We start from the raw sequence: 134,964 nt of genomic DNA, 5'->3' as shown, positions 1-134,964 counted from the left end.
CCAGGAACCACTTTCTGTGTAGCCCCCTACATGTCGATTTTATAGCAAGAGAGGTACAGTTGGTCTATCCTGAATCTTCCTGAGGGCATGGGGCCCCAGAGCTGGTCTGTAAATCAGAGTGAGCCCCTTCCAAATGCCAGTTATTACCATGGTGATGGTGGGGTCAATATAAACTCTAAGGGTATCCCTCATGATTCAAAACAGGCAGTCTGAAGGATGGAGATGGAAAGACAGTGGAGCAATAGTATTATTTTGCCATATTGGTGGTGGATAGTGAAGTATGACACTGGGACTCTCAGTGTCCTTGCAAATGTGGTTTTTGAACTTTCAGTAGTGAAATCACATTTCAGTGTCTGCTTAAAAGATTCCCAAACTCTACTAAGATAATGAGCTCAGAAACATCAGTTGGGCCTGGCACCAGTGGCTCACACCTGTAATCTAGCTACTGAGAAGGCAGAGATCAGGAGGATCACATTTTGAAGCCAGCTCAGTCAAATAGTTCATGAGACCCTATCTCAAAAAAAAAAGAAAACCCAACACAAAAAAGGGCTGGCGGAGTGACTCAAGTGGTAGAACTCCTGCCTAGCAAGCGTGAAATCCTGAGTTCAAACCCCAGTACCACCAAAAAAAGAAAGAAAGAAGCACCAGATGGGACCAGAAAATCTGCATTTTAACTGTCTTCCCCAAGTGCTTTTCAGTGACCATTAAAGTTTAAGAAGCAATACCTAATCATCTTTTTATTCTCCCGGGAAGTTGTTGAGTTGATGTTTGCAAATGAGCCTGGGGACTGGTTAAGCTTCAGTTGTCCATTTATCCTAGTCATGTAGAATAGATCCCAGGTAGAGAATGATTCATCCCAACTACGGGAGAGTCCTGATCCTCAACACATCATACTTGTTCCTGCAGCTAGAGACCAACATGTCAAAACAAATCTACGTGGGACCAAAGTAGGATTCCCTAGAAGCCACAGCTGGGATTGTGTTTGGTGGGGAGGGGGGATGAACTAACAGGCTGCTTCGTCAAAACTACATCCTTTAAAGCAGAATTAGGACATAGAGAAAAGAGAAGTGAACCACTGCAAGGAGACATGCTGGTAGCTGGTAGCTGGTAGCAACCACATAGTTATAAATATAATGCAGCTGAATCCTCTTAAAACATGATTTCATTGCAGACACACAGGCATGCATGTACATGAATCCTGCTTAATGTGGGTCTTTTTAAAGCCTGTAGATAAAATCATATTTCTGCTTCTCTCTGATCTTGTGTTCCAAGAAAGGAATATGTGAGGTGTGACCTTAAAAGATGTCATACCCTTAAAAGATATCTTATCTAAGTTAGGTTCATCTTTCCTTCTCTTATGCTACCTATTATGTTTGTTATCTTTTCCATCCCCCCCAAAACACCCTCAGTAAATTATAAAATAAAAAAAGATCTAAACCAAGAACTTTAGAAATGAGACTGTATACTGAAAACTGGGCATTTTCAATCTGGAAGCTGTTTTGCATCGAGTAATCCATTGTTTCATTTTAAAAAAAGTTTTAAAGACCAGAAATGCAAATATAAATTACATGATGCCCCTACCCAGTGTAGACTGCCAAGAACAGTGGTATCTATCAAGCAAGACTGGAGAGAATATGCTGGAAAGTCCATGTACTTGCAACATTTAATCTATGGGCTTGCTGTCTCAGTCTTCAAATATGATCTTGTACTGGGGGGCTGAATTAGGTGATGTCCTCTGTGACCCATTCTGAGGTCAGACCCCCTCAGTCTCTGCCTGAGTTAGCTCTCTTACATTGCTTTTCCCAAAAGGGTCCATCTAGGTATAATGTGCAGAAAAAAGAGTCGAACATAAAAAGTATATTTATCACATGTTCTCAGATACAGAAAGGGACAAAGGAAAGAACAAAAAGTAACAACAGTTTATCTCTGAATACAATGTCATTCATTTAAACTTTCTTCACAATTCTCTATACACTCTAATATTTCTACAATGTGAGAAAAGTTGCTGAACCAAAAATACGTGCCTGCCAAAATTTACTCAGTTTCTGAGACATCCCTAGAGGAAGAAAGGGTGACAGGTGTTTTGTCAGACCTGTATTTTTAGCCAGATACAAAGCTCCCAAATGTACACCTGCTCTCATTATGTCTCAATTGTGATTAGTTAATCAAGTTAATTATGATTAGTTGAAGCCCTGGGAATCCTTACTGACTGATAAGATAGCTCAACCTATAATTTTTTTGTAACTTACAGAGCCAATGATAAAATAAGGCTGCTTCTGTTTTATAAGTTCTGACTCTGGTTTTTGCTTTTGTTTCAATGTCAGGAGACCTAGACAGCATTGACAATCTCAAAATGAGAGGCAAAGCTATTCTGATTCCAGCGGTCAAGCAGTGTCCTACAACCCAAAGGAGAAAGAAGAAAGGAACCTGACTGTGTAGCTGTGATGAAGCAGTGTGTTGGTTTACCCTCTCTCTTCACAAAATTGAGATGCCTTGAACACTAAGTCTTGGTGATTAAGACAGAGGTTATTTCTCAGAGCCCTAAACATTCTCCTAGATGCTTTCCCTGGCACAAGTCAAAGACAGAATCTAGGAAATGGATGTGAGCCAAAGAATACATCATCTAATGACCTCACCCCCAGAAAATGGGCAAGAAAGGGAGCTGCAAGAAGAAGGCCAAAACACTGAACATCATGAAAGGAAGCCTCTCAAACAAGCAAAGGGTCAGGTGAGCTCTCAAATGCCAGCATTAGATGATTGCAGCCTCGACTCTCCTGTTAAGAGTTGTGGGATGAGGATGTCTCACAAGTGTTAATGCTGTATACCCATTCCCCAATTCTAGATGCCTACACATAGAGAGAATGAGTATGAATTTATCTAATTAGTTACAAACTCTTCCAGAGTGTTCATCTTTCCTTTTCCTCTTCTCTTTTATGAATTCATTCGTTTAATACACGCACATTTATTGAGTGTCTACTACAATTAGAAATTCAAGTTAAACAGAAATTCAAAGATGAATTTGTCACAGACCCTTCCATCAAAGAATTTACAGCTGAATAGAAATTATGTGTGGGGAGGAAGGCAAACGTGATTTTTAAATATGATAGTGTGACAGGGCCTATGTTAGGACATGTACCTAACATAGGTACATACCTGTACCAGGTATGATGTGGGAACAAAGGGAGAGGAAAGGGTCAATTATACATCAATAGTGCTGGTCAGAGATGTCTTCATGAAAAGGTGAGTCTTAAACATCATCTAGTCAGAATCTCTGAGGGCAGAAAGGGAGCAGGAAGTAGTACAAAGGCATAAACAGGAGACAGAGGTGAGAATGGGACCTGCTATTCCAAAGCATGGGTACACAAAGGGAAGAGTAGCAGTAAGGCTGGAAGGTAGGGTGAGGTCAGACAAGAGAAACCATGTTACCAGGTCTGGACTTAATTCTGTAAGCAAAGGACTACCCCTGAGAAGTTCTAAACAAACCAACAGCATCAGACTTGTGTTTCAGCAAAGTTATTCTGGCCACAGAGTGTAGGATGAATTAAAGGAGACAGAGAACAGTAAGAGGCCTTTTCTGTGGGAGAGCTTATTGAGCCTAAGAATGGACAAGCACCCAAAATAGGCTTTAGGGCAACATGAATCAGAATCAAGGAGGGTATTACAGGGATGCACAGGAGGCAGGCTGCATGTATATAGATTGAGCAAGAGGGAGGAATTGGAGTTGGGGTTGAGTTACCAAAAAAATGTGGTAGCACATTCAGGCAATGTCTAGAAGGTACTTGGAAATTCCTCCTTTTGCTTTGGCAAAGCATCAGGTAATGAAAATCTTAGAGCATCTATGATGAACAAACTGGAATAAAAGAAACAAAGATCTTACAGAGCTCAGAGACATGGCCAGAGGAAATCACCTCCCCATCCTAGTCCTCAATTTCCCGTTTTGGAGATGGGGATAATCATGAAAACGATTTCATCAGTTTGTTGTGAGGGGGAAGTGAAATAACCCTCATGGAGTTTTTAGCAGAGTCCAACACTGTACCTTTCAAAGAATGTTAGCTGTCATTATTATTATCATCACAGGATGGAGGATATAAACTGAATAATGTCAGGAAAGACTCAGTCACATTTTCTAAGAATACATTGTGGTGTCCTTCAGTGATTTTCATTACACCTTAAAAAAAAAAAAGGCATAGAAACCATCCAAATCTCCAATGGCTGTCCCATATTTAAATTAAAACCCAAAGTCCTTATGGTAGCCTTTTAGCCTTTTACATCCTATATAACTTAGGCTCGCTCCCTCCCTAATATTCTTTCTACTTTTCCGTCACTCATTTTACTCCTGCAACAGGACTTGCTTTGTGGTTCCTCAAACATATCTGACACACTCCTACCTCAGAGTCTTAGCACTAGTCATTTCTTCTGCCTCTAATGCTCTTTACCCAGTATCTTCATGGTTTGCCTCCTCACTTCCTTCCAGTCTTTGCTCAAATTTCATTTCCTTATATAGGGTCTTTTCTGACCACACTAAATTTCAGCCACCATCACTTCTTATTTATTCTGTTATCCTGTATTATTTTTCCTCATTGGACTTGTCCAATAAGACGTTATTAGCTACATCTTATTAGATAGACAGTTGTTTATTTCTTCATTGCCTGTTTTCCTCATTGTAAGTCCAACCTTTTATTGTACCTAAGATACTTAGTAGGCTTCTATTAAATATTTATTGAATAAATGAACTGCTTCCTGCTGGAATCACTGTCTTCCCTTGGTTTTCCTGCTTCCTACTTTGTCTTATGTACCTTCTTAGTTACCTTTACTGGGTCTTTCTTCCCTGACTTCTGAATGCTAGAGTTCCTCAGGACTCTATCCTGTATTCTTTTTCTCTTTCTTCATTCTCTCCTTAGGTGATCTCATTCATTTCCATGAATTTAAATACCATCTTTATGTGGCTTACTTCCAAATTCTATCTCAAGCCCAGAACTCCAGACTTATATGGCCAATTGCCTACTTGACATCTCCACATGAATATATAATAGGCATCTAGAAATTTTTAACATGTCCATAATGGAACTCTAAATCCTCAGCCTCCCACACACATATCCCAACCAGAACCTGTTACCCTTTAGAATTTCTGAATAGGAAAATTGATCTGGTTGGAAAATGAGGAAAGCTATTCTATTTATGTAGAATTTTACTTGAGATTTTAAAAAAAGTCAATTGTATCAGAGAAGGTAAAGAACAGATACTAGAAGTCATGGAGGAGCTTCAGGCCTTCCTTGGCCTTAGCACTGTCTCCCTCTGCTCCCAAGTCCTTTCTATCTAATAAAAGCACCACTCACTGCTGGGTTACTCAAGCACAAACCTTAGGGTTTCTCCTTTTGTCTCTTTTTCACATCCAGTCTATTAGTCAGTTCTGTTTTACCCTGAGATATACTTGAGCCTTTTCTTGCCCTTCCATGTCTGCTGCTGCTTCTATATTCTAGGTCACTATCTAGGTTCACTGTCACAGGGTATCCCCCAACCACCCATGGCATTGGGAATTAATCCCCAAGACCTCACACACGCTAGGCAAGTGCTTTACTATTAAGCTACATTCCCAGCCCTTTTGGGGATTTTTTAGGATAGAGCTTCTAAATAGCCCAGTCTGGCTTGTGACCTTCTTGCCTCAGCCTCCTCAGTAACTGGGATTACAGCTCCTCAGTAGCACTACCATACTTGGTTATCACCTGAACTCTCAAAGGAGACTCCTAACAGATCTCGTCCTGTTCATTCTTACTGCTTTGAGCCATTCTCCAAATAGCAACAACACTAATCTTAAAGTATAAGCCATATCATGACATGTTTTTTAAAAGAAGAGTAGATTTTAGGTGTTTTCACCACAAAAGTGATAAGTATATGAAGTAATGCACATATTAATAGCTAATTACTTGATATATATATATATATATATATATATATATATATATATATATATCCCTTAAGTGACCATCCATTTTATTTAAAACAGTACTTGAATCTCTTATATTGGCCATGCCCAAATCCCTGTTGATACCCCAACCTCAGGATGTACCACTCTCCACCTGACTGGAATCATGACATTAATACCAACCCACCCTTCCATCTGTTCTGAGGATACTCCCAGCTCTTTATCATCTGAGCCTTTACATACACTGTTCCCTCTGTCTGGAATGCACTTCTTTTTGATCCTTTCCATCCTTTCTCATTTTAAAAGTTACCTGCTTCTCAAGGAAGTATGCACTAATCACCTAACTAAAATTTTGATTTTAAAATGTTAAAATAAGGAAAAACCATCTTGATCAAGATGAGTAACAGGAAACGGATTTATCCAGGAGCCTGAAACAATAACAACAACAAAAAACTTCAGTAAATATATACGAAATGATGTTTTCACATACTGGGCATGAAGGAGTAGAGGTGCATAATTCCTGAAAAACAGAAACAAACAAGGTATGCTCTGTGATTGCCCCCAGGTTGCTGCCAGGAGAGAGGCTCCAGAATGCAGTATCAAGAAGGGCATCTGATGTAGAAGAGCAGTAGAACAGAATAGAGGACCTGAATATGGATCCATCAGCTACGTCCACCTACCACCTAATTTTTGACAAAGCTGCCAAAAACATATGATGGAGAAAAGACAGCCTCTTTAACAAATGTTGCTGGGAAAACTGGGTATCTGCCTGCAGAAAACTGAAATTAGATCCATGTTTGTCACCCTGTACAAGTATCAATTCAAAATGGATTATGGACCTTATTATCAGACCTGAAACCTTGAAGCTAATACAGGAAAGAACAGGGAATGCACTGAAAGGACTTACTCAGTAAAACTCAAGCAGCTCATCAACTAAGAGAAAGGATTGACAAATGGGACTACATGAAATTAAAAAGCTTCTGCACAGCAAAAGAAATGGTCTCTAAATTGAAGAGGCCACCCACAGAATGAGAGAAATCTTTGCTAGCTATATATCAGACAAGGGACTGATAACCAGAATATATAGGGAACTCAAAAAGCTAAATACCCAAAAAATCAATGACCCAATAAAGAAATGGACAACTGAACAGAATTTTTTCAAGGGAAGATGTCCAAATGGCTAAAAAACACATGAAAAAATGCTCACCAGTCCTGGCCATGAAGGAAATGGAAATCAAAACCACACTAAGGTTCCACCTCACTCCTGTTAGAATAACTACCATCAACAACAACAACAGCAAATGTTGGTGAGGATGCGGGGAAAATGAATCCTCATACACTGTTGGTAGGAATATAAGCTAGTACAACCACTATGGAAAACAATATGGAGGCTCCTTAAAAAAGTAAAAATTGCAGCACTATTCATAATAGCTATGCTGTGGAAACAGCCAAGATGCCCCACTTCTGACAAATGGATTAAGAAAATGTGGTATTTATACACAATGGAATTTTACTCAGCCACAAAGAAGAATGAAATTTTGTCATTCACAGGTGAATGAATGGAACTGGAGAACATCATCTCAAGTGAAGTTAGTCAGGCTCAGAAGGCCAAAAGCCGCATGTTCTCCCTCATATGCGGATTATAGATCTACAACAAATGCAGCACTGTTATGGGACACAGGTCACACTAAGGGGAGGCCGCATGTGGGAAGGATAAGACAAGGGAAGGAAACCAAAAACTTAGCCACCATGGGAAGAGGACTAAGGAGGAGTGAAGAGGACTGGTGGAGATGAACCAGTTGGGGTTGTAATACATATATGCATGGAAACATCACAAGGAATCTCCCTTTATAGCTATCTTTATCTCAAACTAGCAAAAATGCCATGTTTCTCTTTTAAAAAAAAACACAAAAGAAAATCTCAGAAGTAGTTTGTTACTAATACATACATATATTGTATAAAAAGGTATATTATGGTTTTCTTTAAATCCTTGTTGACTTTTCTACAGTGGACATTTTTACCTGATTTAATAAAATACTATTTTTGCCATTAAAAAAAAAAGAAGGGCATCTGAGCCTCCTTGGGTTAAGGAGACAGAGTCCAGTGTTCAGGTTGACTGGAATGGCAAGAATTTGCAGGGAAGAGTACCAGAAAATAGGGAGTGACACAAAGGAAAAGAAAACAAAACAGAGCTCTGGAGTTCTGGTGAGGATCTCCCTTGAAGCTTAGCTGAATACTGATCAGTGCATGTGTGGGAGGAAACTATACAGAGCCAGGGAAAGAACAACTTGAAAGGATTAGAAGGAACAATCCTTGGAATTCACACAGAGCTGGAAATAGTTTGTGTTTCCATCAGCCAAAGTGGAAAAACTTCCAAATTCGTGGGATATCAGTGTGTGTGCTTAGAAGGGTGTTACATTAGTAGAGGAGAAAATTAGTCCTAATGGTTGCTCTGATTCTCAAATAACAAAGCATAAAACCAAGCTCCAAAAGGAGCAAAAAACAGTCTTAAGTTGTTTGCAAGTAACAAATGTGTCCCAAAACAAAGCACAAGAATATTTATAAGAATACAGAAAAATACAACATTCAACAGGGTAAAATTTACAATGAGTAGCATCTAAGCAAATATTACCAAGCATGCAGAGAAGCAGGACAATACAACCCATAAGAAGGAAAAAAAACTAATTCAGGAGAAAAAAATAGACCCAAAAGAAGAAAAAAAAATCATTCCAGAGAAAGAAACAGACCCAGAAATGATTCAGCTGATAGAATGAATAGACAAGAACCATTAATAGGTACTATAACTATATTCTATTTTAAAGAAGATAGAGGAAAGATGTGTTAAGTAGAGAAATGGAAAATATATTAAAATATTCAATTAACTTCTAGTGATGAAAACTAAATAATACGATACAAAAAATACACCAGATGGGTTTAATGGCAGATAAGACATTATTAGAAGAAAATATGAGCAAACATGAAGGTGTATCAATAGAAAGTATGCAAAATGAAACAGAAAACAAAGACAAGAAAAAATGAAAAATGAATAGGGCACCAATGAACTGTGGACAACTTTAGGCAATATTAAGGATATGTGAAGAAACTTTGGGGATTGTATGTGTTCAATATCTTTATGACAGTGATAGTTTTATAGGTGTACTCATGTCAAAACTCATCAAATTGTATGCTTTAGACATATTGTTTGTTATACTTCAGTTATGTCTTAACCTTGGTTTAAAAAATCTGAAACTGTCACAAGCAATTTGATGGGGGTTCTTTTGCTCTATCCAAATAAAAGTCATGGATAGGTAAAAAGTATTGATGGCCTTGAGTCCCAGAGGCTGACAAGTTGGGCTTCCAAACTCAAAGCTGATAGCTCTAAGCTCCAAGAACTAGAAGCTTCTGGCTTCAAGCTGTCAATACCAGAGGTTTATTGCTTTAGGTGCTCACGGCAGAAGCTCATTGCTCTGGGCTTAGAGAGCCAACACCCAGAGCTAGAGTTGCAGCTCTTGAGCCTCTGCTCTCTCATACGTTTCTAGTAACAGGGACTTGTAGTCTTTGTAGTCTTAGTGCCCACCTTTGACCCTTCACAACCTCTTGCCTTCTAGTCTCAGCTTCTCTCTCATCTCTCACCACCTCAATATGTCTATCATCCTTCTTAGTCTTAACTTCTTGCAGTTTCTGTTCTTTGATGCTCTCTGGAACTCTTAGCTGCAGTCTAGTGTTATAGCTCAGAGCCTGTATCAGAGCTCTCAGTGGCTCTCTAGAGCCCTTAGGCACCCCCTCACTGCTAATGCTACTACTACTACTAGGGCTAGAGGCCTTGGGGTTTTGTCTGTTCTTCATGCAACCAGCTCAGCCCACTCTACCTGTGATAAAGCATAAGTACATAAAAGACCATTTAGGAGAAGCCTTTATTGGACCTAATGCTCCCACACTGAAGCTTGGGTGCTAGTACAGGGAGAGAAACCTCCCAGACTAAACCCCAAAGTGTGAAAATATCCTGCTTAAATAACCAGATGTATGTTGTGCTTGTGTACTAATTAAAATTCCTCCAATAACAGCCTCACATGTGCATAGCTTCTAGTTCCACTAATTGCAAGCCTTGTATAAGCACCAATCACAAGCTTTTTGCTGATCACGGAGGAGGTGCTCTCCCTCCCATTCTGAGAATAGCTGCAGGATGAGCAGGGTCATCTGGATGTCACCAAGGCTTGTCATGACTGAAGTTTTCCCACTGGTGCAAGCTGGAGCAGTTGTGACTGGAAAAAGACCTCCTAAACCAGAAATTGTGACTTCAACATCATCCATGGTGGCAGTGTTCGTTACACTGTAGAGTAGTTTCTTCAAGCACCAAGGAGTGTCACAGTAGTGTAATGGTAATCTAGATGGTCACCAAAAGTGGGACTGCTCAGTTAATAGCCAGCCACTAAAGGCAGCTGGGCACAAGAGAAGGGTCCGTCAGCTGTCATTCAAGAAGCTGAACAACCTGCTCCTGACAGTTTTGTTCACTCACAGGGAAAATAATTAAAAGACCTTACAATAAATACCTAGGAAATTAACATTTCTAACTGTATTTAACAGTGCTTAATCCCTAGCCAAATACTCATAGAAGAGTTGGATCCCTCTAACCTGTCTCAAAACTAAAATCTCAGATGACATCAACATGTCAGATGGACGTGGGATAATTAAATGGGTAAAGTAGGACATTGAGTGGAGAGAAGAATTAGTTTTCTAAGCTTCTTGTCTTTTTAGGAAGGGGGGGTTGGGTACCTATTAAATGTAGAAATTGTTATACAAATAAAAGTCTTAAAACAATTGCCTTAAGATTTATGGGTAACTATGAAGAAATATGGAAAGTGTAACTTTGAAACCAGTGGAAGAGAAAGTAGAGCAAAAATATTTGTTAATTCAAGTAAAGCAGAAAAGGGAGAAATACTGCTATAAGCATAGTTAATAGACATTGATGAGAACTGAATAAAACTTTTATTCAAAAACCTAGAAAAAGAAACATAGAACAGTCTGAAGTAAGTAGAAAGAAGGAACAGGATAGAGTAGCTCATACCTGTAATCCTAGTTACTTAGGTGGGTTGTAGTTCAAGGCCAGCCTAGGCAAAAAGTTGTGGAGACCCTATCTCAAAGAACAAGCTGGGTGTGGTGGCTCACATCTCTAATCCCAGCTATGCAGGAGGCAGTGATAGGATGATTTTGGTCAGAGGCAAGCCCCGACAAAAAGCACAAGACTGTCTGAAAACTAAAAGCAAAAGGGGCTGGAAGTGTGGCTTAGGTGGTGGAGTGAGACCCTGAACTCAAATCCCAGTTTCACAAAGAAGAATTAGTAAACTTAAAGCAAAAAATGAGTGAAAAGGGAAAGGAAAACTGTAAAGTTGATCAATAAAGCCAAAACTTAGATTATGTAAATGAACAATAAAATAAACCACAGCTTGACAAATATCAACAAAACTTGGAGAGTATAAATAACATTAGGGTAAAAAGGAAGGAGACAATATTCATATGTACATTTTTTAAATTACAAGGAAATATTGTATTTTTTTTAGTTTAAAGGTTTTTTTTCTATTTTTGTTGTTTTATTATTCATATGTGCATACAAGGCTTGTGTATTTTATTTTACACCAATAAAATAAATAATTTATTTTATTGAGCCATAATTTACACACAATAAAATGTACACATTTTGGTATATAGTTTGATGAATTTTAACGTATACTGCTTGTAAATACCAGTACTACAAAATACAATTTTTTCCCTAAAGTTTATTATTTACTTATTTGGCAGTGCTTGGGATCAAACCCTGGGTTTTGTATATGCTGGGCAAGTGCTCCATCACTGAGCTATACCCCCAGCCCAATTTATAAAATATTCTTGCCAACATAGGATGTTTCCTGTGTTAGTTCTCAGTCCATCCCTTCCTGCCTTCAGGCCCCAGGTTATTGTTGATCTGATGTCTGTAACTATGATTTAATCTTTTCTGGAGGTTTGTATGCATTGAATCATATAGCACATGCACTTTTATGTATGCGTTCTTCCATACAACATTTCAAAATTCATAATGTTGAGTGTCAACACTAATTCAGTCCTTAGTAGACTACTATATGGATATACCACAGTTTCTCAGTTCAGGTTGATATTTCAAGTTGTCCATTTTTGATGCTCTTATGAATACAGCTGCTCTGAAAATTCATCTACAAGGCTTTGTGGGGATAGTTTCATTCCTCCTAAGAGTGGAATTGCTGGGTCCTACGATAAGCATAAGAAACTCTTAAGTAGTTGTCTCAACAATAAGGTCTGAAAGTTTCAGATGCTTCACCTCCTCACCAAATCTTGTATCAACTCCAAATGTAATAGACAATTTTCTAGGAAAATTACAAAATTGTCTGGAGAAAATTAGGAAGACTGAAAAGACTATAACCCATTCAAGATACTGAAAGAGTAGTCAAAGGTCAGCCCCACCCCACTCTCCAAAGATAAACCAGGATCAGAAAGTGTTTGACAAAATTCTGCCAAATTGTCAAGGAATATAGACAATTCCCATCTACTATTCAAATCTAGAGAAAAATGGCAGTTTATCTTATGAAGCTATCACCACCTGGTATCAATATTTGATAAGCGAAGACCATAAAATCTGTAATTATCACAACAATCAAGGAAGCAAAATTCTATATTAAATATGTTTTACAAACATCAGCAATGACCCATGATCAAGAAGCATTTATACTAGGAATGGCAGAATGGTTCCATATTGGAAAATATCTATCAATAGTACTCATATTAACAATAGATAAGACCATGTGGCTATCTGGAAAGATGCACAAAAGACATTTAATTTTAAACTTATATGATTTAAAATCATATAAATACCCTGCCTAGATACAACATTAGAGAAAGAAATTTCCTCTGAGAAACATATCCAGGAATTTCGAAACAAATCAACGGACACTAAACCAGAATGAGAGCTCAGTATTACTAAATACACAGCAACCAACACGGAAATCAATACCTTCTCTACATCACCACTAATTAGACAAGAAAAAAAGAAATCTTTCATAATAGCTCCCAAAATATTGTCACCTAGTAATGACCTTTATGAGGAAATCTATAAAACTTTATTCAAGCACATTAGATCTCAGCCTTTTGCAATGTGTTTTTTAAAGGCTTGTTTTAAATAGTATTTTAAAATTTGGAGGAAAGTCTGGGGATATAGCTCAGTCATAGAGCACTTGCCTACCCATGCTCAAGGGAACTGATTTAATCCCTAACCCGCACCCCCCCTCAAAATTAGTAATAATAAAACAATTACTGGTTCACTTGTTTTGTCATCCTTTCACCTGCTCAATTATAAAATTCTTGGGTAAGGACTTTATTTGTGCTATTCTTCACTGTCTCCCTCTAATACTTCTCAGAGATTAGCATAAAAATGCTTATTTCTCTTAGCAAAACTTGGACGAATTTAAAACACCGGCTAATCTTTTTTTTCTACGCACTCAGACACATTACGCAACAATGTGGAGAAAACGAGCCCAGACTTCCACGTGACAATGCCCCGCCTATGACTCATTTCAGCCAATCAGGATGCGTCTCACCCGTGCCTCCCCTTCGCCTCGCTCGCGGTCCCCAACAGCTGCACGAGGTGGAATCTTCCGGTTTCGGGCTGTTTTTCCTCCAACGGGGGTCAATGGTGCTGGGTACTGAGCGCTGATTGGCTGAGAGCTGGTGTCCTGCGCATGCGCAGGCCCCTTCCTGGTTACTAAGGGCGGGAGCCCGGCGAGGGCGCCGGCGGCTTGATGTGCTTCAGGCCAATTTCGAAGCCTGACGGTGCTCACCATGCCGAACCGCAGGGCTAGCCGCAATGCCTACTATTTCTTCGTGCAGGAGAAGATACCAGAACTACGCCGGCGAGGGCTGCCAGTGGCTCGTGTGGCTGATGCCATCCCCTACTGCTCAGCAGACTGGGCGGTAAGGCAGCCTTGGAGGGAAGCGAGGCGAGCCAGGCCCAGCGGGGCAGTTGGGCAAGCATGAGGGTGAGGTGGTGAGCAAGAGACCTCCACGAGGCCACTGACCCCTGGGCCTCGAGCATGACCCTTCCGGACGGAGCGGGTGGTCCTTGACCCGGGGGCAAACTGACGCGGGAGTCCGCATCCCTGTTAATGCCCAGGCGGCTGCCGCGGGGCCGGGACCCCGGATCTTCACTGCAGCTTTTGTTTTTTTCTCTCCCATTTCCCAAAGCTCCTGAGGGAGGAAGAAAAGGAGAAATACACAGAAATGGCTCGAGAATGGAGAGCCGCCCAGGGAAAGGACTCTGGGCCTTCAGAGAAGGAGGTAAATTTCGCGAGAGGAGTGTCATCGCCTGTTCGGAGTGTTGGTCACTCGATGCGACGCGGGGGACGGGTCAGGGTCAAGGGCGACGGCTGGACGGTGAGGCTGAGCACAGAGAAGAGTGTGTTGTGTTCTTCCTGGTGTCAGAGTGTCTGTTAATAAAAAAACAGCAGGCTCCGTAACTGGTGTAACCCACACTGGAATAATTGGTGGTGAAAGGCCTTAAGGAATTCCTCTTTGGAAACTTCCAGACCATAAACCTCATTAGCAATGGGAGTATTTGGTGTTCAGGAGTTGTACTAAATGACTCCAAATGTCCCTTTCAACTCTTTCATGATTAAAGAGCTTTTCCGTGTTTGGGTGCTTACAAGTAATTTAGACTATTGTTTTAAAATGACATTCCGAAATCAGGCCAGGTGCTGTGTTTTAAATATTGGCATAAGACTGGGCGATGTTGGTGAATGTTTATATACCTTACAGGTGGTAAAAGAGTTGGATAAGTTTATTTGGGTAAATTTCTGTGTTATAGAATGTGTCAGGTTCTATTTTTTTTTTTTTTTGGCTGTTCGTACTAGGAAAGTACAAGGTGATTATGAAGTTGTTCCCCTCTTCCTCACTTTGTGTTTTTTTTCCATTTGTGTATACTGAAATTTCATCTTAAACGATAACATTCAGTTGAAATTCAAGAGAGTTGCTTGGTTTAGGTTTGACACATTTTTATGTTGTGGGTTTATGTTTGAGTAGAAGCTCTAATCAGTTGAATAGGTACTTAGTTCTACTTGTGAGCCTTGATTTTTCTTTTTATTGAGTTTCTCATAAGAATTTCTCCTCAAAATTTAATGCATGTGTGTATCTCATGTGAGAGTTGGTTTTTCCAAACAGGATATTAGTGGTCTTTGGGAAATTGTATTCCTTTGGCTTGGCATATAGTGATAGGTGACTCGGGAGCATTAACTTAAATAATCACTGGACAAATGGCTTCCATTAATAGTTGAGTTGGTATTTACTGCTCACCTTCTAATTCAGAGTAATTGTAGATTTTGCTGTTATCTGCCTTTGAATGTTGGTGCTACTGACAAATGTGTTTATTTATTCATTGGGTTCATTGGCGTTCAGAGATTATTGAAGTAGACTATGGGCTATTTTGAAGTTAATTTGTAAATTTTAAATATATGCTCTAAAGTATCCAGCAAGAGCTTAAGAATCATTGATTCTTTTCCTCTTTAGAAATCCTTTCCCACACCACTGAGGAGGCCAGGCATGCTCATACCAAAGCAGAGTGTTTCACCCCCAGATATGTCAAGTTTGTCTCTAAAAAATGATCAAGGTAGAGTATTCTGAAAATATTTTGTTTCATTTGTACACTCAAAACACTGTGACATATTGATCAGTAGAAATGTTTTATGTTCACTTTGATCTTCCATTTCAAAGCAACTGAGAAGTGTTTAAATATAGCATTAAAGTTTAAAAGATAAGACAGTTTTGTACTTGCTGCAATAATACTGGGAGTTTTTTGGTAACAAAAATCTGGTCTGTTGGTTTTGGCCACTTCACATTATTCAGCATAAATATTTCTTGGACTTGTTTATAACTACTCAGATGCTCTTAAAGTTATAAAGATAGACAGAAGGAGTAAGTTTTTGAGATCTGTTGTCCAGAATGGTTACTGTATGTAGCTAATGTATGTTTCAAAAACGCTGAACATTGTTTGCACTACGAAAAAATATGTGAGGTGATAAATTTGTTAATTAGCTTGATTTGATCATCCCACAGTATATAAATACATGAAAACCACATCATACCCTATAAAATTTTTATTTTTTTATTTAGTGGCAAATAATAATTACCTGTCTTATTATTTGCCACTTAATAATAAAAAAATTTAAATATCCTGTGTGGTAGGCATGAAGGTAAAGATGATGCTGCCCTAGAAGCTAGCTGTTGTTCCTTCTGGCTGGTTGTAGTTGTGTTTGCCTTTAATTATTACTAGTAAACTTTTAACATTGGTCGTCACTGTGGTCAGTCCTGGTAAATAACACTTCACACATTCTTGCATTTCTTTTGTCCCCATTTGTAGGTGTATATGTTGTATATATTGGTAAAAAGTACAAAACAAATGAACTAAATTTTCCATGGTTTATAGTCTTTCAGCACTGTCTGCTTGACTTTATTTCCTAAACCTTTTTATTTGTTGAATATATGCCACAACTTTTCTTAATGTCATTTCTGAGATTCAGGGCTGATCTGTAGTTGAATTATGCAAAGCAAGTTTGAATAATTTTGTTGCTTTATATACAGAATGGTTACTGCTTTAATCCTTGATAAATGTAATTGTAAAAATTTTGACTTGTTTATTTGATGCAAATGAGTTTTCTCTTTTTCAGCTCACTTAGAAATCTAGGAACACAAAGAAAATGGTTCTAAAGAGGCTTTAGACCTAAAGAGGCTTTTTGGAAGTGGTAAAGTTGAGACACTCATGGGTTTTATTTTGTTTTGTAGCTCTCCTTGGAGGCATTTTTTATTTTTTGAACATTTTTAGCCATGGTGAGCTACCTCCTCATTGTGAACAGCGATTCCTCCCTTGTGAAATTGGCTGTGTTAAATATTCTCTCCAAGAAGGTGTTATGGCAGATTTCCACAGTTTTATAAATCCTGGTAAGTAGCCAGCTAGAAAGTAGATGCTAGATCTTTAAAGTACATGTATTTATCTTTATTTTAGTATTTCTTTTCTTAAAAGCTGAAGTACAACAGTTCTTAAACTCTGTAACAAGATTTCATAATACTTAATTGAAAACCATTATGAATTAAGTATTGTCATGGGTTGTTGGTTTTGACTTATCAACCTTGAGTAAAAGCATTAGAATAGGGTGGCTAGAACACCTGAGAAATGCATATCCTGCCACTTGTTTACCTGTAGCCTTATATATTGGGATGTTTTTAAAAGTTTTTTTATACTTTGCTTTTTTCCTTTCTTTACCCCATTCACCTCAGTGGTTACTAGTTTTTAAGCTGCTGTTGCTTTGTAACTTTGAGAAAAGGAAACTTCTTAAACCTCTTTGAACCAATTAGCTCATTTGCAAAGTGGGGATTAATACCTACTGGAGGGCTGTTACAAAGAATAGAAGAGCTGGGTGTGATAGTACATGCCTATAATCCCACTACTCAGGAGGTTGAAGCAGAAGGATCCTGAGTTTGAGGGCAACCTGGGCTATATAGTGAGAGACTGTCTTAAAAAATACAGTTGAGAAAGTATGGAAATAGCCTAGCACTTTTAGCATCTCTTTCCACTAATTCACCCCCATTAAAAGTGAAATAGTTGTGCACACCTGCAATCCCAGCACTCAGGAGGCTGAGGCAGGAGAATCTTTTGAGGCCAGCCTGAGCTACATAGTGAGACCCTGTGTCAAAAAACCAAAACCATCCAAACAACAACAAAGGAAGTTAGTTGTGAAGACATAGCATTTAGCTCAATTTCCAAGAGGATAGACTGTTGTTAAGGGAATATTATATTCTTGAAAGTAAAGGAAATACATGCAGAGAAGGAGTGGTTGGGAAAAGAACTTTGTCTTTACTTGTCAATTTCTTTAAAACTAATTAGGACATCCTCATTTTTAGGTGACAGAAAAACTAGTTCAATTCACACTTGCAAACCTTGCTGCTTAGGACAAGTCAAATAGCTATTTTTTTTTTTTCATATGGGTTTAAAGTACTAAAAAGAATTTGGGGATTTTCTTTCCTTTGAGACACTTGATATAATGGCAGGGCCTCACAACTCCTTGAAGCCCATTTATACATCCCTAGCTAAGACTCCTTTGGCATAAGCTCTCATAGTAGAAAGCTAGTATTTCTTTCTCTATAAGGAGTAACTTGTTTTTAAAAGACGCTTAGACAATATACCAAAAATGTTTGATAGTCATCATACCTTTTGGTTTGAAAAAAACCAAAGTTTAAGTATTTTGTGTTCTCATATAATAAAGATTACCTGCGCATATTATGACCTGGTTACCCTATGGAGTATTACAATAGAACAACTAGAGAACACCCAGATTTCTTCCTCTCTCAACAAAACTTTTATATTGTAGGTGAAATTCCACGAGGATTTCGATTTCATTGTCAGGCTGCAAGTAAGTATAAAGGAATAGGATAGAATATAGCAACTTAATGCACGAATACCTGGTTAACACTCCTTTAACACATAAAACGTAAGCTAAGGGATGATGAACTTTAAGTTATTGTTAAAGAACTTTCATAGAAATGATAGATGGGTTGTATAATCTTCAAAAACTTTGTAGACCTGTAGTATAATCTCCTCTTTCCAGGGGAGTGTGTTTTATTTTCTATATAATATGTATCCTTGGGTTTCAGGGCCAGCTGCTTTTAGTAGCCAGGTACTTAGAAAAGTCTTCTTGAGAGATTTCAGATTGTGTAGATTTAGGGCCGTTTATAAGCACTGTCCATTCAAAAAAATTTTTCAAGTTTATGCTTCAAAAATAATAGAGTTGGAAACAGACAAAACTGAGTGTTTAGATGAGGAAAGCAGACTTTTAAGTATTTTGCAACCAGAAGGCATGACTGTATTTGCCCAAGCCTTTGAACTCTTTCCTAGAAGCTAGGCTGTAAGCAGTGTCCTGTTGGATTAGAATGAAAATCATAGTAGGTTTATTTTTTAATTTTAATTAATTCAACAGTATCATTGTTAAGGGATCATTTAGTGATCCTATATTTAAAGGTTTTTTTTTAAGGGTGAACAATTAGAGTATAAAGTGTATATATTTATATAGTTATTAATGGAAAAAAGATTTGTGATATAGAAGAAAAATCCATAATTGCTTTGAAATATAAATACAACTAAATCTCCCAAAGTGTTTGAGCTACTAAATAGTTGGTAGTTTAAAAAAAAACAAACACATAAGTAGAAACTTAGCTTATGAATTAATTTTCATATTTTTACAGAAACTGTGTTTCTAGTTTGTATATCCAATGCATTGGAATCCCTACTGTGTGCCAGACATTCATTTGTCAGGGTATCACTGGCTTATTTTAATTATGATAAATCATTTTTTAAAGTTTTATTTTTAAGGCTTATTTTTACAATATTTTCAGGTTAGCCATATTAACTACAGTATGGGATTTTTTTTAAAAGCCTACTAAAGACTAGAAATGTTTTCTTAATTTATTATTCCTCCTAATTGAAACTGAGTACAGTATTTCTCATTCAGGGAAACTTAAAATGTTTGGAACTCACCAGTTTAAGCGCATATCTTAAGTTGGCAATTGGATAACCCTGGGAAATATGCCAATTAAATAGGATAAATGACCATTATAGTGACAGCTATGTCAACATAATAACTAGAAGTGCCTGCGCTAATATAATTGAGCTGACTTGGAGCAGACGATGTTTATACAGTAACACTAAAACAAGCTTACATAAGAATGTGATCCATTTAAGTAGTAGGGACACCTATATAGATCTCTCAAATGACCATGCTGCTTGACCTTTCAGGAAGTATACTAAGTGAAATCAAGTCACTGCTGCTTCTTGAGCATATTAGAATCATAAAGAATTTCAGGATTGGAAGGGGTTTTGATAGGGAGCCCAGTGAGCTTTTCTCCCCCAGTTGTGCTTCTCCTGGTAGGAGGTGCTTAAGTTCTGTTTGAGTGCATAGGTAGGAGTCTTGACTCTTCTCCCCAACTTCAGCCAAAGAGAAGCTCTGCTTTCTTTCCACTTTACTGGTTAATGATTTTCTTTAACAAAGTTCTACTGTAAAAGAAGCAAAGCTTAGAGTACTGATTTCAGCTTCCTATACTAAAGGTTCATCAGCTTTGCAAATGAAGCTTCATATGCAGAAAATGAATGTAATATTCACTTCAGGTATAAAGAATATTAATGAATTGTAATGCATCCTCCAGTCAGCTGAAAGAATAGCACATTGCCAATACCAGTGACAGTCTCTGTATATCTCTCCCTGATTACATACCTTTCCCTGTTTATAAGAGAACAACTTTGAGTCTTGTCCCATACTGAAATCCATAATTTGATCTCCTCAAACATAGCATCAGTATTTGAAATTTGAACTTAATAACATCAGTACTTAAAGAGAGTACCTATGGGTGTCTCTCTTCCTGTATCCCTACTTTCATACCTACTCCACAATATTTGTCTTACTCAAAGTTTGAACTTCTACCTCATTTTTATTTCCTTCAGGTGATTCTAGTCACAAGATTCCTATTTCAAATTTTGAATTTGGGCATGACCAAGCAACTGTGTTACACAACCTTTATAGATTTATTCATCCAAGCTCAGGGAACTGGCCACCTATCTACTGCAAGGTAATTTCTAGTTAAGTTCTTTGACAGTGTCCATTTAGATACCAGAAGATCTGCAGAAGGTACCAGAAGAAAAAAGTTTTTCCCTATGTATTAGCTGAATTACTTTCGGTGTAATTAGTATAATGCCTTTTAAATTACTCTGATTTTGGAGGAATTTTGAAGACTACAAAAGTTGAACATATTTCTAGTAGGGTGATACCATATTTTTTGAGTTCTTCCCTCTGAAATACTTGCAGTATCCTTTTACTCTGAAGACCAGATTCTCCACTCTGTACACTATCACTCCACACGAGTTTACCTGTTATTTGAAGGGCGATCCCTTGCCCCCCCTTTTTTTTAGTATTTAAAAAAGATTATGTTCTCTGTTTTACCTAAATTTTGCTAGGCTAGGAGTCAAAAGTTGCATTTCCAACTTTGCTGCTTATTAGTGTAATCCTGAGCAGATTGCCTAATCTTTTTCCTCACTTGTTTATTTCATAAAGTATGTTAACATAGCTGTATAAATATAACTGATTAATAATAGAAGTAGTCTTTTCTCATGTATGTTGCTCTGATAGTTTTCATTTAGTTGTCACAAACTATTCAGTCTCCCTCTTGCACTTTCCCCACACCTACCATTTGTAAGGACAGTATTTATTAATTAAAAGTAAGTCACAGTAGGAGAAAAATGCAAGTAATTTTTTTCCTTCTCCAGTCTGTTGATAAAGCCAGAATCAATTGGTGTTTGAAGCATATGGCAAGGGCATCAGGTAAGTAGAGCTGTGGGTCACTGCAGAAGAGTATTATAGTGTGTTTACATTTTGACATGTGTTTTAAGTATACAAATTCACTAATGCATATGTTTTTCTATTTACCGATGAAAGAAATCAGAAAAGATCTAGAACTTCTCACTGTAGAAGACCTTGTAGTGGAAATCTACCAGCAGAAATTCCTCAAGGAGCCCTCTAAGACCTGGGTTCGAAGCCTCCTAGATGTGTCCATGTGGGATTATTCTAGTGATACAAGGTATTGGTAGTGATTTTTGTCATAATAATTTTTGACTTCTTTTCTGAATTATATTTTCTGAGAAAATATGGTAGGACCAATTGGTTTTGCTTTTTTATGCAATATTTTTATGAAACCTTGGAAATACTATATTTTTAATATAAAATCCCATTGATTCTAAGATACGTTGTTACTTTGTGTGCCACAAAAACAAAAAACAGTCAAATTAAGTGACTATTTTTTATTACTTAGAATTTTTGTACTGATAAAAGAATGTTTTTTAGATTTATGTAGATAATTTTATTTATAATTTAATTTATGTTTTTATTATAGTTACAAAATAATGCAAATGAAATAAATTGGCAAAAGTTTTTTTTTTTTTTTTTTTAGATTTACTGAAAAGTTATGTCTCTTTATGGTTCCTTTAATCTGGAACAGTTCCCCAGTCTTTTACTTTGATGATCTTGACATTTTTGGAAGAATACAGTCCAGTTATTTTATAGAATGTTTCTCAGTTTAAGTTGGTCTGTATTTCCTCATAGATAAAGTTATACACATTGGAGTGGAATACCATAAAAATGATGATGTGTCTTACTGTGTCATATCTGGAGGCATATGATGTCAGTTTGTCCCATTCCTGATAAAATAGTGTCTGTCAGATTCCTCCATTGAAAAGTTACTATTTTATACCTTATTATTAATAAAATATCCTGTGGGGACATGCTGTGAGATTAGGTAGATATTCTCCTCAAATTGTCATACACTAGTTTAAATCATTCATTGATGATTTAGTCTGAATCAGTTACAATGATGTTTGTGAAATAGTGATTTTTTTCTTATTTAATTGTTCCTTTTGCATTTAATGCTAGGTATTATGTGAGAGTTTTTCACCCATTTTCATTTATGTATATGACTATAGACTTGTAGATTCCTGTTTTATGCAGTGAATTTTAATTGTTTTTATAACTTATTTCTGTGCTTAAATTATTCCATATATGAAGGGAAGAATTTCCTTCAAGGAGTGGTTTCTATGTTTTGACATCGCCTCCTCAGACTTTGAGTGATATTTTGCTTTCTGGCACATTGCATTCTAAGCTCATCTTATATTTCTGTCTTCCAGCCTTGTGTTAGCAATTTCTCCAATGAGCTCTGTTTCTTTTCAGTGGAGAACAGAATTTAGGAGATAGGATCTAGATGCTGGTATGCTCATTCCTTCCTAGAGTGTCAGTGATTCTAGAGAAAGTGGAGAGCTAGGAAACATACTCCTGTGTGTTATGTACCCTTCGTACACACTTTCATGTAACTAGGTCTCTTGCTTTCTCTTTTTGTCTGTCTCTATCTCATCATGAGTTCATACTGAACCTATAATTCCAATCCAATACCATATAGTTCTCTAGTCTTCCTCTTTCTTACTTTTAAATTTCATTTCTCTGAGAGTCAGAAACCTGGATCTCAGCATTTTTTCAGGGCATATTTGTTGTACAGCAGGGATTCATTGTGACAATTTCAAGTACGATTGCATTGTACATGATCTCAGTGTTTTTACTTGTTTATTCAATTCTAGACGACGTTGCAGTTAGTTTCACAGTTAGTGATACCACTTTTTAAAAAGATATATGGCATTTCATGAATTACAGTTGCTTTTTTAGTCTAAGGGCATAGAGTAAAAATAATTTGTCCAAAAGTTATTTGGGTTATTTCTTTTTTTCCTTCAGTGTAGTTAAATTACTTAAATGAAACACAGTTAAGTTCATTTTGTTTGCTTATATTCCATGATTGCTTTTTCCAATTTGTTCATTTAATTACTGTTTTAATTAATAAAAACATTAACACTTGTTCTAACAAAAAAAAGTTTTATTCAGAAATGTCACTTCAGTGAAGCTTCTTAAAAATTTGTTGAGAATGTATTAAATTTATAAATTTACTTGGGGAGACTAGAAGTTGTTTAAATACTGAGTTGTATCTAAGAACAGGAATGTCTTTTCATTATTCAAATCTACTTTGTGTCTTCAAGATATATTTAAATTTTTTCACATAGATTGTGCATATCTGGCATCGGTGCATTTTTGTGGAGCAGTTCTTTAATAACGTTACTTCTTTGTGGAAATTGGTTTGATTAGGCTTTCTTTAATTCTAATGGAGTGAATTTTGGTACTTTGTATTTTTCTGGAAAACCATAAATATTAAATATATTTTCAAATGTATTTGTCCAAAACGTTCTGTCGTACTCATTCTCAACCAAGAGTCAAGTACAGGTTTTAAATGTTCAGATCGAAAGTCTTTAGTGTTTTTGTGTTGTAACCAATGTTGTCTATAATTTGCTAATTTGTGGAAGCTGTTGATGTTTAGGGGTTTTTTTTTCCTATCTTAGTATATGCTCATTTTTTGTGACTATTGTATGGGTATATGAGAAAATACATGTTTTTATATTTTAAGAGTGTAGCATTTGATAAATATCCATAAACTCTGCATTGATTATTGTGTTAATCAGCTTTCCATTACTCTTAACAAATACCTGAGATAATCAACTTATTTTTAAACAGGTTTATTTTGGCTCACAGTTTTAGAGATTCTAGTCCATGATCCATTGGCTTCCGTTGCTTTTGGACCCATGTTGAAGCAGTCTTCATAGCAGAAGTGTGTGGTGGAGCAAAATTACTTAATCTGTGGAAAGAGAAAAAGAAAAAGAAAGAGATGGGGTCCCATAATCCTCTTTGAGGGCATGCCCCAGTTACCTGAAAACCTCTCATTAGACCCTACCTCTTAAGTTTCTGCCACCTCCCAATAGCACTTTTTGGAGATCAAGGCTTTAGAACATGGGCATTTGGAGTGACATTCCAGATCCAGTTGTATTGTTTAGATAATCATTCGTTCTGTCTCTCTGTCTCTCTCTCGTTTTTTTTGAGACAATATCTCACTGTTGTCAACATCAACTCAGGATCCTCCTGCTTCAATCTCCTCTAAGTGTTGAGATTCCAGGCATATGCCATCATGCCTCTCTGTTTAGATTTTCTTGTCTCTTTAATTGTATTTGTTTGATTTTTTTTAATCTTATATTGAGAGTGGAGTTTTATTGTTACTACTCAGTTTCTATGTTTCATATCTCCTATAGTTTGAAGCTAGCTGTTACTCCATGCCCATACATAAAAAAGTTTGCTGAGCTTAGTACAATAGATTGGTGAGAAGCTTGCAGGAATAATATTTCCTGCATGTTTAAAACCTTTACACTTTATTTCCCCTAAATTTCTGGAAAATACAACTCTGTTGTATTATTTTGTGTGCTCCTTTGGAAGAAGTTTGGTCAGTTAATTCTCTTGGCCCTAGTTACATGATATTTTTGGCTGGAATTACCTGATCATTTTGCCTGGAGACTTCATTTTTACCATCTTTAAAGCCTAATAGTTTTAATTAGAGTATTTATGAGTTTATTATGGCAGGCCCATTGTCTGAGGTGTTTGACCCATTTCAGTATGCAGGATCAAGTTCTGTTTCTGGTGTCTTTCTTAGATTAGTGTTAGTGTTAGTTCTATTCTACTGTTCTAATTTTTCATCTTAAGGGAACACAATATATGTATGCTTCAACTTATCTTTCATTTTGATTAGTTTTTCCTGACTGTTGTCACTCTTTAAACCATTTATTCTCCTGATAGTTTTCTGCTTTTCTTAAGTTTCTGTTATTAACTTTCCAAATGAATCCATTCTTCTTTGGGCATAACTTATTTCTTTGGGTATGACTTATTTTTCCTCCTTTTTTGTTCATTTCTGTTTTTAGTTTTGAAGTTTATTAAGGATGTATGTCTACATCCTCCCATTCTTGTTCGAGGATATTTAATTCAGTGTGTGATGTAGAGTTCTCCTTCATGTTTTTTTTTTGATGGGGGAGGGGCTGGGGAAGTTATCTGAAGTGTTTTGATTCTCATTTTTCTGTTTCTGTTTCTTTGTGTAGTTACTCAGTTGATAAATTGTGCTGTTTCCTTTGCATTTGTTGGCTGATGATTTAGAGCAGTTTGGGAGTCTTAGTTCAAGAGCTCCCTCTTCTGTTAGTGTAGCAGTGTACAGATTCTTTTAAACAAAAAATGGTTTTCAGGGTATTTTACCAACAGCAGGATCCTAAATTATTCTTTTGCTTGTTTTTATCCACTGGTTTCTAAAAGGACCTTCTTCTTTCTTCTTTCCCTCAGCAAAGCACTTTCCTGTAACCAGTGCTCTGATCTACCAAGACTCTTTTTCAAAATTTATGTAACGAGTGGACTTTCTCTTTGATTTTAATTTAATGTTAGGCTTTTTATTTCCTTTATGCTCCATGACAGTTTTTTCCTGTTTATAGTTAATTGACTTTTGTAATATTCTGTCCTAGTACAACTGTCCTTGTTGTACTATAAGTATGGATTTTGTCTACTAGCTTTTGATTTTGTTATTCTTGTTAGTTTATAGGTGATGTACTAGGATATTTGGATTTATTACCATTACCTTAGCTCCTAGCTAAAATTTCACATTCTGAGTCATGTGGTGTCTATTATTCACACCCCCTCTGTTACCCATTAAGAATGTTGGTGAAGCACCACTTCCAAGCACTAACCCTTTCTGCAGTTTGAATATTGGCTTTCTCTTGATCTTATCATAAGAGGTCAATATATAGTTTTCAAAGACAAAATAATATTTCTTTAAATCTTTAAATTACTTATTGACTAAAATGTTGAAGGGCTACAAATTGTTACCATCAAGAATAATAATCAAATTTGTGTGTTTAGGCCATAAGCAACTATTTCAGCTGCCCAATAGCAACTGTAGGGTATTGTTTCTTATAAAATGAACTCCAATTTCTGTCAGGATGTGAAAAAATCATGCTTTATAATTTAAGAAACACAGTAGAGTAAGTATAGCTTGCAACAAGACTAGAGTAGCACTGATACAAGACATTCTTTGAGACTTGCACAGGCTTGTGCCATGGGGTTTTGTGAAAGATTAAACTGTTACATGATACTTTAGGCACTTTAGTAAGGAAATACTGTGGAGAAGATAGAGTTGCCTTTCACGAAGCTTCATAATGCAGTAAGATTCCAAGGGAGTTTGGGTCATAGTCAACTATAGAAACTGCTTAAAGTCCATTAATGTAAGTAAATAGAATTCATTTAAAGTATTTACCCTGAAATATCTACTAAAAGACTTAGGTTTGTAATAAATTTTGAAAACATGTCTATAGCTCTAGGAAAAAATGAGTTAAACAAAATGAATATTAGGGTTTGGAGGGGTGACTAAAGCAGTAGAGCTCCTGAGTTCAAAAACTCATTTATTTATGCATCCAGTACTGGGAAGTGAACCCAGGGCCTTGCACATGCTAGGCAAGTACTCTACCACTTGAGCCATACCCCCAGCCCTAGAATATTTTAAATTTTTATATATTTCCCATTCTCTTACGATTTTTGTCATAACTAATGTTGAATTAATTCATTCTCTTGACCTGATGTCTAAAACACTGCAGCATTTATTTAATAAATATTGAGCATCTCCTCTGCGTTGGGCCCTATACTAAAGGTACAGAGCAAAATTAATGTTCCTACCTTCATGAAATAACAGGAAGTAGGAAAGACACATGCAATAAATAATAAAATGATAATTTTAGCTTATGATAAGTGCTAAGGAGGAAATCAGCAAAATACTGTAACAGAAATGTATAGAAAAGTAGACTATTTTATAGAATGGTCAATTAGAATTTTTTTGCAGGTATAAAATTAAAGCCAAGAAAGATGAAGTGAAGAGAGGCCTATTATCCCTAGGAAAGAATTTTATCAAGCAGGAAAGAGAATAGATTATGTTTCTAAAAGATCTCTGAGTTTTCAATGGATGTATAAAGGAGGCAAGAAAGCAATTACAGAGACTGTGGTTATTAGGTGACCAGGCAAGCAATGACTTGGATTAAGGTTGTGACAGTAGAGATAGAGAGGAATAGGTATGTTGTAGATTGATGAAAAAAATCAGTAGACCTCGCTGAAGGACTGGAAATGGGGAGAGGTAATGGAAAAAAATGACAAAAGTTAACTGAGTAGATGGGGAAAGAGGAGCAAGTGTAGAATGTTCTGAGACACTTCTGAGGAATCTGATGAACCATACAACATGTTGATGAGCTCACATAGGCAAAAGACAGAAAGAAAAGAGGATTCAGCAGAATCCTAACAACTTTTGAGTTTTTAAGGTGAGCAGAAGCTATTTTTGCGGTTTCGGCACCTCTCAGCCTACCGTGCTGTGATGTTACACAATTATAATAGCCATCATCAGTGATGAGATGAAGAGATAAACTGCAATCCGGGATGCAACAATTGCAGATTTCTTCGAGGTACTGGGGTGGGGAGGGGCGGTCAGGGTTTGCTTTTGTACCCTGGATTATCTCATTCTTTAGGGTTGTGAGTTGTCTTCCTGTTCTGGACTTTTTCTTATTGCAAGCCTTCTTTGAATGTGTTTTCAAAGAGGCTCACAGCCTTTTCGGTGAGCTCCTTGGGTGTATTCATATTTAGTAATAAAACTTCAAAGCCAAGTAAGTGTTTCATGTTCTTGAGTGGGGTTATCAACTGATTATGCTTTGCTGTAGGGAAAGCAGAAGCAGATAAGGAAGCCTGATGATAAGTTGGAGGCAGAATCCTAAGTGCCAGAATATGGAGGGCTTTGCTTTAGGGTACCAGCAGCCATTCTTGATGCCTGGTTCTCCAATAACAGCTCATTCTTGCATGGAGTCAGAGAAGTTTCTGTGTGTACAGAAGTTGAGCCTCATACCTCAGATCTTTGGGTAAGAGACATCCTGAGTCTAGTGCTTCTCTAAAGTTGTGATAGGCATATCTTTTGTCACAGCCTCTTCTGTGAGCACCGAAGGCTGTGACTTCTGCAGTCATGCCTTCATTTTCTTTATGGGGAGCCTTTTTTATGTTTTTTTTCTTTATTGTGAACATCTATTTATTCTTACTCATTTTCATGAGATCTCAGGAACAAGAGAAAACAAATTTGTATATGTATTTAATTCATATCTTAAACATGAAACCTCAGCAGTTAAGAAATCTCAATATTAAGATATGTGTTATATTTTAACATGACTTTAGAATTTTTCTTAGTCCAATTTAATGAGCTTTTCATATTTAACAAAAATTTGAGCAGTTCTTGAATGCTAGATTAGGTTCTGCAGAATAGTTTCCTGTTTGATAAGAGCAATAAGACATATGAAAATGCTAGTCATATGTGGTCATTGCTGGTAGGCTTAAAAAGAGTTTCAAATGGTGATAATAGGTCAGATGAGAGAGAAATCATTCCATGTATAAACTATGAAATACTTTATGGAATAAATGTTTTAATTGGTTCTTTTAGAAAGATGAATATAATTTCTATGAGCAGCAATTTGGATTGAAGAAAGGACCTTTCCAGTAGAAAATGGCCTGAATGATGATTGAGGAATGCAAGCACAGAGGTTGTTTAAGGAAAACCAGCGAGTCAGTTGGACTAGAGCATATATGTAACCAAATCATGATGGTGGGTCTAAAGGCAGGATTATTGTTAGGCAGAGGAAGGAATCCTAACCCTGAAATAAGAGAAAAGGAGACCATTAGGGCCTTTTGAGATAAAGAGGGTAAAAGGCCTTTCTGCTGTTCATCATTTCTGTGAGTGAGATAGCATTGGAAACTTTGAGAATAAGCTGTAAATTTACTCCAGAAGATGTTAAATGCCTTGTGCTTTGAGGTAATATTAGAACTTTGGACAGGCTCACACCTGTCTACCTACCTACCCAGGAGGCTGAGATTGGGAGGATCGCAGATCAAATCCAGCCTGGGCAAATAAGCTCATGAGACCACCCCATCTCAACAGAAAAAGCAGAGCATGCTGGCACATGCATGTCATCCCAGCAACAGTGGGAAATGTAAATAGGAGGATCATTGTCCAGGCTGGCCCATGCAAAAAGTGAGGACCTATCTCCAAAACTACCAAAACAGAAAGGGCTGGAGGTGTGGCTCAAGCAGTAGAGTGTCTCCCTAGCCAGTGCCAAGCCCTGAGTTCAAATTCCAGTATCACCAAAAAAGAAAGAGAAACACACCTGAAATATGTTGCAGTTGTAGCTAGGTTTGAGGCTGCAAAAAGAATATTATTATCATAGCAAAATATACAAGGGCAGATCTGATTCTCAACAGATTTACAGAATGAACTTTGTTTTATTAGAAAAAACCACTCATACTTTTTTAGGGGCATTGGTGTGATTTGGAGGAAGATTAAGAAGTGAGAATAAAAACAGATCAGGACAATTCCATTTTTAATAGTATAACTGTAAATGTGGAGCATTTTTCCCTGGGATCAGATTAGGGTTTTTTTCTTTTTTTCTTTTTTTTTTTTTTTTTTGGTGTTGTTTTAATCCTTGAGCACATTGTTAGTCTTTCAGTTACTTTCATTTTAAATCTGATCTCCAGTGGAAAATGTGTATATGAGGGTAGACACTCTTGGGGCTTAAGTTCTAAACAAGGAGCAAAACTAACTAGAAACTGAAAATTACTTGTAAGAACTTAGATTTAGTTTTTAACTTAAGGCTTCATTTTAGAGTTTTATGAATTCACATTTATTTGATCACTTTTCTTGAGAAATGCAGTGGGAAATTTTAATCTTATTTTAGATGGTGTTCCATTCAGTTAAATAACTGCTATTCAGTGCAAATAACATTTTACATTACTGCATAGCATTTTTGCAATTTGAAATGAATGTCTTTCTAAGTTTAGGAAAGCTTTGTATTATTCAAGTAATTCTGATGTGAGTCTTAATAGACCATATATTCAGTAGAAAGACACAGTTTGTAGTAGCTCTCATCAGGAAAATATGTTGTATCAGTGTATGTAACATGGTTGAATCATACAACTTATTTAGTCATTTCCTCTCCAACATCACCTCCTGAGGTCTCCACTTATACATTGCCTTCTCAGTGGTTCCTTTTCTGGCCACTTTAAAAATCATACCTTTTCCTCACAGTTCATATCATCTTTTTCTTCTTTATTTTTTTTCTCCTTATCTAACTGTGCTTACATATCTTTTGTGGTCTGTGGTTTCCTTCTGGAAGGTAAGTTTTAAGGGACTGTTTCATTCAATACTGTATCCCTATTGCCTATAACAGTGCCTGGCAAATAGTGTACATGTGTAAATGTCTGTTGAATGAGTGCCTCTGAAACACTCATTTTTATTTCAAGGTAAATTTTCACCAATATGGATAGGTATAGTTTACACAGTGTCATGAATTTGCACCAGAAGAGGTATCATAAAACTGTTTTTAAAAAATCTTTTTGTAATCTTTGAGTAATAGTACAGTTTTTATTAAATGATCTCAGCTAGGTAAGTTAGAAATCTAGTGTATAAAACCCCTAAGCACTGCTTCAGTTGGGATAGTAAAGTTTTTTTTGTACAGGTGCAAGTGGCATGAAGAAAATGACATTCTCTTCTGTGCGTTAGCTGTTTGCAAGAAAATTGCGTAAGTTGGGAAAAGAAATTTCTTCCTACTGCTATACTCTGTGTTGACTTCTTCTGTGCCTATTTTGCTTGCTTTCGTTTTGACAACTAGTGTAAATCTGTTCATCTTTTCTATAATTCTGTTATAAAACAGGTTTTTTTTAAATTTGATGTTAATTTTATTTATCTGTCCATACCACTTCTCACTTGAATGATTTGGGTAAATCTTCAGCAGCACTTTCTGAAATTTTTTCCTCCTGGAATCCTGTAGAAGAGTAGAATTCCCTACTATCATTAAGGACCTCACTCCTGTGAAAGTGCTTCAAAAAACACATTTTCTCGTAATAAAAACACCTAAAGACCCAGCTCTCTGGGTGATGTGGTAATCCCTTCAACATGGCAGGTGATTGTTTTCACATGGCAGGTGATTATTGACTCTGGTGATTAACTGCTTATTACTTTAGTTATGTTTCTGCATCTGCCCTCTCCTTGCCTTAAACATCTAAGAATCCTAGTCATCTTTATCCTCCTTCCTATTCCTTTGTAACCTAATATTTTATTTGATAATCAGAAGATTGGTTACCAGTAACAACCTGTTTTATGACATGAGTTCTTGCCTATTCCCATCTCTTCTCTGAATCTCTAAATTTCTTTTTTTCCAATACAGAACAGTATTTCTGGTGCTTTCTATATTAAAAATTTCAAAACATGAATGATTTTAGAGTGAATTAGATGAGATTCTTCTTGTTTTCTTTTTAAAGGTATTGCATCAGTAATTCTCTGGCCACTCTCTTTGGAATCCAGCTCACAGGAGCTCATGTACCACTACAAGATTATGAGGCCAGCAACAGTGTGACACCCAAAATGGTTGTATTGGATGCAGGGCGTTACCAGGTAAGAATCCTCAATAGGCTTTTTATCTTCTTGTTTCTAACTAAACCTTGACTCCCTAAGGGTACTGCTTCTCCATTAGTGCTTTCAAGTAATGACATTTTTTTTTCTTTATTTGTTGTGGGCCTAAATTTGAAGTAGTTGTCCTTGATTTTAGCTTTCAGACTTCACATACCTCGTAAGATTCCTAGGCTTTGAGTCACATGCCATCTAGAATGCCGTCCCTGAAGCCCTGTTTGAGAAGCAGTAAACACCTAAATCGATCCTCCTCATACTTTGAGCAACACTGTCCTAGGAGAGCAAATAGTTTTCCTATCAACATTAACTCTCTTTTACTCTCCTAGACAGTTATTTCTCATCCATTCTTTACCTTCCAGTTCCATCACCTCTTCCCTCACCCTTGCTCTAGCTGATGCTGATGCCTCCCACTTCTTGGGGGAAATAGAAGTAACCAGGGGGAAGATTTTCTACATATTCCTAGCACCTCACCCACCAGCATCTGTGATAACCTCTTTTTTACTCCTATTTTAATGAATGAATTATTTGTGTTCCTATCTAAAATTAATCTGTATGTTAGATCTACTCCTACTAGTCAAGGACATGGCTGCAGTTATTTTACCGTCTTTCTTGGATCATCAGGTTTTCCCTCTGTTCTGAATATTCCTTACCTGCAAAAAAACACGCTATAATCTCATCTTAAAAAACAAAAGTGCGAAACTCTCTCTTGACCCCGTACTTCCTAGTTTCCCTCCAAAGTCTATTCTGTTTACTCCCCTTTGCAACAAAAGTAGATCAGACATTGGAAGAATATTTTTAGGTGTTAGTTTGCATTTTTAAAGAGTAATTTGAAATCAAAGTAGACCACTCAATAGTTAATAAAAAACAAACATTTTTCCTGGTATTTTCCTATTTACAGAAGCTGAGGGTTGAGAGTCCAGGATTCTCTCATTTCAACTCTTTTAATCAGGAACAAAGATCAAACACATCCACTGGTGAGCATATTAGATTTTATAAGAGTGTACTTTAAAGATGTTAAGGCCTTAAAGCTTATGAAGTTCCCAGGGTGTTGTACTTAAACAGATTAGCTTTAGGGTATTAGGAGCTTGGTAAACTGGGCATTTTATTTGACACTCCTTAAACCGAGTGTGTACATTTTTGTGTAATTTTGATGCAGTATAACGTACTCATCAGACTTTTTGTTTAGTACAGTTAAAAGAAAACTTGTTTTTCTTATGGCAGCTATAGTTTATTATAGTTTTCATGTGTTTGGGGAGATGAGACACTTCAAAAGCTAGTGATATTTGTTACCTGAAGAACTTCAGCTACTTCCACCCTATAAATAAAAAGAAATAATTTTATTCAGTCTTTTTCTTTTAGGAATCTCTCTCCATAGTAGGACAAGAATCAGTTAATTGAGGAATCTATAATAAAATTATAAAATTGCTATTTCTTTTATTCTATTTTTCAATATCCTAGGTGATTACCCATCTGGGGTGAAATTTTCGGGCCAACACAGTAGTGTTCGAGGAAGAGGGATTACCCGCTTATTAGAGAGCATCTCCAATTCCTCCAGCAATATCCACAAATTCTCCACCTGTGAGACTTCACTCTCATCTTACATGTCTCAAAAAGATGGGTACAAATCTTTCTCTTCCTTAACTTAATGATGGTACTTTTTTCAATTTCTGGAAAAATAATAGGCCCAACTTCCCTTTTGACTACGGTCATATTAAACAAACAGATCACATCAATGGTAAATGTCACTCCTCTAAAAACTGCTTAATTTGTAAGGAAACTTTGTTTCATAGATTAAAAATAATTGTGGTTGGAGAAGATCATGACATTTGTGCTCTTTTTTTTAAATTTTCTTTTTTCCTTGAAGGCTTACTGCATGGCCTGGTGATAAAGATGGGTATGCCATTAAAGTTTTAAGGTTTTGAGTACTGAGAAAATAAAACTGGTGGTTGATGGTGTGGTTCAAGAGGTAGAAATCCTGCCTAGCAGGTGCAAGGCCCTGAGTTCAAACTTCAGTACTGCCAAAACAAAAAACAAAAAAACAAAACCAGGGACTGGGGATTTAGCTTACTGGTGGAGCACTTACCTAATATGCACAAGGCCCTGACTTTGTTCCCTAGCACCGCCAAAAACAACAACAAAAAAAAGCTGGCATTTTCAAAGTTGGGAATGTTATAAATTAATAATGCTTTTACCTTACAATACAAGGTATTGTGTATCTGTTGTGAAAGATTCTGAAATAGTATTAATCTAGTTCTTCCCAGCATGAAATGGAAACCTTATACTAGAACATCCAGGCTATTTATATTACAATGTAACTAAGAAAATCAGCCTTTAATAGAAATACAGTTTTGTTACTTAAAAAAAAATCTTTGAAATAAACTTACTCTGGAAAAAGGAGCCAGTTAAAGAATGAGAAGCCAAATCGAGAACATTTATGTAATTTATCCCAAGTCACAAGGCTAGATAGTAACAGAATACCAGGTCCTTAGGACTTTTACATACACCAAGAAAATGTCATACTGAGTCAGGCACCTACCCTTTATGTGACTGACCTAAACTATCTCATATTCTTAACCTAGGGTGGGATATTATATAACTTAGGAGGATGAAAGCATTTTTATTTGGAACCACAATCTAAGACCACATATGGGGCTGCAGGTGTGGCTCAGGCAATAGAGCACCTGCCTCACAAGCATGAAGTCCTGAGGTCAAACCCCAGTATCACATATGGTAGTAGCAGAGACAGCATTATAATTTACGGAGTCTGACCTAAACCGCTTGTCCCCTCTGATTGCACAGAATCACTTGATGTCTGTCATGGGACTCTGAAGGGAAAGGTTTTTCTTAATAACACATTTTGTTTTGCTAATTATTGAGTACCGACTTACACACGCATCACACACACACACACATATATAGTAAAATCCTCATCACCACTCATCTGTTTTATAGCTGCTAAGGGAAGGAGCTGCTAATCTCAACCAAATCTTTCTGACTCCAAAGACCATATTCCTAACACATTACACTGTCCTCCATCTCCCTTTTATCTGTTTCTAATCTAAATCTGCAAATAAGTAACAATTCAAAGAGTAAACATTTTTATATTACATTTTCTAATAGAAGATTTTTCCTTCAAAAACTCCATATCCAAGCTTTGAATCAATTTTGTCTTTGTTTAAAATCAGCATAACAATTGGATTAACAAGGAAGATGTGGGAAGGTCTAAGTGTATAAATCAGACCCCTGGCTTCAGTTACCTAAATCCTGTTCTGTGTTAACTGAATTCAATCCTATGTTAATTGTTCAAGTTATATGTGTGTGTGTGTATGTGTGTGTGTGTGTGTATTTTTTTTTTTGTCACCACTGGGGTTTGAAGTTGGAACCTCACACTTACTAGGCAGGCACTCTTACCACTTGAGCCACTCTGCCAGCCCCAAGTTATAGTTTTAAAAACTTTAACAATAGTATTGGTTGTATTTCTGAGGTATATTTAAAAAAAAAAGTAAAAACATTCAGTAGGCCTCAGGGATTTATTTTAGAAGAATACCTGGTCTTGTACTTCAGAGATCTCCAAACCATATTGTTAATATAATTTAAGCACTGTTTTCTTCACTCTTTTTTTAAAAAATTTGGCATTGAATCCAAAAGTATCAATTATCCTCTTTTAAGCGGTTGGGTTATTCATAGGTATCCTAGTTGACAGTAATTTCTGTTCGCTCTAACTCCATCTTACAATAGCTATAGTCAGAAGCAGTGAGTGTTGTAAGATAGAACAACATTTATTGCTTTTAATTATCAGTATTTGGGTTCATGACTTATCTTCTCAACTTTGAGGTACCCATATTTCTATATGAGAAGGTGTTCAGTGAATGCTGAAATGAATAGTTATCATCGCCAATTATTAAAAATGATCTTAAACTTAAGGAGAGACATAAGAGATCAATGGAATAGAATTGAGAATCCAATATTTTTTACAAATATGCCCAAACCATTGAGTAGGTGGAACAATATTCTTTTCAACAAATGGTGCTGGGAAAACTGGATATCCACATTAAAAGGAATGAGCAGCTATGGTTTGAATGATGATGTCCCCTTCCATATTCATGTTGAAACTTAATCCCAAATGCAGTGGTTATATTAAAAGGTATGGCTTTGGGAGGGTGGTAAAATCATAAGGGCTTTGCTCTCATGAATGAAATTAGCACCCTTCAAAAAAAAAAAAGGTGGAAGAAAGTACTCTTGCCCTTCTGTCCCTTTTGCCTTTTGGTGAACACAGCCCTTTGGTGGTTGTGGCAAAAATGTACAATCTTGGCACGGAACAAGATACCAGTCTTGTTGACATCTTGATCTTTGACTTCCAGCTTCCAGAACCATGAGAAATAAATTTCTGTTCTTTATAAATTACCTAATCTAAAATATGTTTTGTAACAGCACAATTTGATAAGACAGTTAGGGTCCATTTGCTACAAAATGAACCAAAGACCTAAGTGGAAGACTTAAAACTATACAACTCTTAGGGGAAAAAAAGTCCTTGGATGAGGCAACAGTCTCTCAATAAGACACCAAAAGCATAAACAAAAGAAAACATGGTAAATTGCAATTCATCAAAAAAGTGTCTTTGTGCATTAAAAAACTTATCAGAGTGAAAATATAACCCATAGAATGGGAAAAAATGCTTGCAAATCATTTTTGTCTGATAAGAGTCTTAAATTCACAATGTGTACAAAATTCTCTAAACTCAACAATACATTTCTCCAAACAAATATAAATGGCCAATAAACATCAGTCACTAGCTGTGGCAACCAATTTGGTAGTTCCTTAAAAAGTTAAACACAGTTACCATGTGATTCATCAAGTCAATTCCTAAGTTTATATCAAGAGAACAAAACCTATTCCCACAGAAACTTACGCATGAGTGGCTCATAGCATTATTTATAATAGCACCAAAATAGAAATGAACTAAATGTCCATCAGCTGATAGGTGAGTAAATAAAATGTGATTTACTTGTACAGTGTTATATTCAGCTATAAAAATGAATGCAGTGATGATACATTCATACAGATGAACCTTTACAGCAGCATACTATATGAAAGAATGCAGGCCATATATTGTACGATTCCATCTACATGTGGAATTTTCAGAAAAGATAAATTCATAAAGAGTAGAGTAATGATTGCTTAGGGGTAAGGGGCAGTGAGAAGAGACTGGATACAGGGTTTCTTTTGCGTATGATGGAAATATTCTGGAATCAGTGGTAATGATTTTAAAACCTTATGATTATACTGAAAATCACTAACATATACTTAATGGTGCAAGCTACTAAAAGGTGAATGATTTTTCAAAAAAAGGTACTATTAAGTATGTATAGAGTAGAGTAAGAGGACAAAGGGAATGAGGGATTTTTTGTGGAGAGAGCAGAATATAAGGGCAGTCTAGAATGGTACAAGAAGAGATGGCACAGGTACAAAGAAAATTTCAAAATAGACAAAATGGGGAACGTAATTTGCTAAAGCACAAGTATTTGAAAGGATGTGCATTTAAGGCATTTTTTAGAGTTTTTGTGATTGAAACCTGGGAGAGGTGAAAAAGAAGGTAGTTTACCATGCTAATTTGTTTGCTTTTATGCTGGTAAAAAGAAACCAGGACCCAGGTTTCATGACAGAGCATTAAGTACCTGCCTGCCTCACCTCCCCCAAAACTGCTGAAAATAAATACAATTGATACTACAAACCACACTAAAAAACTATTGACATGCTAGTAGAAATGGCCTACTGAGAGCCAAGTGGCATAAATAAGAGAAAAAACTATACTGAAGAGCTTTAAAAGATTCTGAAATTATTATGCACAGGAAAAAATTACCTACAAAATATAATCATATTGACTTCAGATTTTTATCAGCAATATTAGTTGCAAGGAGAATGCAGAGTGTTTTAGGAATTTAGAATTCCACAGGCAAATCTTGGAGATACTTAACGCATTTGGTTCCACACCACCTCAATACAGTAAATATCGCAATAAAGCAAATCACGTGAACTTTGGTTTCCCAGTCCATACAGTAGTCTGTTAAATATGCAAAAGTAACAAAGTGCATGCACACTAATTTAAAAATACTTTATTGCTTAGAAAACAATCCCATCTGAGCCTTCAGGGGGTCTTTTTCTTTTCTGATGGAGTGTCTTACCTTGGTGTCAACACTATTGACTGATCAGGATGGTAGTTGCTGAAGATTGGGTGGCCATGGAAATATCTTAAAAATGAGACAGAAATGAGGTTTGCCACATTACGTGACTCTTCCTTTCATGAAAGGTTTCTCTGTAGCATCCAGTGCTGTTTGATCCACAGTAGAACTGTTTTCAAAATTGAATCAGTTCTCTGAAACCTTGCAACTGCTTTATCAACTAAGTCGATACAATATTCTTTATCCTTTGTTTTAGTTTCAGTAGTGTTCACTGAATCTTCAAGAGTAGCTCCATTGCAAGAGGCTACTGTCCTTAAATTTTTATCATGAAATTGTAGCAATTCAGTCATGTCTTTAGGCTCCATTTCAGATTCTAGTTCTTTTATCGTTTCTGCCACATTGCATTTCCTTCATCAACTGAAGTCTCAAAGTCATCATGAACGGAATTAACTTCTTCCACATTCCCAGTAATGTTAATTATTTTGGCCTCCCACAAATCACAAATGTTCTTAGTGACATCTAGAATTACGAATCCTTTACAAAAGTTTTTCAGTTTACTTTTCCCAAATCCATCAGAGGAGTTCCTTTCTGTAGTAGATACGGCCTTACAATATGTATTTAAAAACTTATGTCTTAAAAGTTAGTCAGGTGCATTGGCTCACACCTGTAATCACAGATTGGCAGGATCACAGTTCAAGGTCAAGACTGGGCAAAAAAAGAGACTCCATTTCAGAAAGCAAGGTGTGTTGGTACATGCCTGTGATCCCAGCTACTGGGTGACATAGGTAGGAGGATCTTGGTTTGAGGCCAGCCCTGGGCAGAAACGCAAGACCCTACCTGAAAGAAGCAAAGAAAGGGGCTGGGTGTGTGGCTCATATGATAAGAGTCCCTGGTTAGCAAGTGTGAGACCTTGAGTCCAAATCCCAGTACCACACCTCTCCCCCAAATAAAAGACTCAAAAGAATTACTCCTTGATCTGTGGGCTGCAGAACAGATGAGTTAGCAGCATGAAAACATTAATCTTGTTCATCTCTTGTCAGAGCTCTTGAGTGACCAGGTGCATTTCAGCAATAATATTTTGAAAAAAAAATTTGGTGTTTTCTGAGCAGTAGATTTCAATGGTTGAATTAGTAAACCATGTTGTAAACAGGTGTGCTGCCATCCAGGCTTTCTTGTTCAGTTACAGCACAAAGTAGATCCCACATAATTCTTACTTAGGGGTCCTGTGATCTTCAGAATGAACATACGCTTCCACTTAGTCAGTGTTCAAGTGTCAGTGTGTCCTTTGAAATGAGGCGCTGGCTTCTCTCTTGCTATGGATACTGTAGATGGCATTGTCCTCTAATATATGGCTCTTATCTACACTGAAAATCTGTGTTTAGTATAGCTAGATCTAAAATCTGTGTTTAGTATAGCTAGATCTTCTGGTAACTTGGTGAAACATCCACATCAGTACTTGCTGCTTGTATGTTATGGAGAGATTGCTTCTTACTCTAAACTTCACAAACTAGCCTCTGCTAGCTTCAGTGTTTGCTTCTGAAGCTTAATCTCTGTTCTCAACCTGGGTGCTTAGAAGCTGCTTTTTTTGAGGGGCACTGACACCTTACTTGGGCCCATGAATTAACTTAAGGCGGGAAGACAGTTGCTATGCCTCTTTTCAATAGAAATGGAATAAATTGACCATGGGGAAAAGTAACTACAAAACTACTTTTGGTTATAGCCAGCTTTCGTACTGGCCAGTTTACTATGCTTGTTAGTCAAACTGACATTTTCCCCTCTTTGTCTACATGTTGAAGTGCCCAAAGTTAACACCCCTTGTTCATCAATTAAACCAGGCAGTCTTCTACCCCTTATTTCTCTGATCACCAGAGAAATAAACCTGTCAGCCAAGACATACAGCTTCTGAGATGTGGTGCCAGACAACTGGAGAACCAAGGCCAGCACCTGTTCTAGAGCATGCATTTCATCATATAGTCAAGCTGAGCCACTGAACTCCCCTTTAAAAAGTGAATGTTTTCACTCAGAAGTAGACAAGCTTTGGGAAGTTGACTCTCCCTGTCCTGATGAATAATAAACCTTATTTCTTTTTCTTCAGAAACCCTGCTCTCCTTATTTGTGAATTGGCATTGAGGCAGGGGACTGACTTTCCAGTAACAAGCCTTATCAGAATTGAAGAGAGTTAGGGTCTTGCTCTAGATTAGACTTTGACTTTAAGAGAATGTTGTGGCTGGTTTTATCTTCTACCCAAACCCCTAAAACATTCTCCATATCAACAGTAGGCTATTTTGCTGTCTTTTCATCATGTGTTCACTGAAATAGTACTTTTAATTTCCTTCAAAACTTTTCCTTTGCATTTACAACTTAGCTGTTTTTGCAAAAGGCCCACCTTTCATCCTGTCTTGGCTTTTGACATGCCTTCCTTGCTTTAAACCATTTCTAAGTTATTTCATTGAACGTGAAAGTCTTGAGACTCTTTCACATAAACACATAAGAGGCCATTGTGGAGTTATTAACTGGCCCCATTTCACTATCTCCCTGGAAATGGAAAGAGACAGAGAAACTGCAAGTGGTCAGAACACAGACAGCATTCATTTATTGGTTAAGTTTGCCATCTTAACATGGATGCAGTTCATGGTTCTCCAGCACATTTGCAATAGAACATCAAAGATTCCTGAACACAAGTCACCATAACACATATAATAATAATGAAAACGTTTGAAATATTGCAAAAGTTACCAAAATGTTACACATAGACAAAAGTAAGCATACACTACTAGAAAAGTGATGCAAGTTGACTTGTCTATGCAGGGTCACCACAAACCTTTTATTTGTAAACCTGCAGTAAAGTGAAGCATAAAAAAATATGCCAGTACATCCAGCCAAACACAGAGTAAAATACAGACAGTCATTGTTTAATGATGAGGGTATATTTTGAGAAATGTGTCATTAGGCAATTTTGGCCTTGTGTGAACACCATATGCTTACACAAAGATGGCTGTGATGTCACTAGTTATTATAATCTTAATGAGACCACCATCATATTGCAGCCATCATTGACCAAAATGTAAAATTTCTTTTTTTATGGTTCTGGTGTTTGAATTTGGGGCTTATGTGCTTGCAAGGAAGCAGATGCTCTATCACTTGAGCCACACCTCCACTCTTTTTTGCTGTGGTTATTTTGGCAGTAGGGTCTCACTTCTTGCCCAGGCTGACCCAGATCAGGATCCTCCTATTTTAAGTTTCTTTCCATCACTGGAATGACAGGTGCACACCACCATGCCCAGCTTTTTCCCATTGAGAGAAGTCTTTGAAACTTTATGCTGCTGCTGCCCTTGAACTGTGATCCTCCCAATCTCAGCCTTCCAAGTAGCTGGAATCACAGGCACGCAGCATCAGTGGCACCCAGCTTCTACTGTGGTGGGGTGAACATGATCAAAGTTCATTACATATATGCATATGAAGACAGCATAATAAAACCCACCAAATACTGCTTGAAAAATGGGGTGGGGGAAGGTGGGACCTGCTCTACCACTTGAGACGTGCCTCTGGCAAGAGAAATGTTAACAGAGACTTTGGTCACTCCGGCAATAAAATAGTAAAATACAAAGCTGCTTTCTCTCAAGTTAACAATATTTTTTCCCCAAGACCGTCTTCCAGGTCGGCCACAAACTTCATGATCCTTTTGCCTCAGCCCCCTAAGTGCTGGGATTACAGGTATGTTCCCCCAGGCTGGCAAATTGTGCTAGCTTAATCATTCTTCAAGAAAGAAAGTACTGAAACATCAGTACAGTTTCTATTAGTTGATGTGGAAAGGGTTAGTGTTAGTGAGTTACATGAGACTTCCATTTTAGAAAATAAAGGTAGCTGGGTCTGTGTGCTTTATCAATAAATTGAATGTCTTTATTATTTGTTGAGCTGAAACTTTGTGTCCTAATTTAGATTTTGAAATTTAAGTAAATAAAAACCCTGCAACTTTTGGTCTAGCCCCAGTTGGATGCCACCTTGGGATTTTATTTACCTGCTACATCAGAGTGTGAGAAATCTAAAAAGTCCATTTTGCCATTTAAGATGACAGACAGGGATGACAATTTAAATAAATTTGGCTTCCCAGGAGCTGAGAGGCAACTCTAGCAGCAGAGCCCAAAGAGCATCCACCGTTTGTACTAGAACTTACTAAAAATAACATGCATTTTCTGTCTCCTGCTGGCACACCATGGTGCTAAGCACAGCTACATGAACATTGGAACAGGTCACAAAGGAAAGTGATAAGCACTTAAAAAGCCTTTAACTAGTAACATTAGGCCTTGACTTTTACTGGATGCTATCAGTGCCTTTTTTGAACTCTTCAAATTTTCTGGACCCTGCTTATAACTAAAAAACTCATCTGAGGCCAAAATCTGCTGAGTATGACCTGAACGTGGAGAACAGAACACTCATTCTGGTTCCACTGAAGTAGATTTAAACAAAATACAGACTCACACTTGTGCCTGTCTTCCCACCAGCCTGTCTTGCTGGCCAAGCCCGGAACACAATCCATCTGTGCCTCTCTTAGGGCACTTCATGTTTGCTATCTTGTAGTAAAGCAGTAAGTGCATACTTTGTCTTCCCACCTTGAGAACAAAAAGACATTTGTAAAGATTAGTACGATTTATGTAATTGAAATTCAAAAGGTACACAGTAACCTCAAGGCATGATGCCATTGTTCCCATGTGCTCCTTCCTTTTCCCAGGCAACTAATGTAGCCAGTCTCTTGGGTATGAACCATACCAATCATGGATATGATTTTTATTCTCTTTTTCAAAAACCAAATGGTAATGGGGAAAGAAAATAATTTCGTTTCTACTCATCTTAGGTTTTCGGTTATAGTCCTATAACAAAAAGCAGATTAACAAGAGAAAATGTACAAATTACAAGTTCTACACAATTTGGGGGCCTTTATAAAGAAATTAAGACTGAAACAATTAAACCCAAGTGTTTTATATAGTAGACTTGGTGAAGACCGGATAGTCATGGAGACAAAATGGGCATGATCTAATGCTAGCAAACTAGGGAAAACAGTAAGACCTGTTTATTCACATTCTTCTTGGTCTCTCTTGGTCTTTGGAGACAAGCATGTTCCTTTCTTCCAGGTATCAAGAGGGTTCTCACATAATGGTCTCATGACCTGCTTCAGGAGATCAGGAAATCCTTCCTAGGTTTTATGACCACCTTCATGGGGGAAGGAGAGGAAGTTCAGAGATACTTTCCCACTTCTGCAGTTTTCTGAATTTCCTTCAGCTTAAAATACTCAGCATGCCAAGGAGCCGTATTTTGGAGTAACAGGTCCTGAGCCCTCAACAGCATACCGTGTATACACTGTTCTGAACCTGGCTTTTCGCTTGATGTATCTGGGAGTTTATTCCATACCATTCATGCTCTCATTCTTTTTACATACACACAAAGTATCAACATGATGTAGGTGTGGCATATGACTATTCATGTACAGTTAAGTTCTTTTGTTGTCACAAAAGCTGCAATGAAGACCCTTGTGTGATAATCAGGAGGCCATTGTTTTGGACTAAATCACTACACTAGGCCCCAACAGACCAAGCTAAAATAGTCCCATGTGCTAACATTCACCAGCCTAAATTAAACTCTATCTGACCTTCAGAGAAATCAGGATTAGAGAGCCAGATTTTCCCAATAGGCCAATTTTAATCAGTGTGAAAAGGTGTTGAACTGGAGGTTTGGCTCAAGTGCTAGAGTGCCTGCTTTGCGAAGGCTGAACCCTGAGTTCAAACCCCAATCCCACCAAAAGAAAAAAGAAAAGCATGAAAAGGCATTCCCTGTTCCTTAATCCTTGCATAATAAGTAGCCTGATCAGTTATTTTCCTATTATTCTGTCTTCCTGTCCTGACTTACAAGGAAGGTAACTTCAAAATGATCCACCCACTTTTTGTGTTTTCTTTCTGCTTTGTGCAGTCTTTTTCTGTCCATAAAACTCGTTATTGGAATACTTTATTTTATGAAATTAAGTGTTGCTGGATTCTAGAATTAAAAATAAGGTCAATTAAGATTGCTAACCTCAATTGTGGTAACTTTGTCCTTTGACATATGTGACTTTTTCACATGTGAACATATATAAGTATGTCATTTCCCCACATTCACTACAAAGTGTGTTGTCAAATTTTTAGATTTTTGCCACTAAAATAGGGTAAAAATGGCACAATAATATACTTATAAATTGTGATATCTCTTATTATCAATGAGTCAGAATATTTTATATGCTTAAGGCAATTTTTATTTCCTTTTCTGTAACTATTTCCTGTCTTTTGTCCACTATACTACTGAAGTTTTTTTAAATCTTAATTTATAGAAGCCCTTTATCTATGTGTTGCATGTATTTTATCCCAGCTTGATATATATCATTAATCTTTGCTAATGGTAGGTTTGCCATGCTGAAATTTCTTTATGTTAAGTTTATAAATTGTTTACATTTGGAGAGTTTGTGTTAGAATTAGAAAGGTCTTCCCAAGTTTGAGCATAAAATATATACATATCTTACACACACCATGTTTGCTTTTTAGAGGTTGCGAATTCCATTGTTTTATATCTTAATTTTGATCCATCTGAACTGTATCATGGTAACAGTGTGAGATTTGGATTTAGATTATATATTTTTTCAAGTGGTTGACCAATTTCCCCAAATCACTTATTAAATAACCCAAATTTCCATGCTAACTTCAAAATATTACTTCTATATAATAAATTCCTTTGTAGATCTACATCTAATTCCTGACTTTCCCTTCTGATCGATTCATGAGATCTGAGGCAGATTAATTACTAATTTATAAGTTTTTAATGCCTCATATGATCAAAGAACAATCTCATTCAATTTTTAATTCTTCAGGCCAAATTTTTCTGTTTCATATATCTGTTTTTCCTTTCAATTCACTGATTCATTCAAACATTCGTTAGATATTTTTTAAATATCAGGCACTATGCCAGGGGCAGGGGAGAGAATAAGATAAACAGCAGTTTGTACTTTTAGAGAGTTCACAGAGAAGTGGGTACATAGATGGTATCCAATCAATGTCCAGTATATGTGAAATATTAGTAGATTTTAGTGTTCATGAGCTCCAAGGCAGATTGCCTTCTTCAGATCTTGTCTCCACCACTTACTGGCTGAATGACCATGGTCAAATTGTTTAACCTCTCTCTGTTTCTCATTTAAAAGTGCTGTTGGTAATGCCTATTTTATAGAGTTGGTATGTGGATTAAAAGATTTAATACAGTTAGACTATTGCTTAATACCACATGAGTTCTGGTAAGACGACCTCACCCTGACCCTCATGTTTCTGGGGATCTCTGAATGTTCAGTAACAGGGGAGCCCCTAGCCTCCCTCCTTGTGCTTGGTCTCTGGGCCCAGACCTTTCCGATCCTTACACTCAAGATATGATGGCTTCCCTACTCTCTGCCTCGAGACTCTGAGGACCAAATTCATTATTCTATTTATTCCTGTTAATGTCATCAGCCCCCAGCCCCTGTTTCCAAACACAGGACTTTAGATTGTTCCTCTTCCCCCCACATGGGAAACCCCACACCACTGTGTACATTTGTTTCCTGGCCTATTCTAGCCCTTCCCATCTATAAAACCTTTCCCTTGGCCCTTGCTCAAGAGCACTCTTGGGCTCATCTTCTCATTTGCACCATCTCTTGTCAGAATACTTCACCTCATGCTCTTCAGTCCTCTCCACTACTGACTGTTCCCTGTCCCCATCTTCCTCATAGATCTAGCCCTAAAGGTAAAGTGAGTGTCCCCAGTAGCTTGTGACTACTTACCTTCCATTTCCCTTCCTCCTTCCTAAAATTGTCCAGGTTTGTGTGCCCCGTTGCCAGGCTGTGTCACCCAGGATGCCTCATTGTTGCTTTCTTCTCCACCAGATCACTCCCATTCATTCCTAGCTTATTAGACTCTGGGCTAATTGTCACCCTCTCCAATACTATTTTTTGCTATGGCTTCTAGTGATTTCAGTCTCCATGGAGAAGATCTTTTCAAATCCCAATGCCTATGTTCTTTGACTTTCTTTCCTCAGTGGTCTTGTCCTTCATCCCACCTCTACTGTCCACCTTCTTAGTCATAACCAAGTCCTGATACCACTGGTTCATTACCATTACCAGTAGCTCCACTCTCCATACTTTCCATTGCATACTTTCTGCTCTGCACCTCCCCTTTTTTGGTTTATGCCTTATGACACCCTAAATTCAATAATTCTATTCACATGTGACTAACAACCCTTGGTTTTATCACCACTTCTATCTCTTACCATGCAATGTTTACCATGTTAATTAAGAGTATAATCACTCTGTTACATATTCCCACCCCTTACTCATCTTTTCCTTTCTTTTTTCGTTTAGCACCATCCAAAGTTCTGCTAAACATAGCGCTTTGAATATTTGATACCAACACTCACACATCTGAATATAGCTGAAGGAAAATACAAGAGTTCACAACCATCACATCACCCTCAAGGAGACCCCATCCCTGTGATGTTTCCCTGGTTTGCTTCCTCTCCTCCACCCCTTTTGTACCACCTCTTTAGAACTCTAGCACCTCCTTTCCATCCTCACTCCTAACTTTGAACTTCACCAAGTGAATATTTGGAAGAGAACTTCTTCAAGGTCCCACCACCACCTCTACTTGGTCACCAGTATCTGTTCCATATGCTTCCATCCATCAGAATGGATGACCCATTTGTGGTCCTCCTCAAAGCCACCTACGTCCTGTGCTCGAAACCCCATTGCTCTCACAGCACTGCACTGGCAGTTCTCCTCCTCTGATATGATTGATGTTTCCCTTCCTGTTGGGTGGTTCCCATCACTGTACAAGCTTGCTGTTATTTCTCCTAAAAAAATAAGAACAGGTAATCCTTGTACTCCCCCACACACACACCATTATTGGCCACCATTTACAGCAAAGCTTTTCAAAAGAATTCATTTCTTTGTGTTCTCTGTTCTCCTGTGATCTCTTAAACTCCATCAGGCATTTGTCCTGTCAGTCAACTGTAATTACTCTTCTCAAGGTCAGCAGTGACTTCTGCCTTTCTAAATCAAAACAGTCCTCATCTTCATTCACTTACTTGCAGTGTTTCAGACACAGTTGAGACTGTCTTCTCTTGGCTTCTAGGACACGTTCTCTTGCTTTTCTCCTGTCTTACTGATTGTTCGTCAGTCTTAACTACTTCTTCATTATCTATCTCCCTTCCTCAAAATTTTACAGTTCCTCAGAGCTCAACCTCCAGAAAGAATCAACCCTGCAGACACACTGATTTCAGACTGCTGGCCTTCAGAACCGTGAGAATAAATTTCTACTGTTTTAAGCCACACAGTTCGTGATCATCTGTATGGCATCTCCAGAAATCTAATACATACTTCAAAAAAAGTTGCTTAAAAACAAACCTCTAATGATTTTCCACTTTGATTTATGTAAGAGCCAAAATCTTTCCTGTAGCCTCTAAGGCCCTGCATTACCTTGGGCCTTACCTCTTATCCTCACCTCTGCTCACTTCACTGTAGCCACACTGTTCTCCTGTCTCTCCCTTAAGTACTCCAGGAACACTTCTGCCTCAGGGCCTTTGCACTGGCTGATCTATCTGCTTAGAATGCTCTTCCCACCTAGATAGCTATCCCCTAGAGTCCTTCAATTGTTTGCTCTAATATCACCTTTTCAGTGAGGTCTTTCAAAATAGCAGCTACCCCACATTCTCTAGCTCCAGGCTGATTACTCAGCATTGCAGTTACAAGCATCTTATGTACTTTGTTTCACTTGCTTATTTTAAGATTGCCTTTACCACCAATAGAATGTAAGTTCCCTGGGGGAAGGAAGTTTCTCTTTTCTCTTTTTACACTACTGTACACTGTTCTGTGCCTGGCACAGAGTAGATGATCAAATATTCATTGAATGAATGAGGTTGCCTATTACTTTTTTTTTCTGGTCATAATACTAGGGGCATTTTGTTATTTGATACAGAGCTTTTGATTTTGTTGCTGTTCTTTGTTGGTTTTGTTTTATAATGGAAATTTTCAGAAATCCAAAGTAAAAGAGGAGTAGGATGCCTGCCTAGCAAGCATGAGGCCCTAAGTCAAGCCCCAATGCCACCAAAAAAAAGGTAAAAGATACATAAAGAACCCATGGTACCTGTCACCCTGGCTGAACAATTATCAATACAAGAATGGCCACTTCTGTCTCATCTGTGCCCCACACATTCCCTGTACTTCTCACAGAGTATTTTGAAGCAAAACCCAAGCCTTGTGCCATTTTAATTTGTAAGGATTCTTCTCTGTATCTCAGAAAGATAAAGACGCTTCAAAAAAAAAAAAAAGTATCAATATCACACACAAAATCAGTAACAATTTCTTATTTTTTCTTTTGGCAATACTGGAGTTTGAATTCAGGGCCTTGTGCTTGCTAGGCAAGTGCTCTACCATTTGAGCCATGCCTCCAACACTTTTGCTCCAGTTTCTCCTCCACCCCTGCCTTGGGTAAGGTCTTGTGTTTTTACCTGGAGCACACCTCAGACTGTGCCTGGCCTCCACCATAGCTGGGATCACAGGCAAACATCACCATGCTTGATTTTTTGTTGAGATGGGATCTTGCTAACTATGCCCCCATCTCTCCCTCCTGAGTAGCTGGAATTACAGGCATACACCACCATGCTCCACCAGATAATTTCTTAGGAACACCAATTAGTCAATGCTCACATTTTTCCAGTTGTCTTAGAAATGGTTTTGTTTTTGCTTATTGTTTTATATTTCAGTAGTTTTCCCTGGGATACAAATAAGTGTCACACACTCTAATTTATTGATTCCAATTTTGTTTATTCCCTTTTCTTGCTTTTTTTTTTCAGTTGAAATGCTTCCAAAAAAAGAAGCCCTTCTACCCCCACCCTGCATCAACTATCTGCTTTCCCTAATCATTCAGGAAAGAGGACAAATGTTTCACTCACCTATTTTCAAGTTACTGGTATGGGTTGTTCTTACCGTTTTTCAGAGGGGAACAATCTTATTCTAGTAACATCATCATAAAAAATGAATGTATGTTAGAGTGTTTATAGGTATATTATAATGAACTTGATTATTGTTCAGATAGTCCCATTTTGGGCCAGTAGAAACTTCTCCATTGACTTCTGAGTCCTGACGACACAATCCCAATAATCTTTGAAAACCTCCTTACTCTCTTTTAGGCTTACTCTCTACCTTAGGATTCAGCCATTTCTCCAAAGAGCCCTACTTCCTTTTGTGGGAAATAGTACTTAAAGACCCCAGTGTGTGTGATAGTGGGCCTCGCTACTTCTAGGACAATTTTCATTGAAAGATTAACTTAGCAGGCTGGGATTATCCAAGTCCTACACATTCCAAAGAAAGGTTTGGCTCTTGACCAAGCTCTGGATGCTCTGGATGATTCTCTCAATCCTCGGAATATCCTTGTCAATAAGAAAGTCTGTTTATCTAGGATCATGGGCCTTTCCAGGTAGTCTATGCTAACAAGACTCATTCCCAGTAAAAAACCCTGACACCAGGGCTGCTGAGCTGGCAATACTTCATGCCTGTTGTCACACAGCATTGCTTGAAAGATTAAATGCTATATCCCTGTGACTGCACCAGGTGAGGACACTGGAATTTTGTGTCTGGGCTCTCTTGGACTCTCCCCTATGTACCTTTTTCTGTTGCTGACTTTAATCTGTGTTCTTTCATTGTGAAGACTGTAGCCTCCTGAGTTCTATGGGTTCTTCAAGAGAAACATTGAACTTGAAGTTGGTCTTGGGGACCCCTGACTCTGTCAGGAACTGTGTATGGGTCTTTTCAGTAGGGCTAAGATTAAATACATCATTATTTCATACTGATATTCCAAATGAAATACTTAAGTTCACTAATCTTCCATTTGTAGCTCCTTTTAGCCACAGCAAAAATGACTCATTCTCAAAGTTACCAGATAATAACTTCTTTTTTTTGCAATACTGGGAGTTGAACCTGGAGCCTTGTGCTGGCTAGGCAGGTGCTCTACCACTTGAACTCAGCCTCCCAGTCCTTTTGTTTTTGAGATAGGCTAACTTTGCCCAGCCTGACCTCAAATTGGAGTTCTCCCAAGTAATTGAGATTAGAGGCAACACACCACCATGCCTCACTTTTAATAACTTTTAATAAACTACAGTACAGCAGTCGCAGAATAGCAACACCAGGTAGCTCTATCACCAATAATATGATCACTTTGAAGAGTTCAAGGTTTTAAACTCTTAATGGCTTGTATTTGCTATCCTTTTGTCTTTAGGGTTGATTCCAGTTGGAATATATGGTTAAATTACTGTTTTAAAGCCACTTGAAATAGTTTTTCCCTTTTTGATAATGCTGCTAACTGAATACACAAATTCCATTTGCCTTATTTTATTTTTGCTTCTTAGAAAGTTTTATTTAATTTGGTTTTATAACATTTTAAATAGCTATGTTTCTAAAGATAAACTTTGTAGAGTGCCTGCCTAACAAGTATGAGGCCCTGAGTTCAAACCCTAAAAAAAAAAAAGATAAGATGATTTGAAATATGCAAAGACATTCCTCCCTGTGCTCTAAAAAACCATTCTTAATTTTTTATTATTCTTTTATTGTAATTAAAATAATGTAGTTAAGTGTATACTGCAGATATTGAGATGGATAGATGGATAGATTCTGTTCTTTATATAAATGGTAACATAGTATACATATTTTTCTACACTTTGCTTTTCTTAACAGTGTACACTAGAAATCACTTCATTGTAGTATACAGATACTCCTCATTCTGTTCTACAGTGTACTGTATTTGGTTGTGTGGCTGAAACACTGCTTATTTAACTGTTGTCCTCTTGGTCCAGGCTGTTGCTAGACTTTTGTTATTACGGAATGCTGGAATAGTACCTTGTGCATTTGTCTTTTTTATATTTTTGCCAGTGTGTCTTTGGAGTAGTTTTCTAGAACCTAGATTCCCAAAAGACAAATTTCCGATGTGAATGCTGGTCAAGTTGTAAATACTTGTTTTATGCTTATATAATCCTGTTAATTTTGCCCAATGCCCTTCTTCCAGGTGATACCATTTTTCATTCCTACCAGTGATGTGGAAGAATGCTATTATTTCACCACAGCTTCACCAGTAGAGAATGTGGTCCAAATTTTGGATTTTTGCTAATCTTGCTGGCAAAAAAAATGGTATCTTACAGTTTTAACTTACCTTCATCTTATGATAAGATAAATAAATGCTATCTGAGCATCTTTTCACAGAGTTAAGGCTAATATTCACTTCTTTTTCTGTGCCTTACCTGTTCATATCTCAAACCTCAAATCCTAGTAAAAGTAGAATATATCACAGAGCCCTCAGGTCCTGTTGAAACTGCATTTGGAAGGTGGTAAGGAGACCGTGGAGTGTCACAGATGTATAATTAGCACATAGAAAAAAGAGTACATATTTTCATATGTTGATTAGGGTTTTGAATTATAAGATGAAAAATACTGGAAGCCAGATGTGGTGGTAAATGCCTGTAATCCCAGCACTCAGGAGGCTGAAACAAGAGGATCAAGAATTCGAGGCCAGCTTAGACTACATAGCAAGATCCCGTCTCAAAACAGAACATACAAACAGAACTATTTCTTTGGTATTTAAGTTCACTTCATTCATTAATTCAATTAGTAATTATTGAGTGCACACTATGCCCAAACACTGTTTGAGGCACTAGAGATACAATAATGAACTTATTTTTATCTTAGAGCATACTGAAAAAGCAAATGACATTATTCTCTTGATTCAGGATGAAAGATCAGCCCTAAAAGAACATACTCTTTTCACATGATTACTCCAGGCTTCCATTTTCACCAATATCAGGGGCTAACCCTACTAGTGAGTTAAACTAGTGGTAGTAATCCTGGTTTCTACCAGAGAGATGACTGATTTTTACCTAGAAGAGGATCTTTGACCTCATCTTGTCTTGTGAATTTCTTTTCTCAAGAAGGCAAAAAAAGATTCCAGAGCTCTTGTCACTGCTCAAAGTCTAGCAGAGCCAGGGCCCCTGATTTTCGGGTCTTCCTGAGTTATTTCCACAGCATCAGCCTTATAGAGAAGTCAAGGGTACAAAAATAACACAAATGTAACTCTTGTGTAAAGATCTGTCTGGTGTAAAGAATGACTCTTACAGTTGACGGTCCTTGATCAACATTTGGTGGTGGCATTGTTTCTGCTTGACTGTTCCCTGGCCAAGCCACAGAGCTCTCCTGGGTCATGGCACAGGTTCAAAGAGACTGCAGGATGTTTTTAATGTTATGATAAAGGCAGTGAAAGCCAGTTAGAGAAAAGTGGGAGCAAGAAGATAAAAGTTGCACGCTGGGAGAGGAGGAAGGCTGCTCTGAGCTGATAAACCATATAGATTGTTCCCTAAGGGAAGGACTAAGACTGGTGATACGAAGAATTGTATTTTTTTAAACACATTTATGTAAGGGTTCCAGCTTTTTCTCAGAAAGAAAAGGTTCTATACTAAAGCTGAGAACTTAAACCTGAGATTGGGTCCTAGCTCTGTCACTGGCCAGCTTCATTACCCTTAACAAGTTCAGTTTTCTGAGTCTTGGTGTCTTTATCTGTAAATTGAGACTCATAACGCCTGGCTTACAGGGCGGCTGTGAGGGTTAAGATGGGCCATGTCTTTGACTATAAAGTTCAGTATTCTCTCATCTCCTATGCTGGCTTTTCATGTACCTTTGATAGACTTTCCACCCTTGACAACTTCTAGCATGTATACACACACCACAGATGTTTAAGTAGGGAGACTGATTAGTTGTATTTGCTGAGGCAGGTTCTTCTGGAAAGTTGCTCAGTAAATGTTTTGGTTAGGTATTAGAAGCCTCTTCCTGAATGCCTGGTAAGATGAGACACAGAATTCACCTCACAGAGCTCCTGCTCCAAGACAGCTGTTTCTCTTGGAGTGATAGAAAATAATTGCTCATTGGTACAGAGTCTGTCTCTTCTCTGGCAGCACAAAAGAAAGTCAAAATCATCTCCAGTTTTGATTGCTAAGTGGGGGAGGGAGTGAAAGTAGCCTAAATTATAAGTCAAGTTGTCTCCCTACAGAAACCTACTGCCTCCTCACTGCTGTTCGGGAAGTACTCAGTAGATGTTGTCATCCACTGAGTGCCAGGTGCTTTAAGAGGTCCCTGGGAGGTCTGCCCGTGGTACAGGATGTACTCTCCACCTGGAAGTGCAGAAGGCTCCCTCACCCAGGCTGCAGACCACACTAATAGGTCTGTCAAGGCTCCTGGAACATGGGGAGTGAGCTTCACCTGGAAACAGAAAAGCTTGTTACCATGGATAGCTCATAGAAGACTGTGAGGCTGACTAAGCTATGCCCAATTAAGTCTTTCAACTGTGGGATTCCTCTGGATGATTTTATAATGAAAAGAGTAGACTAGAAAGAAGAGCAGTTTGTGTATAACACTTTGAAAGGAAAGAATCTATATTCCACTGCTTTGTGCACCATTCTGTCTGGGGCTTTTCCCCAGCCTTGCTGCAAGCCTTCCACTCCTGTCTCCTCTACTGAGTTTCTTTCTTCCATCTGCCATTAAAGATGTCCTCAGAAGCTATCTTTAGCACCTTTCTCACCACACACCTGGTATCACCCAGGACACCTCCACATCAGGCCTTTACTTCCCTCCTTGATGCCCGTAACTCCCAAAGTCAGGAATACACAATTCTCCAGAGCTCCAAGCATTGCATTCCCTTCCCACAGCTGTTTTTACTATTTATTCACTGCTATTCAGTCACATCTTACTTTTCAGAGGACTTGTGGTAAATTCCACAAACACACAAAAGATGAAAACTAAGTAAAGACAAAATCAATGTGAAGATAAGAATGGGGAAAAAAGGGATGAAACCATAGACAAAGTTTGCTCACCAACTCCATTTAGAAAAATTCTATACAGTTGCTTGACATACATCACAAGTTGGACTTTGAGCTTCCTAGCAATCATTGCAAAGAGGAAAACACAAATTGTGTAGTTTGTGGTGTCCTTAAAATAATATGTCTATAGTAAATTCATTGTTCATGGATAGCAATACTTCCTAGGAAGAAGTTTTGAGAGAATATTCTTTGGTGGATTCTTTCCAATAAGATATTTGTAATGTAGTAAGCAGTGTCCTCAACAACATATGAACAACAAGTATAAAAATGAGAGTCTTAATATTGTTCTTACTATTCCCTACAATTGCTTCCAGTGGAATAATGCCAAAGTATTTATGTAAAATAATTCCAGAAAGAATCAAGATATTTGTACACAGTCACATATACAGATATGATGGCTTGGCTTAAGAACAGGATAAAGTAACTATATTGTATGCTTTGTATAAGCCTTTATAAGTAGTATTCCTTTCAATAGAGGTTTGACAATTGCTTGACATTTCTGGGGTGCAAACTATTCTTTGTTGGGACTTAATGTGGGTCCACTTGCTTTGAAAGCCAGGTAAGGGCTGGGTGGAGTAAGGGTGCTGTCCTTCTATGAAGGTCAATGTGCCTAATCTAGCACTTGCCTAAGTAGAGGCTTCTTCACCTCTTTCTTTGTGGAGTTTGCCTGAGAGGTTACCAATGAGCCAAGGTTTTCTGCAAACCAAATATATCAGCAATGAACTCCCAGGTTGCTATGGAACATGGACCAATGCAATAGTAGTGAGCAGAATGGAGAAAAGGGCGTCTGAGAAAAGCTAAAGAGGTAAAGTCTTCCAAATTGGCCAGTGTTGACTTGAGAAGAGGAATGGAATCTAGGAGGACTTTCAAGCTAGGAAAAACTTTCATTTGTTCCCTTTTCTCTTCACCATATTGCCCTGGGCAACTCATTTCCTGTCCAAGCACAACTAACAAAGAAGAGGACAGGGCTGTTGCAGCCCAACACTACAGGAACTGGCGCAGGCTTTAAGGGAGTGCTTAGCAAGAGAGGGTCTCTGACTGCACTCCCTGCCTCCACCCCTGGAGGTGGCAGGATGACAACCAGGAGAGAAGGGCTCTATAAAGAGGAGCTCCTGGGGCTGGGTAGGGAAGAGGCTCCAGAGAGCCAGTTTCCTTGAGGTGGGGGAGCCTTGTAGACTTTTGGCCTATGGCTAGCCTGACCAAACACTTGTGAATCCCTAGACCTCATCCCGTTGGCCACCTGACTTCAGTGCAACAATGATGGACAGGTTCAGGCATGGTGCCTCTGCACCTACTCAGTGAATGCTAAAGTCTTTCCCTTTTTGCTGTGGGAGGACATCACCTATCTATGCAGTGGAAACTGAGGAGTATGGGGGAATGACAGCCTCAGAAACACCCTGTTAAAAGATAAGATTAAAGCAAATCTAGTTTTGCAAATCTGAATTAGCTTCTATTTACAATTCTGGAATCTGGCAGCAATTCAGAATGCTGTACCCCACCACATGTGCAGGTTATATTTATAACCACAGAAAAGGAAGTAACATTCAGAAAATGGGAAGTCAGGTACAAAGACAGTTGGTTTTGTGGTAGGTACGTATTTGCCATATTTGGGCATAGATTGAACAGTTGGCTGCCTGCAATTGGCTGAGGCTTGCTGCTGTGATTGGCTGAGACCTGGCTGCATACTACAAAGGCAGATCCCTACATTATTAGGTTTTCAGTTTGCTTACGTATTGAGTTAGGCTGCAGCTCCTTACATAAGGGCTCAGGTCAAGGTTAATTTATTTAACCCTTAACCAACAGAATCTGTATGGAATGGAAGTTGGTAGATAAATGCTGTTCATCCCTTTAGTGGGACCCATCTGAGGCACATTCTGTAGTTTCTCAGAGAATCCCCAGTGTGAGTAAGCCCTAGCTGTTCACAGCAATAATCTGCCCAATAACACATTCTCTCCTTCCTCCATCACTTTTGCTTCCTGATAATCACCTCATACAGGCACCTTGATCTCAGGCTCTGCTTCCAGAGGAACCCAAACTAAGCCAGCTCCTATCCCAAAATTAGAGAACTAGAAGAGAAGATTGGGTTAAGCAATTCTTCCCAAAAGGGATCAGGAGGGAATGAGTAACAGGAAATAAAAAGAAGTATTAAGAGATCCAGCTACTAGATGTGTCATTATTCACATCATAGGAGGAGTTTCAGGGAGAAACAAGATTATTGCAGTGATTCAAGTTAGATTGTCTCTGTTTAAGATTTTCATTGCCTACTTACAATTACTTATCTTCATTTTCTCCTGTCTTCCAGCAAAGGAATCTCAGAGAGTTTGGCAGGTTGTCCTTGGGTCATTTCCCTTGGCATCTTGTAATCAAAGGCAATATGTTGGTCAGACTTTTCACTGTGTAACAAATATCTGAGAGAAATTATTTAAAAGGAAGAAATGCTTATTTTGGCTGATAGTTTCAATCTATGGTCAGCTGACTCCATTGCTTTAAAGAGGACATTATGGTAGAATGGCATGACAGAGGAAAGAGCTGCTCATCTCATGGCAACCAGGAAAAGAGGAGAGGGAAGAAGGAGAAGAGAGATGGAGGGAGGAGAGAGAGAAAGACAGAGGTGGGCTGGGGACAAGATAGGCCCTTCCCCCCAGTGACCTTCCTACAGCTAGACCCTACCTCCTACAGTTTCCACCACACTCCAGTAATGCCATCAAATTATGAATCCATTAAGTTATGAATCCATCAGTGGATTAATACATTTTTAAGGTCAGAGCCCTTGGTGCTAGCCCATCAGCCTGTAATATATTAACCTTTTCAGGGATACTTGATATCCAAACTACAACAGACTTCTTAGACCTCAGTTTGAACTAGTCTTCAGTTACCTTGGGTCATTGGTCTACTTGCCAAGAGCTTTGTTTAAGACCTGCACATAACGCATTCAACAGCAGCTTCTAGTCACCATGGGAAATGCCTTTCAGAGAATATGGATGAGAATCAGAATGGGCCCTCCCTTCATGAAGAAGAGAGGAGATGCTGTGGTCTATATTTTGCCTGCTGTGTGGCAAGATCAGAGAAGACAATGCTGGCTGTCTAGGATGATGCCCATGCCATTCTACTCAAGGTCAGAGCACCAAAATGAGTTTGGAAATTATGGCATTCACTTTGGTGACTCTTTAGACTAGCCCAATGTCATTTTCCCCTCCCTCTCTTCCTCTCTTTTCCACTATTTTATTGGTCCTCTGGAACTCTGGGTGAATTCTCCATAGCACAAATATGGCAGGCAATCTCAGGACTACTGAGAGCCAAGCAGAGAACTTTTGCATAAATTTTCTTCCTTTCTTCTTTCACTTTGTCTTTCCCTTCTTCCTTCCTCCTTCTGCCTCACTCCCTTTCTTTCTTTCAGGGCTGGGGCAGAGGGAGGATTGCTGAAGGAATTGTTCAGAGTCATACATGCTACCTCCCTTGAATTTGCTGTGGAAAACTGTCTCTAAACTTCATTCTCATCTGGAAAGAGAAAGACTCCTTACCCATAAGTTCCCATGTCCGCATCAAAGGCCTTTAAGCAGAGTGTCTCTTGTGCTTTGGATACAAAGTATCCCCTGTGTATTGAAGGCTTAGTCCCCAGCTGGTGGTGGTATTTTCAGAGATGCTAGAAATTTTAAGATGTAGATCAGGAGAGGTATGTCATTAGAGGTAATATCTTGTCTGAGGCCCCTCTGTACCTTGCTCTTTGCCTCCTGAGGTGAGCCCCTTAACTCCAGCACATGCTCCCTGCCATGATGCTCTGTGTCACCACACATGGGCCCAGAAGTAATGGGAGCCAAGTGATGGCAGACTGAAACCTATGAAATCATAAGCTAAAATAAATATTTCCTTCCTTAAGTTGTTTCTGTCAGGTGTTCAGTCATAAAGAAAGTCTAACAGTATCTGAGGGCCAAAAGATCTATAATTAGCTAAAATAGCTATCTGTTTAGTCAAATCTTCTCAAACCTCTTAGTGATACCGTGAGACATTAATATTCCAAGATCCATTTTCCTGAAAGAAAAAACTTGAGCATAACTAATAATATGTTGACGCTTATGTGATGCTAATAAACATGTAGACGCTTACATGCATTATCTATAATCTGACAAAGGAATTTAAATGAAATATCTAAAAATATTCCATTAACACAAGTGAAAGGAGGAAAAGATAATTGTAACTAAAGAGAAACAGAAAACAAATAACAAAAGAGTAGGCATAAACAAATGATTATATTACATGTAAATATATTAAACCATCCAATATTAAAGAGATTATCAGAATGAATTAGAAAAGGAAGATCCACTTTAAATATGACACAAATAGGTTTAATGTAAAGTAGTAGAAAAAGTTATAAAGACTGTAAACATAAAAAGTTGTTATATTAATACCTGCCAATATAAACTTCATGAAAAAGAGTATTACCACAGAAAAATAGGGACATTTCTTTCTATTGACAAAAAGGCCAATTCAGTAGGAAGACATGGTCAGATCTGGGCAAAATAAAAATGATAACAATGGATTATAAATTACTGAATAAAATAGAAATGCAAGAATCCATAGAGATTCTATAAATTCATAAATCAGTTAAAAGTTTGAGGAGAATTGAAATCTTCCTATGGCTTCTCTGGTCCTCCCAATACTTATTATTTACATTGAAAAATAAGGAGCTTTAACATGAAGATTTGCAGACACCACCTTTATCCAGTGATCAAAGGTAATATCTTTAGTAATAGCAAAACTGAAACCACGCCACCTGATAGGGTGCAATGAAAAGAATATAGCTTCACCTCTGTGATTTTCTTGTCAAAGATACATGAATTTAATCATGAGGAAACATCAGACAACTCAACTTGAGAGATATTTTACAAAATAACCAGCTTGTAGTCATTAAAAATGTCAAAGTTATGAAAATTCAAGACTAAGGAATTGTCCCAGACGGAAAGAAACGAAGTGTACATGAGAGCTAAAGGCAAAGGGTGGGTCTGAACTAGGCTTTCTTGCTGTCTTTGGACATTGCTGAAACTTCAGCGAACCTTGAGTGAATTCTGAGGCTAGGATGGTAACAAGGTGCCCTGGATTTGATAGCTATTGGAGGAGAGGGTTCTTATATATGGAAGAAATACACACTGAAGTGTTTGGGTAATGGGGGCATGGAATTATGTCAAAAACTTATTCTCAAATTGTTTAGATTTTAAAAAGTCTGTATTGTAATTACACATTTTTGTAGTTTGAAATTATTTAAGGAAAAAGTAGAGGGTGTCCTATAGGTTCTACCCCTTTCTGCATGTGTCTTCACATACAAATTGCCCCTCCTGCAGCCCCTCCTGGACACCTATGATGCACCTGTTGTAGGAGCAGCCATCTGTGTGCTTACCTCCTTTTCTGGAACAAAAAAAACATGGAGTGACACTCGTTCTTTAGGCTCTCAAAATAGGATATGAATGTCTCTGAAATTCCTTTTTTTGGAGCTTAGACTGCTTTAAGTGAATTTTTTAGTGAATGAGCTTTAACATTTTTAGAAGGTACAATGAGGCCTCTTTTCCCTTCAAAGTGCAGGAGATGGGGGTAGGTGAAGAGTACCTGCTAAAATAGAAAATTCCCAGGTGGCTTCAGATAGAGGCGAATGTGCTGGTTTCCATTTGCACCTCTGCCCTTAGCGCCACCTGTGTTCTTCCTTTCCTTCCCTGCTTTGTACTCCAGGAGGCTGACCCCATGGAGGGCACCATGTGAGCTGCCACCTGGCTTCTGCCAGTGCAGGGCAAGGCAGGGTGGGAGTGTGGGGGAGGTAGTGCCATGGCTTCCCTACCCTGATCCTCCCTGCTTCATTGCTCCTGTCTTGGCAGCAGTGTCTCCCCAGGCTCCATCTTCTGCTGGGAACCCTCTAGGCCTCCAGCTCTTGCTAGGTAGGAGTCATCCTTTCCTTTTGCCTTCCTCCTTAAACTCCAGGGGAGGTGATGGCTTTTTCAACACACAAATGTTTTCCCACAATGAAAGACAGGCTGAGCAATGTATGATGGCCTAAAAGGTAAAAAAGCCCAATATTCTACCAAGAGCCTTCATTTCATGCAAGATGTGGCTTCAGAAAGCTAAGAGGTTTTAAGAATGGATTTCACTTTGCTTCATGGTCAGCCATGAGGGAAGCTGTGAGAAGGCGTAGTGTTCCCCATGTTCTTTGCCTCACCCTGTGGGAGGATGGGAAGCCCTGCCCAGTGACACAGACTGCGTGTACAGGAGCAGCGGTGCCAGGAGCTCCAGCTCAGCAAAGCTGCAAGGATTGCCTCACCGACCTCTCATGCATCTTTCTGGCTGCCATGAGATCATGTTGTGAGGCAGATCTGGGTTGCAGAATGACAAAGGTGTGGAGCAGAGCTGAGCCAACCTGGGATGTGTTGTATGAGCAAGACGTGACCCTTTGTGGCTTTAAGATTGTATGTTGTATGTTGTTACCACAGCATAACTTGGGTTAAACTGACTGATATAAAAGTTGACACTTGTGTTATTTAAGAAGTTATTGTTCAAAAGGTCACAGGCCAGATCATTTTTTTAAAAGATGAACTAATGCTACACTCCACCCTGCAACATATGCTAGGGTTCTCCTACAACCAGCAAAAGCAGGTACACCCCAACACTAACAAGACAACTCAAGTTCCAAGATAAGCACGTAGCTAAAAGTTAATGTGATAAAAGCCAGTTTCCCTCCCTCTCTTTCTCTCTCTGTCTCTGTCTTTGATGGTACTAGGAATTGAACTCAGGGCCTGCTTTACCACTTGAGCTACATTCCAGTCCTTTTGTTTTTAATTCAGACAGGGTCTCCTGTTAACTTTGCTGGAATCGTAATCGTCCTGCTTCTGCATCCCAAGTAACTGAGACCACAAGCATGCCCACTACACCTGGTGTGTTTTGGGGATAGAGCTTCCCTAACTTTTGTTCCTGCTATCTTTCTGTCATCTTCCTGTCTCTGCCTGGATTATAGATGCAAACTACCACACCTGGCCCTAAAAGCCAATTTTGTTTTTCAGTTGTGAACAGATACAATCTTGTTTTATGTGTGTGTGTGTTTTTAATTCTTATTAACATATGTTAGTTGTACTAAGAGCCAGATTTTTTTTAAAAAATGATACAACTCTACGGGCAGAGGAACTATTGAGAAGTTTTTTCAGTTTTGACGCAAAGGTCTCTATGTGAATGAATGGCCACTTTACATGTCTGACTGAGCATGATGCCTGGGGACTAATGGGGTAGAATTCACGTCAGTTGCATTTTTACTGGTATTGCCAATGTTTTTAGAAGTGATCTGGTAAGAAAGTCCAATTAGTTTTTAAAGGTCCATTGATTTTTATCTGGTGTGCTTCAAATCCTAATTTTCCTATCAGTCCTCTTTAGAATGTGATTTTGTGGCTTTTTTTTAGTTTTTCAGAGATGCACATATAGTGTTGTACCTGAAATGCCTGTACTATAACTGGTCATGACTGCCGTATGCAAATTTAAAACAAAAAACCCTAATTCTGTCTGCACATGTGCATTTTCCCCATTCCCCATCCTGTGCATCCACATAGGGTCACACGAAACTGTGACGGTGGAGAAGAAGGAAGCAAAGTCTTCCCAATCAGATAGCATCAAGTCTCATCCTCATCTACCGCTTCCTCACCAAATTTACTCCCTGAGCCCCCCGTCCCTCCTCCATAAAACAGAAAGGGTAGGTGAAGGCTGGAATGAGGCAACTGTGGCAGAAACCAAGAGCCAGTTCTTTTTCTTCCTGAGTACATATAGCAAGCTCACAGGCTGCTATTCCCGCTCCCCTGCATGCTGTGTGGCATTGTGACTCATGCACACCCTGAATCACTGGTCATCTCTGGGTCAAAGTTTCAAGAAGCCACTGTGCCTTTGGTAGATGCTGCTTCTCTGCTGGCTGGTGGCAGACAAGTTCCTGGATCTTGAGGATGGAGTAGAATAGCCACTGATCGAGAGAGACAGAAGATGGGAACCTGAGTCTTTTTCAAAAACTGTGAGATGTGTGACAAACTTCTGTTGTATTCCAGCATGTTTTTATAGCAGTTTAGCTTACCTTAATTAAGATAAAAACCCCTCAAAAATGGTTTGGCAATCAGGGAAATAAAATTCCACTCTTAGAGATAAACTTGTCAAATCAGTGCATCCAAGGTCAGAGCAGAAATATTCCCAAGAAAAAAGAGCAGTTCCCAGACCTGCCTGACTTAACTAGAGCTAGAGGGAAGTTCTATTAAATCTTAAAAGTGTATGAAGGGGAAGGAGGGCAATAGAAAGGGGCTGTGTGGTTAGCTGAGGGAATGTACAGAAAGGGCGGTCAAACAAACCAGGCAGGGCCTTGTGGAACCCATTCTGAGGAGAGACAGTGTCATCTCTTTGAGCAAATACAGTAACCAAGTGTCCCAGACAGGCCCCTCCCACAGGACTGCACTTCCCAGCAGGATTATTTATTTATTTATTTGGTGGTACTGGGATTTGAACTCAGAGCCTTGCACTTACTAGGTGATTGCTCTGCCACTTGAGCCGTGTCTGCAGCCCTTTTGGCTTTAGGTTGATTTTTTAGATAGGGTCTTCCATTTTTGCCATGGCCAGCCTGGACTGTGTCCTCCCACCTATGGCCTCCTACCTAGCTGGGACCTCAGGTGTGCACCACCACACTGTGCTTGTTGATTGAGATGTCTGGGGATCTCACTAACTTTTTGCCTGGGCTAGCCTCAAACCATGGTCCTCCTGATCTCCAACTCCTAAGTAGTTGGGATTACAAATGAGATTCACAGCACCTGGCCTTCCCAATAGGATCACTTATGCAGATACTCAGGGCCCTTTTTCAGAATATCCAGGGATGGGGCCAAGGCTAGAAAAACTTCTAGAATCCCCACAGGGGTTATGATTCCTGATTATATATACTGCTGTAGAGGATGAGAGTTCCTTGAAGACAGCTGACTTCTCCTGTTCTGAATCCATGCCCCACAAGCAACTGAGGGCAGAGTGCCCAAGGGCTGTGACAATCTGGGTTAGGTAGACATAATGACCAGTCCACTTGACAGATATAAGTATTAAATGGACAGTCTATGTTTATCCTAAGTGCTTGAACACTGTACCTCAGTTTCCTCATCTGTAAAATGGGAATCATAATAGCACCTATCTCGTATTGTTGCTGTAAAAATTATGAGATGTAACATGCAAAGTGTATAGAATGGTGGCTGGCCCAGAGCAAGTGCTCTCTCTTAGTGTGTGTTGTGGGCATTATACGTCAGGCTCTGGGAGCTTGGTTAATGTGACTTCCTTTGAGAGCTGATGCCTGTCACTGTGCCACAAAAGTAACGCAAGAATAAGACCCTGAAGAGTAGTTAATTTTCCAAGCTATATTACCTTGCAGGGACCTCTTGGAGCAGGCAGAGTCCTCTATTAGGTGAGAACATGTACATCCAATGTTACCATAGGCCTTAATATTTGCAACTGCAAACAAGGATTATATGAAAAACTGTCTCAAGCGCCTAGTGGATGTCTAGTACACAACCTTCCCTCAATCGACAGTAGCCTTTGTCTCTCTTCTGAAATACCGTTAGCCTTTGAACTGTCAGCTGGAAGCAGGAAAGGGACTCCTGGCAGCCTATGGAGACTGCATTACTGGACTGGCTCTGACTGGAGGAGAACCTGCAACAACTTGCTGGGCTGAAATCAGTTTGGTGGGAAGCTGTAGTGTTACCAACAGATACTGAGGTTTGACACCAAGAAAGCCACAGCCTGAAGGACAGGAGAAGCACAAGCTCCAGCTCTTTCTGTTGTACACCTCATGTTCATCAGATGCAGCCCAAATGTCACCTCTTCTCTGAAGCATCCCCAACTCCCTCAGACTGCCTCACTAAACCCACCCCAACCCCCATCCCTGCAGCACCTTCTCTATCTCACATGACTTGTGTTCTGTGCCTGCTTCCTGCACCAGATCCTAGATCCTCCTGAGCAATGACCTCCTGCCATCTGGAGACCTTTTGATACCCTGTGACTGGCACACAGCTTGGCGCATAGTAGGTGCTCATGAAATGCTTGTTGAATTGATGCAGTGGGTCCCAATTCCCTAAGCCTAGCGCTGAGGCAGGTGAGCCTTCAGAGCCTTTCAAGGGCAGAGAACAGAAACAGCCAGGGAAGAGGCTACCTCCCCTCCAGCTACCTAGATAGCATTCGTGTAGAACATTGAACCATGAGGGCTGGGTGGCACCTCAAAGTAACCAGAGGACCCAGACGTTCTTGGGCAAGGTGCTGCAACACCAAACATCATCCACACAACAGATTTTGACCAGGAGTCAACACAGACCACTTCCTAAGCTAATGAATCTTACAGGTGTGGGCGGAGATGGAGGTGTTCAGAAGTCACAACAGTACCATGTGACAGGTGCTGGGCACAAGAAGGGACACAGAGAGAGGATCTTGAATGTGTCACAGGAGTCAGCATCAAAGCCAAGAGACAACTGTGGAACTGAGCTGCTTTGGGAGCAAGAGACCAAAGCTTTCTGCAACAGAATGGGAGGGCACTCCTCCTCGTCTCGGGAGGGCACTCCTCCTCGTCTCGGGAGGGCACTCCTCCTCGTCTCGGGAGGGCACAGGGGAGGCATCACAGGCAAGAGGAGCTCCACCACCACCCTGAAGGAGTGTGTGCTGATTCCCAGGCCTGCCAGCTCTTCCTGACACTGCAGGAGCTCAGTCCACTGCTAGGCAGGGCTCTGTCTCATCCCTAGCAACTAGAGCCACGGCCTGACCTCACTGTGGCTACAGCAGTGGGACATCAGGACTCTCAACTCTTATTAGCTCATCTCGCCTCTCCCAGAAAGAAGAGGCCTCTGCTGAGTAGACACACTGGACACCAGCTCTGCCTCGATAAGAGCAAAACCCACATTCAAAAAGAAGACTGTCCACACAATTTTATTGTTACTGAAAGCATTTTGAATGAAGCAAAGAATTTAATAAAACATATCAAAACAAACATTTTAAAAATCAGAAGTAGGCAGCAGATTTATGGAATTGCTTTTCTGATCATCCAGAAAAGACAACGGTATGTACTTCTTGGTCAACTGAATTTCAGACAGACAAGCCACTAGACAGTGAGACCTGAGCCTGTATTTTCAGTGGCAGTAGAAACCCTGACCAAGAGAGGCGACAGTGGAAGGACAGCCATCACCCTGGAGCCCCACTCCTATCCTGAGCTGGCTGAGCTAGGCAGGGGGAGGGTAGCTCTCTGCCAGTACAAGCAATTAGGAGTATAAGGCGGGCTGGGAGGCTGGAGTGGGTATGCAGCCACCCTGACCTTTGAGGGGTCATCAAGACATGAAGCATCTGCAAGTAACTTTGTGTTCATCTAAATCCGTTCAGCTGCCTTACTAAGCAAGAGTGCTTGGGTCGGGGGTCACTGTGTGTCTACAGAGGCCCAGCCTATCAAAGCAGGTCCCACATTAAGCTGCCAGTCTCTGGAGAGAGCAGGAGTATGAAGTCCGTGCCCCAACAGCTCAGAGCAAGAAGTACGTGCTCAGGTGACTGTGCCATGTGGTCCAGGTCTGTCCCACATATGTGGACAATCGGGAGGGTTAAGAAAAAACCTTTGCGGTCCAAGATGGGCCTGCAGAAACAGGCAAGGTTTTAATAGGCAGAGATGGAAAGTGTGTAGGCAAAAGCCCTGGGAGGACTTGTGCAGGGGGAGCAAGCTAGAGGTGGTCCTTGCTGGGAGTGATAGGAGAAGAGGCTGGAAAGGGAGCTGAAGGCTGGGTGGTGTGGCCCCCATGCAAGGAGAGTGAACTTAAGCTGAATGAATAACAGGGAGTCCGTCACATACTCATTTATTCCTTCATTCATTCAACAAAAATATCAAGCCCTCTGCCAGGTGCTTTCCTGGGGTGCAGGGCACACAAGTGAGTGGTGAGTGGGGCAGACTTCCGCCCTCCTGAGGCTGGCATTGTGTCCGTCCCCGGGGACTTCTGAGCGGGAGCACCCCACACTCAGTGCTGGGCTTCCAGGTGCTCCTGCCTCCTGCAGGGGAGTGAAGGCTGCAGCCCAGTCCATGGCAAGGGCCAAGCCCTGAACCGGGCCACAGGACAGCAATAGTCAGTAGGGCCAGTCCCAGATGGGACCTCTTTAGTCAGGCCAGCCAAGCCCTGCAGCAGCAGACACAAGGGCAGAAGCATCCCCACCAGTGTTTGGGATAGAGGGACCAAAGAATGGGGCTTAAGTAGGAGAAAGGCGACAAGCCTTCCTCCTTCCTCCCCAGACACTGTAGCAGGCCCTGGTCACTGGCTGGGCTCAGGGGATTCATGCCCAGAGCTCCTCTGGTCCTGGTGCCTGTAGTCATCCTCCTCCTCTTCCCTGTCTCTGGAAAGTTCTTTCAATTGCTCTGGCGGCTCCTGGTAAGCTGCCCGGTTCCTGCAGGCAATGAAGACAAAGATGAAGGTTTACCCTCAGTTGAGTCTGGTACATGTTACAGAAGAGCAGTCACCAGACTGCAATTCCCACCGCCCAGCTGCAAAGGTTCCCTGCACTGAAGGGCAAGAGGAGAACCACAAACCTGTTCCACTCCTGAGCTGAGGACATTGTGGGATCAGAACAGGTGTCCCAGTCCAGACCCGGACCCAGGCTGGCCATAAGCAGCCCACCCTGAGGTTAGAGACTGGAAAACCATAAACTGTAGGGACAGTCCCGGGGTCGCAATGCATCCTTTGTGATTTGGGCAAGTTGCTCTTTTCTCAGCTACAGAATGGGAGTGACAAAAACCAATAGCTGTCCCCAGAGGTGTAGTAAGTGGACATGTCTGTTAGGACCTGGGACGCAGATTTCCAGTTGGCTCAAACGCTTCCAGAGGTTCCCACTCAGACACTCACGGCCTTTCAGTGTCCTTGACCTCAGTTTTGTCGTCCTCCCGGCAGCAGCAACAGTAGACGATGACACCAATGATGATAAGAGCTGCAACCACACCTCCTGCGATGCCCGCATACAGGGCCACATTCATGGAAGCTGCAAGGGGACAGAGCAGCTGCACCTCCTAAGCCCCAACTCAATCAAGCCCGCGACTCAACCTCAGGTACCAGAGGGAACAGCCAGGCTGGGGGTAAGGAGCCACAGCAGCTGGTCCCTCCCAGCTTCTGGGTCACCTCATCCTCCTCCCAGCCCAGGCCAGCTTCTGGTAACACTCCATGACAGGCAAGGTCTTGTAGGAATGTGACCAGACAGGGCTGGGGACACTCTTCACAATGGAGGTGCAGACACAGATAGACAGAGTGTATCTCAATACTCTGGACTACCCAGACTCTGAAAAGACCCTAGGTGTCCCAGCCAGCTCCTAGCTCAAGCCCGAGCTAGACATGGTTCCTTCTCCATCCCTCCCCCTCCACCCCCTGCCCAAGATGGGGTCTAGACTACAGCAGCCAGCTGTGGGCACTTTCCCCATACTCATGGAGTGGCCCTCAGGCAGGTGGGACTGAGGAGGTCAGAAGTCTGTCCCAGGCTCTTCTAAAGAACCCGTGGAACTGGACTGGCCTCCAGATGCCTGGGACAGCAGTCATCTCACCTAGCTCCCCACAGCTAACCTACAAGGGGGTAGCCCTAAAGAGGTTCCCCAGTGCTACTCCATGGGGGCCTCAGTCCCCAGTCCACCTCCCTCCCCACACTGCTCTTACGAAGTCTGACGGCCACAGTGATGTTGCAGGATGCCGTCCCCACCTCATTGCTGGCAGTGCAAATGTAGTAGCCTGATGTATCTGTGGAGATGTTTTTCAGAAAGACGGTCTGGTCTGTGACTGAAGGAAGAACAGCAGGGTGAGGAGAGGTCGCCATGATGGAGAGTGCACAGTGAGGAATTAGGAGGCCTGGGCCTGGGAAGCCAGCCCCCACTGAGCTGCTCCTAGCCAAGCCAGTATCCCCTCTGTGATGTGGCAAGGATCACGTCTGGGCTGCTGGAGGATTAGATCAGGCAAGTCACATAATATCCAGGTGCTTGGAATCCCAGCCAGATACCCGGGGCTCGAAGCCCACTTGTTAATTTGGTGTCTTTGGAAAGAAAGTTGGCTTTCTTGAGCCTCTGTTTCTTCATCTGCAACTATAAATAACAGTACCTGCTTCACAAGGAGAGCATAAAATGGGGTATTAATAATAAATATAACCCAAAACAGAATGCCTGGTTGTAGTAAGTGCTGAGGAAACACCCTCTACACTATTATTCATGGAAATGCTTCACAATTAGAAGATACTGTTGTCACTGTTATGATCTTCAGTAACTGAATCCCTTAGCTTGGAAATTCTAAAGCTCTGATCTCTGGATTTCTGCTATGAAGGGGTATGCATGTGGCTGTGTGTGAGATCCGTGGTATGGCGTGTGTGGAGTATATGCAGGGTGTGTTGTCTGTGAGTGGGGTGATATAACTGGGGTGTGTAATATGAGTGTGCAGCTGTAGTGTATGCTGTGTGTATGGTGTATATAAGTGTACGTGGTGTGTGTGCTGTGTCCTCCGTTTATGGTGTATGGGGGAGGGGGAGGCAAACAGTGTCAGTCTAGACTCTTCCTCTTTACCTGCCACCACTCAAGCAAGCCATTCAATCCTGTGAGCTGCAGCTGCTCATGTGGAAAGTGGGATGCAAGCGTCTGACCCTGAATCCAGGGCCATGGGCAGGGTGTCCTCCTAGAGAATTCTCCCCCTTGTAGGGTATGCTTAGACATGTGTGTGCTCTGTCCTCAAAGATGCTTTATCATAACTGCTATTTTGAGAGAAGAGTTAGAGACCCGTGTTTTCTAATTTAACTTCAGTGCAGCCTCGGAAGAGCCTGCTGCCACCATCTGTAGATGTTCCAAATTGCAAGTAGGATCCCTCACTGCTCCTTCAGACATCTTAGAGGCTGCCTCTAGTCTTCAGTAATTCGACCCAGCTTTCAACGTGGTGACAGGGTTACATGCCAGCTTTATCACTTGTCACTTCCCCCAGGGTCCCATGGGCAAAACCAGGGACCCCGCTACCCCACCTCCACTGTCTAGAAAGATCACTTCTAAGTGTGAATTTCCTGTCAGGACCCCAGAACATGTCCTAATGAGGTTCTCTCGTCCTTCCATCTCCAGTTCCACAGAGGCAACTGCAGGCTTGGAGAAGTTAAGTGACTTGCTTAAGGCCACGAAAATTAAGAATGACAAAACTGGAATCAAAATCTTGATTTTAGATCTAGAACTCTGGAGTGGTTAACAACTTTCTTTTAAAATTTTATATGATAAAAGCAATGTCTCTTTGTTTTAAGAATGTGTATATGACATAGAACCATTATTTCAATTCACTTCAGTCCAGAAAAGAGACAAGCTGCTCACAGCAACAAGATGAAAACGGTCCCTGTCCCCTGGGCATTCCCACCCTGTGAAGGAAGACAGACACACAACAATGACAATATTACGAGTTGTTATCATTGGAAATGGAAGTGCTGTTTGAGCTTAGAGTGAAGGGATTTAATCTCATCCAAAGGGTCAGAGGAAGCCTCTGTAAAGTAGAGAATAAAACAAAAATCACCCACAATCATCCATAATTTCACCACCTACAAATAACATGTGCTCATTTTCTCCCATCTTTTCACAAATACAGTACTTTCTCCAGCTTCTTCCCCTGGAATCAAAATGTAAGCCAAAATGTAACCCCTGCTAGCCTGGAATTCCATGCCTCAGTGTGTCTTCCAAAACATTGCTTACAGGAGATATTAATACAGGGTATAGGGAAATGGGCCTGTGACCAAAACATGTTTAGAAATCACTCAGTTATGATGCTTTTTAAGGGGATGGATTGCAGGCATTTTAATATGCTAACAAGCACTGGGAATCTCTGATAAGGATCTTAGAGGCTGCCTCTAGTCTTCAGTAAAACCTGATAAGAATTTATGGTACTTACATTCTCATTTTCTAAATTAATTGGACTTCTTAAAGGAACACACTTTGAGAAAAACTCTATGGTCCCATGCAAGCTTAAGAGGTCTAGATTTGCTAGCAGCTCTCCACTGGTTTAGAGTGTGAAACTCGGTCTAAGGGTTATCCTGCAGACCAGCTCAGGCTTTACCAGGGGTAGGGGAACATGGTTTTTCCTAGTACACTGAGTCAGCAAACAGCAGACACTAAAAGTAGCTCTGGGATGAAACTAGTGCACATCCCATGCTACAGGATGGCCTTTGATTCTGAGTTGGGGTTCCCATGCTCCTTTTCCTTTTGGAAAGGGATTAACATTTTTTCCTGAAAACTGTTTCTGCTGCAGTGGCGACACCTTGTGGTCAAGGAGGGGAATGCATAGCACAGTCATCTGCCTCCTGCCTTTCCTCTACTCTTGTGGGAAGCTTTCCCCCTTCCAAGAAGCCCTGGTCTCCCAAAGTCACTAAAGTAGACATGGTATGGTCTTATTTTTCTGTCCTTTCAATCCCATGATTTGTTAATAATCTCAGGCTGCCACTTCTCACTCAGAGCTCTCAAGGTCCTCCCTATCCTGTCCCTCACAACCTCCTCCTCTACACTGCTTCAGCCCTCATGGTTACTACCACTCCTCCTTCCTTCCTGATAGCCAAATCCCTATTCCTTCAGGGCATAAAACTCAGCTAACTGGGACACGGTTTGCACAATATGTTCAAAACTACCCTACAAGTGATGTCCTTGTATCCCTTATCCTCTTCGCAGACTTTGGAGAACGTGATATTGGAATCAACCTTTTCTTTTCTTTTTTTTAAGGGTCAGAGAAGCTGTGAGTGACTTACAGCCTACAAAGGGAAGAAGTCAGGACTCAAATCTTTATTTCCTGATTCCAGACTTCAGTGCTAGTTTATTCATGCTGACTGCTAAGTCAAAGAGACCATCTCTATTGTTGAAAGTTCTGGGTTCAGATGTAAAGCATGGAGGAGGCCTCCTCCCTACAGTGGAATGAAATGTTTTAAAAATCAGAAAAGGTTTTAGACTGACCCTCATGGGAAGAAGACGCTGATAGATTGATTGCTAGGGACCTTGAGGAAGGGTGGGAACAAAAGGCTTTGAGAATAAAACCCCTGCTCCCACAACAGCATCCAGATTCAAGGTTGTATGCCAATTACCATTCACCAAATGCTCTTCTGTCACCCCAGGTCCCAATTCCAACTGAGCAAATCTGAATGTGAGGCAGGAAAAAGGTTTTGCAAAGCAGAGAAGCAAATATTCCTTTAACCTTCTTTCGTGTTTTGATGGTTAATCTTGATTGTCAACCTGATTAGATTAAGAAATGCCTAGGAGATTAGTGAAGCCCACCTATGGGTGTGTCTGTGGAGGGTGGGTGTTTCCAGAGATTAATTGAGGGGGAAAGACCTACCCTGAATGTGGGCAACACCTTCACATAGGCTGGGGCCCAATGCAATAAAAAGGAAAGGGAGAGAGCCAGACAGCACAGGCATTCTCTCTCTTCCCCACCCCTCCCTCGCTTCCCAGCAGCCATGATATGAGTCACTCTGCTTTGCCATGCCCTCTCTGCCATGGTGGACTGAAACCACTTAAGCTGTGAGCCCAGACAGGTCTCTCCCTCCCTTTAAGTTGTTTTCTCAGGTATTTTGTCACAGCGATGAGAAAGCTAACCAACACACATGTCCTCCAGATTCTCCCCTTTTGGATCATTGAAGAATTAACTTTTGGTTCCTAATGACCACAGAGGTCTGTCCTCATGTGGCCGGAGAGTTGTGACCACAGTTCCTTTTCTGAGGCTTCCAGAAGGTGCTCAAAACGTCCAGAGCAAAGGCTGACCTCCCCAGCCTGACACACAGGCCTTTCATGGTCCCTTATCACTGCCTTTGCTATCAACAGTCTCTCCCATCATTCCTGCACCTGTGTGCACCCTATATCCCTCAGTCACATGGGTAGTCACAATTCCTAACCCACTCACTCTTAAAGAGCCAGCTCCAATAATAGCCAATAAACCCTAGAGTTGATTGGAGGCTTACTGTGTACCAGACACTCAGAGCTGTGTCCACCTTCCGGCTTCATTTTCACCTCTCGCCTCCCTGTTCCACCTGAACTGAGCTGCAAGACCTCCTCAAAATTAAATCCCATGGAGACCCTTCAGGCCTTGTCTTTCCAGGACTTCAGGAGTACTGAAGTACTGAAGCCAGCAGGGCATCTGATGGGCACTGGGAGCCCAGGGATTCCACACAGGAATTTCCACACCTTGGTTCCAGCTAATGACAGGAGATTGTTTTTTTTCCCCCCAGTTTATTTCCTGACCAAAAGGAAACAAATTCAGCTGTAGCTGAATCTACTACCTCCTTCTGTGAGAACTGGGACCGTATAGCCCCAAGGTGGTAGAAGTGGGATGGGGCCATAAAAGGGTGGTGTGTTGTATCAGTGGAGTCTGAGATGGACTGGTCTGGATAAGGGATGGGACTAGGAAATTCCTCACCCTGTGTGCTGCCACAGGGGTTAGATTTGAGGCCTAAAATGTATACTTTGGGGCATAATCATAGTCAAAAATAAAATTCCACCCAGTGTGTTTTGCAGAATGGTTATCAGGACATACTTCTCAAGAGAATTGAGGTATGGGAAATAGCAAAAATAAAGTAGCATGTATCACTTGTACTTTAATCATTCTTATTTCTCACAACTACCTGTGAGGTAGATATTATAATGAGAAAACAGTGCTTAGAGAGATGGCTCAGATAGACAAGCATGGGGAGGGTGCTGGTTGGTCAGCTCCTGTCTCCCGGCCTAGCCAATCAGTCAGGTGCACCCTGATGTGGAGGACCCCCCCTTCCCTGATGACCCCCATCACCTGGTGGGACCAGTGGCCGCTCCTGGTTCAGGGTGTCGTAGCTCTTCCAGCTGTATTGTGGGTCTGGGGAGCCCTCTGATGATTTGCAGGTCAGCTGGATGTTGTTCCCAATCACTGTCTCTCCCTCGATGCCGCAGTCTGGCTGGGAGGGTGGAACTGAGAAGGGATTGGTGTCAGCCACCTGCTACCCCAAACTCACTCTCTCTTCTCTCTCTCTCTCTCTCTCTCTCACACACACACACACACACACACACACACACAGACTTGTTTGTTCACAGGCAAAGAACTTCACAGCATAGTGGTGAGATGTAACAACATAAAACTAATTCTCCCAAAATAGCTCCTCAGTTCTTGTCACCTCTCAGAAAGGCAGTGAATGCATGGTCAGCATTTGGGACTGCTAGTGTCTTCACAGGTATAGTTTCATCTGTTCTCTAGAGTTGTGAGAGTTTAAAAATATGCCAACATGAGGGGACACTTGCTCACTGAGCCCTGGCAGAGGAGGGACTAGAACCCAGGTCTTCTGACTGCAGACCCAGTGACACCACCAAACCATATGAACTCCTCTTGTCATTGACTCAACTGTGCCATTTTAGAGGAAAGCCTTCATCTCTGAGATCCCATAGAGGACTCTGAAATTAGAGGATAATAAATGCATTCTGTAAAGGGCCAGATGACATATTGTCTCTGTTGCTACTTCTTTTTCTTTTTTAATAATACTTTAGAACTGCAAAGACAGGCCACAGCCTGATTTAGCCATAGACTGCCTGCCCCTGGATGAGGGCATCTCTAAAGCCCTTCCCCTACAACGTCTCAAGAAATGTTCTCCTTGGGTTTTGCACTACCCTGTCCCCATGGCCTTGCTGCTGAAGGCACACACTGGATGATAGAAGAGACCTCAGGCAGCTGCAGTTTTTGTATTGGGTGGAGAATGGGACTGAAGGGTTGAGAGGAGACAGAGGGGACACGGCTGAGGAAAGGGAATCCACAGAAAGGAGGTGACAAAATCCAGCAGGCTTCCATCAACTCTCAATCCTCCCCAGCCATCCTGAGGCCTGAGGCTGTGCTTTCCCTCAGCCTTGGTAACACACCATCATGTGAAGCGAGCATTCTGCAAACATTGTTAGGCACCATGTTGTGCCTACTAACAGCGCTGGGCACTGCGATGACATGGGGTATGAGCCAAGGACTCCAGTAGGGGCAAAAGCTGTGATCCAATAATGGCAAGGCAGGAGGAAAGGCTGCTGGGGCCGGGAAAGCTCACACACTGACCCAGTCACATTAGCTGTGACCTGAAGGGGAGTAAAGAAGGCCAATGGTGGAGGTGGTGGCAGGAATCAGAAAAGAAGAGGTGGACACTCCAGACAGAGGAACCGCATGTGCAAAGGCACAGAGACAAGCAGCACCATGAAGTGCTTGCAACATCAGGCAGTGTCCTTGGGGGTGGAGACAGGAGAACACACAATGGAGAGAGTTAGTACTGAAATCCCCAAGTGGCAGGCCTGCGCCTGCTTCTTTCTTCACATACCCCCTTGAGCGGCTTGTTTGCTTGCCTGATAAACAGTGGTGCCACTTCTGTCATCCTGGTGCACAGTCACTGTGTACTGAGAGTCAATTCCAATCTCAGCACACCTGGAAACTGCTGGGGAAATGCTGTCGAGTACACAACCCCTCCAGCTCCACAGCTGCCGTGTTTCTTCTTGAAAATAGCCTGGCTGTTGTTGGGTGTGCCTGACTTCTGCTACCATAGTGAGGACCAGCCAGGTGAGGGGTGAGCACGGAACAAATTAGAGGTACTTCCTTATTGCCACTCCCAGCAAGAAGCCCTTAAACTTCAGCATCCTGGGAGGTCAAAGCCAGCAGTGTATGTGCTGGCCTGGGCCCTGGGACTGCAGCAGTGTGGGGTGGAGGAGTCTTAAGGACCACTAAGCAGAAACTTCCTGCTACCTGCTGGCCTGGTAAGCAGGTCCCTGGGGGACAGAGAATGTGAGCTTCCCTCTGAGCTCTGAGCCTTCCACTACCTCAGCCCTTGTCCCTCGCCCCCAGCCTCAGACTTTAAGTCACAGTTGGAGAGTTGGCTCTAAACACCAACACCCCCAGGGAAAGTCCCACACCACTCAAAATCACACTAAGTGTGTCGCACTGGCAGTAGAACTCTTCTGTGCCGGGTGAGTTAGGAACAGAGGCCGTTGGCATCTACAGAGCACAGGCCAGCCTCCCCATCCCAGCACGTGGGCAAACCTGACTTGTCTCCAGAGGTAGATGTTGAAGTGATGGCAAACAAGGGACCAGCCATCCCCCTGCCCCAGGAGATCACCTTTCAGGAGGGACGCAGCAGGTTCTTTAAACTCAGGTCCCCAACTTCCTTTCCACCTCCCTCATCCCAGGGTTCCCGTGCCCTCACTCTGTCCAGATCCTTCACTGAAGGTCTCTCCTCAGCGCAGACCATAAAATAACCGGGACCTCGGATCAGACAGATGTACTTCGAATAGCCACACATGATGGGGGTGTGACCTCGGGGTCCTGTTCTCTGACTCTCAGGTGGCCGGTTTTACCTTCTACGCAGAACGTAGATGTCACCTGAGTATTTCCCAAGGGAGAGAGTCGGGAGTGTTGGCCCTCAGGCCTCTCCGCCACCTGTGGCTCCCGCTGCAGACGCCAGGTGGTGCCAAAGGCCGGGGATACCGTCGATTCTGCCTGCAGCGCAGGGTCCGAGTCCCCGGGCCAGGTGGCTTCCTGGCCTTGACCTAGACTGGGTGGCCGAGGGGTTCCCTGCCCGCGGGCCCAGAATTGGCCACCCAATACAATTAAAACCCTTCTGCTTAAAAACATTGCCCTGCCATAAAGCCATTTGGAAAGAACCTTTTTAAAAAGAATTTTACTGGATTTACTAACATGTAGGAAAATATAATCTCCCTCTTAAGAAAAAAAAAGAAAGAAAGAAAAAGAAAGGCAAAACATTCGTTCCATAGTCTCAAATTAAACTTGCATCCTTTGCGCTTCAGGTTCACTTGTTCCTCTTAAAATGCACCTGGCCCTTGGGATGGAGGGGTGTGGGGCGAATCAGGCATTCATACTGGGTTCCTGCTACCGTATTCACAATCCGCTGTAACACTTTGCCAAAAAGGTATAGGAGCTGTTTAGAGGACCCCAAAAGTCTATGCATATATACCTGTCGGGAGAAGGGGTATACTGTAGTACTGTTTATACAAAATAAAATGGAAGCAGAGTTAATATCCGTCAGTATGAAATGCTTGAAGCAAATCACAGCACATCCCCACGATGAGACTCATGTTGCTGCAGTCGATCTATACATGTTGAGCTGGAGAAATGTGCATGGAATTTGTTAAGAAAAAACAAATTGCAAGTGATTCTTATAATCCCATTTTTTAAAGGAAAGAGGGGAAAAATTATATGAGTGTGTGTGCATGTTGAAAGGACCCAGGAGAAATCTGGAAGAAAGCTACCTACATTACCTTTGGCTACCTCATAGACAGTCACAGGGTAGCAGGAGTGCTCTTAATTATTCTTTATGCAGTACCAGTTGGATAGCTGCATAGCTTGACTCGCTATAATGCTTGCAAAAAATCCAGCAACTACCTTATGCAATTATAAATAAAATCAAGTAATGTAAAGAGGAAAAAAAGAGAAAAGGAAAAAGAATCCATTGTTTTGGATTGGAGAGTTGCTAGCTCTCAAAGGCCACTTTTTACACTGCAAGTCTACAAGGTGTTCACAGAAGTTTTTCCAAGAACTGGTTTGAGGCAGTTGCTTCCTTTTTCTTGGCCTCATTTACATAATAAGAATATTAAAGTAGATGATTTTCCTGATCCTTCCAAAACCACAAATTCCAATATGTTATTTGTATGAGAAAAATATTATCTTGAAACATACTTCAAAGGCAGTAGGAGTTGATCAAAGGTGAGTCTGTTGGGGGGTGGGGGTGGGGAGATGGCAGCCAAAGGGCTTCACTGGGTAGCTGAATTTATGACGGAAAGGTGTAGTGCTTCTAAGAGTCATGATGGGGCCCTCTGTGCACCAATCAAGGCACAATGAGAGTCTACCACCAGACTTGGGATTTCGCTTTTTCTTCTCTTTAATGAGCTTGGCATGAAAAGAAAAGAGTTGTGTGAGGAATGAACATCACATTTGGAACCACTCCAAATCTGCCTTCTCTGCCCTTGGGAACAGTAGGCCACTGGAGGAGAACTCAGACAGTCAGTTCCACAGAGAGGAACAGTGGTCAGGCCCTGAGACCTGCTGGGCTGGGAGGAGGCTGAGCTCCCTGTCAGTCATGACTGACCCTGGCTTTATGGCTGTATCTTAACTACTTCAGGAAATTCTGCCAACTGTGTCCTCTTCCCACAATTCAGGAAAGAAAAGGAGACACTCACCAAGGACCAAGAGGCGGATGCGTGACCTAGAGGTACCATCCAGGTCTGACATCAGGGAGACAGAGCACTCATAGGTCCCATTGTCATCCATGGTCAGCTGATCAATAGTAACAGAGGCGTCTGACTGCTCAGCTTTGGCTGATATGTTGACACGGTTCTCATAAAGGTTCCCATAGATGTAGCTTTTGTCCAAGAACTTCCAGGTGAGCACTCTTTCCTGAAAGGAAGAAGAAATGCCCCTTCGTCCTCACCCTAAGGCCTGACTGTCCTTATCCACCATTCCCAGAGCCCAGATGCACAAGTACATGGACCCCTGGAAGAGATGTGTGGTGCCCATCAGTGGATTCCTTCTATTATCTTATCTCTATATTTTAAATTCTTATTTTTAGGTGAAAATATTGAGTTATTTGGCTGGTAAGCCATTCATACCATGGGAACACCTGTGAGTAAATGAGGGAAGTCTGAGATCCCAAGACTCACCTTTGTGACAGCTGGCATCTTTCTCCTTGATTCCATGTCAGTCCACTGTCTATTCTCATTCATTCAATACTTGATTTTGTTTTATGTTATTTGCAGTACTGGGGATTGAACCTAAGGCTGTACATCACACCCCCAGGCCTGTCTGATTTTTTATTTTGTTTTTGAGATAGGGTCTCAATAACTTCACCCAGGCTTGCCTCAAATGCTCTATCCTCCTGCCTCCACTTCCCTAATAGCTAAGATTATAGGTGTGTACCACCACATCTGGCTTAACTAATACCAACTGAGCTCCTGCCACACACCAGGCATCATTCTGGGTAACCACCTTGGCTTCCAAGCTCATTTTATTTTCTTGACTCTTTTCCTCAGAATTCATGTTTTTATATACTCACCATTTATCAAATAGCATGGCAGTGGCTAAACCCACAGACATTCAAGCGGGACTGCCTCAGTTCAAATTGCAGTTCCACTTTCTTAGTTTAATGAACTTGAGCAAAATGCATAACCTCTCTTGACTCCATTTGCTCTTCTATAAAATGGAGATGCTAATAGCACCTATCTCACAGGACTGTAGTGAGGATTAACACATATGCAAAACAGTTAGGGCTTGTGACATGGTAAGTGTATTTAAGTGCTAGCTATTATTATTCCTAAGTATCTACTAGGTGCCTGGCATTTAAGGATGAATAACCCACAAGTTCTGGAATAATAGGGATAGGCAACCAAGCATTATGATATCTTATAATTGGCTATGGGATTCTGGAAGGTATCACTTCGAGACTGGGAAGTCAGGGGAGGCTTCCTGGAAGAGGTAATTGTTGCCTTGGCTCTTGAAAACCAACTAAGCATTAACCAGGTAAAGGACTAGGGGGATTGGGGCTGTGTGTGTTGGAACAGGATCATTGTGTTAGGCATTGGACATTTCAGGGAAAGGGAGAATTACAGGAAGCACCTAGAAGTGGAAAGCAACCTGTCAACCCCAAGTGGTTCAGTATGAGGAATGAGGGAGGGACTGGTGAGAGGTGAACTTGGGCAGATAGCAATGAAGATCACCGCTTCTATTTATTGGGTATATGTTGTGTGTTGAGCACTGTGCTAAGCACTTGGTCTGTGTTATATCATTTAACCCACACAGCACTCCCATGTACTAGGTCCTATGATTATCTCCACGTTCCACATGAGGAAAGCAAGGTGCCAAGAGGTTAGGTACTTCCCCACACTCACACGTTTAACTAAATGGCAGAACTGAGATTTGAACTGGGCATTCTAACTCCAAAGCCTGAACTCTGGAGAGTCTACAGTGCAGGTCTCAGACATTGTGTAGAGGGGAGTAAATAGTTTGCATTTTATTTTGAAGGTACTAGGGAGTCATGAGTTTAAGAAAAGTAGCTCTTCATACAGGGTGCAAATGAATTGGAATGAGAAAGGGGAGCAGTTAAGAAATCAGTTTAATTCAAGTGAAAAATGGTGGACTATCAAGAATCAGGTTGTGGCAATGTGAAGAGGAAGAGGAAATGAGTTTGAGGAGTATGAAAGAGGTAGGGTCCATGAGGTTTGGAGATGGGTTTAATGTAGAGTTGACAGACCTCAATGGTGAGGGGTTTCAGCTTGGATATTTGGGTGATGTCCTTCCCAAGAGAGGAAATGCACAGGAAGAGAATGCTTTAAGGAAAATAAATGTGCCCTGTCTATATGTGGGGTGCTTAAAACACATTAGGACACCCAACTGAAGGAACTCAGTAGGGGCCATTCGGATCAGCCAAGTGCAACTGGGGATGAAGATTCAGAAGTCATTGACATGGATGTGTTCACTGAGACATGAGCTAGATGGAGCCACCCAAGGTAAAAGACTAGAAAAATGGCAAGTTCCTAAGTCACCTTGTTCAAAGGGTCAAAGAGAGCTCAGAGGAAAAGCTAAGCCAAGACTGCTAGAAAGCCAAGGAAGATGACTCCAAGATTTGAACGTGGTTGCAAGTGAGATGGAGAGTGTTAGGAACAGAAGCAAGAGCACAATGGGCAGAGGAAAGAAGGTGGAGATGCATCGTCAGGTCTGAGCCTCATGTGCAAATCAAAACAAGGCTCTGACAAACAACATATGCACATGTAAGTAAATGTAAAATCAATAAAGTAAAAGGAGAAATAAGAGAGAGAGAGTTAAAAATAAAAGAACAGGCTCTGGTTTTTGCAACAAACATAACCTGTGTCAGAGCACACAGCTTGGCTAATGGAAGCACAGGACACCCTGTGCCCAACCACACATGACAGCCCTGGTAGGGCAGACACCTCTCTCAGGACATGTGGCTGAAATGGAGAGGACAAACAAGGTGGGAGATGAGGAGGCATTTTGGGCTGTGGGCCAGTCCATGGATGCTGGTCTTTTCCAGCTCAGCTCTTTCCTGATCCTGGCTGTATCTGCCCCAGGCTCTCCACCCACCACCCTCCCTAAGGCTTCCTCCCTGGATCTCCTCCTGACCACACCCCTTGCTAGGACCTGTCACAATAATCTCCCTAAGGGAACAGATTTAATGCCTTTCTCTGTATTCTTGCTTGGTCTCCAGGGAGTAGCCTCAAATCCTTTTGGAAGTAGGGGATCCATCAGTCAATGAATAACCCAAGGGTGTACCAGCACCCAGGAAATGCCAGCCATAGACCTTGCATCTTGGCTTGCTGGGTACATCTGATGGGGAAGGAAGGTGTTCTTCAGTTCTCTGGGCTAAAGCAGCACGAGGCTTTTGCCCTTGGAGCAAAGGACACATGGTTCTGGCACATCAGGGTATCTGATGCATCCACGGAGACTAACTCTCCTTTCCCATCAGTCCTGCTGCTCTCTAGGGTGTCCTGGGACCCCCTCTTTCCCAACAAGGACACAGTTGAATCCTTTCTCTCTGAGTTGTTGGGGACCTAATGCTTGAGTCTGACAGGCTTGCTAGCATTTTAAAAGAATACCTCACTTTTAAATTTATGACTAGATGCTTTACTTCTTATAATCAAAGAAATTCAAATGTGGTCATGAATATGATACTTTGTTCCCTTATCAAATTGGCAAATAGCAAACACTTTGAGAACACTGTTGGAGAAAAAGGTGCCCTTCACTGTTGTTCGTAAAAATGAAGATTGATAAGAAATGTGAGAAAAATTTGACATTACTTATTCAAAATTTTAATTAACACAGCCTTTGACCCAGAAGAACCACTTTTAATAATTTTATATGTAATGTATATATTCAGAGACATGTATATGGATATTTATGTTTATTGCAGCACTATTTGTAGCAGCAAAATACAGGAAACAAGTATCCATCGGCACTTGAAGGTACATAGCATACCTTCATAAAAATGGGACACTTTTTGCAAATATTTTCAAATGAGATACGAACTGAGGGTGTATGTCAGAGGTACAGCACACACTTAGCATGCAAGAGGCCCTGAATTTGATCCCCAGAGCACGTGTGTGTGTACACATAATAGATTACAAATATGCTAAAATATGGGAAAAGCCCAAAATATATGTTTAACAGAAAGAAACCATGTGCAAACAGTATTATATACTGTTCATATGTGTACATTTATATATACATATATATGCTTGTATATACCTTGCCTGGAGGTAGCAGATAGAAGAATTAGTGTATAGGAGCAGAATGGATGGGACAGAAGGTTCAGGAATGGGAATGAGACTTCTCAACATACACTTCTTACAATGTTTTGATTTTCAAACCATGGGATTATCTATTTAAAAATAGAAATAAAAAATAAAACAAAATTCCTTAAAACTCTCCAAAAGAAGTCAGAGGGAAAAAAACCTCCCTGGAATGAAATTTTGCCTCAAAGTGAGGACTATACTGCCTTGAATGGTACAATTTAGGTCATTTGAGACTGGCCAACAGAGAGATATTTTAGGGCAGATGACTTTTTCAAAATAAAGATGATCCAGTTGGGCTTTCCCTGGGTCCTACATTCACTGCTCTCCCTGCCACCTCCACTTGTTGTAGCTAACACTTATTGAAGGACTTCATGGTGCTTGCCTTCTGCGAGGTCATGGTCAGGTGACACTCATTCCCATAATGCCCCCAGCGTTTTAAAGAGCCTTACCGAGTGACTCCTTAGAAGCTTATCCCATTGAATAAATCCATCTCGGTCTGGCGCAGAAGTGGAATAGGTGCATGGAAGAGTGACACTCTTTCCCCGGGCAGCCTTAAAAACGTTCTGCGGGGTTTGCACAGAGATGGCATCGACAGTCACCCAGACTGGAAAGAAAACAGGAGGTGGAGGGAAAAGTAAATGACATGGACACACCCACTCATTGCCCCCAGGACCTTTGCCCTGGATGTCCTGGATCCCACAGCCGTGACTAGATCTATGGTAGTAGTGATTGTGATCATGACAAGCTGGCTGTTCTCCAAGCCTGAGGTGGAGAAGAGCACATGTGCTTTGGCTCACCTCATCTACATCCAGCAGTGTCACAAAGAAGTATTTGGTGACTAAAAGCCTGGCTTTGAACTTTAGTCCCACCTCTTGCCAGCTGTAAATTTTCTAAGATTGGAGAGGGGTAGTCATAAGAACCATAATACCTCCCAAAGTTGTCGGGACAATGAAGAAAGATACTATGTATCAGTGTTTTTCCTAGTGCCTGGCAAAAGGGGAAGCTCTCAAATATTATTCACCATCTTCTTTGTTGTAGTGACGATTTATTCATTTATTTAGCACTTTATAGTCTTCTAATTTTCTTTTGTGTTGTTTTTTTTTGAGACAGGGTCTCACCTTGTAGCCCCGGCTGGCTTTGAACTGTCCATCTTCCTGCTTCAGTCTCCCAAGTCTGGGATTACAGGTGCATGCTATCAAGCAGGCTTACTTACTTACTATGGAACACTTAGGTGTGGTGAAGAGTTTTGTAAAGAAAATTAAGAGTCTTCCCAAGGGAGTTCATTTTATATTAGTTTATCAGAAAAGGGTGAGAAAAAAGGGGCCACACCTCTACCTCCCAACACATGTACCCTCCTTACCCTGTGAGAGCTGCTGTCCTCCATCAGGACGTAAAGGTCTATGTCCCTGTCTTTGAGTCTGGATGGGCCTTTGACTTACAGTGTAAGGGATGTTACATGACTGAAGCTTACTTATGAGAGGTCCTCTTGAGATGCTCACCCTGGGAACTCAATTGACACTCTGAGGAAGCTAAGCAACCTCATGGGAAGACCAGATGTGGGTGCCTGGGACTCCCACTGAGGTCCCTGGGACAGGCAACTTCAATTCTCAGGCACGGCAGTGAGCAAACCCAGACACTCAGCTACAGGGATGCAGAGCTCAGCCTATCCTTTCAGAGCCCTACCCAACTTGAGGAGTTATGAGTAAGATGAAGATTTGATTGTTTTAAGGCCACTAAGTTTTGGGCTGCTTTGTTACACAGCAATAGGTGACCAACACAGATAGCGAATAGGTTGAATACCTGTGGTGAGAACTTTCCAGGCAGAGGTGCAGTTTCTGCCAGGGCCAGGAAGAAGGACATGAGTAAGCTCGGAGCAGTAAGGAAGCCAGTGCATTGAGGATAAGGGGGAGGAGCATGAGGAGGAGCATGAGTGGGGAGCAAAGAGGCAGAGAAATAAGGGGTTCTCAGATGGTATCAAGTGCTTTGTATTTTGCTACAAATTAGGTGGGAAGCTGCTGGAGGGATTTATGCAGAGCTAACATTTAATATACATTTTTAAAAGATCATTCAGGCTGACATAAGGTGACTAGACAGGAGTGATAACAAGAGTGGAGACAGGAAATTCATGTAAAAGGCAATTTCCATAATATATGTGAGTGCTAATGATGACTTAAATATAGGTAGTGGTGGTAGAAGTGGTGAAAAATTTCAAACTGGAATTTAGAAAGTAGACCAATGGATTTGGCTGCAGGTTAGATTTGGCATGTCTGAGGAAAAGAGGAATCAGGGACAAATGTAAGGATTTGGCTTGAGCAACTGGAAAAATGGAATTGTCCTTTGCTGAGGTGATGAAGACTGGGGAAGGAGCAGGTTTCAGGGTGAAGATGAGGGGTTTGTGGTTATGTGAAGTTCAAGATGCTTATTAGACATCCAAGTGGAGATCATGAAGAGACAGTTGATTCCATGAAATGTGTGACAAGGAGGTATATCTTCAGGAGTCATGAAGTTATCAGCTGTCCTTCATGTAAGGCCAGGAGTCATGACAGTTATCAGCTGTCCTTCATGTAAGGCCAGAGGACAGCGAAAATCACCAAGGAAGTGCATGAAGACGGAAGATATCTAGGACTGAACCCTGGGAATTCCAATGCTTGGAAGTTGAGGAAATGAGGAGAAACCAGCAAGGCAGAAAGAGAACTGGCCAGAGAATCAGAAGAGAACCAAGAGAAAGTATTTCCCAGAGGCCAAACTGACAAGTCTCTCATGAAAGTGAAGGGGGTCAACTGCTCAAATGTTTGATGATTTAAAATTATTGTTGATACTGCATTCATTGTTGAGAATGAGCCAAAAGAAAATGGGGACAGAAATGAGTACTTACAGGACAAATGGGACTGTGAGTAAGGTGTTAGGAAGGGGCAGGCCTTAGAAATGGAGACCCCAGGCCATCCATCCACTGTAACAGATATGGCTAAAGACACAGGAGGGTTGGCAGATTTGTGGTAGAAGTGTGAGCAAGATTTTTCTGAGTAGACACAAGGAAACATGCTGAAAACTGTCAAACAACACAGGATAGGGGGAAAAAGGGTGATGAAGTGCAGTGGAGCGGGGGTTACATTGACTAAGCACAATGCATATGCAGGTATACTACATACCTGCAAAATCCCATTGAACAATGAACAGACACCTAAACAATGAAGGACAAGAATGAAAAATAGGCCATGCTAAGGGGAGGGGCACTAATGGCAGGGGGAGGGTAAAAGAAGGAAGTTAAGATAAATATGGTTGATATACTTTCTATACAGGAATGAATATAGAATTTTTAACTCTGTTGAAGTCACCACAAGAAGCAGGCTAAGGTTGAAAGAAGAAAAATGGAGGGATGAACCAGTTCAGAATATAAAACATATATAGATGGAATATCATAGTGAAACTCCCTGTATAGCTATCTTAAACACAAATGTCTTTTTTCAAAAATGGAGGACAGGGAGGATAAAGAGGTCCTGTCTGGGGGATGGCACCAGTAGGAGGAGAGGATATAAGGAAAGGGTATAGGAGGGTAAATATGGTGGAAATATTGTGCTCATGTATGAAAATGGAAAAATGAGACCTGTTGAAACTATTCTAAGAGTGGGAGAGTGGAGATAAAGGAGAATGATGGAGGGGTGAATCTAAGATATATTGTAAGCACTTTTGTAAATGTCACAGTGCAACAACAAGATAATAAAATTAAATAAATAAAAAAACAAAAGACTTTGAGTGTTCCTACAATATCATTACACCATAAAGAAGGAAATGTCCTACTGAAAACCACCCTTCATCACCCAACTCTGAAGGCACCACTATCCAATCAAGGTTTCAGTTGGATTAACACACTTTTTAAAATGCAAACAACTCCTGGGAAAGAAAATCGTTCAAATGTTAGTATGCAGAACTCCATTCAAAGCACTGTACTTCATCAGGGAAAACCAACTACCTTTTCAGAGTGGGTGCAATGAGAGTTCTTGGTGCCAATTTGCAAAGCCAAAGGAGGGACAGGAAACAGAAGCCAAACTTCCCCTCTTTGACATTTGCATATTTTCCTCATGGTGACACCAGTGCCAGAAGCCACTGAGAATCAGTTCAAATGCTGCAGATGCCTGCTCCAGAGGTGTCTCCCACATGGCCAAGGTTTATCAAATGACCCTCAGTTTTACCAATGGTCTTTCTACCACCTTCATCTATCAGAAAATGCATTAATTATCATTATCATTATTAGCAAGTCGACCTTGTCAGAAGCCTGTTGGCTTGATCGAGCCCTCGGATTCCATCCTCCCAGCTCCCAGTGATAGCTTTTTTCTGTTCAGAGAGCCCACCTCTGTGACAGTCCCTACCTTTGTGACACTCCCTATGTGCCTGGGAGTAGTCATGGCAGCTGCCTCTGATCTTCACCTGCCTCTTCTATCCTTGCCTGGACCCCTTTCCCTGGACCTTTGTCCTCATGATGACCATTCTCAGACTTCTCTGTGACCAACATAATGATTCTTTCCTGTTCTACATCCAATACAAAGGCTACTTGCTTGTGTCCCCACCCAAGTGGCCCCATGCACTGCTGACCCCTACATGGTGGCACATTCTATCTGATGGTACCAATTCTCCCTACCCACTAAGTCACTCCTTCAAACAATTCCCTGCTCAGTAGGACTAAAGGGATGTTAAGCCAGCAGTCAAGGGAATGGAGATGAGTCAATGTAAGAAGTCAGTAATTCTCAATTCCTGTCAATCCCATGTTATATTCATTACAACTCAGTGTAAAACATCGTGTAAGTATTTTACAGGTATTTTCTCATTTATTCTCCTTAACGGTAGACATTTGCACTATCCTTATTTTATAAATGAAAAAATTGACATCCAAGGAAGCTAAACAATTTGCTAACTAAATGTGATAGATAACGAATGGCAAAGCTGCTGCCAATCTATCTACAGAAGCTGCTGCCCAACTGCCAGGATAAATGATCTTTTGGCCTGCAGTGTGTGTGTACATGGGGAGTGTTTCTTCTGACTGCCAACAGAACCTGTTTCCTGTCTGTTTCCTTGGCCATATCACACTCCTCACTCCCATCAAAGAAATTCTTACAAGCTTTCTTCGGCTCACTATCAAGTAGTCGATAGGTGAACACCATGTTGAACCAGATCCCCACTCTGTTCTGGAGATAAGATAGAAGCCCATAGAGCCATCTTCCCACCAGGGCACAGTCTATAAACATAGACTATCCTTAGACATACAATTAATCCTCTTCACCAAACTCAGTACATTTGCAGAAGAGAAATTAACATGAACTTCATGCAGGAGGAAAACCAGAGCTGGTAACTACGTAGCAGTGACACCAGCTGTTGGCCAGCACCTTAGAGCGCTCAGGTGCTTCACATCCTTGTCAGATGTGTGAGACCTGCCAAGTGGAACCAGCAGAGCAGCTGGATTCAGAAAGTCTGAGCATCCCCTCGCCAGCAGGAAAAAATACTCCAACCAACCACTCTTACCACCTGTTTCTTTCTCTCCCAACTCTCCAATTCTTCTAACTCAGAAATGCCCCAGAGATATTTTTATTCCCAAATCTGCACCACTCTAATCTTAACACACAACTTCTCCATGGCCACTGCAGAGCAGAATTTAAATGCACAGGTTCTGGAGCTAGTACACCTCAGAATTCCAGTTCCTTCATCCACTAAATAGAGAACCTTGGGCAGTTTACTTAAGCTTTCTGTGCTAGAGTCCCCATTTGAAAAATGGGTTGGGTAAGGATTAAATGACAGAAATATATACTTTTAAAAATGGTTACTAACTCATACTCAGTGTACAATAAACAATAAGCAAAAATATGTTACTGTTACATATTTTTTTTGTATTGAAGCACATCTACTTTCTCATCCCATAGTCTGCTGTGTAGATACATTGGGGTTGGAAGTTAATCACAAGAGAGCCACCCACCATCACCATGGGTGTGCTGTCAGAAATGGAAAGTAATTGCTAGTGATTATAACTAAAGAATAGATCAATTTTAGAGATCATTATAAAATTTTAAAATCACTTTGTGTTAATAGATTTATGAGGGAAGACGTAGAAATGAATGGGGAAAAAACTCATAAAGAAAGAAAGAAAGAAAAAAAAAAAAAAGCCGAGTGTGGTAATTCCAGCCCTGGAAACTCAGGCAAAATGACCATGAGTTCCCAGCCAGCCTGGGCTACATGGCAAGATCCTATCTCAAAAAACAAAACAACACAAAATTTCGTGCAAATGTCTAGCATTATTTAGATGTTATTTATGAACCTGAGATGGATTTTGAAAAACTGATTCCCCTTCCCTGAGGTATACATGCATTTCCCATAATCCTTGTGAAAAGTTATCCTGTACAGGTTTAAGAACTTGATGCCGGTGACCATCTTGGTAATCTGCATACCTAACCTAACTCCTTTCTGGTGATTCAGTCAATATTCTCTTGTTCTGACATTACTGGCAATGAAACATCTGGCTGGACTTCTTAATAATTTTAATGCATGGGGCTCCTTTCTCTTCTTTCCATAAGCCGTATGGCTTATCAGCTCTGCCATCCCTCATTTTCTCTTCTGTGAGGTCTTTGCATCCCCACTCAGTGGATGAGACAAAGACACCAGGTGAGACATCTAATCCATGACTAGAAAATTGGGAAGTGGAGAAGTTCATTTCTAGATGCTTCCAACCACCTCCCTTTCTGCATCCTTGTATTAGTTCATATTGGACATTGCTCTGAGCCCACCCTGCTGCCCATACCTGCAGCTCTCCCCAGTTGTTGCTTCCTTTGATCCATGCCCTTCATGCTCCAGAAATCTTTCTTCCCTCCTTGCTCCCCTATTCCCCCTTTTTCTCAAGGTAGAGCTCATTTGACACTCAAGAGGAACATCCATCTAATAAGCTAAGTTATTGTAGTTTGGATATGAAACATTCACCAAAGACTCATGTGTTGAAGGCTTGGTCAGAGATGGGATTTGGGGGAAGTTATTGGCTCATGAGTGCTTTGGCCTCATCAATGAATTATGTGTTGATGGGTCATAATTTGATGGGTTACTGGGAAGTTATGGAAACTTAGAATATGGGACCTAACTGAAAAGAGAGGGTCCTTGGGGATGATGTCATTGGAGACTCGATCTTTTCTCCAGCCCTCCCTCCCTCAGCCTCCTGTCCACCATGAGGTAAGCTACCAGTTCTACCATATGCCCCCTGGCTGATGTTCTGCCTCACCTTGGGCCCAAAAGCAATGGGGCCAACTGACCATTGCTGAAATCTCTGAAACCATGAACCAAACTAAACCTTTTATTCTTTTAAGTTGATTTTCTCGGGTGTTTGACCACAACAATGGAAGACTGACTAACACAGTTGCTGTAAGTTGTTAATAGTTAGCAATGTATTGATGTATAAACCTCCAGTGGCATCCCATTTGGGAGAGCAAGTGTTTTTACCTACAAGGAGGAATCATAAAAATCTTCCCACCAAACTGTCCAGGCTGGCATTCTCCTTCTTACTTCTAACTGTGCAATCTTAGAAAATTTAACTCACTTCTCTGAGCCTCAGCTTCCTCGACTGTAAGATGAGAACAACCATATTCTTCAACCAAAGTTGCTGCAAGGGTTGGATGACTTAACATTAAGCACACATCATTTACCCTGACATAAAGGCAAGTACACCACAAGCATCCTACATAGTCATTGTGTACTCCTCACCTTCTCATCCTCAGGGCTCGGAAAAGCCCCAACACACAGGAGGAGCTCCAATGAGTGCTCTTTGAATGAGTTACAGAGAACTTACACATAAGGATGGTGGTATTTATAGTCTTAGAAACTTGGTAGAAGAACCTATCCCATGAGGTGCTGGAAATTGCCCAAAAGTAAATGAAGGATCCCACGAGTCCCAGAGAGAAGAAGCTGAGTCTGCAAGATGTCCCACATGAAAACGGAAGAGGTCCTTTAACCTCCCTAAGAAGCCGGGGTGTGGAGACCCAGCTTGAGGCCTCAGTGATTGCTTGTAAATAATTAAGGTTTGTTAAGAAGATAACAAACTGTCTCTTGAGAGCTAAAGGGAAAGTAATACATCCGAGGAAGATAATGAAATGCTTGATGGAACTGGCTGCTTGGGCACACACAGCACATTACAGGAGCCCTGGGGAAACTGGCAGTGATGCCTCTACTTAGAAAAATCCATTTGCTCAGAGAAACCACATTCTTGGTGAGGGAGGAGATGCTGGAGGCCAGAAGGAACCCAGGGGCTGAGAAAGATATGCTGTGGTGTGGCGAGAAAGCTAGCTGGTCTCCAGGGAGAAGGAGGCAGTTCACACCTGCAGGTGGCTCGTTCTGCCTCCCTAGGCTCCCAAATGGGCAGCTGGGGAGGAGAGATGGAAGAGGAGTGAGGAAGGTGGCTTAGAGCTCAATACATGTTTTTTGAACTATTTGATCAACATGGATTTTTAGGAATGTATAAATTCAGATCAATTCAATATATTTCTTCTCAAGTCCTAGTTTAATGCGAGGCATTGGAAAAGAAACAGGGCTTATTCATGCCCCATTTCTGTAGGAGCCCCCTGCACCACTCAGCCCTTACTGCTAGCTGACCTTCATGAACCACTTCAGGCAGTGTGAACACCACACTGACTCCAGCCTTCACCAGATGCTCAGAGAAGCCTCTGTGTTCACCCATACTACTCTTGTATCCACCACACACTGGATCAACCCCCAAGGGGTCTATGCCAGATAGGTGCTATTAGACCTTGTTGATGGAGTGGTTCGCAGCATAGTCCCTGCCCAGGAAGTAGTTAGAGGTCACTGACAGCATCCTAATGGAGCCCAGTTGAGTGTTAAAGTGCAAATGTCAAAGGAGTGAGGTGGGAGTTGGAGGGGAGAGGGGAGAGGCCATATTAAAACCAGCAAAGAAGATTTTAATGGAAAGGCTTATTGAAGAGGTGAGACTTGACATAGCCTCTGAGGAACTCAATTCACTGAGTTGAACTCATGTATACAAGAGAATAAGGCAGGGTGCAAAGCTGTATATATAACAGTATCCTAATTCTACATACTCACAGACAGAGAGCAAATTCTAGAAGAAAAAGTACCAAAAACAGTATTAGTAACAGTTACCTTTGAAAGTTAAGAGGGTGAATAAGGTTAATGTACTTTCTATACAAGAATGAATATAGAATTTTTAGACCTGTTGCAGAAGGGGACTAAGGTAGAAAGGAGAAAAATAGAGGGGATGAACCAATTTGGTTTATAATACATATATATATAAATGTCACAATGAAACACCCTGGATAGGTATCTTGAATGAACAAAAAATTTTTTTTCAAAGATGGGGAACAACAAGGTAAAACAGGTCCTGTATGGGGGTTGGTACCAATGGGAGAATGGAGGATATAAAGAAAGGGTATAGAAAGGCGAATGTGATAGAAATACTATGTACTCATGTATGAAAGTGTAAAAATGATATCTGTTGAAACTTTTAGGAATGGGGGGAGGAGGGAATAAAGCAGAATGATGGAGGGCGTGAATTTGACTACGATATATTGTAAGAACTTTTGCGAATGTCACAATGTAGCCCCAGTACAATAATATGATTAAAAAAATGACACTGTATCTTTGGGTTTTTGGATCATGGAGCAACTTGGGGTTTCAACTTTGTGTTCTTTCATTCAAATGTTCTTTAATAAACATACAGACCCCTGTAACTCCAAAGCCAAGCAGAAGGTGAGGGAATGGAGCCCTTGGGGGGTCAGTCTATTGTGTCAAAAAAAAACCCACGACACAAGAAGATGAGAAAGGTGAAACCAGAGAGGCACAAAGGATCTAGAGAAGGTTTTGTTGGCCCCCTCTGGATTGAACATGGAGAGACTTGTATGGTCTGTAGATTGTAAAGGAAGGAGCTTCTAAAAAGAAAGAGACTGAAAATAGAGAAGCCAGAGGAAGCCAAGGTCTTAGACCAGGAGGGGGCAGAAAGGGTGGGAAGGGCCATGGCACAAGGGGAGGGCTAGGCTTGCTCACAGCAGGGGTCACCCATTTCCCCTGGGTACAGATGGAGACAATTGGAGAACCAGTGAGGGGCAGGGAGCTTTAGAGAACCAAATCACATTTTATGCTTCTCTTCCAGTGAACTCTGTGATGGTTCTAACTAGAAGTGCCTGTTTGAAATCATGTCTGCCCATGTCAGGGGTTTATGGCATCCCTGACTCACCAGAGCAGAAAATGAGGAAGCAGCCCAAAGGTCACTGGGAGGGGAGAGGAAAGCAACTCAGGAAGGAGGCAGGCTCCAAGGGTGACAGTTGTACCCTGGGCAGAAAGGGCTGCTCCAGTTACACAGGGATCAGGGAAAGAGACAAGCCCTACAGAGCAGGCAGGGAGAAGACATCAGGGACATAACCTGAGTGCCACCATTGTGAGGTTTCAGAGCAGCTGAGCTTCACCTGCAAGCCCAGCATGCTGTCTTCTACACCAGATAACTCAGAACTGGAATCCCCATGTGAGTGAAGGTGATGACCCTCCTGCTGAAATGCAAGTTTCTCTAGCTAGTCCTTCTTAGTCCTCAAATCCCGGGAAGGGATGCAAGACAAGCAAATTTTGAGAGAAGCAAGTGAGCTTAGGAAAGCAAAGCTGAGAGAGAAGCAGAGGCAGCCTGGAGAGAGAGGCAAGCAGGAAGGGCAGCACAGGAGACAGTGAAAGCAACCAGCTCCCTGCCGAGTGAGAGTCAAAAGGGTAGGTACGCCTTAACACCACCCAGCAAATGGCATTGGGCACCCTTGTTCCAGGCTCCCTGCCAGTCTCAGAGAGACACTGGCAGCAGAGACAAACACGGTTCCACTCTCATAGAGTTCAGTCTTCTGGGGAAGTCAGATAGTAATAAATAAATAATCACAGAATAAATGTGAAACCACCAGGGGAACAAGCGTTACACACTGGCATGTTTGGGGAGGAGACACGCTGTCTTGAGGAGGGCCTGCCAAGCTGAGGGTAGAGAATGAGCAAGATGAACCATGAGAAAATGGGAGAAGAGGGGGAATGTGGGAAGACCAGCATTGGTCAGGAAGTGGGAGAAGGTAGGCAGGTTCCAGAAATGACAATAGTGAAGGTGTAGCAATGGCACCAAGGGGGTGGCTTGGGGGCCATTGAGGTTCCTCCTGAATGATTTCTTTTAGCTTCCCACTGTCACTCCAAATAAACATCCAGACCAGGTTAAAATAAAAAGCATGCTTGGTCCACCAGGGCAGCTTTGGACAAATCCCACTGTTGGCCCTCTTTCAGTCAGATTGCCACAAAGACCCTCCTATAACGCAACTCTAGAGTCACAGCATCACCAGTGGGGCCACAAACATGGGCTGGGTCCAAGCCTGTTAGGGCATGATAACCATAGGCAAAGAATAGATTCAAGAGATAGTGGAAAATTTAAATTATCATGGCAGAGTGATGAAGTTTTAGGTTAGAGAGAAAGAGCTCAAGTTCATGGCAGTTTTAAAAGCTAGTCCCTGAATTCTTTGCAGTTCTTCTCATCAAGAGGTAGGGCTCATGTCCCCTCCCTTGAGTTGAGTTCTATGACTGCCTGATCAAAAGAATATGGCGGATAAGATGCTGGGGCCATTTCTGGGCCTCAGGGCTTCCACTTCCTGTCTCTTTAGGTGTTTGCTCTTGGCCTCCAGTCATACTATAAGAAAACCCAAGCTTCCCTGAGGAGTGCCCACAGAGAGGAAAACCAGAGTCAGCTCCAGCTTGCCAAGCACAGAGTATACCATCTTAGAGTGAGGTCTTTTAATACCAGTGAAGTCACCCCAACTGAAGCTGTAGGGAGCAAAGACAAGCCCCCTCTCAATTGCAGATTTGCAAGCAAAAGAAATGATTAATATTGCTTTAAACTAGTACATTTGGGGTAGTTCCTTACATAGCAATAGAAAATGTAAGAGATCAAAGCTGGATCTCTGCCTTTCATCCCTGGATGGCTAGATTGTCACATCTTGACGGAGTAAGAGAGGGGGGAGAGAGTGAGAGAGAGAGAGAGAGAGAGAGAGAGAGAGAGAGAGAGAGAGAATGAATCTTGCAGACCAAGCTAGAGTTTGGCTTTAGCCTATGAGTGCAAAGTGTTTTGCAATAACTGTGTGGGACATGAACTCTGGAGAAAGGGGAGTTTGAAGACTGGCATTGGTGAGTCACCTGGGAATGAGTGGCAACTAGAGCTCTGGACATGGCTGTGGACACAAAGTGACAATGGCAGAGAGTCTAGAACTGAGCATGAAGAGCTCTGACACTTCATGGCAGGGCAGAGAAGAGGCTGCAAAGGAAGAACAGAAAGAGCAAGGCAATGGAGGAGAAGAGCAAGGTGAGGCTGAGTCGCAGAGCAGAGGGTCTCAGGAAGGACAGAGAGGTTAGCAGGGACAAACACTTCCAAAAGAACAAGTGCACACTGGACCAGACACACTGGCCCCAGGCCTCCTGGTGACCAGCGTGGGTTACCAAGAGGCCTTGGACTGGAACCTGGAAGGCAAAGGCAAGGTGAGGATCACACCTGTGTCTAAGAACCCATTCTTCCCTAGACCCTTATTTCTCAAACTATAGTTCTGGACTTGCAGCATCATCACCTGGGAGTTTGTTAGAAATGCAGAATCTCAGGCCCTACACTGGACCTTCCGAATCAGTCTGCGTTTGACAAGATCTCCAGGTGACCAGTATGCACACTACGTGTGAGAACAACACTTACAACTGGACTCCATGAGTCTGCGCTCCAAATCAGAGGTTGGACAGTAACTCTGGGACACAGCCAGATGATACAAAACTGAGCTAGAGTCACTCGCAGAGTACCACAGGCACCTGATCATTAAACTCTAAACCTAGACTGCACATCAGAATCACATGAGTAACTGTTTAAAATGAGAGCGACGCCCAGATCCCACCACCTGGGTTCTGATTCAGAAGGCATAAGGGAGCCTGGCGTCTGTGTTTCCACTCTCCACGCCATTCTAATAGGCAAGCAGAGTTGATAGGCACTGTCCTGTCACTCCCCTCCTTTGAAAACACACCCCTCTTAGGCTGACCATTCCATACATCCTTTCCCCTCTGGGGCTGGGACTCTGACTAAGACTAAGACTGCCTCTGACAGGCACACAACACTGGCTTCTAAACTGTGCTCAAGTGCCAGCAAGTGGTGCCTGGGCCCCAGGGGAAGCAGGCTTTAGAGATCAGAATGGGGAGGGGCTGTGGAGCAGATGGAGGACAGGCTGCCTGCCTTGCCTTTGTACTTGCAGGCCAACTCCACCCTGGCCCTGGCCCAAACACTACCCTCTTGGAGGTCAAGATTCACTGGGCACAAGAAAGATGCTCTCTTATCTAATTCTCATCAGATGTGCACGTCTGAGGTTAAGCCTGATAAACTGCCTAGCCTCAGCCAGGCAACTGCCTAGTGACCCTGGGCTCAGACATACCTCTCTGATGGCGCAGACCCCAGGGTCCTGAAACCAATAGGAACATGGCTGTCCAGAGTGAACAAGCAGAAGACTACACATTTGGGGAAAATCATCGGCTGGGGATTGTGCCACTAATGAAGATGACAGGGAAGGACTCTAACATGATCAGTCTCAGAAAGTCTGCAATGTGGTAACTTAGTTCTCATCAAAATTCCACCATGGATCAAGCACATAGAGTTTATTAAAACTTTTTTTATATAGGAGGAGAAAAAGCATTTTTTTTCTCATCTAGTATGATGGATTCCTTTATTTCTCTGTAAAGTGGTACTTTCCTTAGTTTTTCTGATTTAACTTTTTTAAAAAGGAAGCTTCTTGTAGTTCTAGGAAGGTACAGTGTGTGTGTGTGTGTGTGTTGTTGTTGTTGTTGTTGTCAAGTCTTGGAAGATTTCCATGGCTCTGGCAGAGCTGATCTGTGACTTTCCCCCTGGAGCTCTCCTGGTAGGTCCTTTTTATGTATTTCTTTCATGTACCTGTAACTCCCATCACATCACATCTTTCCTGGAGTTTGGTGACTGAAAAGTTTCCCAGAGTAGCAGATCCTTGCTTTTATGCACCGATTGAAGCATTACCTCTAGCGAATGGTCTGGCACATGGCGGCTTATTTGGTGATAACTTAGGGCCCATCTGCACTGACTTTTGACTCTTTCTTGGCATACGTCCACAAGACCAAGGCTTTCAGATGACCAGTCACTAATGCTTTTTGACCTCCTGTAACTACACACAACAACCAGCATCCATTGAGTGCACTGTTCTAAGATCCTTACATGTGCAAACCCAGTTAAAATCCATAATAACCCTATGGGGGCACAAGGAGCATTTTACACATTGTTAATTAGCCTCTGCATTTCACAGATGAGGAGACTGAGGTTTAGCAAGAATAAGTAATTTCCCCCATGCTAAAAAAGAGTTGCTGGAGGCACCCCACTCCAGTGCCTATGATGGTAGTGGGGTGTCAAGATGTGGGGGGACATCTCCCTGGCAGCGAAGTGTATTTTGTCACTGATTCTGTTTGGAACCACCATCAGCACATGATAATAAAAAGCAGGCCAACTTCAGTTAATTTTTTTTTGTTTTTTTAAATTTTCTAGTACACCGACTCAGGCCACCTCCATAAGACCTTATGTGATATCATCTCCTTCCCCAATGTCCTTTGAGCCTGGGGCCTATGTTGTCAGCTAGACATCTTCCTCCCAGTCATCAGCAGAATCTACAAGTGGGCACAATCAGATGGAGAAAAGAAGAAAGGAACTGACCAATAGGTCCTCTACAGCCCAACACAAGTTCCACCTCTTCCAGGAAGCCCTCCCTAATTTCCTTCCTCCTACCTGGGCCTCTTCTGTTGTACACAGTAGGAGGTGGAGCCCTCTCATGAGGCCTGACTGCTTTCAGATTTGATCTTGGAAAGCTTCTCTTGCTCCCCTGGGGTTGGCAATGGCTACTTCACCACCAAATGTTTCCACTTGGTGAATTCTGGTATTGAGCTGGCCACTATGCAAGGTTTCCTCTGCCCCATTGCTCTGGCCCCTTTCCTCTTAGGGTAGGTATAGAGGAAGAAAAGATGGTGGGCACATGGTTCTGGGCTGAGCTGCCTGGGAGGGAGAGAGAAGGGCTGAGGTCGGAAGACACACTTTATCAGTGCGTGGGGAAACATGTCTCAGAACTAGTTCTGCTGGATAAGTTCACCTAGGGGTCACATGCCTCACAGGCAAACCAGCCTGCTCCAGGCAATTCAGAGTTAATGTCACTTATCAATCTTCTACCGGACAAGCAGTTGTGTTTGGGATTTTCCCCTAAGCCAATATGACTTCTTTTTATTCATGCATGGGTGGCCCTGAACTCTATAATGCAAGGCTATGGATTGGGAGTGCCGGGCATGGAGGAGAGTTCTGGCTGAGGAGAGATTCAGAGACTCATAGGATAGCCATTTCCTTTCAGCCTCCCTCCCTTGGGACCAAAGCATTCTCTCCTCTGGACCTGATGGCTGCAGCTCTGTTCATTCTGGTCGCCTCACTCCTAGGGCACCTGCACAAGTGATGTACTCAGTAAGGAGCTTTGTGGATGAAGGAATGAACCAATCAGGACACCTAGGGTAATGGCGGAGAGCCTTCTGCCTCCAGGCAGATGGACCTACTGGCAGAGCCTGAGCCAGCTTGAGCTAATTAATTTCTTCCAGGTCTACTTCCAAATGTGATCCAGCTCTTCCTTCCCCAGCAGGTTGTCCTCTATGTAGGGCCCCAGGGCTAGGATTTAGTGATGGGGCAGGAGAGGAAGCCTGGGGATCTGGGAGAACTGTGTGGGGTGGTGGCTTTGGTGGTCCTGGGCTCCCTGCTATGTGCTGAAAGGGGAACTCTGAACCAAAATCTCCTAGGCTCTGTTTCCCCAGGTGTGGGGCTCCTGAGTCTCCTGTGTGGCTCTTACTCCCTTCCCACTGCTGGATCCTGGTAGCCTGCAACTTCCAGGATCTGAATTGGAAGCTGATGGCCAAATACACTGAACTAAAGGTACTTCTAAAATTTCCCAAACCCCTCTTTTCTCAATTTCCTTCTCTCCCTTCTCTGTCTTTTCTGGGCCCAGGTACCCTGATGCCAAAACTTCCATTCCAACCTTCACCCACACCACTCCTTCACTACTTAGTACTTAATTTGGATTCATCCACAGATCCATAAAATGCCTAATTTCTATTTTGGGAGGCTTTCCCTGCTTCAGAGTTTTCAATGCCCACAGGGCTGAGAGATTCTAGTTTGTTGTTGCTCTGTGCATGATGTTAGGCACATTACATCATCCCTCTGCCTTAGTTTCCCTATAAAGTGATATAGATGTTAGTACCACAACTGTGTCTTGCTCTGGTTTTAAGGCAACAGTTAAAATCCTACATGGTGAATATGCAGGATTTTCTGGGACAACTATGATTTCAAATACTTTATTTCTCTTGTCAGACCTCACGTCTGACCCTCTGTTCTAATTTGACATAGGGAAATACAGTCTTGGGGGTACTTTGAGCTCTTCATTCCAGCAAGGGGTTGAGATTTTATTTACTAGTATAGAAATGAGGACCTTTTTGACTTTGGCACTGACCTAGAAACTGCTGCCAGAACAATAGAAAGTGTAGCTCTGCCAGTGGACAGGACAATGCTGCTGGGGGCTGCCCCGGGAGGCCTCTGGGAGAGACTTTTCCTCAGCCTTTGATCTCTATGTCTCACCCACCCCTGGGCGCAGGACAGAAGAAGGCCTACTCACCTGCACAGAGCGTCCACAGCACAGGCCACATCTTCCCCAGCATGGTTTTGATCCTTTCTTCCCCAAACCCAGCCTGGCAAAAGCAGGGACAGGACAGGTCTGGGCTGACTATATTAAAGCTACAACAGCCTCTGGCCTGGCAGACCCTGAGGTCCCTGCAGTTCCTGGCTTCCTGCCCACCTCTGCCTGGCCCAGCCCATATGCCCCACCCCTCTGCTGGACTGGCAGGTGAGCTCACTTGGGGTTGGGCTCCTGCTCCACCTCCTCCACCAAAGGTCCCAAGAGGAATCTTTCCTACTTTCCTCCTGGAGCCGGTCACCTCCCCTGCCTTCTTATTTAGCAGGGGTACAAAGTCCTGGACTTCCCCTAAGGTGTGGACCTCTCTTGTAACGTCAGGAAGTTATTGCCTCCTAATAAAAGGGGAAATGATTTCAGAGGTAGTATTCCAAGCCAATAAAAGAAGGTGTTGCCCACATTTGCTAAAGCACTTCAAGACCTAATATGATCTGTTCTACTTCCCTCTACTTCTACAATCCCCACTACACCATGGCAGAGACACAGTCACGAGGAAGGCAGGAAGTCCTGCCCTCAAAGTTCATAATGTAGCCGGGACAGTAGCAAATGCACAGGTAAACAAAGACAATAATCTTGGATATAATGTGACCAATTTGTCTCAGTTTTCCTGGCACTGTCCCAGTTTTCAGTTCAAAAGTCCCCTGTCCTGGGAACTCCCTGGGTCTCAAGCAAATCAAGATGTCGGTCACCCTACTTAAAAGGGGATAAATAAGCTGTGGGGATCATAATCCTTGAGCACAGCCACTGTTATGGGTTTCTTCTATAGATTTTCTAGATGTGTGCTAAAATATGCGCAAATATTTTAGTATGTCATATCCTCTGTTATGTAATGATGCTCTAAATTTTTTTTTTTACTTAACAAACTACCTTGGAGAGTTTTCTGTCCATCTACCTCACCCTGCCAACTTCCTTTTAATGGGTCATGATATTCTGCCCTATGGTATTTCCTTTTCTGAGTCTAAGTAGTTCATTTGCACAGATTGCTATCAGGTTGCTGGTCTTTAGCTTATTGATTTCTTTAACCATTTGTATAGTAGGGAAACCAGCTTTTGGATGTGATAAATATTGCAAATACTTTCCCTAGTATTTCTTTGTATTATGAGTCCAGAATTACCTACATAAATTATTTTATCAGTGCTTTGTGGCTACTAGGTTTGGCTGACATACAAAAGGTATTTTTTATTATATTTTGCTTAGTCCCTTATTGAATTCTCTCATTGTATATAATAGTTTATCAGCCCCAACATTTTATAATACCATTGCCAAGTAAGTCCTCCTAACAAACAGTACTGATGATGTCACTTCTCTCCTTAGGTCCTGTCACTGACTCCACAGAACCCAACAAATGAAATCATGCTCCTTAAATTGGTCTTTAATGTGTTCTACCATTTGTTCTCAAACATAACCTATCTTCCCAAAATTATCTTCTAGAATATGTAACTTATGTTCTGCCCATGTTTAGACATCTCTTTGCAACCAGAACTCATTCCTTCCTACCCTAGAATGTTGTCCATTCTGTCCTCCCTGGTAAATCCTTCTCCCTAGTATATCCGCTGTTATCATCTAGTTTGTTCTCAAAACGCCAGCTCACATATCACCATCTCTGCCATGATACCTTCTCTGACTTCTCCAGTCAGAAGGGCTCTGTCTCTCCTTTGAACTCACAGAACACTCTGGATCCCTTTTAGGACCCTAACTACATTCTGTCTTACACTTGAGTTATTTTTGGTCTGTGCCTCATTCCTTCTAATAAACTGTGAGCTCATTCATTCATTCAGCCAATTTCTAATGATACTAGGTGCTGGGCATTTTCCAGCTGGCTAGGAAGAAAGGCAACTTTAAGCTATGTGTCTTACTAACTTTGGTCAAGTACAGTGCCTGATGTGTAAATGTCCGTAAATATTTGCTAACAGGTAGGCAAATGGATGGATGGATAGATGAATGGATGAAAGAGAAATTATAGAATTGTGGGTGACAGGTGTGAACTGTTAGGTTATTGGGCTTTCTTTCAATCATAGTGGTGGTGGTGGGGGAAATAGTGAGTGTGGCTCAAGAGTTTATAAAGCTCATGGAATTATTGTATCACCCAAGGTTATCAACCCACCATCACTAGAGGCTGTGAGCATAAGGGAGAGGATGAGGAGGGAAGCACAACTGCCCAGCGTATGCTCCATGGACATCTCTGTTAAAACAAGTGTCATCCTTGTCATGAGCAATGACTTCTCTTTAACTGCACATGGCGCTCTCCCCGTATCTGTCTATCCAAGGACCCTCCCCATTCTGGATCGTTGATATGTTTTTTCCTAGGCCTCTCTAAGGTGCCAGGGGCTGAGGGAAGTTTCTTTATTCTTCTAGGTCTGTTGATTTAGACTATTCTAGAAGTGTTTTGAACAAACTGCCCCAGGCAGGAGGGCATGGAGAGAGGGTCTTGAGGAAACCATTTCTTTAGGCCCCTCCATCCACAAAGTGTGAATCTTTTCCACCTCCACTGCTAAATGGCAGTGTCCAGAGAATCAGCCAGGAGGGAAAGAGTTAAGTGAGGCCTGCTGGCTCCCCAGTCTGCATTCCTTCCTGCCAGAGACCTGCCAGCCTGTGGGGCAGAAGCTAAATTTAGAGAGTGGCTAAGGTTTCTTGTTAACAGCTGTGTTCCCCTCGGAGAAGAAACCAACCCTGAAGAGAGAAGAGAGCTCGGTACCCTCTTGCCAATCCTGGTCAGAGCTTCTGGCCATTTTGTTGCAATTCAAGTCCTCCTCCCTCAGTGTGGACTCACAGGCAGTCAGAGGTAAGCGTTCTTTTTCCTCAGTCTGTCCCTCTTTTCCCCCAGACTTGGGAGCAAAGGGGCAGCAACTCTGCCCTGAGTGTCAGGGCCCAGCTTCTGGGGACTTAATAGGCTGTGGATGGTGGCTGAGTCACAGGTCTTGACAGCATGGTCTTGCTTAGATTTGCAAAGAGGGCCAGCTATACCTCCCCTGGTACCGACAAAAGGTATACACATTAGTGCAGGTGGTGTGTGTGTGTGTGTGTACCACAGAGATACCTTATAATTACAACAGAAAACCTTCTTAGTTTGGGGAATTTACTGCTCTTGGTAATTTTGTTGTTGTTTTGTTTGTTTGGGGTTTTGGTAGCATGGGATTTGAACTCAGGGCCTCACATTTGCTAGGGGCAGGTACTCTTACCACTTAAGTCTCTCTGCCAACCCCTAATTCACTGCTCTTTAACTTCTACAGCTGTATCTATGCAAAATTCTGGTTCCCCTCACTTCTTCCCTACTGACATCTGTGAAAAAAACCAAGTTGCCACTTCTTAAGTACTGTGTCATTTCTTGGTGTCCTATTAATAATAGCTGGACCAGGTCTGTTTAAGTTTTCTCTGTGGGTCTTTTTCCTACTGGAATATTAGCAGGTGATGACCTCCCCATTCCCAACTCCAAGGTGACATTGCTGACACACCCCTTTGCCAGGAAACCTCTGGAACCTGCTTCCCTAACCACCGTTTTCCTGCCAAACTGACAGAGACCAACAGGCTGTCATGGCGACCAGCAGAGACCCAGAGGAGGAGCAGGTGGTTCCAAGTGAGGAGGATGAGGCCGATGTGAGGGCTGTGCAGGCCCATTACCTCCGGAGCCCTTCCCCCAGCCAGTAAGTGCACAGTGCTGAGCTCATCCACATTCCTGCAGGGTGGCTAGGGAGGGGACTGGGGGACATGGTGAGGAGGGCCCCCAGGGAGCATGTGATCACCACCTATGGACACTCACTCAGCAAACAATACTGGGGGAGGCAAACAGACTGGCTGCAATGTGGAATGAGAAGTGCAAGATATTGATATCTCCAGGGTGTACAGTGCAATGCGCTGGGGAAGGGAAAAAGTGAATTTGAAAGGGCCCAAGAAGGCTTCCTTAAGATGCTACTCCTTGCTGGGACCAGGAAGGATGAGAAGGAATTTGGCAGGTCTACCTTAGGGTGTGCTTGATCCACTAAGCTTAGAGCTGGATGTGGGGATGATAGACCAAAGAGTGTAAGAGAAGAGATTAGGAAAGGGAAGAGGCTCATAGGGCCAGGCTGAGTACTAAAATAATTTTGCATCCATGATTAAGCTGTGTCTTTCTTTCTTCCTTTCTCCCTTCCTTCCTTCCTTCCTTTCTTTCTCTCTCTCCTTCCTTCCTTCCTTCCTTCCTTCCTTCCTTCCTTCCTTCCTTCCTTCCTTCCTTCCTTCCTTCCTTCCTTTCTTTCTTTCTTTCTTTCTTTCTTTCTTTCTTTCTTTCTTTCTTTCTTTCTTTCTTTCTTTCTTTCTTTCGGTACTGGGGCTTCAATTCAGGGCCTATACCTTGAGCCACTCCACCAGCCCTATTTTTGTGATGGGATTTTTTGAGATAGGGTCTCACAAACTATTTGCCTGGGCTGACTTCAAACCACAATCCTCCTGATCCCTGCCTCCTGAGTAGCTAGGATTATGGGCAAGAGCCACAAGTGTCCGCACTGTTTCTTCTGAGTTGGGAAATAAGCATGCCTGGGGCAAGTGGCACCATACTCAAGGGTTAGATAAACATCTTCCTAAAGAGTCCCCTTCATTTTATGACAAGTAATTTAAAATTTCTCTTACATTAAAAACACTGAGAATGTATTATGTAGACTGACAAATTTGCATGAATTTTTAAGACAAACCATGAGACTAAGGAAATGTCATGCTTCATTGCCTGCTAAAGTAAGAGTTTGTGAGCGCCTGTCCATTTTCTTCTGCCATAAATGATAGCAGAGACCTGACTTCTAATCATAGTCCTGTCACAAACTTATGTAAAGAGTCACTGAAATTCTTGAGCCTAATCTCCTCGTCAATGAAAAGGAAAGGAAAGACCCAGCTAAAGTATCTCAAGGAACACTTATTTCTAAGTAGTTGTGATTCTACTTGACTCCAGTTTCCCTCAGTTCTCCTGGGGTCTCAGTGACTTCTGCTTCTCAGGGTTTAAGGCTTCCCCTGCTGGAGTGAGACAGGAGCAAGGGCAGGTGCCATGGTTCATGGATCAGGCACTTTGCCCCCAGTAGCTTGGAGACTTCTCCTTTAAAAATCAGTATTATGTTCTCTCTCAGAAAAATTTTCTGGATTAAAAGATTTTAAATACATCCTCCCCCTTACACTCCTTTGTTAGGACAAAGGTAGCTTTGTGTTTGGCTGGGGTGTGATGGCTTTGTGTATTACTTAGAGTAATGCTAGTCGTTACAACAAATGAACATTTCTTTCTCACTCACTTAAGTTCCAAGACTGTTGAAGATTTAGGAACTGAGGCTTCCTTGCCTGCAGGCCCACCATTTAAGCACAAGGCTCCAAAGTCACGTGCTCACCAGCATCAGGACAAAATGAGAGCAATCATAGAGAATCTCCCAGGAGGTTTTCTTCTGGGCCAGCTCTGAAAATGGTCGCTTCCCTTCTGCTCATATTCCAATGGCTAGAACTTAGCAAGGCCATCCTTTCTTCCAAGGGAGAGTGGAAAACAAGGTCTATGGGCCACAAAAAAGAGGAAAAGAGTTTGTTAATACACAATAGTCTCAGCCACAGTATACCTCTCCAGGCAGTCTATCCACGTTACCTTTCTTCCCACTCACAGAAAGCCTCCCAAGGCGGACAATCCAAAATCCTCTCTGACTACTGTTGCATTTAGGTCAAAGCTGTGTTCTCCAGTGGGCACAAATCTCTCTCTCAAACCTGAAGGTAACACCTCATGGTTTATTGCAGGATAACTGCAATAAAAGCTTCCATCCTATAAAAGGAGCAGTGGGAGCTAAGGCAGTGGTATCATTGGTGAGCTTGTCAGCCCCAGATGTAGGGAAAACCAGATTTAACTACGATGAGGCTCTCTGCAGGTTCTCTCCTATCTATCATTCTCCTCAACCTCTAGCACCACCCTCTGGACCTCTTCTTCATCCATTTTCTTCCACAGCCACAAGTGAAGGGGGTGGAAAGCATGTCTGCCTAGAGGCTCCATGGCTTTTGCAGACTATGTCCTGCTCATGGATATGTGGAACTCAGGGGTTGTTTTAAGGTTTAGACCACCCAAAGGCTCTTTAAAGCTCATAGTTTCTTTGAAAATATGATCTCTTCAAAAACTGAATAATTTTTTTCTCCGTAAATCAGACAACCCCATGTGTTAGTAGCTACATCCTAAGTTCTTTGCTGGATAGTTTTCAACCCGATTATGTCCTCCCTCCTTGTCTCAGCTTAATGATTGTCATCTTGAAAAGTTGTCTAAAGCTGTAAATTTGGGAAGTTGAGGACACATATTACAATTTCTAGTGTAACTGTTAGAAAGGTTTGCAATACCATGTGTAACTAGTATACAGCGAATGCGGAAATAAAATATCCATCTAAAAGAAGGAAAAAAGAAATACAGGAAAAACATAACAAATAATAAGGAAAAAGTAGAATGGTAGATTTAAACCCTAATATATAAGTAATTATATTAAATTTTAGTAGACTAAATATTTCAATTAAAAGTCAAAAATCATCAAATTTAGTTTTGTAAAAGACTTCATACTGTTTGCAAGAGACTTGCTTTGAAAATAAGGATATACAAAGGTTAACAAAGAATAGAAAACTTACATTATGCTGTTCTAATTGCTATTATTCATAACTTCAAAATGTGGTAGCATAAAATAATTTATTACAATCATAATTAGGCACTTGAATAAGGGGTAGTGGAGTTAGCTTGTCTTAAGATGTCTGGAGTCACAACTGGAAGGATTTGAAGACGGGATGACTTTAAGGCTGAAGGCGACTCAACAACACCGGGCTGGTGTCACAGAAGCATCTTCACATGATTGGCATTTCATGTTGTGACTCACCAGGGCTATTATCCTAAGCTCCTAAGATTCTCTTTTCATATAATTTCTTCATCTGAGCCAGTTTAGGCTTTCTCAAAGTATAGTTGCTAAATTCCAAGAGTTGCATCCAAAAAAACAAGACAGAAGTGCGCTGAATTTTCTTATTTAGACTCCAAAGTCAAACGGCATCAGTTGTGCTACACTCTACTGTCACAAAGATCCACAGAGTTTCAGGGGAAGCAACACAGACTCCATCACTCTGTCAGAGGAGCATAAGGTCACATGGTAAAGAGAGCGAGTGGGATGGGAAATATTGTGGTCATCTTTGGAAGATACAGGTTACTGCCACTGTAAACACAAACTGAAGCCAAGTCAGTGAAGTTGTAGTCATCCAGATAAAAGCGTTACTAGACACAAAGAGGGAAATTGCACAGTAATCAAAGGTTCCATTCACAAGAGGGCACAATCAATTTAAATGTCTATGATCTAATAACATAACTTTAAAATATAAGAAGCAAAAAATTGACAAAACTGAAGAAAAACCTAAAATTTACAATTTTAGCCAAATGTATTTTTTTTAAAACCTGATAGAATGAGGCCAAAAAATCATTACGAATTCAGGAAGTTCAAAAAAACTGAAAACCAAAATTTACCTAATTGGCCTTTACAGACATGTACCAAACAATTGAAGTATATATATTCTTATTGTGGACACATGAAATATTTACCAAAATAAACCATGTTCTAGGCTATGCAAGTTTCTTTAACTGTGGGAGAATTAAGGTAGAAATCAATGAAAAAAATTAAATCAAAACTACAACTCCATATTATTTCACACTCCCCAGATTCCCTAAAATTAAAGATTGACAGTAACAATATAAAGGAGGATGTGAGACAATCTGAACTCCCATTCACTGCTGGCAAGAATGTAAACTGGGACAGCCATTTGGAACTATTCCACCATATCTACTAAGACTGAGCAAATGGCTGTCCTCTGACCCAGTGGGCTCACTCCTGATACAGACTGCACAGAAATAAGTACGAATGTGTACCACAAAATAAGTACTGGACTGTTGTAGCAGTACTTAGTGTTTAGTCAGTAAGGTTATAGGATATTTAAACAACATGATGAGCTGTCCAATTAACACTAGGTTAGATAAAGTCTGGCATATATTTTTAAATCCTGCCCTAGGGAATATGCATTTTATTAAACATCTATCACTCTGGTTTGATTAGCTTCTCAGATAATTGTTTGGAGAATGCAAATAGTTCACACAAAGACGGGGTAGTCACCGAAAAAGGAGAGAGAAGGCAGTGGAGACCACTCCACTGATTTCATGGTTTTGCATAAAGTTAGCTTGCCATGGAACAAAAGCATCTGTTAATAGAAAAGTTCCAATGACATTCAATCCTGAGCCTTTCTAGCACCCAGTACAGGTTCAGCCTGAAGGACTCACCCACAGAATGGGCTGAGTGTCCCTGAGACATGGTCCCATGTCTAGAGCACATTTTGTCTGAGTTCTCAGTGATTGCTACTAAACCCCACTGGTTTTGATTCCCTCTGGGTTTGTGTGTACTCCTAACAACTGGCTTCTAGAAGCAGATCTCAAATCAGCTAGTTCTTTTCAGAAATATTCAAGGAAGGCAAACATGTGAGGACACTTCACAGTTATCTCTTCCCACTATGTCACTGTAAAGTTGAGGTGTAAACAACTACAATTGCACAGGCTTTTAAGCTGTCATTCAGTCAATCCCACTGCATTGCACAGAACCAGGCTAAAAACAGCCCAGCTGAATGAATCTACAGCATTTGTTTAAAATGAAAAACAGACTTCAGACTGGGAGAAAATATTTGCAAATTGCATATCTGATAAAGAACTTGTATCTGGAATATATTTTTAAAACTCTCAAAACTCAGTGATAAGGATATAAACTCAATTTAAAAATGGACGAAAGATGTGAATAGATGCTTCACCAAAGAAGATATGCATCCATATGTCATCAACAAGCATATGAAAAGATACTCAGAATCCTTAGCCATTAGAGAAATGCAAATTAAAACCACCATGAGCTGTCATTGCATCTACTATAATATAAAAAATTAAAAAGACTGGCCAATCTAAATGTTGGTGAGAATGTGCAGAACTTGGAACAATCCTATATTGCTGGTAGGATTATAAAATGGTGCAACCATATAATGAACTGCTAGTACCTTACAAACCTAAACATGCACCTGCCTGAAAACATACCTATACCTATATGGTCCAGACATTCTAGGTATTTGTCCATGAGAAATAAAAGCTTATATTGCTAGAAAGACTTGTATATGAAAGTTCATAGAAACTTTATTTATAACAGCCCAGAAACAACCCAATGTCCATCAACAAGTAAATGGATAATCACATTGTGGTATATTTATACACGAATACTATACAGCAATAAAAAGGAATAAACTATTGATTCATACAGCAACATGGAGTAACACAGCAACAAGGCAGGGAGGGGTAAGACAGAGGGTTGACAAAGAGATATGAGGCAGCATTGTGGGATGATGGGTAAATGAAACCTTGTTTGTGGTGATGGCTTCACAGGTGGGTACATATGTCAGACTCACCAATGTATACATTTTAAGTAGGTGCATTTTATATTTCAACTGTGCCTCAAATAAAGCTGTTTTTTTTAAAGCCATAAAAAAAATAAATTCCTGCTGTAGGAGGTGGCATGGTGCTATGGAAAAAACTTAAGTGGTGGTTTTGGGATCAAAACTGAGGTCACTCTGCTCTCCAGCTCATTAGTTACAACAGCATACTTAATCACAAAATGAGAATACTAGTTTTACCCAGAGGTGGAGATTAAATACAACATATATAAAAGCATATTTGTTATTTGGTAAGTGGTGTTTCTCTTCCCTTTTCCTTCCAAAGGAAGAGATCCAACAACCAATTCCTTTCAGTAACGTGTGATGTCAAGAAATTTTTATTTAACCACAGTTCAACATGCAGCCGTTAAGGCTTCACATGTCTCTAAGTCTGCCATAAGCAAATAGTGTATTATCAGCAACACAGCATCACTTATGGTCACTGTCCCCATCCCAGTAGTCCTCCCTGTATCTAGTAAGTGCCTGAAGTTCCATCCTTCTTGTCTTAGCTCTTCAGGTAAAAGTTTACATCTTTCTAAAATTGTATACCACATCAGCAAATACCTCACTAACAGACTCTTAGTTCTAGTACCAGTTTCCTGAGGCTTCTGTAACAAATTGCCATAAGCAATAGCTAAAGTCATCATAGCTTTATTCTCTCACAGTATAGATGACTACAAGTCTGAAGTCAAAAGAGTGGCCCAGCCACACTCCCTTCTGGGCGCCTTCTAGAGAAGACTCCTTCCTTGTCTCTTCCTAGCTTTGAAATTTCTTTGTGGTATCATTATTCTAGTTTCTGCCCCTTCCTTCTTCCTGGTCATCGCCTTTTCTGTTACAAGGATACTTGTCATTGGCTATAGAGCCCATCCTAATCCAGGGTGATAGCATCTCAGGATATTTAACTTCATTAAGAATTATATTCACATGCTCTGGCAGTTGTATCTTTTTGGAGGACCACTATTCAACCCATTCCAGCCCTAGATCAGCCCATAGAGGACATAACTTCATCCTTTCCTGTGAAACGAGGACAGTGTTTTGCAAAATTTCACCAGTGTTCCATGTAACCACTACCAATCAAGCAAAATTGGTTCAGAGATAAAATGCCCTTAATGTTCTGGCAGGGGGTCTTAACATTTCAAGCCACTTCTGTAAATCTCATCTCCTATAAGAGCCCAAGAAAAGGGTGTAGACAGGGAATACGGGCAAATCTTCATTTCTGCCTGGGTCAGGCACTGACCTTCAGCACATTAAATTCAAAGCTAGCAGGCTTTGAATTTTTTTCTGAGGAAAGACCTTTCCTTTGAGAGCCATCCATCTTCTAAACAGGAAAACTTCCCTAGGTAGTTCACAAGTTAACACTAAAGCGTAGAACTGCCTGTCCAGCAGGGCCACTTGTTGGGGCTTCTCCCTTCCCCATGGTCTCCATCAACCTCCCAGCCACCCAGATAAATAGCCTGAAGCCAGAGTGCTTGTGATGCCACCCACTCCTGCCTGTCCCTTCCTTCTTGAATCAGAAGCAATGGAGTCTTGCTCCTTCTCTTTCCTGATTTGAAGATATATTTTTTTTTATTTCCCCTTTCATCTTTCCAAGTCAAAATCCATTTGTCACTTTGGCTTTTCAGATTTGAATTTTGCAAGCCTTTGCAGTTTTTAGGAAGTCTTCGGTAGTCTGCTTTGGGTGAGCTTTCTCCCATTTTTGTTTCAACCTACAGCACAGCTCCTCACATGTGCGGCTCTCTTTTTCTTCCTACAGCCAGCCAGCTCTGGGTGCTGGGACTGGAAGTGTCATTTCTGTGTGTACTTATTGTGTTTCCTCCAAACAACTCCTGTCTTACCCTTTCTCTTTCACGTTTCCTTTCCTGTGAAGATATTTCCACTTCACTCTTTCACTAAGCCCAAGAGGAAGCTCGCTAAAACTCACTCTCCTTTAATCTCTGGACTCCTCTGCTTCCTTAGTGTCCTTAGTGCCTGTACTTTGCCTGTGTGTGGTCATTTTCTCTGAAGTGACTGAACACTCAGAAGCTAGAAGGAACTCAGAAACTTGGCTCTCTGTCACAAAAGCCAAATCAATAAAAGACAGCCCTTCCTGGGCCTCTGCCTCCATTTCATTTTCAAAGGACTCCTTAACAGGAGGTGATCAGTTGCAGTGGGGTCTGGGGAAGCACCCCAATTCTGCTCCATTCTGTGTCTGGCCTGCCTGGCAAGTGCTTTAAAGCAATGACTTTAAAGCAATGACTTTGCTGACTGTAATCTACAGTAGGACAAACCATTTATATTGGAGTATATGTACCTGTCTATATAAATCTTAAAGAATTTCCCAAACTACACTTACCCTTACAGTGGATGGTGCTATCCATTGTTATTCCTTCCTTTCTTCCTTCTTGCCTTCCCTCCCTCCTTCTTCTTTTTTTTTTTTTTTTTTTCAGCACTGGGGCTTTAACTCAGGGCCTACACCTTGAGCCACTCCACCAGCCCTTTCTTTGCGGTTTTTGTTTTGTTTTGTTTTGTTTTGTTTTGTTTTGTTTTGAGATAGGGTCTCATAAACTATTTGCTTGGGCTGGCTTAGAACCACAATCCTCCTGATCTCTGCTTCCCGACTAGCTAGGATTATATGCGTGAGCCACTGACATCTGACCTTTCCTTCTTTCCCTCCTTCTTTCCCTCCTTCCTTCTCTCCCTCCCTTCTTTCTTCCTTTGCCCCTTCCTTCCTCCCTCCCTTCCTCCCTCCTATCTTTCCTTCTCTCCTTCCCTCTTTCACTCATTTGCTCTTCCCTCCCTCCCCCTTTCTTCCCTCCTTTCCTTCTCCCTCCTTCCCTCCCCTCTTTCCTCTGTCTCCCACTTCCCTCCCTCTCTTTTTCCTTATTTTCCTAGATGCTGACTACAACCCATTGAACTGATTTTTATAGTACACTAATAGGTCACAGTCTGCAATTTTGAAAAATACGCATTTAAAGAAAACTGCACCATCTTCTAGTCCTGGTTAGGAAGTCCATCAAACTCCGCTTTATTGTTTCTTTTTAATTCACCCTCAAGGCTTTTTAACTGCTGCTTCCTGGTCCTGTGATGAAGTATATATCGATCCTAGATCCTCTTTTTCCTTGCCTGTCTCTTTTGAACAGCCAGCCTTGCTGCTTTCTAATCAGGGTGTGAGTGTCATCTCACTCCATCACAGGAATACCGTTTGGGGCACAGATATGGCCATAAATCAAAAACTCTAGGTCTGTAATCGCACTGACCTTGCAAATATCAATAGGGCTGATATTCAGGCCTCTCCCTCCTTCCTCCTTTTTTTCTCTGCAATCTTGCTTCTGTGCAGAAAATAAGGGACCTTTTAGGTCCTTCCCACACATCCCTTCTTACTAGATTTAATAAGCCATGTCTGTGGCAAATGGCCTAAGACTATTAGATAGATATCTCTCCTCATAGCAGTTGACTCATAAAAATATTTGTTATCTGCATTCTGCATTCCACACGGGATAACATGAGCAGCCAGGGACATAGGCATGGTGGAGCTGAGGAGGAAATCTGTTCTTTACTCTCCTTGTTTCACAATTACATAGCTGCCAACTTCTTGAAAGTGTACTGGGTAGGGTCTTCACATGTGCCTTCTCAGATTCTCTGACTCGCTAGTCAAAATTTAGTCTTTATGCCCATAAGAAGAGAAAATAGATGATTCTCAGTCATTTCTGTTGTCCAATTTTAATTGCAAATTCTCCACCATCACACCCATAGCCTCAGAGCTTAGGTACATTTAGGTCAGATTCTCAGTCCCCATATTTGTCAATTAAAAACAAATCCTCACAATTTGAAATCAGTGTGTTTAGGGAAAATAGCATGATCAAGGGTCACCAGATAGATGACCCTAGGCCACCATCCCACAACACCACCTTCTCGTGGGGCCTTTCTGTGCACCTGACAGGTGAGGGTGCCTCCTGTGTTTATTTCCAGACTGTGTCAATTACTTGGAATACTGATTACAGACATGAGAATGCAGAGCCCCGGAGGCCCACAGAGGGACAAAGAGAGCTGACCTTATAGGGGAAATGAGGGGCTTTTCAAAGAAGCCCTTACAGTCCCCACCATAATGCAAAACTTATTACCATGGATTTGCTTTGCCCCAATCTCATTTTATATAACAGTGGCTCTTAGCAAATAAAATGATTAATATGTTATCAATAGCAGTATAAGTAAGCTTATTAATCAATAAAATAATAAAATACTGTTAACATGGAATATGACTCAAATTAATATAAAATTTGAGATGCTGACTCTAGTTTTATGAAGTGTGTACATTTGAAAACCAAGACCACCATAACCCTGAGCTCAGATGTCTAGGATAGAAGCAGGTTTTGTTCACCCATACTGGCAATATTTTGTTGTTACTTCACATCCACAACATATTTGGGTCAGTTGATGATATTTACTAGTTCTCTATCACTATTAGGGAGAAAAATACCACAGCATCTGCTTAAGACACACTTAAAAGCCCTTTGAATAACAAGCACTGTTTTCATTTCTACTCATGCTTCACAAATTACTCTAAAACTTAATAATTTGAGACAATAGTATTATTTTGCTCCCTTTTTTGTGTGTCAGGAGTTTGGGCAGGACATAACTGAACTTGATTTGGGCAAGACTTAACTGGGAGGCTTATCTCTGTTTTATGTGGCATCAGCTGGGGTGATCAGAGATGAATTCTCCAGCTGGCTGTGGGCTGGGAGCTCAGCAGGGACCACTGATCAATGGCCTTTCCAAATCAATGGTCTAGGCATAATCAGACTTCTCACATGGCAGTTCAGGACTTCCAGGGAGAGCGCCAAGAGCCAGGGAGGGGAGGAGCCATCTTCCTCAAGAGCTGGACTCAGAGAGTATGGCAAGATGGCTGACTACAGGCACTGTACTACAAGAAGAATCAAAAACAAAGAATAACCAGCTATATGTGGCCAGAATATTTAAAAGAGTGCTTGTGTGCAGTGTGGATGGAATGGAGAAATGGTGGAACACAAAGACTCCAGTTAGCTTGGCAAAGAACAGAATACAGTCCCTGGCAGCAACCACCCAAGTATCCCACTGTGGACCAGATGAACTTTGGAAACTCCTTCCACAATGGGAAAAATGTAAATGAGAGACCCCTAGTGGCCCACATCGGCACCATGGACACATAAAGTTTTAGATGCTGGAGAATTCTGCAGCCCTTGTGGCCTAAAGCCTAGTTAGATGGCTTTCTCTTCTGGAGCAGTGCAACACTGCTCCAGAAGAGAAACTCAGTTCATATAATCTCTTTCCTTACCATGGCTGTTGCTGTATGGTGCCATTTTGAGACCAAAACCAACCATACCCTGCCCCCACTACTATGCTTAACACACCATCCAGGCTCCTAGAGAAGCTCCAATCACACAACGTGTGGAGACTCACAGGTGCATGCTACATGAGCTGTGCCACATCACATGGCTTGCTAGAGTGATCCACCTCAATGAAGCCACCACAGACTGACAGCTATGTGCATACCACAAAGACATCCTGCCTCTACTTCCAAGCAAGTTGCAATACACATACTCTTGCATGATGGAGTGAATCTACCTCTTTACAGCCTCTGGAGACTGACAGGTTTGCTCTGCACCACATAGACATCCTGCTCCACTGCCATGTACACTACCCCCACTGCTGTGTGTCACATCTGCCTGGGCCACTAGAATGTCCCCACCTTTGCACAGCCTGCAGAGACGGATAGGCTCTACATGCAGTGCATCCACAGCAATCATTTCAGCTGAAGAAGCTATACAAAGACTACAGTATGAGTCCCAACTGGAACCAAGACCAGCGTAGCCTACCCTAAGACACATCTTCAAAAGGAAGTTTTTTGCTATGAAAACTACCCTATAAAAATTGCTCAACTCAACAGATCCACCAGATGCACAAATTTCAACATAAAAAGTATGAAAAAGCAAGGTAACAATATGTCTCCAAAGGAACACAATGACTCTCTCACAACTGACCCTAAAGAAAAAGGGATGCCTGAGAAGGAATTTAAAAGACTGATTCTAAGGAAATGAGACACAAAAGATACAGACAGAAAATTCAACGACATTAAAAAAATAATTTGTGGTATGAGAAATTCAGGAAAGAGATAATGCTCATGAAAAACAACCAAAGAGAAAGAACTCAGGATTGTGGTTTGAAGACAGCCTGGGCAAAACGTTTATGAGACTCCATCTCAACCAATATCTGGGCACAGTGGTGCACATCCATCATGCCAGCCACACAAGGAAACACAAATAGGAGGATCACAGTACAGGAAAGTCTGGGCATAAAATGAGATCCTATTTCAAAAAGAATTAACATAAAAGGTGCTGGCAAAATGGTTCATGGGTGGAATACCTTCCTAGCAAGCATGAGATCCCAAGTTCAACCCCTAGTACTGCCAAATTTTTTTTTTAAAATCTAATGAATGGGGGGAGAAGAAGATAAAAGAGAATGATGGAGGGGGTGAATTTAAGTATGATATATTTGATATATTATAAGAAGATTTGTAAATGCCACAATGTACCTCCATCCAGCACAACAATTAAAAAGTTAAAATTTTTTAAAAATCTAATTATGCAGCTCAAGGAACTAGAAAAGCAAAAACAAGCCAAATTCAAAATTAGCAGAAGGAAAGAAATCACAAAGATAAGAGCAGAAAAAAATGAAATACAGACCAAAAAAAAAATTACAAAAGATCAACAAAATAGTTGGTTTGTTAAAAAGCTAAGAAAATCAACAAATATTTAGCTAGACTAACCTAGAAAGAGAGAAAACCAAAATAAAATCAAAGATTAAAAAGGAGATAAAAAAGCTGATACCATAGAAATACAAAGGATCATTAGGAATTATTATCAATGACTACACACCAACAAAATTGGAAAACCTGGAAGAAAATTTAGCTATGAAGACAGAAACCCTAAACAGACCAATAAAGAGTAATGAGAGTGAATCAGTAATAAAAAGTGTCCCAACAAAGAAAAGGCAAGAACAGGATAGCTTCACTGCTTAGTTCTACCAATCTTAAAAAAACAAAAAACAAAAAAACCTGACACCAATTCTTCTCAAACTATTTCAAAAAATTGAAAGAAAGGGAAATCCTTCCAAACTCATTTTACTAGACTAACATTATCCTGGTACCAAAACCAAATAAGGATACAACAACAACAAAAAGAAAACTATAGACTCATATCACTGATGAACACAAATGCAAAAATTCTCCACAAATACTAGCAGACAAAATTCAGCAGCACATCAAAAAGATCATAAAAGGTGATCAAGGTGATTTATCCCAGGAATTCAAGGATGGTTCAACATTCTCAAATCAATAAATGTAATACATCACATTAATTGATGAAGGACAAAAATCATATTATCATTGCAATAGATGCAGAAAAAGCATTCAATAAAATTCAATAGCCTTTCGTGAAGAAAACTCTGAACAAATTAAGTATAGAATAAAGATACTTCAACTTAACAGAGGCTATATATGACAAACCCATGCTCATGATCATATTGAACAAGGAAAAGCTGTGAGCATTTCCTCTAAGACTGGAATAAGACAAGAATGTACACTTTCATACTCTTATTCAATGTCATTCTGGAAGTCAGCCAGAACAATTAGAAAAGAGAATGAAATAAAAAAATTGTATAGATGCAATGATTTTACACTGAGAAAAACCTAAAGACTCCACCAAAGACCATTAGAGATAATGCATGAATTCAGTAAGGGCACAGGACACAAAATCAACATACAATATTCAACAGCATTTTTATACAACAAAAAATGAACATTCTGAGAAAGAAATCAAACAATCCCATTAGCAGTAGCTACCAACACAAAAAATACCTAGGAATAAATTTAACCGAGGAAGTAAATGACCTCTACAATGAAAATTACAAAGCACTGATGAAAGAAATTAGAGAAGACACAAATAAATGGAAACAAAGTATTCATCTTACAAGAGATTATTAATCAGCATATATAACAAACTCAAGAAAAGTCAACAACAACAACAACAAAAAATCCAATTTAAAATGTGCTCGTGTGAGCTGAGGGTGTGGCTCATGTGGTAGAGTACCTGATACACAAGCATGAGGCTCCAATTCAAACCCCAGTACTGAAAGAAAAGAAGAAATACAAATGGCCATGAAATATATAAAAAATATTCAATGTTATTAGCAATCAGGGATATGCAAATCAAAACTTCAATGAGATATCATGCTATTCAGATGGCTGTTAACCAAAAAGCAAAAAATAACAAGTGCTAGTGAAGATGCAGAGAAAAAGAAACTCTTATATACTACTGGTGGGAATGTAAATGAATACAGTAATTATGGAGAACAGTATGGAGATTTCTTTAAAAAATATATAAATAAATCTGCCATATGATCCAGGCATCCCACTTCTGAACATATGCAAAAGAAATAAAATTAATATATCAAAGATACCTGTGCTGGGCAAGGTGGTGCATGCATCTGATCTCAATCCCAGGAGGTAAAGGTAGGGCAATCGAAAGTTTGAGGTCAGGCTAGGATATGTAGTGAGACAGGTCAGCCTGCTACATAGTGAGATCCTGTCTCAAAGAAAGAGAAAGAGAGAGAAATACTGCACTCCCATGTTTATAGCACTTTTTAAGTGAAATAAACCAGATATAGAAAGACAAGTAACACATGTTCTCACTTGTATGTAGAATCTTTGAAAGAGTTTATTCCAAAGTAGAAGAGAATAGCAATAACTAAGAAATAGTAAAGGTATGAGGGAGGGAGATTAAGGGAAGTTGGAAAATGGGTACCAAAATGTAGTTAGATAGGAAGAATAAGTTCAAGTATTCTATAGCACAGAAGGGTAACTATAGTTCACAGTAACCTATTATATAATTTACGATGAACTAAAAGAGCTTGAAGTCTCCAAACATGAAAAAGTGATAAGGAGATGGAAATGCTAGCCACTCTGATTTGATCATTATATGTCCTATATATGTATTGAAATATCACACTGTTCTTCATAACCAATTACTATGCATTATTTAAAAATGAAAAAAAATAAAGATATGGGTTCAGAAACTGGCCTAGTCTCATTTCTGCCATATTCTGTTGGTCTGGGCAGTCACAGAGACAATGGAATATTAACATATGTCTCTCACAGAGACCACCCAGATTTAAAGGATGTGAACACAGACCTCAGCTCTCTATGAGAGAAGTCACAGATTCAGGACCTTTAATCCACTCTAAGAAAAATGCCAACTGCTATATGGGCCCCAGAGACTAAGTGTTGGCCTCAGAAGGGCAGGGAGTATGCATGGACAGAACTTAGACAAGATCCTGGCCTGTTTTTGGGCTTGTTACTGAGTGTGTAGCAAAGACTTGATAAATCTTGTTGCTGGATGTTGTAACTGCCACATTCCTTTAAATGTAGTGCTACTGAGGGAAAATTCAATTAGTCTGTGAGTCAGAAATATCTATTGGGCATTTACTCTGTGTCAGACATTGTGTTAGGTTCTGGGAACACAATGGTTAACCATAATCCCTACCCGCATAGAGGATATGGTCTAGTAAAGAAGACATACCTGTCACAATAGTTCATTTAAAAAGTATAAAATTGCATCAGCTAGAAGTTTCATAAAGGAAGGTATATGGTGCAAGACTAGAGAAGACTTCCTCAAAGAAGTGATGATTGGACTAAGATCTGAAAGATGAGGGAAGAAGAGAGGACAGAGCATCCAGGCTGCAGAAATGGGTTTCTGCCAAGTCCCAGGGCAGAGGGAAGGTTGCAAGGATGGGAATCCAAAAGACCGGTGTACCAGAAAGAAGTGAGCAAAAGAGAACCCAATGAACTTGAGACTGGAGAGACGGCAGGGGTCAGAGAACTTAGGGACCTTGGAGACCATTGGGTTGTATCCCAAAGGTGATATGTAGACACCTTGCCTAGTGCTTAACAGTGTCCCTCCATTCATCCAGGTATATATCTGTTCATTCATCTACCCACCTGTCCATGTACCATCCATTCACTCAGACATCAGAATCACCTGCTGGAGACACAAGTATAAATAAGACCACCTACTCTATACTCATCCCACCAAGTGCTCTAATTTTTATTACTTTCATGAAATTTCTAAAGATGTCTCTTCCAACATCCAAGAATAATATCCCACAAACCTCACTCTATATCCATCCATACTTCCCAGTCATATCTACTTGAAGATGAACCCTCTGGTCATAAGGAGTACTTGGTGCTAAGAATGGAAAAATCTCAGGCACTTGGATGTGCTGTCACATTAGGCTGCATGAGCAGGTCTGGCCACATTCTGGTCACAGTCTCCTCACTTCCCCTGACCAGGGCCTTTCTTTTTCCATGGCCTTCTAACACTGAGCACGGCATTCTCCCAAGGGTGGACTCTGATGTTGCAGAAGTGTTCTACCAATCAACTCAATTTAATTCCATTCCAATTAATCTTAGCTCAAGTTGGCTTTGTTCAGTTCAGTTGGAATCAGCTCAATTCATCCATCCATCCATGCTCAACAAGTATTTTTAAAGCTCTTTTCTGTGTCAAAGTCTATATTGGGCCTGGGAATCCAGCTGGAGTTGCTCCCACTAATAGTCTCGCCTCCCTGTTCCGACCTAAATGGTATCAGTGTATTGTGGTGAAGAGTAGACTAGATTTAAAGCAGGACTGTTCTATGTTTGCAACTCATCCCTGCCATTTACTTACTGCCTTAGGCAATTTTCTTAACCTCTCTGAGCCACAGTTTCTTCATCTATAAAGCAGGACTAATAATACCTGTTTTGCGGGGGATTTGTCAGAATTAAATTGGCAGAAGGCACTCAGAAATGCTATCGATTCAGTCGCCCCACTTTTAACCTCTTTTGTCCTAAAGGGAAGATGGGGTGGAGGGTAGACAAAAAAAAAAAAAACAAAGTTCACCCTAATACCTAGAAAACAGGACACATTAGAAAGGAGTTCCTTAATGAACTATAGTGAGATCTCTGCCCTAGTTCTCCATGCCCCTCAATAGTCCCTTGTGATGCCTCCATTGATTTTCTTTCAAGAAATAGCTTTGACATTTATCCAGGTTATTTATCACATCCATGCGTCTATCTGACCCTTGATCTTTAGTGCTCAGAATCAGGACCTATGCATTGGAGCACATCTTTACTTGGTGCTGTGGCAGTCCTTCATTATTAGCCCACTCCCTTACAAGCAGGAAGAAGATGTGGGGAACAGAGGGAATACTGGCAGCCTATGCAGCCCACCAATCCAGCAGAACCTTTTGGAGGCACAATTGGAGACATCCTATAGTACTGATAGCAGAGGAACAGAAGTGGAGATAAACTAATGAGCAGGACATGTAAGAAAGTGAAGTCACTTCAGGGGGGGATCCCTAACCACAGACAACGCTCCACAACCTAGACTACAGCATCATTCAATGTCAACTCTGACACCAGAGGTGCCCACTCCCATAGGAAAATATATGAGCACCTGAGCCACAGGATACCCAGCCACACTGCATTCCCAGGTTCCTTAAACTTAGGTTGTTCTCCACTTGTGTCTAAACTCAGTGCCTTCCATTCAGATGCTACCCAGGGTCATCTAACATGCATATCCTTTTCTCTTAGGTACTCCATGGTCTCAGATGCAGAGACAGAAAGCATTTTCATGGAACCTATCCACCTTTCTTCCACAGTTGCAGCCAAACAGATCATCAATGAAGGTAGTATGACTGACATCTGGATGGGGACAGGGAGGGTCTGGAGGTCATCTGTAGACCCTTGCATGGAGCCCCACTGAAAGGTGTGACTGTGCTTCTCCATTGCAGCCTGTCATAAGAAGTTCTGATCTGACGAAGGCCATCTTCCAAACCCACCTAATCAGCGTGGTCAGGACAGAGGTGGAAATTACTACACATCAGTGTGAAGAGTTCTCTAGTCCACAGTCAGGGAGGCAGCACCAATCTGCCCCTAGGACCTGCCATTCAGTTTTTTGTTGTTGTTGTTAACGTCAAGGATTGTGGGTGGGATGGCTTATGGTAGAGACACAAACCTGAGAACCCAAGAAAGGATTAGAAGTATCCAGAAGTTCTGTCCCAAGGGATTTAGATTTAGATTTGTATCCATGGTGCTTGAAGATGGTCTTTAAACAGAACTCCATATGGGGAGGAGCTAGGGAAAGGCGAGGTGGAGAGAATATTAATATTTACACTCTTTTTGAAGCACACAACATACTATATTTCATTCAAGAGTACTCATCCTGATTGGAAGGATTGTTTTTTTCTACTCAATTTGAAGCAACTAATCTTTCATGATGTCCCTCCTCCTCGTCTCTTCCCATCGCTCTGGTGTCCCCTCACACTTCTGGTGGGGTGGGGTGGAACAGAACAAGACAACAAGGCTGGTGATACAGAGCTCAGCTGGCCTTTAGACTTAATCTGGCATCCACTACTGTGGATGCCTTGGCCTTTAGTCATGAGAACCACACATGCTACTCCTTGTTCACCTCATTCTGGGACCAAGAGAGGCCTGACCCTGGAGGACATTTGGAGCTCTTGCATACCTCAGAGAACCCAACATTCAATTTGCTGTTGCTGGATTCTCTGATCACTCTGGGAGGCCCCATCTTCTCAAAGATGCCCTGTATTTGGGGGATTTTTCTTTCTTTTCTACCCTGCCTAGGGACTCTGTTGTGTTGCTCCAAGCTAGGCCAAGCCTCCTGGCCCAGGCTGTGTCTTCACCCTAGTCCAGCTCTCCCTGAACTGTTCCCAGTACCCACTGGAAGGTCTTTCTTCCTCCTGTGTGTTTGAGAATTTACCCAACTTTCCATCCTGCATCATCTCAGCTCTGGTCCCCACTCTGTAGGCCCCTGTCCAGACTTTGATTCTTGATAAGTCAAAGTGCAGATTTAGGAGTTGTAAGAAGCCATTTTCTTTCTTTGAAAGCTTCACTTTCAAGTCTATGGAATGCTATGGCTGCTCAAGGTCTAGTTTGAAACCAAAGATGAGCAATACCTATTTTTATTCCAAGTCTTATCTACTCTCCCCTTCTCTGGTGCATTACACCAACATTTCTTTAGCTTTAGTGGCTGAAGGGTTGTAGGGGAAGAAAAAATATATTACAGAGAAAGAAAAACATATTAGGTGATATTTGAAAACATTTGTACCTTGCTAGTGATTAGAGGGTTAAAACTATATGTGAAGAAACAATTGCTCTCCATGAAGTCTACATGTGCCCTCAATCTGGGAACGGGGAGAAAGAAGTGTAGGCTTTACTTTCTTCTGAAGAAAGATCAGGTAGTAGAGATAAATAGGAGGACTGATGCAGGCAAGGAGGCAGACTCTAAAGTGGCTGAGGTGTGAACCAGAGATCTAGGGAAAGTAGGAGTCCCCAGTGGGGATAAGGGACATTTATTTTTAAGCTGAAAGAGAAGAAATCAAAACAACTTGTTACATTAACTGTATTTTTTAATGAGGGGGGAGGGCCCTATTTTTACATGTAAGGAAAGATATCTATGTAGGGAAGGGGAGGAGACAGATAGACTATTGCACTTGTGATATAGGCCCCAAGGAAGCCAGGTCAGAAAATTGGGTGATAGAGAAAATAGAAACACTCCATCTATTTTTAAACAAAACAGAGTTCTGGGATTGCAGAGGTCTTCTTTCTGCTTTTGAAATGGAGATCAGAGAAGATTTAGAGCTGATTGTGGGGGCAGACATGAGGTATTGTAGACCAGCAATGGGGGAGGAGGGAGTTTAGGAATAGAATCCTCACCCCTGGGCAGAACCAGGACTCCCAGGATTCCTAGTCCCTGACCAGTGAGCCAGGTTTCCAGACATCTACCTGGTGATACCCTGAAGGGCTGCGCCAACTCCTCCTCCTCCAGCTCCCCACCCAGAAACTGCCTGTCCATGGACCAAGATGGTGCTAGTAGCCGAAACAGTGGACATACTTTTTCTTTTTCTTTTTTTTTTCTTTCTTTCTATTCAATATTTTTGGCTTCTGAATGAGAGGGGAAGTTTTGCTCACCCTTATTCTTATCTACCTTTGTAGAGAAAGGAAACATCTTACTTTTTCCTTCCAATTGGATGAATTGTGAGCAAGTATATTATTAGGAGGAGATAAGGGTCACCACAAATGTGGGTGGCTTGGAATTTGGGTTCTTGTAGAATTTGATAATTTCTGATGTATAATCAGCCCTGGATCCTGGTTTGAGGTTGGCTGAGGAGCTCATAGCAAACTTTTGTCACCTGTCTGAGAGCTGGAAGATGGAGAATCACAGGCACTCAGGCTCTAGTGCAGGGAAGTGAACAATAAATAAAATAAGGTAATATCTTGTGAATGGCTGCTGAAAATTTTACTTTCCCCAGGGTTATTTGCATCCCATATGTAATAGGGTGAATCCTGTTATGAAACAGCATTTATTCACTTTATAAATACTTCTGTGTATTCACTTTGTACTTTGGGAGTTACGAGTCAGACATACTCCTAGTACTCAAGGACTTGGGTTTAAAGAATGATCACTTAGCTTTAGAGAAACAAAGGAGTGAGTAAGGGAATCCAGTTTGCTTTTCCTTCCTCCACACCTACCTGTAGTGATCCTGGCTATAAGTGCCCAGACCAATGTAGTGGCCTCCAGAGCCCTCATCAAGTCCTTCCTGGCAGATCCTGTGGGCATTCAGTCAATGTCCAGAGTCCTGGCAGCAAGGTAGCCAAGGGCAAATTCTCCCAAGGGACAGGGAAGGCTGTGGTGTTTCTAACTCTTCGATGTGAATGTTCCCGGTTCCCTCTAGAACTCAAGCCTCGGGGGCTCAGAGCAGATGCAGAGTGTCCAGGCATGCTGGAGTCAGCCGAGCAGCTGCTGGTGGAGGACCTGTACAACCGTGTCAGGGAGAAGATGGATGACACCAGCCTCTACAATACCCCCTGTGTGCTGGACCTGCAGCGGGCCCTGGTTCAGGACCACCAAGAGGCCCCTAGGAATGAGGTGGATGAGGTCTGGCCCAATGTCTTCATAGCTGAGAAGTAAGTGTGACCACTGGGGAACGTGTCCCTTTGTCCTGCTCCCTGGCTAGTGCCTGAGGGAGCAACTTTCACCAAAAGCCCCTGTGGTTCCATTCATCCACTGGAGGCTACCTGACCACAAATTCTGCTCTGGACTTGGAGAAATTCTTCCCACCCACCTGCATACAGAGATCCCCAGGCAAAACAAACACTTATCCTCTACCTCCCACCAGGGATCTGTATCATAGCCTTGTCCTTCCAGTAGCCTTCCCTTGGCCTCTCTTCCTGACATGGCTCTTGCCAACTTCCCTATCTCCACCATCCCATGACATCTGTAACAACCAAGTAACAGAACACTAGGAGCCACCGTCAATGTTGATGTGCACAATACTGTAAGAGGAAAATGAGATTAGAAAAGAATACTGTATATATACAGTATGATGTTAAAGGAGTTATAGGTGTGTATATGTGTTCACACACTTTCCCATTGTGTCAGTTACTGTGACCAGAATACCTTAAAGAACTACTTAAAGGAGAACAATTTCTTTTGGCTCATAGTTTCAGAGGTTTCATTCCATCACAGCAGGGGAGAGTAGGTAGAGTAGAGCTGTTCAACTCATGGCAATCAGGAAGCAAAGCAGAGCAGTCACAGGAAGGGGCTAGGCAAGATAGCCCCAAGGACATGCCCTGATCCACTTTCTCCAACCCGCCCCCACCTTCCACAGTTCCACCACCTTCCAATAGTTCATTCAAACTTTGAATCCACTAATAGATTATACCATTTATTAGGTCAGAGCCCTCATGATCTAATCCTCTCTAGAAATGAAACACTTTCACGAACCCTGAGTGCGCTTTACTTCTCAATCCAATCAAGCTGACAGTCAAGCAATAAATTAGAAAGAAATGTGATAATTCTACTGTTAACATTTGTTAACAGTACTTCTCTCTCAGAGGTGGTTTTACAATGGTTTTTATTTTCTTATTTAGAACTATACAAACTTCCTAAGTATTTATCGTTTTTATAATCAGAAAACTTATTTTTTAAAGTTTATTAGTGATTTCCAGAACAAAAGCAAAAACTACTCTCTCATGTTCTATTCCTTCAGGGTCTTGTCAGTGCAAAATTAGTACCAGTAGGTTAATTCGTGACAGTAATTTCTGCTGATCCATTGACTACTTAATGAGATGTCCTCCCAATGTAATTACTCATATCCAGAAATAAAGGAGGGAATTTGGGGCCCCAAGGCAGGCAGTAGGAAAAACAGCTTTCGACATTTGTACTTATACTCCATCACAGGTAATTAGTTGAGTAGAACCTGATTCCCAGAAGTAGGCATCAAGTCCTAAGTGATCTTTAAATCGATCTATAGATCTTTAAATTGGCCACCAGGCAAACTCCAGATATCCCCAACTAAAGGTCTCTGCTCCTTCTTGGGTAGCCCTATCCTCAGAATCTGTTCATGTCGAACTCCACTTAGCTGCAGGGAAAGAGCTGTGAACAATCAAAAATCTCATTTCTGGGCTATGGATGTAGCTCAGTGGTAGAGCACTTGCCTAGCATGCACAAGACCCTGGGTTCAATTTCCAGCACTGCAAAGAAAAAAACAAAAACACCAGTTCTTGTTCAGTCTTTTTTCCCTTTTACAGTCTTGGGTAGTCATAAAAGCTTTTGGATTAATTTCTATAACCCTCAAATGGGAATAAAAATAGCCCTTTTTTATAAGGATAAAATAAAATAATTCATGAAGGGATTTTTGAAAAACATAGAATGTGCTATAAATGTACAGGACATATAATTTTAGTATTTTTGTCTGCTGTGTTTATCCTTTGATAAATGTACATTCCCAAGGCTTGGGGTTTTAAACCAGTTTGCTCAACCATCCAGAAGTTTCCTTACACATCAATCTTGCTCTCCTTTTTACCCTCCCCTTCCTTAACCAGCTCCCATCTCTTTTCTCTTTTTCTGTCACTGACTCCTCTTTATTAAAGATATTTGCAGTGAGCTCCAGACCTCCAGGAGCAGACACTACCGGACTGTACCATCTGACTCAGAAGCAGGCTCCCATCACAATGGCAGTGTACCTTTCTAGTTCTGACTCTAGCAAACATCTCCCTGTCTCTTACTACAGGAGCGTGGCTGTGAACAAGGGAAGGCTAAAGAGGCTGGGTATTACCCACATCCTGAATGCTGCTCATGGCACTGGTGTTTACACTGGCCCTGAATTCTACAATGGCTTGGAGATCCAGTACTTGGGTGTGGAGGTGGATGACTTCCCAGAAGTGGACATTTCCCAGCATTTCCGGAAGGCTGCTGAGTTCCTTGATGAAGCGCTGCTGACATACAGAGGTGAGGAGTCCCTGACCACTCCAGGCTGCTGGAATTGCCCCCAGGGAAGAAGCAAGGTGGGGAATGTTATGAAATATCTTCCTGATTATCTGGAGGGAATCTGTCTTAAGATGGTTGTCTGCTCTAAGAAGAAGAGAAAGGAAAGGATGATCATTCATCCAGTAAGTGATTGTTAAGTGCCCATCATGTGTTCAGATACTATGCTAGGTTCTGTAGTGAAAGATAGACAATCTCACACTGCAGTGAGGGGAGAGAAAATGGAAAGAATGGAAGGAAAGGAAGGAAAGAAGGAAGGAAGGAAGGAGCTAGCGAGGGAAAACATGGAAGAAGAGGGACCTGCAAGGGTCCTAAAGTAAAATAGGTTTGATGTGTTCAAGAATCAAAAGCTAGAGGGGATTAGCATAGTGCATGAGTGTTGAGTGGCAGGGGTGTCATCATGCATGAAGTGAAAGCTCAGGGTGAGTGAAACCAGAGCTTTGAATCACGGGCTAAACTCCTAGGGTTCTACATGTCAGGTCCAGCTACTCACCCCTGTATCAAATGAAGAGATGGTATTGGTGAAAGGCAGAGAAAGGAGACTTATCACAGTGCCTGGGACATGCTGTGGGAAGAGGCAAAGTAAATACTTAGCTTACTAGCCGTCTTCAGGCTAAATGTACAGACATGAGCTCTATCTATAAACAGACAAAGAATTAGGGCAGAGGGTGAAAGGTATGCATAGTTAAACAGCCCCAGTCAAAGGTGTGTTTCAGTGGTTGAATGGGGTCTGGTTGACCCAAGTTATCTTAGCTCTTGTTCTTCAAGGGTTTCTGAGAAAGTTGTTATGGCTGTCATCATCTGAGGGGAGTAATCTGGTTCCCATGAGATAATTACTTCTGCTCCAGTGTTCTGCCTCATCATTACAGGCAATTGTCCTCATTTGTAGGGGTGGTCTATCCTGCAAGGCCTCCTTAGGGGTAGTTTCAGTCCCTTGTTGAAAAGACGTTATCAATCATTTCTGTCCTTCCTTGATCCTAAGGTGGCTGTAGAAGAGAATAGCTCAGAGCAAAGGACAACAGGTACAAAATGGGGACAGAGATGTCAAATTTTCTCCTGTTTTTACTTAATTCATGGGCCCAAGTAAGGAATCAATGCTTTTGAGCAAAAGCAGTTTAGGCCCTTCTTACATGAGGACAAAAGGCATCTTGAAGTGATTTATATCTTAGAAATCACTCCCTGAGCCTTGGAGAATAGATGGAGTAGGAAGGAGCAGAGCAGGGCTTGGACAGCTACGAGGGTCTAACTCATCTTTAGAGCCCATAGGAGAGCCCAGGGGTCTCTACAAGGAGATGGTTGAACCTGCGCAGTGGCCACAGCCTGGTGGTTAAGAGTGTAAGGTTTGCTGTCCAGAAACTTGGGTTTGAGTCCAGGATTTGCTGTGTTTATACCATGTGACCATGGACTGCTTTCCTTATCCCAAGCAACCTCTGCTTCCTCATACATAAAACAAACATGAAAACATCTAATCCTAAAGTATCTGTGGGACACATTTTGTTGTTGTTGTTTGGTTTGGTTTATTTTCTTGCTATATAGCCCAGGCTGGCCTTGAACTCAAAATCCTCTTCTCTCAGCCTCCACCTTCTGAATGAGTGCTGAGATAAATACCACATCTAGCCAGTAATAAATTTTTAAATACATTTTTATATACCTTTTTAAATGTATATAAAAGAACTTATTTAGAACAACACCTGGCAGATCATAAATGCTTTAAAAGTTATAGTCATTACTATAATAAATGGTATGTTGTTAATGATTCCTCAGAAGGGCTGTTGCCTGTCACCACCAATGGCTAGGAAGGGTATGAAAAGCTCAGAAGGGGGAAGGGAGTGAGGAAGGAAAGAAGAGAGAGAGAATGTGTATGTGTGTAAACACATATGTATATATTTATATATAAATATTTATATATATTTATACACATACATATATGCAGTTTTTGCCCTCTGCGATGTTTTTAAAAACTACTTTTAAAATCCAGGCTGCTTGACCCCTGTGGGATTGAGTGTGCCTGTCTAATGTCTGTGGCAGGGGGATGTTGATCCTTTTCTCTTGGCCTGGGGTACACCAGTCAACCTCCTAGCCCAGAGAGGAGAAAGGGGTAGAAGACACGTGTGGACATGGCCACTGGCCAAGGATCACCCACAGCATCCAAGGCCATCACGGCAGATCGCTGATGCTGGAAGGCATTCCCAGAAGGGAGAGCCACCTCGAGAGCCCCCCCACCCCTCCATCCCCCATCCCCCATCCCCGGGAGAGCAGAGGGAGGGAGGGAGGAGGGACTCCCCAAAGGGGAAGGGGCGCGCAATGCCCGGAGCTGAGCCAAGCAGAAAGTTTCCTGCGAGAGATTGACGCAGGCACCAGCTTTCCCTCTGGGATGCCCAGGTCGGTGCAGCGGGGACCCGAGGCCACAAGACAAGGTGTAAAGCTCTGCTGGGGGCCATGACTGTTGGTCTCAGCACTAGGAAACCAGATCCCCAGCCTGGGCCGGTGCACCTGGCAGGCATCGCTGCTCTAGGTTGTCAGTTCCATTTGCCTCACTCTCCCCTCAGTCAGTGTCCCTGTAGTGTCACCTTTAAGGAGGGTCCTACTCTAGCAGAGAAGTTGTGGACATCGCTAGAATCATCCCAACCTTGCCTTCTGAGCTTCCCTTTACTTGGGTCCTAATGGAGGCCAGGGGAGGAAACACCTGACCTTAGTTGTACATAATAATCACAATGACCCAGGGGAGTGTTGTTACTTACATTTTACATACTGTAAAGTTGAAACCCAAAGATGATCTCATGACTTTATAATAATCAAGATTTTCTTGGTTGTTAGCAAACACAAAACCATCTCAAATTCCTTGACAAACAGCAGAGGCATTCAAGAAATTCAATGACAGGAGTGCACAAGGACAGAACAATCTGAGGACTCTTCTCCATCTTTGTTGCTCTACCTCAGTGAAGGAAGGCCTGACATTAGTTAATTACCTGCCTCAGACCCATGTCCAGATCCCCTGGAGAATTCCTTTGACAGACTCTGGTGCTTTGTCCATCCTGAGTTCTATCAACAGTGGCAAGTGTGTTTCTGGGCAAACACGTGTTTCCCTAGAGTGTGGAAAGGGGCTAAGTTCTGGAGAAAAGGGAAATTTTGAATTGGGAGTATACAGCACAAATGCCTGCCACAAAAGACATCCTGAGAAGGTGGGGAGGATGTGAACTGGTCTCACTCAAGTCCAAGCTTCTCTCCACCAGTACTATTCATATTTTTTAAATGGGGCTCAAATCCCCCCAGAAGCCCTGCTGCTAATCAAAATGGTAACTATGCAAACTGGAAAAAGAATGCCTTCCTCAAGTCATTTCACTGCTGGAAATTTTTCATTATAAGCCAAACAAATATATTTTTACTTCAATATGAGAGGCACCCCCTGGAGTTGTGAAGAGCTTTTGTTTGTGTGTGTATGTGTGTGTGTGCACATGTACGCACGCATACCTGTGTTGCTAGGGATCAAACATATGTCCTTGCAAATGCTAGGCAAGCACTCTACCACTGAGACACAAGAACAAATTTTATACACTATAAGCATGGGTCCTGTGCTTAACAGAGAGAAGAGAGAAAATCCTATTGTTGCTTTAGTCTCTCCCTGTCCCTCAGGCTGCCCCCTGAAGCACCTCAGAGGAACCCCAGGGTGCAAAGAACACAGCATAGAAAGACATGGCACCCCCAACCTGGTCTCTGCCAAACTGAGTCTAAGTAGGATTTGATGCCCTTGTGAGGAAGATTGAGTGGTGGTGTCTCAAAGCATCCAAAAGCAAGCTGGCCCACCAAAGAGACCCCGTGAGACCCTGGTGCTAACGCAATAGATTGTGACCTGGTCAGATGGTTAAGAGAAGGTCCTTGGTGAGGGACAGGGGAGTCCTGAGCTGGAGGTGGGAGGGGATAAGACAGGGGAATCCATAATTGCCTTTGTGCTTTGATTTTGCTCTCTTACCTCCCTCTACTGGCTGCTGGCTCTTGGCAATAACAGCATTATTAAGCCTTAGGTCAGTCTGTGACCTCCTGTGTGACAAAGACATGGCCTTAAGTAGCGCAAAGATTTAATAATAAAAGAGTCACCTCCTATCTCATATTATTAGATAGGACTCTTGTCGATTTAGCAAACATCTCCAAAGACTGTGGCAAATAGATTGATGACAGCCAGGAAGGTCTTCAGGGGTTTTAGTCTGCATTTTAAACAGCCATTAGAATGAAGTTAGGAAAGAAATGTCTGTCACATTTATGAAGGATGTAAAACAGAAGGGGAGGCCAGTAGATAACTGATCCATTGAACGGTACAGTTAAAGTTTGCAAAAGGCTATAAGAACACGCTACATCTACCAAAAATAGTAATAGGAACTTGTAAAGATTCTTTATGTTTAAAATATTCTATAAGAGACATGACTTTGTAGCAGTTTTTTTTTAAGTTTTATAGAGTTCAGTTGATAAAAAAAAAAATCATTTGAGGTCATTGTGTGACATTCACCCACACTGCAAATTTAAATGGTGGTATTGTTTGGCTATAGTTTTCAAATTTAATCCCCAAAACTTCCTGTGTTGAAATTTAATTCCCATTGTGAAGTATTAAGAGGATGGAAATTCCATCCAAGTACGGTAGTTAGAGGTGGGGTCTTTGGGAGGTGACTGGATTTAGATAAGATCATTAGAGTGAAGCCCTCATGATCAAATTCTGGAAGCTATTTTAAGAAGAGGGAAAGAGATGAGGGTGGACACACAAATACATCCTCCCTGTCTCTTGCCCTGCACTATCTCTGGACTCTGCCAGCAAGAAGACTATCACTAGATAAGACCCCCTATACCATCCATCTCCAGAATTATAAACCCAAATAAAATGATCTTCTTTATAAAACAGCCTGCCTCAAGTATGTCATTATAGTAACAAAAATTTAATACAGATAGCATGAATGAAGACCACGTGTCTAGAACAAGAGTAATGAGGCACCCATCAGCCCAAACCAGAAATATCTTGCTTCATTGTGGATACAAATTCCTCAGAAAAAAAAAAAAAAAAAAAAAAAAAAACTTCATAAAGTCAACACTTCACTTGGAAAAAAGTGGCTAGAATAATAAGGAGCTACATAAAAAGATGCTTGAATAATGATTGGAAGACAAGAATAGCCAGGAAAAGAAAAAAAAAAAAAAACTATGGAAGAATATGATAGTGACCTTCTTGAAGATTTTTGCATAAGAAGTCTGGTTCATATAGATGTATTCATTATTGCCTCCAGAATGAGATTAAAGCACCGAACCTAATGTTGCAGTAAGTTATACTTTGAACAACAAATTCCAAAACTTAGAACAATCCAATGTGAAAGTGAGGCATGTGCACCAATGTATCCGTGCACTAGCGAGCTTCCTGTCACTGGAAGCATCCAAGAGAGGCTGGATGAAGGTTTGGGCTGATGGGTCCCTCATTACTCTTGTTCTAGACACGTGGTCTTCATTCATGCTGTCTGTATTAAGTTTTTGTTACTATAATGACATACTTGAGGCAGGCTATTTTACAAAGAAGACCATTTTATTTGGGCTTATAATTCTGGAGATGCACGGTGTAGGGGTCTTATACTGTGATAGTCTTCAGAAAAACACTATGAGGAAGCCACTGTAGCTGCGTCATTGTCTCTTGTGTTTATTTTATTTTCAGGGAAAGTCCTGGTCAGCAGCGAAATGGGCATCAGCAGGTCAGCAGTGCTGGTGGTCGCCTACCTGATGATCTTCCACAGCATGGCTATCCTGGAGGCCTTGATGACTGTGCGCAGGAAGAGAGCCATCTACCCCAACGGGGGCTTCCTGAAGCAGCTGCGGGAGCTCAACGAGAAGCTGATGGAGGAGAGGGAAGAGGAGGATGGCGGGGAGGAGACAGCAGACGAGGCCGAGGAGGGCGAGGACACCGGGAGCACGCTGGGCGCCAGAGCGCACTCGCTGATGGTGGAGGAGGAGGAGGACGCCACCAGCCACCTGAGCTGCGCCTCCTTGGGGAAGTCCAGCCCGGCCTCCAAGCCACTCACCCTCATTGATGAAGAGGAGGAGGAGAAGCTGTACGAGGAGTGGAGGAAGAGGCAGGGCCTCCCCGCGGACAAGGCCGCCCAGGCTGGAGAGGGCAGGCGCTGCACCTCGTCTGCCCAGGGTGGGGAGGACTCGGGGGATGAGGACCTGGAGAGGATCATCCAAGAGTGGCAAAGCCGAAATGACAAGTACCAAGCCGCAGGGCACCGGCGATGGAGTCGGGAGGAGGAGGAAGAGGAGAGCAGCACTGGCTCCTTGGCTGGCAGAAGGCGTAGGCACACCCTGAGCGAAAGCAGCACCTCGGCGAGCGTGAGCAGCCATGACATCCGGGTCTTGAAGCAGCAGCTGGAGAGGAGCAGCCAGAGCCGAGGTGTGAGGCGCCGCTCCGACTCTGTGTCCACCGAGAGCACCTGGGACATGTGGAACGAAAGGCTGATGGAGATTGAGAAGGAAGCTTCCCGAAGGTACCGCTCCAGGAGCAAGAGGGAGGAGGGGGACACCAGCTCAGAGGCAGGAAGCAGAGAGCGAGAGGATGACGAGGAGAGCGTGTTCTCTGAGGCCAGTTCCTTCTACAACTTCTGCAGCAGGAACAAGGACAAACTCACTGCCCTAGAAAGGTGGAAGATCAAGAGAATACAGTTTGGATTTCACAAGAAAGACTCAGAGGTGGGAGACGGAAGCAGTGAGCATGGTGCAGAGGAAGCAGCAGGGGAGAAGAACCTCTCTGACGTCAACCTGACTGCCTACCAGGCCTGGAAGCTAAAGCACCAGAAAAAGGTGGGCAGTGAGAACAAGGAGGAGGTGATGGAGATGAGCAAGGGAGAGGATGCTGTCTTAGCCAAGAAGAGGCAACGGAGGCTGGAGCTGCTGGAGAGAAGCAGGCAGACCCTGGAAGAGAGCCAGTCCATGGGGAGCTGGGAGGCTGACAGCTCAACAGCCAGCAGGAGCATCCCCCTGTCTGCATTCTGGTCTGCAGCCTCCTCAGTCAGTGCTGATGGGGACACAGCATCAGTACTCAGCACCCAGAGCCACCACTCCCACCTATCTCAGGCTGCAAGCAATATAGGGGGATGCTCAGCTTCCAACCCCACCACACCGCTGCCTAACCTACCAGTGGGTCCTGGAGACACCATTTCCATTGCCAGTATCCAGAACTGGATTGCCAATGTAGTCACTGAGACTCTTGCACAGAAGCAAAATGAAATGCTGCTGCTGTCCCGCTCCCCATCCATTGCAAGCATGAAGGCGGTACCAGGGGGCAGCTGCCTGGGAGATGACCAGGTCTCCATGCTCAGTGGACAGAGCAGCTCCTCCCTGGGAGGCTGCCTGTTGCCTCAGAGCCAGGCGATACCCAGCTTTGACTCGCAGTCTGTGTTGTCCTCCAACACCACACTGAGCTCCAGAGGTGAAGGCAGTAGGAGCAAAGTGAGGGGAACCAGCAAGCCTATATATAGCCTCTTTGCTGACAATGTGGACCTAAAGGAGCTTGGCAGGAAGGAGAGGGAGATGCAAATGGAGCTGAAAGAGAAGATGTCTGAGTACAAAATGGAGAAGCTAGCCTCAGACAACAAACGCAGCTCCCTTTTCAAGAAGAAGAAAAAGGTCAAGGAAGATGAGGATGATAGTGTGGGTGATGGGGATGAGGACACAGACAGTGCCATAGGAAGCTTCCAATATTCCTCTCGTAGTAATTCCCAAAAGCCTGAAACAGACACCTCCTCCTCCCTGGCTGTCTCTGATCACTTTAGAGATGGGAGCAGCAAAGGTGGCAAAGAGATGGATAGCAGTATTAATAAGTGGCTCAGTGGCCTCAGGACAGAGGAGAAATCTCCTCCCCAAAGTGACTGGTCTGGAAGCTCCAGGGGGAAGTACACCAGATCTTCCCTGCTCAGAGAAACTGAGTCAAAATCCTCCAGTTACAAATTCTCCAAATCCCAGTCAGAAGAACAAGACACCTCCTCCTACCATGAGGCAAAGGGCAACTCTGTAAGAAGCACTTCAAGGTTCTCCTCTTCCTCCACCAGGGAGGGCAAAGAGGTACATAAGTTCTCCAGATCCACGTTCAGTGAGACCTTGAGCTCCCATGAGGACAGCCCAGAGCCCTGCTTTTTCCACCGGACCCCTGAACCGTCTGAAGGGGAAGAATCCCCGGAGCCACAGCGTCCGAATTGGGCGAGGCCCAGGGGCTGGGAAGATGCGAAAGAGTCATCCAAGTCAGACTTCTCTGAATTTGGAGCCAAGAGGAAATTCACCCAGAGCTTCATGAGGTCTGAGGAAGAAGGAGAGAAAGAAAGAACAGAAAACAGAGAAGAAGGGAGATTTGCCTCTGGAAGGAGGTCCCAGTATCGGAGAAGCACTGACAGGGAGGAACAGGAGGAAATGGATGATGAAGCCATCATTGCTGCTTGGAGACGCCGGCAAGAAGAAACCAGGACCAAGCTACAGAGGAGGAGGGAGGATGAGGATTGAGCTGGGCCAGGGAGACCTGGAGAGACTAGGAACACAGGAAGAAGCCGTTCAGGTTAGCACAGGGCTCAGGGCACACATTGCTACTACCCATCAAGGGATGAAGATGCAGAGGATCTTCCAGAGGGGCAGATTTGAAAGTACTCAAGCAAAAGGACACCAGAGGTGCAGGAGGGCAGAGGGGGGGAGAAGAACCATCAGTGTGAGGTCCAAATGCTGGACCATCTGACACCATTTTGTTGCCCACGGTCTTCTAAGCTTTGGTGCTTCACTTCTGTATTTTTTTTTTCACTTCTGTATTTGATAGTGTTCATTGCAGACTGGAGAGGTGAGCTTTAAAAGACTGTATAGTTTATTGGAGACTCCAGCTTACATCCAGAAAAATCATGCAAACAGGACATGGCTGTTTGTAGAGGTTTTAAAATGAGACACAGAAAATCTATTCTGTAGCAAGTCTGACCTCTCTGGGCAGTGCTCAGCTGTGATTGTTTCTTTCTAATGTTTTGGATCTCCATTAAATTGGTATGTTGTCAAATATTTCTTTCTCACTCTGGTCACTTTTAGCTCTTTGGATATTAGGGGAAACTCACTTTAAAAAGACACAAATGGATTTTTAGGAGCTAACCTTACCTTGTTCCACAAAACTGTGCTTCCAGGCAGTGCCTTTGTCATTTCATTACCAGAGAGAATAATGAAGGATTTAGTCTATGATACAGTACAGCAGGAGGCCATAGTAGGAAAACCCTTGAGAGGAACAGAGAAAACTAGAGAGAGAACAACTTTGCTTGTGGTGAAAGTAGTAAGATATAAGAAACCCTTGAGAGGAACAGAGAAAACTATAGAGAGAACAACTTTGCTTGTGGTGAGAGTAGTAAGATATAAGATAGAGAGGTCCCTCTGGAATGGCAGAAAAACAAAAACAGAGCCAGCAGAGAGAAGAAAAGAAGCCCAATACAAGGAGATAAAGATGTATTTTTTTAAAATAAAATCTAGCAGTCACCCTTGTTTTTTAGTTATTAGTGGAACATTGGATAATGCAATGAATGGATAATCTACTTGTGCCTTCCTCGAATGTGGATGGACTAGGTTGGTAAGAATTCTTTACCTTTTGTTCCTAGCACATTTCTATCCCTAAAACACAGGTTGGGTTGCTGAAGCAATCTGTTTGGACTGGGTTCTACAGTTCTTTTCAAGCTATAGTACCTTGTAGGATTATGCTATGCAGGGGTCCCAGATGTCTTGATCAATCAAAAAAGCTATTTCAGGGACACAGCTGACAATGAAATTATTACTGAGAAGGGAAAAGAAAAAGGAGGAATCCACTAATGGGACAAGTAGTGATATCATATCATTACTTTTTCTAAAAACTTAATTTCGTGGGATGTGGAGATTAGACAACCTTCCTACATAAGTTAGTTTGACATCA

At 41.6% G+C, this 134,964-nt stretch overlaps 3 protein-coding genes across 6 annotated transcripts; 2 read left to right on the top strand and 1 right to left on the bottom strand.

Moving 5' to 3' along the window:
* Positions 1–13,698: 13,698 nt before the first annotated feature.
* On the top strand, positions 13,699–33,585 carry Mael (maelstrom spermatogenic transposon silencer). 2 transcript variants are annotated; one of them, XM_074048954.1, is made up of 12 exons: positions 13,699–13,897; positions 14,168–14,260; positions 15,485–15,584; positions 16,757–16,912; positions 18,340–18,381; positions 20,463–20,587; positions 21,282–21,336; positions 21,451–21,592; positions 30,990–31,052; positions 31,792–31,924; positions 32,838–32,913; positions 33,398–33,585. In XM_074048954.1, exons 1-12 carry the CDS (start codon positions 13,766–13,768, stop codon positions 33,583–33,585), a joined length of 1,305 nt encoding a protein of 434 aa, XP_073905055.1. In that variant the 5' UTR covers positions 13,699–13,765. The 2 variants fall into 2 exon arrangements, with proteins under 2 accessions (XP_073905055.1, XP_073905056.1); XM_074048955.1 differs by lacking the exon at positions 14,168–14,260.
* Positions 33,586–65,899: 32,314 nt separating this feature from the next.
* Gpa33 (glycoprotein A33) lies at positions 65,900–98,325 on the bottom strand. Of its 2 annotated transcripts, XM_074047584.1 has the most exons (7): positions 98,107–98,317; positions 81,823–81,977; positions 77,252–77,468; positions 72,858–73,013; positions 67,746–67,865; positions 66,951–67,083; positions 65,900–66,495 (listed from the first exon to the last, which is right to left on the bottom strand). In XM_074047584.1, the coding sequence occupies exons 1-7, from the start codon at positions 98,147–98,149 to the stop codon at positions 66,363–66,365; spliced, it is 957 nt and encodes a 318-aa protein (XP_073903685.1). In that variant the 5' UTR covers positions 98,150–98,317; the 3' UTR covers positions 65,900–66,362. The 2 variants fall into 2 exon arrangements, with proteins under 2 accessions (XP_073903685.1, XP_073903686.1); XM_074047585.1 differs by lacking the exon at positions 81,823–81,977 and having other exon boundaries at positions 98,107–98,325.
* Positions 98,326–100,768: 2,443 nt separating this feature from the next.
* On the top strand, positions 100,769–134,075 carry Styxl2 (serine/threonine/tyrosine interacting like 2). Of its 2 annotated transcripts, none has more exons than XM_074047575.1 (6): positions 100,769–100,963; positions 101,645–101,822; positions 119,273–119,367; positions 122,437–122,668; positions 124,777–124,994; positions 130,711–134,075. In XM_074047575.1, exons 2-6 carry the CDS (start codon positions 101,713–101,715, stop codon positions 133,539–133,541), a joined length of 3,486 nt encoding a protein of 1,161 aa, XP_073903676.1. In that variant the 5' UTR covers positions 100,769–100,963; positions 101,645–101,712; the 3' UTR covers positions 133,542–134,075. The 2 variants fall into 2 exon arrangements, with proteins under 2 accessions (XP_073903676.1, XP_073903674.1); XM_074047573.1 differs by having other exon boundaries at positions 100,770–100,963; positions 101,697–101,822.
* Positions 134,076–134,964: the final 889 nt, after the last annotated feature.

Source organism: Castor canadensis, chromosome 11, assembly GCF_047511655.1.
Source record: "Castor canadensis chromosome 11, mCasCan1.hap1v2, whole genome shotgun sequence".
Taxonomy (NCBI): Eukaryota; Metazoa; Chordata; class Mammalia; order Rodentia; family Castoridae; genus Castor; species Castor canadensis.
This window is presented reverse-complemented; position numbering and strand designations above follow the sequence as displayed.

Excerpts from the sequence above, each read along its gene's own strand:
- Styxl2 (XM_074047575.1), top strand. The coding sequence starts at position 101,713 with ATGGCGACCAGCAGAGACCCAGAGGAGGAGCAGGTGGTTCCAAGTGAG. Across the intron at positions 101,823-119,272 it reads CGGAGCCCTTCCCCCAGCCA|GTACTCCATGGTCTCAGATG; the intron begins GTAAGTGCACAG and ends CTTTTCTCTTAG. Across the intron at positions 119,368-122,436 it reads CAAACAGATCATCAATGAAG|AACTCAAGCCTCGGGGGCTC; the intron begins GTAGTATGACTG and ends GGTTCCCTCTAG.
- Gpa33 (XM_074047584.1), bottom strand. The coding sequence starts at position 98,149 with ATGCTGGGGAAGATGTGGCCTGTGCTGTGGACGCTCTGTGCAG. Across the intron at positions 77,469-81,822 it reads AGCTTCTAAGGAGTCACTCG|GAAAGAGTGCTCACCTGGAA; the intron begins GTAAGGCTCTTT and ends TCTTCCTTTCAG. Across the intron at positions 66,496-66,950 it reads GTCAAGGACACTGAAAGGCC|GAACCGGGCAGCTTACCAGG; the intron begins GTGAGTGTCTGA and ends CATTGCCTGCAG.
- Mael (XM_074048954.1), top strand. The coding sequence starts at position 13,766 with ATGCCGAACCGCAGGGCTAGCCGCAATGCCTACTATTTCTTCGTGCAG. Across the intron at positions 31,053-31,791 it reads GCTGTTTGCAAGAAAATTGC|GTATTGCATCAGTAATTCTC; the intron begins GTAAGTTGGGAA and ends TTCTTTTTAAAG. Across the intron at positions 32,914-33,397 it reads AAGATCAAACACATCCACTG|GTGATTACCCATCTGGGGTG; the intron begins GTGAGCATATTA and ends TCAATATCCTAG.